Source organism: Stenella coeruleoalba (genome assembly GCF_951394435.1).
Source record: "Stenella coeruleoalba genome assembly, chromosome: 1".
Taxonomy (NCBI): domain Eukaryota; kingdom Metazoa; phylum Chordata; class Mammalia; order Artiodactyla; family Delphinidae; genus Stenella; species Stenella coeruleoalba.
The window spans coordinates 53,396,038-53,540,216 of record NC_137169.1 but is presented as its reverse complement, the minus strand read 5'-3'; the positions used below and the strand labels follow the sequence as shown (position 1 = coordinate 53,540,216).

Below are 144,179 nucleotides of genomic sequence, written 5' to 3'. Positions count from 1 at the left end.
CAATACCCCATTCTGAGTCAGATGTCCCTTCTCTGTGTTCTGACGTTACTCTGTCCCTACCTCTATCACACGATTTATCACACTGTATTTCAATTACTTGTCTATGGGCCTAGTGTCTATCCTCGTCACAAGACTGTGCAGTCCCTGAAGAGAAGCAATTTTTCTTTTAACATCTTTATTGGAGTGTAATTGCTTTACAATGTTGTGTTAGTTTCTGCTGTATTACAAAGCGAATCAGCTATACATGTACATATAACCCTATATCCCCTCCCTCTGGAGCCTCCCTTCCACCCTCCTTATCCCACCCCTCTAGGTGGTCACAAAGCACTGAGCTGATCTCCCTGTGCTATGCAGCTGCTACCCACTAGCTACCTATTTTACATTTGGTAGTGTATATATGTCGATGCTACTCTCTTACTTTGTCCCAGCTTACCGAGAAGGACTTTTTCTTTGTGTCTTTATATTCCCAGCACCCTGAGCAGCCCTCGGTAGGGGCTCAATAAAAGTTTGATGAATAAATGAGGTCTTACTCACATTAGCTCCATTTATAACATTACAAAAAAACATTTATCCCAGGCTTTCTTTAAATAGTGATTTGGGTCCAATGTATATGAGAATCTGAAGTAATAAGGGAGCCACTAAAAGGCATGAAAAAATAATGACTGAGGAGAAGATAAGAAATACAGTGGGAGGAGAGGGAATAGTTAAGAGAAGTGACTTTAGTCCTTCACTCCCAGAATCCCTGGTTTGGGTAAACTGTACCACAGGAGTTCTGAGTCCAGGTTCCAGAGCCAGAAGACTTGGGTTAGATTTCAGCCCTGCCAAACTGTGACCTTGGACTAGATACTAAACCTTCCTGAGCTTCAGTTCACCCGTGACTTCGCTCCTCATTGTAAAATACAGAAAATAATATTCCATGTCCTTCGCAGGGTTTCTGTGGAATTGAATGGGATGACGCACATAAAGTGCTCAGCACAGTGCCTGGCACGCTGTGAACTCTCACAAAATGCTAATTTTCTAGCATGTTTCAAGAGTGGGACTCTGGAGTCAAACAGATTAGATCTGAATTTCAAATCTTCCAATTCAGCCACCCATTATCTGTGTGAACCTTGATAAACTATTTTTGTTTTTTTGGCCGCACCATGCAGCTTGTGGGATCTTAGTTCCCCAACCAGGGATTGAACTCGGGCCTTTGGCAGTGAGAGCACGGAGTCCTAACCACTGGACCACCAGGGAATTCCCTTGACAAACTACTTATAACCTTAGTTTCCTCAACTGTAAAGTGAGCGCAGCAACAATAACCTCCCAGAGGGTTATTTTGTGTATTAAATGAGATAAAGAGCTTACATCCTGACTGGCACATAGTAAGTGCTCAGTAAAGGTTCGTTATGATCCTAGCTTGACAGGATTTAGCTCTACTGTCACCATATGAGCCTCGCTTCTCAGCAAGAAGCTTTTGAGGTCAAATGGCCTGGGTTCTACTTTTCTGCTTCCAGTTACATGGAGGTATAATGGACATACAGCACTGTGAAAGTTTAAGGTGTACAGCATAATTTGACTTTATATACATCATGAAATGATTCCCAGAAGTTTAGTGAACATCAGTAATCTCATAAAGATGTAAAATTAAAGAAAAAGAAAAAGAATTTTGTTCCTTGTGACGAGAACTCTTAGGATTTGCTCTCTTAACAACTTTCCTATACACCATACAGCAGGTGCTAATTATCTTTATCATGCTGTACACTACATCCCTAGTACTTATTTATCTTATAACCGGAACTTTGTACTTTTTGACTGCCTGCATCCAATTCTCCTACCCACATACCCCGCCTCTGGTAACCATAAATCTGATCTCTTTTTCTGTGCGTTTGTTTGTTTTTGAAATATAATTGACCTACAAACTATGTTAGTTCATGTTACACAACATAGTGATTCAATATTTCTATACATTTCTAAATGATCACCGTGACAAGTCTAGTTACCATGTCACCATACAAAGATATAACATAATTATTGGCTATATTGCCCATACTATACATTTCATATCCGTGACTAAATGATTGGAGTTCTTAATATGGCTTTGCCAATCTCCCAATTGTATACAAGGCACCTAACCTTCCTGGATCTGTTTTCACCTGTAACATGGAGATGATAATCCTCACTTCACTGTCTTGTTGTGAAGATTAAATGAGATCATATGTAATATATGTATATGCGTTCTGCTTAATAAATTTTAGTTTCCAATCCACTGTATTCTCCCAGTCAGGCACACTTGCCCTTTCCTTTCTATCTATCCAGACATCTTCTCCCCTTCAAGACACACGTAAAAACCCCACCTCATTCTGGAAGCTGTCTGGGAAGCTGACCCACCTTGATCTCACAAATGTATTGAATATCATATACTGTTCTTATTTTGCTGATTCTGTAAATTAGTCTCGTCTCTCCACCTGGACCGATTAATCAACCTCTCTGAGTTGTAGAACCCTCTGATCATCAGATATTTCTTTGACTCTTCCCTCAAAGATATTCACATGTACATGGCAATTTGCAAATAATTCCAAGGTGCTAATAATATCCTCTGAAACCTCCGAAACAGATTATGATCTCCCTGAGAGCAGTGACTACGTGATACTCTTTGTATCTGGGGCTAAGTTTGAGTAAAGACTGGGTGATGGACTTATTAATGTTCTGGCTCAGAAGATAAGTGTGGCAGCACCTACGGAAAGGGGCAAGCTGCTGACCAGGGCGGAGGATGAGAATCTCTTTAGCGGCATCTCAGTCTTTAACTTTTCCAAAACAAAGCAAGTCAAAATCTAAGGACGGTACACAAATATTGGGACAATAAAAAGAAATATGGAAAGGGTACCATAAAAATATTCCATTCTTGCACCACAGATGTGTCTAGTCAACAGAAGCCAAAAGAGTCCTCATCTCCTCTTCTCTTCAGACCCAGGTCATAACTTTTCCCTGGGCTTTGCAGCCTCTCATTCCCCCTTTTGGGCTGGATGCTTGGTTTGATTGTTGTTTTTTTTTTTTTTAACGTATTGGCCTTTAGGTTTGCGATTTAAAAGTTCACTTTTGTCTCTGCTCACATAAAATTCTTTGATTTTGGTTTTCCAGTCTGTCATTCTTGATCTAATAAAGCGAGGTGCCACATACGGAAGCAGAAGGCACCCAACCTGAATCCTAGCCATGGCTCTGAGTAACTGTCTGTGCAGTCTTGGGTAAATTACCTGTCTTTGTGGTCTCAGTTTCCTTCTTCATGTCGCTTGGGGATCTCTCCCAGCTCCAACTGTCCACGATTCTGAGACACTGCAGTGATTCATGGTTGGAACTAAAGGAGTATCTAGAAGCGTCCCTGTTGCGCATAACGAATGTATGGAGAATGGCTAGGAGGTATGGGTTTTAATGGTTCAATTACTAGATTAAATGAAAGGGGTACCATATGTACCATACAAAGTTTTCTAAACCATCCTACAAAATATGCTCAACACTAGACAACAATGAATATAAGCTTTATCTCTTTAATGATTCAAAAAACTTACAGATCTTATATCCACTGTTCAAAGCTACAAAAGAAAAATGCAATTTTTCATGCTTTCAGGTTGTGGTGATTTGGAAAAATGGGAGTAGCAGTTCTCACCAAAGTGAAATATATATCTTTAGATAATTTATTGTACCTCTTCCTACAGCACCTGTATAACATTGCTAATAAAGAAAGTAAATGGCATAGTAAAGACCTTTCTTGCTACGATGAGTATTCTTTTGGCAGAGAATGATCATCAAAACATCTTAACATTCTGATATTCTAGTAAAAACATCTGCCTACAACAAAAGCTGGAAGCATGTGAACAGCCAGTTTCTAATTTTATCCTGCCTATTCAGACTATGCAAGAGGAAAAAAAGATGATAAATAGCCAGAGAGATTTTCTTGACATCATGCTTAACTGAAATTTCAAAATAAATCAGTTGGGCTCATTTTTAAAGACCTGCAACTAAATTATCATTGGGTCCTTTTGTTCTACTCCAAGCTAGGTTTCTGAGGGACGAGTGGTGAGACACAGTGAGATCTGAAAATGGGCCACAGTATGCAAACATTGCAGTTTGGTTTGATTTAGTCTAACTCTTGTGTAATAACTTTCTTTGAAGTGTGGGTTGAGGGGCAGCTTAGAAGCCCGAGGCCACAGGCTCATCTTGTTCCTGTTGCAACTTGGATGCCCTGCAGTCCCCACACTATATATCAGAGGCTTGGCACTGGAGTCCCCGGCTGATCCAGAGTACAGCCCTCATCCACCATGCAGCAGCACAGCTGAGAGACAACACGGTTATGCTTGCTTGGGAAAGCCGATCTCTAAAAGGACACAGGTGGGTCTTCGAGGAGCCTGTGAGCCAGAGGAAGCTCTTAAGGTAAGGAAAGTGGTTAAAAAACCATCCACCTGCTAGAAAGATCGATAGTTTCCCTGACCTTGGGAGAGGCTGGACACATTTCCCGATTGCTGGCTGGCCTCTCGCCTTCTCTAGCTTTGAGGATTGTTACTTCTCTGCGGATCCTCTGACCCAAGCAAATCTCAAGGCAAGTCCCCTGCTCCTCTCTCGTCTTATTTTTCAGCAAAGTGAGGGTGTCGGACCAAGTGATCTGTTAGGCCCCATCTACTCTAAAATTTGGAGATTCTGACCCTGTGACAGTTTTGTAGCCCCCAAGGGACTAGCTTCCTTCCTCCCATTGGTCACATATTTTCCGGCAGCCTGAGTCAGACCTAGAGCTGATTTGGACCATGGACAATTCTAGTAAATAATAATACCTGCATTGTTTCTTAGAACTTGTAAAAATACATAGAGTATTTCATTCGGTCCTTAAGAAACCCTCTGAGGAAAGAAAGGGTATCACCCTCCTCATTTTGTAGAGAGGGGAAGTTATGCTAAGGGAGGTTAAGTCACAACTGCCAAGGTGAAGAGGGTGCTACAGTCAGGGCCAAACCTCCAAACGCAAGTTTCTTAAGCTGGATAAAGCACACACATTCAACAAAAGACACATGATGAGTCTCACGGACGGGAGCAGTGAACCTTCTGGGAATCTGCCTCAGAATTCAGCCAATTAGATGAGAGAGTGTAATGGACATATATACACTACCAAATGTAAAATAGGTAGCTAGTGGGAAGCAGCCACATAGCACAGGGAGATCAGCTCGGTGCTTTGTGACCACCTAGAGGGGTGGGAGGGAGACGCAAGAGGGAGGAGATACGGGGATATATGTATATGTATAGCTGTTTCACTTTATACAGCAGAAACTAACACACCATTGTAAAGCAATTATACTCCAATAAAGATGTTTAAAAAAAGAATTCAGCCAATTAGAGCCTCCAGAGCAAACCGTGTTTGTGTGAAGAGGCGAAAGTCCAAAAAGAGAGTATAGAGGTTGGAACTGCTTTTCACTTCCAAGACAAAGACTCTTGGCCTGACTCTAGGGGACAAAGGTTGTTCTTCAACTCCTCGTGCAGGGCTCTGAAAGGGCGAACAAAGGAGGGGGTTATGGAATTCATCTTCCATAGCTAGAGGAAGGCCACCAGTTCAAACCAGGGGCACTGGCGGAGGACTGGGGGGAAGTGACAATTTGGGGTGATATACTCTGGGCACTGAGCTCCGACACTATGCCAAGCCCTCAACAGAGCTTATGACTGTTGCTTACCACTTGAATTGTCTTCTGTCTCAGCCCTGAAGGAATCCTGGGATGAGGTAGGGAGCCTGTCAACAACCTAAAGGTAGGGTGAAATAAATAGGGTGTGTAACACTGATGGGGGGTATTAAAACACGTACACACACTCACACACACATAGAAAGTATGCCTTCCTCTGTGGCATATAATTAAAGAAGTGTGATGCTTGTGGGTGGAGGTCTTCCCCGTCTGAGTGCAGGGCCTGCTGGAGCAGAGGAAGAACTAGCGTGACTAGAAGCAAAATGGATGATAACAATGTCACCAACAATGTGGGAATGAGCAGTGCACAGCGGAGTGACAAACTCCAAAGATACACCCAAGTTGGCGGCTCTCACCAGGAGTGACAGCAGGGCAGTGGCAGCAACAACAGAGGCTAAGGGGCAACACGTGTGGAGCTACAACAGCTGCTGCAGTAGAACTGTCAGTTAAAGTTCTGAGCTGCTCTGGGATCACGAAAATGTTGAGACAAGAAAGGAATATAAGCCTCAGACGAAGGTGAAGGGGAGATGCAATTAGAGGTTAACCTCCAGGAACACTTATCAAACTAAAAGTGGGGTTAATATGATTGTTTTGAGTCTTGAATCAGTAAACTCTCATCACAGACAAACTCTGCGTCTACAAACCCAAGAAGGTGAAGTTTCACAGGAACATATGTAAGTCCTGCACATAGATTCTAAAAATCAGTTGAACTGAATAGGGCTGACAGGGTTAGCTCAGGGGTTTTGGCGACCGGAAACTCAGCAGGTGCTAATGATTTGGCTGCTAAAAAACCCCTACGAACCTCAGGCTACATTGATGAAAACGCATGTCCGGACCACTGGGCTCTTGTGGGTAGTACAGTCATCCCTTGGTATCTGCGGGGGATTAACTGCAGGACCCTACGCAGCTACTAAAATCTGTGGATGCTCAAATATCTCATATAAAATAGTGTAGTGCAGCTGGCTCTCCACATCTGCGGGCTCCACATCGCAGGAGCGGGCCCACTGTATTATGATGGGTTGTTGGTGCTGCTTCTGAAGAGGATCCCTGACATTTCATGCTTGTCTCCAGAAGCACAAACAAGATGTAAGGGGTCCAGAAACCATGTCCCACAAGGAGCAACTGGAACTAAGGAAACCGCGTGGGGATCCAAAAGTCATCTTTAATTTCTGAGTAAGACTTCTTCTTGAAAACAAATCACACTTGTGTGGCATTATGGGATATAACCAGAACCAAAGATGAGAAGGCCAATTTTGGCTCAGTGTAAAGCAGAACTTTCTAACAGAACTGTTCAAAGGTAGAAGGCGCTGCCTTAAGAAGTGGCAAAATCCCCATCTCTGGAAGTGGATTTCAAGCTGAGGCTGGATGATCTTATGTCTAGGATACTACAGAAATGGTTCCTGCATTAGGTAGAAGCTTCGACTAAATGACCTCTGAGACTCCCTCCAGCTCTTAGAGACCAGGTTAGGGTTCTTTGCCTTGGAAACCAACAATTTCGTTCTGGAGACGAAACCCCAGAGGAACCCAGCTGTTCTGTGCACCTGTGGGGTGCAGAGGCCTGCCATAGCTTCTGTCTCAGAACTCCCCTTCTCAGCAAATGCTAATGCTCCAACTTATTTAGAATCTGGAAATAAGAAATGTATTTTTATGAAGCAAGTAGGTGTTTGTCTTCCTCGTGCCCCCTAAATGCAATCAACCAAATGTGTTTTGCCTGAGTCTCTGAAGAATGTCTCAAAAGTCCTTTCTTCTTCTCCATCCCCAGTAACACTGCCTTAGTTCAGGCCATCATCAGCTTACCTTGGGACTTTTTCAATAGACTCCTGAGTAGACTCCTTACCTCCCCTCTTATCTCCTTCAGTACACCCTCTGTAGCGCAAGAAGAGTAGTTTTGAGAACTTAGCTTCTGTTTTGAATAGCTCCCCACTGACCACATGGGAGCTCTTAATGTTGAACGGAAAGCCCTGCAGCCTCATATTCTGTGACTTCCCACGCATGCCACCACCCCCTACACCACACACACACACACACACACACACACTCACACCTTCTGCTTCAATAATACCAAACTATTTGTGACTTTTCTGAGCATACTATACTGTTATGCATCTTTGCGCCTGCGCACACTGTTCCCTCTTTCTGAGATGCCTTCTTCCTCTCCAGCCCCCACCCTACTCACCATAACTCATGTTTACACTTTTTCATACATAAAAGCTTTGCTTGGGTATAACCTTTAAGAAGCCTTCTTTTAATCTCCTCCCCAACTCACCCCATCTACAAAAGTTAATCATTCCTTCCTATTTGCTACCTCTACACCTCTGCACATGGTCCTCTTGCAGCATTTATTACGCTGTATTGAAATACAATTACTTATGTGTCTGTCTTCTCCACTGTTCTTAGGCTCCTCAAAGGTGGAACCAAGTAATATTCATCTACAACTTCCTTGCACTTAGTTCAGTGTAAGTAGATCTCCATATTTGTTGAACTGACCTGACAGAGGGATCTTCATGAACATGTCTATCATTTGCTATGATATTGGACTTTGTATTATAATACACATGGACACCAAGCTCTACAATGAAAAACAAAGTGAAACTATTGAAATTGCCCAGTAATTTTAAGTTAAGTAAAAAGGACCCAGGACTAAGAATTTAGTCTTAGAATGGAAGAAGGGGAAATTCTAACCTGTAAATTTCTGCTACCCTTACTGCTTTTGTTTTGAAAAGATTTAATCAGGAAGCTGGTCCCAAAGAACACTGGGTTTCTAGTCTTGGCCTTCTAAAGACGATATTCTCAAGGCAGAAACGGAACCACTCATTTTATCAAACAGTTACTGAGAGTGTACAAGGCATGGTGCTAAGCACTGGTATATTCCAGAAGAGATATTTGGAGGCTAAAGTGAAATACTAGCGGAGCTTTACCATACAGAGTTATAGGGCCATTAATATGTGTAAGTAGACGCTTGGCTTATAGTTATCCTATACTATGCACAATGACAACTTTTAAAATAATAGTTAACATCTATTGAGTGCTCATTATGTGCTATGAACTACCCTAAGCCCTTCTTTTATGCATTCAACAAATATTTATTGAAGTCTAATATATTATAGGCACTATACCAGGTGCTAGGAATCCAAAAGCAAACAAAACATACAAAACCCCCTGGTCCCTAGGAATTTACATTCTACAGGGGAAGACACATAACAAACAAATAAAACATAGAATGCCAGATGGTGACAAGTGCTATGGAGAAAGGTAAAACAGAAGAGAAATACGAAGAGCCTGATGTGGATGTGGCGGTGATGGGGGTGCAGTCATCAATGAGGTGGTCAGAGAAGATACTGGTGACAAGGTGATATGCATGCAAATACCTAAAAGTGGTAAGGAAACAAGCCATGAGAATATCTTGGGGAAGGGAGTTCTAGGCAGAGGGCAAAGCAAGTACAGAGACCTAAGGCAGGAGCCTACCCGGCACGTTTGAGGGACAAGGAGGCCATGTGGCTGAGGAAGAGTGAGCGATGGACAGAGCTGGAGGAGACAAGGTCAGCGGGGTAACTGGGGACCAGAACATGAAGGACCGTGTTAGTCATTATGAGGACTCTGGTTTCCATATTGAGTGATTGGGACCCCATTTGAGGGTTCTGACATGTTTTTGTTTGTTTGTTTAGTTGCGGCATGCAGAATCTTTAGTTGTGGCATGCAAACTCTTAGTTGTGGCATGTGGGATCTAGTTCCCTGACCAGGGATTCAATCTGTGCCCCCTGCACTGGGAGCATGGAGCCTTAGCCACTGGACCACCAGGGAAGTCCCTGACATGGTTGTTAAAAGATCGCTCTGTTTGCTATGTTGAGAATAGACTATAGACGGACAAGAACTTAAGTAGAGAAGCTATTGCAATAATCCAGGTGAGAAATGACAGAGGCTTGGAACAGGATGGTAGCAGTGGAGTGCTGAGGAGAGGCTGGTTTCTAGACGTATATTTAAGTAGAGATGACAGGATTTGTTGATGGAATTGATACAAGGCATGACAAAGAGAGAAAGAGGAATCAGGGATGACTTCATGGGTTTTGGCCTGAGCAACTGAGTAGCTAGAACTGCCCTTTACTGAGACAGAAGACTGTGAAGAATGCAGCTTTTTCTTGGGGCCGGGGCGGGGGGCGGATGGGGAGGAGAGATCAGGGGTTTAACTTTGATTGTATTGCATTTGAGATGCCTACTAGATATCCAACTGGAGATGTAAAGCAGCTAGTTAAGGGAGAGAGTCAAGCTGGAGTTATACATTTGGAAGTAGGCACCATATAGACGGTATTTAACGTCATGAAACTGGAAGAAATCATCAAGGGGTATAAACATAGAAGAGAAGAAAAAAGACTGAGGACTAAGCTCTAGGGCACCCCAACATTTACAGATAAGAGAGATGAGGGGGAACTTTAGAAGGAGCAGTGAAGGAGGAGAAAAACCAGGACAGCAAAGATCAGCCTCTGAAATCCTCATGCAGATATGTGACTAGAAACTATCCCTAAGCTCCCTTTTCTCATCTCCCTTAAATCCCAAATTTCCCACAGTTAAAATAACTTTATTTTTGTTGTCATTAAAGTATAAGATGTCTCCCAATTTGTGGGCTACACCACCTGTGGTACTATTCAGTTCTCCCTTCATTCCAGGTCATATCCAAGTCTTGCCTCAATGTTACCATCTGTGATAAATGATGATTTGTAGCAGGTAGAGATGTGAATTCAGGCATTAGAGATGCTGTGTAGACACAGAAAAAGAAGTGTTAGGATCTGGTTATCTTACCTTACTGTAAACCCACAGCCAAATCAGGTTCAATCAAGGCCATGCCCACATTCTGCTGCTCTACATAGATGCACCAAGGTGCCATTCTGCCCGGCCAAAATACCTCTCGCTGGATAATTCTCCTCACTGTCTCACCAGGCCAAGCACCTGACTGTCAGGAGAAAACAAAAACTATCATTGCAAAATTGAAGTATACTCAGCTCTTCCTTATTTCTTTTTAACCAGCATGGATGGGGGTGGGAGGGGACAAAAAGCCAAAAAAACATGGTCCTAATGATGTAGCTACAACTTAATTTTTCCAGACAGATCCAAGCCTGGTTCTTATAAACTGGAAAGAAAATCTGAGCAACAAAAGAAGGGTTCTAATCAGAAGACTGGGAACATAAGACTAAGTTTCCCACTCACTGGGCTCTTTCCTAGGTAAAAAGGCTTAGAACAGCTCAAAATAATATCTTATAAGCATTCTGACCCTTTTAAAATCACACAGAGCCCTTGAATACAATAAGCAAACAGTCTGGGTGGCTTTAGGTCTGTCCGCAGCTGCAGGCAAGATGATGCATGTAGCCATATCCGCCCCCACAAAGGTTGGTTCCCCCACATGCCACCCCAGCAGTACCCGGATGAAAATGTGGATTTTTTTTTTTGGCAGCCGAGAAGCTCATACATGGTCCTATTACAGTCCTAGGCACCTATTAAATATGATTGAAACAATGCCCATTGGAAGTCTTAAAACCTTAACAACCAGTTTTACTTCCAAAATAAAGTAAACTGCCGAAAGTTCTGATAAAAGTGACAATTTATATTTTTAAGTAGTACAACTGGAATTTTCCTATAGCTATAGACAAAGGAATTCTTACTCAGATAAGTAGAAGAGCACCAATAAATTTAAGGTAGCTTATGCAAGTTAGGCACTAATGAATGTCATCTTCTGTTTTGTCATGAAAAAAGATCTTTCTGCTGCTAAAGGAGACTGATTTAGATTATGAATAGCTGTAGTGATTTGCAAAAATGGCTCCAGAGAGATAGAATGAGACTCCATATACTCACGGCACTTGAGGTTTCTGCCCTTTTTGTTGAAAATTAATTTGTCCTGTGGGTTATTGGATTCTAGCTCAGCCAATGTATATTGCTCAGTCATCACAAATTTACTTAAAATTTAGTGTAGCTGAAGTTCATTCAACAAGACAAAAGTCTACAGTTGAAAGCTTCTAAAAATCTTTTTTAAAAACTGGCTAACAGTGTAATTGAAAGTGCTGGCGTCTAACTAGATTCACATAATGTTTTGCAGGTATCAATATATACTATATTACTATGTTAGAAATAGATTTTTCACTTATTTCCCAAGAAAAAGCAGATAGGGAAGATTTATCATCCTTTGGTAAGAGGACATTTTGCTTGAAGTTTCCATATTCTGAAAAAATACAAATCCCTAGATTCAGATTTGATTCTGGAGTATGTACCATACAGTTCATTCATTTACGTATTTTGTGTAAGTTCAAAACAAATATTTTTAAAAGCAAATAGACTATACAACTCCTAATGTTTCCAAATCCCAAACACATTACACTAGAAAAAAATTTTAAGTATCTAAATTCTGTCTCCCTGTTTCAGCAACTCTTACTGCAGGTCACTCACTTCCTACTTAGGATGCTACAACGTAGAGGCGTATAGACTGGGAGGGTCAGAGCAAAGAGAGTCATACTTCAGACAGAGCATCGGGATACAAATCACTTGCTTTTGACAAAGAGAACACTAGTTTAGTGGCCATGCTCCTTTACCCAACAATAATGAGAGGAAAAGAAAAGGGAGTATTCTTCAAAAGGGGCTCTTGTGAGAAGATACAAAGGAGACATAAAAAAAGAACAAGCAGCTAATGGCGAGAAACAGAGCAGTTTTTAATTAATCACTCCCTTAAAGTGATTTTCCTTAATATAATCTGTATTTTTCATTTTTACACATTTAAATATGTGTATTTAACACATTAAACACGTTTAAACGTGTGCTTAACAGTCTTTTTTCCCTTTGAAAATCTAGCTGAATCTCAAAACTTAATAGCTAAAATCACACTAGAGAACCTCAACCGTGATTAGGGCCATTGGGGTAGCTCCTAATTAAACTGATACACCGGAGGCCACAAACATTATTTGTTCAGTTCATTTATAGCTGAAAGATTACTAGATAATAAGACTGCTTTCTATTGAAATAATATATTACAAAGCAATTAACAGCTAAACTGAAGTGGTAAAAACATTAGGATATATCATCTCATTAAGAAAAGAAAGCAAATAGTATTGGGGGCGACCTAAACCATAGTTTTGGACTTTTTTTGGAGAGCGGCTTTTGTTTTATTCCTTGCACTTAGATTACAACTGAACTACACAACTGATAAAGTTCAAACTCTGAAGCGATCAGCTCTTTGCTTGAGGTACCATTGCTCAAATGAGATACAGAGTGCTAACCAAATCATGACACAGTGGACTGGAAATTTTACATTAATAAACCTCTTCCAGTGGAGAACTAAATAACTTTTACAGTTTTATCTACGGTTATTTGTTTCTCTGAAGATTTATGGTCCTCAGAACAGATATGCATCTTATCTTTCACTTTCCAGATTAAAGAAAGATGATTTTAAACAGGCTTCTGACTGGCATAATCTGGAATTGCAGATGATCTCAATTTTTTAAAAAATGCTAAAAGTGAACTTGCAAGTCAAATGAAAATGACTGCGCGTGTCAGGTGCACAGGGGGAAAAAATCTGCATACAGCTAAAGAAGGCTGATCTTCTACTACCAATACTGATCCCCTTGCCCTACCTTGAGTCAGCCAGGTGCAATCTGTACATGCTTAACCAGGAATTAAAACTCTTCATGCTGCTGCTGCTTTAATTGATTGATGCTAAAAGTTTAGAAAATAAAACCTAACCAGCTATTACAAAGCGCCTTTAACCAAGCCTTTTCCTTTGAAAGCAGGATCCTCAATTGAAACTGGCAGACCACATTTTTAGGTTTCAAGGAGCTCTGTCATTCTACAAGGAATGTGTCTGCCACTTCACAGGATAGCTTGAGCTGAAAGACATGTACTTTGAATCAGAGAATCAATAGAACACTTAATGGACAATTAGGAGAACAGCTGTAGGACTGTCAGAGACCCATCTGTACACAGCTCAAACAGCAAGCCTGGACAGGGCCTGGGAAACAAAGTACACTGCTCCAGGGCACTGGTCCCAGTACAAAATCTCCCTTTCATTTCTCATTTAATGTTAATATAGTGTTCTTTTTCATTACAAATTTTAACACGTGTAGAAAATTATGGAAATTGCTTAAGCCATTTGTCAACTTATATCATGTGAATTGATCAATAAATTTCGGTACTTTGTTGTTAATGTAGATAAATTTTGGCATTTAATTAAGCTCCAGTGAAAATGTGGCCACTTTTAATTTCAGCAGATGCTGCCGTTTCATTTGTAATACATAACTACAGGGGTAAATACAACCCAATCATGAATTATCACTAAATATTTATAGACAACATAGCAATTCAGAAAACAGACACAAAAGATTTTTACAATGAAACAATTACTATGAGCAAAATCTGAAATAGGTGTTGATGAACTCTAATAGGAGCTGTGAACAGAATCTTCATACAGTAGCTCTGCAAAAGAATTCCATATGTATATTTTTGTCTCATGATCCTGCCTCCATAGATTACTCTCTATTAGGCAGAAATAATTTCGGATGTTTTTCACAGAATTGTTCCAAATGTTAAAAGATAGTTTTCTAAGTTTGTGGAAGCTTATGAAAATTCATAAATTAAGATTAAAAACCCATTACTTCTTTTTACTAAATTTATTCGGATACAGTTGGGAACCCTCTCTTAAGAAGAGGAAAATCTTACAATGCTTATTTCACAGACATGATTTGGATTTGGACTATAAGGTTGGTCAAGAGGACACTGGGATGGGAAAAGGAGGCAAGATGCTAGACAATGGGAAAAGGAGAATGAACTTTTTAGGCTTCCTCCATATGGCCCGAGGGGTCCCAAAATGAAATCCTGTTCCTGACAGCCAGAAGCCCGATAGCCTTAACCCTCCGTGGCGTAGTCTGACATGATAAACTGCTGTATCTCATTTGAGGGGGAAGAGGCTACCTCTTGGTGATTCTGCTGGTGCCTTCAGGGAAAAGGGGATTTAAAATCACATTGCTGTCTTTACAGTGTAATCCACTCCGTAACACCCATTCCCACCATTGTCTACATGCTTCAGTAAGAGGGCCCTTCTGGCAGTGCAATCACTGCCTTTTCAGCAGAAAAGCAGACCTGAGTGCTTGTGCGTAGCGCCTTTGTAAGTATTTTTAAAAATAAAGTTTAGGGAAATCAAAGCTGATCCCTCATTCTTATCTTCCCAGTGTCTCTACGTCAAGCTGGCCATCACTGCCACGCCAGTTTGGCACTTTCTGTTGTTCTGGCAGAGAAGTACCTGGTCGGAGAAGATGATTCTCTAAGTTCAGACTCTATTAGAGAAATTAGAATGCAGCAGCCAAAGGGAAAATGGATTTGGTCTTCTTGCCGAACCAAATTACACATCTAAATTCCCAGCCAAAATTCTCCCTCTGGCTCACTCTCACATGTTCATATTTCTTTTTATTCCAAAACTTAAATTTCCTGGGACTTGAAGTCTTCTTTTTATACCCCTAGAGAATAAAAGGGGCTGGAAAATTCACCTCAGATCTCACGCAGATAATCAGGGATATTTTTGTAATCTCTGAAATCTAGAACTTCACAACGTCATAATCCTAGCATTTTCCTGAGTTGTGTATGTCTGTGAATTTCTTTGTCTTTAGGGGAAACTGAGGAAAGATATAGGTTATTGCCTGGGCTAAGGAAATACTGGCATTTGTTGGATGTTTGATATGGGCATTAAAAAGGTAAGAAAGTTAAGATATAAGATTGGTTGAGAAACAAAAATTGAGATTCTAAAAAATTGAGATGATAATGGATTAAAGATGACCACAAAATTCTTTGTCATTTCTCTCATCAGTAAATGGAGTGTATTTCCTCTACCTGTGAATCTGGGCTGGCCTTTTGCTTTTGCTCAATAGAATTTAGCAGAAGTGACACTGTGCAAGATCCCGGCACGAGCCTTTTGAAGGCCTGGAAGCTACGGCATTTGCGCTCTCTTAGGAGTTGCCATGCACTAAAAAGTTCAGGTTAGACTAGCAAATGATGAGAGGTTACTTGGAGAGGGGTCTTGGAAGATGACACCATCTTGGCTGTTCCAGCCCAAGACATGACTGACTACAGCTTCATCACGAGGAGCAGAAGAACCTTATAGCTGAACTCAATCCACCCACAGAACCACGAGGAGAAACAAATCCTTCTTAGGTTAAGCTGTGACATTTTCAGGTGTTATGTTACATGGCAATAGATAAGTGAAACAGATTTTATACTAGAAATCTCCATTCGTTTTCTTCTCACATCTGACTTTCCTTTTGAAGTTTTGCCAACTGGCAGTCATCACCTGTTTTCCTATTCCTCTTGCAGAAGTGACTCAATAACAATATCACAAAAAGCCAAGATATGAATTGGGAGGGAGGGGTAGAATTTTTTTTTAAAAAGGAACTCAGACTGGGACTTCCCTGGTGGGGCAGTGGTTAAGAATCTTCCTGCCAGTACAGGGGACACGGGTTCGATCTCTGGTCCGGGAAGATCCCACGTGCTGCAGAGCAACTAAGCCTGTGTGCCACAACTACTGAGCCTGCGTGCCACAACTACTGAAGCCCACGCGCCTAGAGCCCTTGCTCCACAATGAGAAGCCACCGTAATGAAAAGCCCACGCACCGCAACGAAGAGTAGCCCCCACTCGCTGCAACTAGAGAAAGCCCACGCGCAGCAACGAAGACCCAATGCAGCCAAAGATAAATAAATATAATTAAAAAAAAAAAAGAACATAGACTGATTCCCTCTGCTCTTAGTTTTCTATTTTCTCTCTTGATGGTTTCACTCACTATCCCAAGTCTACATCAATGCTCAAATTGGACACCAAAGGAAAGGCAACTTCTGTAACAAGAACTCCATCCCTTTTCAAGACTCTAGTCTTGAAAGTCAACTGAATGACCTAATTTACTTAAATAAGAGTAGACTTTTAAAAGGACATCAGTAGATGTTCTGCTATCTATATTAAAGCTACCAAATATTAACTCTTTAAAATGAATTTTCTCTCAGCTAAAAGAACAAACTGAATTCTAATTAGAGCTCTGTCCTACATAGCTGTGTAACTTGGGCAAATAATTTTATCTTTGGCAGCCTTGGTTTCCTCATCTGTAAAAAGAAGACAATGGACTAGATAATCTTTAAGGTCCCAAAAACTTGGCCACCTTTCAAAGATATATGTCATTTTTCAGGTGATGCCAGCTCACTTGTAATCCCTTATTGCAATCATGTTAGTGTCAACTAAAAAGTCCTTCTCTATTGCCCAAGGCAGGAGTGAATATATCCCTAATCTAATATTCTACCCCTGAATAATTGAGGTGATTGTATAATTAACTTTCTCTCAGAAAGCATAATCCTATTTTTTTTTTACTCCATCATGCTATAAGAACAAAGAAGTATGACAATTTGTCTTACAATGCAGTTCTCTAAATGGATACCCATTCTTCATAAAGTTCATAAGAAGTCAGTACGTGTTTTGTTTGTGGGAAAGATCTGAGAGGAACTGAGAGAGGGTAATAGCTTTTGCATGGAAGGTAACAGCTTCAAAACTTACTGATTCTTATGTCATATCTGACACTTAAAATTCTGTTGTATTTCAGGGGGTCTTCATGAAACCTTGCTAACTTCTGGGTTTTGTCAGAAACAGGATATTAATGTGTCATATACATCTAATTAAAAAAACAAGCAAAAATAAAAAACTTAGGGCTCTCTACCTCATTGTATTACTGTAGTAAATATTTGGCATGGTAGATAATGGTAAAGTTGGTTTTAACTTATAATATCTAGGAAAAGAACAACATGGTTCATTAATTCTACATACAATCCCAAAATTTAGCAGTTTCAACCATTTATGCAGTCAAATAGATCTGGGGTGGAATCCTGAATGAATCATTTACCAGCTGGGTAGCCTTGGGCAATCTGATTAATCTCTCTGAGTCTCAAGTTTCTTCCGTATAAAGCACAGATTTCTGTCTATGGCATAAAAATGAGATAATACGTATAAAGTGCCTAGAATAGTAAGCACTTAGTAAACAGAAGTTACAACTAAATGTGAACTCCATGAGAGCAGAAACCTTGCCTGTTTTGTTCACATGTCTATCTCAAGTACATAGATAAGCTGTATAAGTAAAGGATTATTTCTCTGGCCAACAGTTCCAACTTCTTTCCGTGGCCTTGTTACATTGTTTATCAAGGAGAAATCATTTTGTTTGAGTTTCATGCCCTGTAACCTCCTGTGCTCATTAAAACAAGGAATGAACCATCTAAAAGATAAAAATCAGAGGGATAAACTCTGTATAGATCACTGATCCCTGGTAAATTAAAAGTTATGAGCATGAACTGAAGACAACCATGGCTCATGTGGAATAGGAAGATCCCTGATCACAAAATAGGTACCTCTGGAAGCTGTACTAACTACCTTTACAAAGGCCACACCTTAGGTGAGCTTCTGCTTTGGTAAGTTTTCTAACAAACAAGCGGATTGGGTTTTGGGGATTCCTGTGGAGTAGCTGAAATTCAGTCTAGTAGAGGAATAAAACGAAAAGAAGTTCTCGACAATTTTCCCCAAGTCAATCAGTGACCAAATTGAAATTATAACTCACATTGCTTAATTTTCCAATCGTTATTCATTATTGACCATACTTATTTGCTTCCTATATTGAGAAACAATCTGCTTAGTGGTATGAAGCAACATTAGAAAACAAGGTATATAACACATGTTCTCAATCTTCCTTCAAGGAATCCTTCCTTCAGGCTGAATTTGCAACATACCAGAAGAAATCTTACAAAGATCGATGATCAAAGCCTGCCCAGGGGTCCTGCTGCCCCAGATGGAGAATCAATTCTGGTTCATTTTCATACGAACCTACTTCTAGTGTGGCAAACAGTAATTGAGGATAAGATTATTCCATCCCAAACTATACCAAATCTATGCCTAATCGATCATCTCTTATGAAATGAGTCAGTTTACTGTGTCTCTACATATGGCAGACACAAAATACAAAAAGATTCACACTCCAAAACAAAACTACTGAAGTCCAATCTTCCTATAATTACAGAGAATTAATATGGCTGTAGGTAAAGCCAAAGCCAATGAAGATATAAGACTTAAAAGCAGAAAAGAGAGGGGTATCTGCCACAGTGGGGGGGGGGGGGGTGGAGCGTGTCAAATCATAAATATGGAACCTGGTATTAATTGTTCTAAGTCCTTGATAGCAATGGTATATGACATGAACTCATCCAAATCACAGTGACTACTTTCATCTCTCTCCATTCCCACACCTGTGAGAAGGAAGACAGCGGGCTACAGGAAATAGGAGCATAGAGTTTATAAGAAGCATTACCATGGACAGAACTCGGGCTAAAACTTGGGTGTCTTGTTCTTTGCACTCAGGGTTGAATATACCAAGTTATAGAAGAGTTTTCATTTGATTCTAAACCTTCACTTTCATATCAGCTTGCTTGTAGCTCTTGAGATTTTAAGATTCTAAGAGCTAGTCTATCTAAATACAAACAACAATAATAATAATGGTGTTTCTTCTCTTTACGTGTTAATATTAAGAAAGCATCCTTCTTTATGTTGTGGAAGTCAGGCAAACCATAATCAAGGTCTGTCTGGGCTTGAGGAGAAGCGGACTCCATTCAGAGATTGTGGGTTTGCTTCAATTTCCAGAGTATACCAAATAACTTCAGAGGATCACAGAGACCCTAATGCTAGTTCTTCTTGAGAAGTTAATGTTTACAGGTACATAAAATGTATATTAGAAGTATATTAATGCAATTCTATCTCAACAGATTTAATTCTTAAATGCTACATATACTTGTTTAATCTCCCATTTTAAAAGTAGAAAAGGTTAGATTATAACATCAGGTTAGCTCTCTTTGAAGCAGGTAATAATTAAGTTGATTCACTGTTGCAATTACTGTCAAATCCCCCTTAATTACCAGAGATTTTATAGCAGCTTCATTATACGTCTGCTGTAATGCATTGTGGCCCTAAGGAGAAGTGTTGCAGGAAATTCTGCATAGCATGGATAATTCTAACATGCAGTTACAGCTTCCAGCAAAAGCTTCTGCACTAAATTTATCTTTTTGTGACATTTCTCCCTGTTACCCAAGCAGTTAAATGAGGTAACAATAATAAAATACCAACCTAACTTTGAAAGTTACAATTGATTTCTCCATAGATATTAAAAACAAACAAAAAAATAGATGAAGGGATAAATTAGCCTTCCATAATTCCTGAAGAAGCATTAAATTATGTTTAATAATGAATTTAGATTATGGCATTCAAATAGATGTGAGATCTATATCTAAATCACAGGTATACCTCATGTTTCTACTCGTTATGGATATTTCTTAATATGATAAGCAAGACATTATTGCTGAATCCCTAACAGATAATCTTGAAGAGAATTATCAACCACTTTTTATTTATCAATGATTTTTCAACTAATTTCTGGGAAAAGTAATCACTTAAAATGGGTCATTTTTAAGTTTCCATATCACTGCTTGTTTTCACTGGAAAAATCTTTACAAATCAGAGCCTCTAAATTGAGTAAAGTTCAAAACAGATAACTGAATAATGTCTCTCACAGATCTTTTTTTGACCAAGGAATTTACTCCACAGAATATATTAGATTCAGAAAGAGTTGCAGTGTCAATGACACTATTGGCAGCTGTGTTAACAGTTAAGGGCCTGGCTTTGTACAGCAATACAGTTATTAAATTTCTCCAGAGACCATGACTCATTAATCAAATATTCATACATCTCTGTAAATACACACTGAACAGAGAATACCCTCAGAGCTGAGTATCCCAATACAAGTGCTCTTTCATGTAACACTGACAAAATCCTGAGAACATGCGGTCATGTTTTGCATTTCTAATGCACTATGTACTCTTTAATACTCCATTTCCTAAAAACAGAACACAAATGATCTTACTGATGGCAAGTGTTAGAGGGTTACAATTAAAATTATTCCACTATTGCTTCATACCATCTTTTTTTAAAATGAGGACAGTGAATCAATTCTTCTGTTCTTTGTTTACCATCAAACAAGTAATTTTTTCCCAGGCGGATGAAGAAACCCAGGCCATGCTCCTATTAATACAAGAATTTGTATTAGCATGAAAACAACAAATCACTACTTAAACTAGGGAGGCCAAATAACTTAACATATTAGCAGACATGAACTTGCTATATTTTGCAAAGTCCTCAGTCTGTTTTCTACCACTGGGAGTTTTCCCCCTATTGTACAGTAACAAAAGGTCTTTCTCAATTGTGGTCTCTGGAAAATTGGGGTCTGAAGGCCAGGCAAAGAAGAGAGGGCTCAAACTGTCGCCTCATAAGGCTACTAAGATCAGGCTCTTCACCTCAGGGTAAGTAGGATGTACTACTTGAAGGGAAGAGAGAAAAGGAGCATCTTAACGAAAACTTCCCATCTATTTAGCAGTTTCTCAAACAACGGGAATCTGATTCTCAACACCAGTAAAACATAAGCAAAGCTGTCAAGTGTCTCTCATCTCTTCTTCAACCTCTTCAAACTGCCTGTGTCTTTATTCCCAGTTTTCCAAAATTCTGGCTACATTAGGTCAAAGGCTACCCTTCGACAGCTGGCCCCATTTTCATCCCCATCCAGCCCAGCCTTCCTCCACTCTATGTGCCATTTTCACTAGCGCCTGCTTCTCGGTCCTTTGGAACCTCTAACTCACTACCCTCCAGGGAAACCTAGAACAGCCTTTGGAATCAGGAGAGGTTTAAATCCCAGATCTGCAAATTATCAACTGTGCTAACCTGGCAAGTTACTGTATCTGAAATGTCAGTTTCCTCATCTGTAAAAGATGATAAAAATAACTAATATCCCAGGATCTTTGTGTAGATTAAATGAAATAATGTTTTTTATAAAATACTTGGTAAGTACCCAATAAATGGCAGCTGTTGCAATTGTTATCATCATTGCAATCATTAACCCTCTTTCTCTTCACACTGACTCAAACTTTTCTTTCCCTGACGATACTGATTCCCATCCAAACTCAACCAGCAGAGACTCCTCCTTCTATCTGAATCCCTCCCATTGTGGGGGGGAGGGTGAGGGTGGCTCTGCATTCCCGCTTCCAGGTGCTGCTCTGTCATCATCTCACACCCTCTCCTCCTGATGTGCATCCATCTACTTCAACACTAAAAATGCTCCAACTCCGGATTTCAGCCTGAACTTCTGCCTTGCCTATCATCCTCATGACCTTCTGTTATTCCGTTTCTCCCACTTCCTCACTTTAAAGCCTTTGGGAGCCTGGTAAAGTCTATGGGCCCATTCTCAATAAAATATTTTAAAATGTAAATGAAATGCACATGGTTACAAAGGGAATAGTTATGAAAATATTTTAAAATTTGATATATAGTAATATATTGGCTTCTTTATCAACACATTAATAAGTCCTAGCAGCAAGTCCTACCATAATTTCAAGGCAGTGTAAATATTTCAAGATAACCTCATTAACCATGGTACGAAAGAATTTATGATTTCTATGAGTTGCAAAGTCCTAGGTACTGCTAATATTACTATACTTTTTTGCCTACATTCTTAGTGGAAGGAAATGCTATGTTTTAGTTAGATGTTAATGAAAATAAAGATGTAATTTTTTTCACATCCAAGTTCACAGACCCTTGATTTCTACTCATGGATTCATCAGGTTAAGAACCTCTACATTAAATGACTTACTCTTCCTCAGCCCCACCTAAATTCACTAAGTTCATCCATAGACTCTACAGAATTATATTAAAGTAAAACAGACTCTAAGGATAGGGCTTGAGAAATCATCTTCAATTTTAAATCTTCATTTTTTTTTGTTTTTTGTGTTTTTTTTTTGCGGTACGCAGGCCTCTCACTGTTGTGGCCTCTCACGTTGCAGAGCACAGGCTCCGGACGCGCAGGCTCAGCGGCCATGGCTCACGGGCCCAGCCACTCCGGGGCATGTGGGATCTTCCCGGACCAGGGCACGAACCCGTGTCCCCTGCATCGGCAGGCAAACTCTCAACCACTGCACCACCACGGAAGCCCAAATCTTCATGTTTTAAAGTGTTAGAACTAAACCCCAGTTCTTCTGACTTCTATACCCTTTGTTTCTTCCTTCATACATCCTTGCTCCTGTGGCTCTCCTCCCAGGCATCTACCTACTTAAGTGTAAATTTCAGCCTGACCCTCAAGATCCTCAGTAATATAGCTTTGACATGTTTCATTCTTATCACTTATTCTTCTATCCACATCATTGCAGGATGTTTATTATCATCATTCCCTCACTAAATGCCACCAGTGCTCCCTGGTCAGTAGAACAACCAAAAGCAGCCACATTCACCTCAAACGTGCCCTATGGGGATAACCCTCCACCCCAACCCCATTTTCATTTAGAAAACATGTCCACAGACCCTGTCTCTGAGTCTTTGTGTTGTTTCCTTATTAGCCCCACTACTTACTTCACCACTGCCTATATACCAGACTTTTAGGGTTCATCTCAACTGACACCTCCTCCATGAAGACATTCCTAATCTCCATAACCAGATGTGAGCTCTCTTTTGAAATCAAATACAATTTTATTTTATAGAATTTCTATTATAATTCTTCTCTTCCCCTACAAAGTGTGACCATCTTTTGGTGTATTTTCCCCACGCTTAAGTAAATTTGTAAGCTTCCTGACAGAAGTGTCACTTTTTTACCTCAAGGTATTCTATAGAGCCCGACAGACACTCAATATTCGAGTGGAATTAAGAAGTTTTAGGGGGTTTGATTTCTTTTCTTTTCTTTTCTAACTCTTGTTCTTCAATGCCAGTTCCAAAAACAAAAAATCTACTCTTAAAGCCTTTTCAAATATTAAGACAGAGATGAATGAAATCTTGACAATAGTTTTAAAGGCTAACACTTATTGAGTACTCACTATGTGCCAGGCATTTTTCTAAGTGTTTTTACATGTTTCCTCACTTAATCCTCACAATTGCCCAATGTGATAGTTACTATTATCCATATTTTATAGATGAGATTAAGTTACTTGCTCAAGGCCATGTACATAGCTAGTAAGTGCTAAAGTCACAATTTGAACAGAGCCAGTCTGACTGTATAGTTTAACCAATTCATTTATGCCATCTTCACGGTGGAACACTGGAACTTGACAGGGAAATTAAGTATCTGTTTTTCCCTAAATATAAGGATTCATAATTTTTTCCAAACTAGTAGTATTAAGTGAATACGTAAAGTCTTAATTTTGAAACACTTGTTCTGGCTGTAATCTAGTGTAATTTGATATGCTCTTTTACAATATGACCATACCTATACGACCTATGTTTTGCATATTTTATTCCTTTGCAAACAAGTATCTTTGGTGTTTGGGGCCAACTCCATACTATGTGGAAATTCAATAACACTTTATGTTTTAAAAATAAAGACTGAAAAAAAAAAGAAGAAAAATGTTGCAGAAATTGACAAGCTGAAATTAATATGAAAATACAAGGTGTTCAGAATTGCCAAAATTATCTTGAAAAAGAACAAAGTTAGAGGACTCACACTTCTCAGTTTCAAAATTTACTACAAAGCTATAGTAATCAAGATAGCGTGGTACTGGATAAACAAGGACCTACTGTACAGCACAGAGAACTATATTCAATATCCTGTGACAAACCACAATGGAAAAGAATATGAAAAATTGTATAGAGATGTATAACTGAATCACTTTGCTGTACAGCAGAAACTAACACAACACTGTAAATCAACTATACGTCATATACATACGGCATGAGCATAAACATATAGATAAATGGAATAGAATTGAGAGTCCAGAAATAAACTCTTACATTTATGGTCAATTAATTTTCAATAAGAATGCCAAGACTATTCAATGGGGAAAGAACAGTCTTTTCAAGAAACAGTGCTGGGACAACTGGACGTCCACATGCAAAACAAGGAATTTGGACACCTATCTCACACCATATACAAAAATCAATTCAAAATGGATTTAAAAACCTAAATGTAAGAGCTAAAACTATAAAACTCTTAGAAAGAAGTACATAAATCTTTGTGATCGTGGATTAAACAATGGTTTCTTAAATATGACACCAAAAGCACAAGCAACCAAATAAAAAATAGAAAATAGATAAACTGGACTTTATTGGTGTTTCAAAGGATACCATCAAGAAAGTAAAAAAATCCACAGAATGGGAGAAAATGTTCTTAAATCATGTATATCTGATAAAGGACTTGTATCCAGAATATGCAAAGAACTCTTATAACTCAATACATATAAAGACAAATAAGCAATTTTAAAACGATCTAAGAACTTGAATACACACTTCTCCAAAGAAGATATACAAATAGCCACAAGCATATGAAAAGATGCTAAACATCCTTAGTCACTAAGAAAATGCAAATCAAAACCAGAATAATGTACCATTTTACACACACTGGATGGTTAAAATTAAAGACAACAAGGGTTGGTGAGGAAGCAGAAAAATTGGAACCTTCATGCATTGTTAATGGAATTGCAAAATGGTGCAGCCACTTTGGAAAACAATTTGGCAGTTCCTTAAATAGCTAAACACAGAGCTTCCATATGACCAGCAATTCCATTCCTAGGCATATTCCCAGAAGAAAGGAAAATAAATGTCCACATAAAATCATATACACAAGTGTTCACAGAAGTGTTATTCATAATAGCCAGAAGTAGGAACAACCAAAATACCCATCAACTGATAAATAAACAAAATGTAGTATATCCATCTACTAAAATATTATTCAGTCACAAAAAAGAATGAAGTGCTGATACATGCTACAATGTGGATAAATCTGAAAACATTATGTTAAGTGAAAGGAGTCAGCCACCAAAGGCCACATATGATTCCATGTATACGAAATGTCTGGAATAGGCAAATCCACACGAACAGAAAGTAAATTAGTTAATAGGTACAGGGTTTCTTTTTGGAGTAATGAGAATATTCTGGAATTTGAGAGTGGTGATCACTGTATAACTCTGCAAATATATCTAAAACCAATGAACTGTACACTTGAAAAGGGTGAATTACATCTCAATAAAGTTATTTTTTTAAAAAAACATGATACCACTTCATGCCCACTAGGATGGCTATAAATCAAAAAGACTAATATTAGACTTTCATATAATCTGATACTCTAAATGGCCTTTAATATTATAAAACTTGGACTTTTGAACATCAGCTGACAAAGAAGCACTATGAGCTCTGAGCTGATGCTGTGTGCCAGCTAATACCACAATCTTTGTGTAGCAGCTTATACAATATTAGATTTTATATTTCGTTTCCCCTTATTTTGTAAACATGACAGGAAAATAGAAAAAAGAAAGTGCTAAAACTCACGGTAAGAAATGTAGGTCTCAAACTTCATATAATTAATATAAAGATAGAAATAATCATCAGCCTCAATGAAATGCTCACTGGACTTTAAGTCAATCAACTGTATGTTTGACTATAAAAGAACAAAATAAAGAACATCTATGAAATGCTAGAACTCTAAGATTATGTCAAGACTATATGATTAAAATAATTTTATAATGTTTTTAATATTTCCATAATATTTTACACTCTCTGGGACAGAACCTTCCTTAAAATATTGTTTGAAAGCATCTATGGCTCAGTTCCTTCACATTCAGCTGTTTTAAGTGTTTACAGGAACACACTATGTACGAAAATAAGAGTCTCTCTCCAGGTCTCTCTCTCTAGACATGGGCTGGTAGCCACAATACTGGCCAAGCACAGTGAATCAGGTTTAGGAACCAGATACAAGACACAGGAAAGACTACGATGCAAGTCAGAGAGACAATGTCATTACACAATAAGTGGTGGCTCTCTCCATCAAATAGAATGCAGTTAAATTTTAAAAATAAGAATCAAAATTCAACCTATTAAACACAAAATAGAAGACAATATAGACAAGTGAAAATACTATATTGAGGTAGCAGAAGTGTAGGGTGGATTTTTTTTCTATGATATCTAGTTAAAGTAACTTGGAAATAACTTAAATATGTATGTGTACCTCTCCATTAAAACTCCCTGATAACTTACTAGATAGAGTCCTAACTATGGACTCTCCTGACCTGCTCCATTATAGGATCATCCAAGTCTCAGGACTCCTTAATTGTCTCCTTAATCCCAGATCTAATTCCCCATCTTAGATTCATTAGCTGTAATTTGATACAACTGAATTGATCAGAACAGCGCTGTATAAATAGCAAGTAGCTACAAGGATGCCACATTGTACAACTCCAGGAGTGCCATTCACATTACACTGAAAACAGTGCCCCCCTGGAGTTGTGCAACATGGCAGCCACATATCTACCTTTTGGTATCAGTCAGTATTTACTTTCTTCCAATGCCTACATCAAATTTTAAATCATCCCAGGGACTTCCGTGGTGGTCCAGTGGTAAAGAATCTGCCTTCCAATGCAGGGGACGTGAGTTCGATCCCTGGTCGGGGAACTAAGATCCCACATGCCGCAGGGCAAATAAGTCCGTGCACCACAACTACTGGGCTTGCATGCCTCAACAAGAGAGCCCGTGTGCCACAAACTACAGAGCCCACTTGCTCTGGAGCTCACAAACCCTGGAGCCCGCACGCCACAACTAAAGAGAAGCCTGTGCACCACAACTGGAGAGAGGCCCATGCACCTCAACAAAAGATCCCACGTGCCACAACTAAGACCCAACGCAGACAAAAAAAAGAAAGTAATAAATTAAATATTTTTTTAAAAAATTTTAAATCATCCCAGCCTTCAAGCCTTTTAAATTCATACTTTTTACCTGTGTCAGTTTGATATGGTGTATTTGCCTAGACACACTCAAAACTTGCTGTCAATAATTCTCTCATCCTTTTGTTATCAGACTTCTATTGGACTTCTAACTTTCCTCTCTTTACCTTTCCTGCTTATAAAATAACTTCTTTTAAAACCCATGAATTCCCAATTCTTATTATATTGTCTTAGTATAAAATATAAGTATTATATTTATACTTATTAATTTAATTTTCAATAACATTATAAATGAAAGATAATTCTCTATAGAATTTTTTGGGGATTCATTCTTGAATGACAGCGGTATCTGGACTATTGACTTAAAATAGGGGAAAACTGAGTTTCTAAATTTCTGGAGGAATTGGTTAGAGGGTAGCACAATAATTTTTCTACCTAATACAAACATGTATTTTGTTTCCATTCTCCTAAAAATAAGATGACATTAACATATATATTTTTAGATATGTTTGCCCTTGGACAATGCTAAATCCTAAGGTTAACAGAATTTTTAATCTTCTAATGTTGTCTTCTCACTAATACAAATTCAATGGGGTTGGTTTAACGTAAAAACAGAAAAATGGATACCTCTGGGAAATTCTTTTGCATAGACTTACACTATAAAGGATCTTTTCATTCATTCACCAAATGATGACTCTCAAGATTGCCTGCTGGTGGTTAATACATTGACAAAAGGGGATTCAAAGTGTCAAATTTTATGAAGAAGAGAGAAAAGAAAACTTTGCCACCAAAAAGTCACATCAAAAATTTTTTAAATTCATTTCTGATACGTTAATGGTAAAATCTAGTATCTTAATATTGATGTCCAAATGGAGGATCCTCCTATCATAATTCTAACAGAACACCCACTTCAGAATCTTGTCTCTTTTTACTTTCTTTTATTCCAGGCTGAAAGAGATCATCCAATAGCTTTATTGACTGAGTTTACTGTCTGTCAGAACTTTAAATGAAATCTGTGTTCAAAACAAAGTCTGAAACCTCTATTCTAAATCTAATGATGTAGTTTTGTTGCTGTCTTTCCAGTAAAATATTAGCACAACTTTTGGCTGGTCCTTGGCTGAAGCTGATTTTTTTATTATTAATAGGCAAGATAAATCCATCAGCCTATCTCTCAATTTTCATGAATGCATGCATTCATTCATACATATTGTTGAATACTTTTTATATGCATATTATTCTAATAATTTCTGATCCTAACCATTTATTCTCAGTCATGGGGATGATTGTATTGTAAGATCTGTCTTGTCTGTGCAATATTCTGAGTATTTTCAATATAATGCAATGTAAAGGAAGTTTCTCCCTCCTCTCACCTCAACTTTGTCCAGGTGTAATTTTATCTCATCCCCAAATATGCTGTGAAAATAACAGAATGCTATTCTGTAATTCTAAGCTTGTATATAGTCCTTGTAAGAGAACACTTACAGTCAGTTCTGATTTGTTTGAAGATATGGTGCTCTCATTTGATGTGTTTGTTGTAGAATCCTGTGACTACTGCAGGTGTATAGGAACAACAAATTGCAGTACTTTAGACGAGGGAGCTGCAGTGTATAAAATCAGGCATACCACTGGCTTCTTGTTGTACCTGTACTGCTTTCGCATTCTACGAAAATCAGTACCATACTTAACTTGTCCAGATTTCATCTAGGGTAAAGGAAAATTTTAGATTACTGACTATTTTTTGAATTCAATAACATATCTTCACCAGGAAATGCCAAACCTGATTTCTCTCATCAGGCATACCAAAGCAATCTATCTGCCCACCCTCTTTCAGTTTTGCATGTAACTCTAAACCTAACAAATAGGCTTCCTGAAGGGAAAATATCAATGACTTTAAATGATACCCAATTTTATGTCTTTATAAGTCACCTTTTCACACTGAAACATGGAAGCTTCATAAACTAAGTTAATACTTGCTTTCAAAGCAACAATATTATTTGCCTTCATTATAAATAAACAGAATTCATTTGAGACAATGATTTTTCAAATGAAAGGATTAAAATAATCCCATTAAAACCAAAACAAAGGCATTTTAAGTTCTTACATCTTTATTAAAGTACTTATTTTATAAACCTGGCTCAATAATAACTCATACTTTTATATCACATATTTGCCTTTAAGCAATACATAACACACTTAAGGCAGATTTACCTTATAGATGGCCACTGCACTGATTTATACAAATAGCAAAAATCACATGGAGGAGCATCTACTGATATCTTTCCTGGTACTTATCTTTAGATTTTAAAACTGCATAATAAGTAGAGTTTCCATAAAATTTCATTTTTGAGATAGGAAACAAACAATTTTGCCTTTATCTGTTAGATTGGATGTAGTTATTAGTAATAACATAACCTTTAAATCTGTAGGGAAAACCAATACTTTACCTTCACTGCTCAGACAAGGCTCAACAGCAAGTAAAATGAGGTGCCACTGTAAAATCATATTGCTAAGTATTACCTTAACTCAAAATTCTGCTTATGTAATTATATCATATCACAGCTAAAAATTACTATTTAATATATCAAGATACATCCAAAAGCATCCTTTGGTTGCATTAATATCAGGAGGCTTAGGCAGCACTGAAGATTCATTCTCTGCTCTTCTGGTCATTAGTATAATCTGAAGCTTTTGAAACTATTTGGTGATCCTATTTTGGGGCCCAATATCACAAAACCTTCAGGAGAATACTGGACCCAGGTGGAAGAATTTGAAGACTGGAAGACTTGCAGTTAAGGTAGAGTTATCATTAGCAGATCTTAGGGAAACAGGAATGCAGCCAGAATCACTTGATATTTATTAGAAATCAAGATTCACTGAATCATTTCTCTTTCAAAAAAATATCTTTAAAACTTGTATATTTTCAAATGTTCTTTTTTTAAAGAACATATAAAATTAAGGTATTTGTGAAAATAAACCAGTTTCAAGTATACTTGTTTCTCTTCATTTTGCTTCCTTCAAAGGATTTCTTCTCATCAAGCACAAATGTGCTAATCTTTACAGCAAGACAAACTCTTCTGTGCTAAATCTTTTTAATCTTTTCTTTTCATCCTCTGAGAAAAGGTCTTCTTCATTGGCTGTAGTAGATGTAAAATCATAGTCTCTGGAATGACCATTTACAAAAGTAAATAAGGGATATTTCTCCTTAGAAGAAATTTTCAGCATCTGTAACAGAAAGAACAGAAGAATCCCTTATTGGATGCAATAGTACACAGTAGGACCACATGATGAAATCTAATGTTTTAGCCCTGAATCTCTCTTGTTAGCTTCTCTCATTTACATTTATCCAGTGCTACTGCTTTACTGTTCTGGCTAAAAGACAAAAGTTGATCAGCATTGTATAGTTTATTTATCGCTAAATACCTACTTCCCCATTAGGATTAGACCATCAGAAATTAACTATATTATCATTCCTACCCAAAACCCCCCAAAGTAAAGTCTTTTGGTCACATTTGTTTGAAGGCTTACTAGTGAGTTAAGATTTATCTTCTATTGGTGGTAACAGACAATAAAACAAAATGGTATCACTGATTATGGTAAAATACTGTGAATGACTGTTTAGTACCATAACACAGAAAAAAAAATTAAACTAAGTCAAAAGGTCCATTCTAATCTCACTTCTACAACTTAACTTTGATGTGATCTTTGACAAATCACTCTACCTGAGTATCACCTATAAAACTGGGCAAAAGTTATCGAATCTCCTTATCTCAGAGAAATGTTAGGATGACCAAAAGCAATAAAAAGTTATTTTTTAAAATCAAGTTTGGTCTTTTCAAAGATTTCTATATTAAAAAAAATATATTTCTGCAATAATCTAGTTAAGATGAAAAACAGTATTCTTATACACAGTAACAATCCACACTTTACATATTACCTTCTAAAGTTACATTACACAATTTAGAAGTAAAATAAGTAATATCTGGAATTTTGTGAGAACACCAACAACCTTTATATAACCTCTGTCAATTTGGGATTCGTTGACAAGCCAACAACCCATTCTAAACCATTTAAATATTTCCGTTAAACAAAGTCTATTAAAAAATTAAAACAATTTTCATTTTAAGGTGAACAAAAATTTTTGAGTGAAGGATGTTTTTATAGAAATAAACATTTCTATAGGTAACCAGGACTTATAAGAAGGATTCTGAAAAGTTTATGTGAGTTACAAAGAATGCTGAAAAAATATCAATAGTACTTATACATCATTAATCATGATCAATTAAATATAATTTAAGGATAATTTTAGCAGTAAAAACTAAACTCTCCCAAATGTTGATATTCAACTGAAGGCTCATCAAATTCTTATATATTACATTTATAGATTCTCTTGGCGAAAATAAATATGTAGCCCTAGGATATAGATACAATGTTAAATTTAAAATATTTCAATGAGACAGTTAATATGAAATCCATTTTCTAATTGAGTGGAAATGAACCATTTAAAAACAATCAAGTACTTAAAAAACCAGATGTGATGAAATATGATTGATCCTATAATTCATATTCTGCTCCTGCTTTTTACACTTCTCAAATTCATTTAACTTATATTCTAAAAAAAAAAGGTAGAGAGAAGGGCAAAAATGTGGAAATGAAAAGTAAGAGACAGAGGGGGCCGGCATCTGATCAATCACCTTTCACCTCCAGCCAATGGCTGGAATACAGTCCAAAATTGTTACCATTTTATATTCATTTAACATCACTTATAAAAGTCCAGTATCTAACAAGCAGGTATCATTGTATCATTTTCAACTCAACACGCAAAGCTAACATTATCATGTCTTCATCCTTTCTTTCAAAATCAAGACGCCTTTCAAATGCTTTTCAAAGCTCTAAGCACCATATCAAGAATTTTTTAGACTTTTTTTTATAAAGAATAACCATTGATTTGAACTTCTATTAGAAGGGAAAAGTTTAGTTTTCTTTTTTATACTACAAAATAGGATGCACTGTCAAAACATTAAGGTCCCTCCATAATGGATAATATAAAATCTGCACAAAGAAAATTCGGAATTAGGTTATCTATATGACTTGGGGTATTATATCAATTGAGATATTATACAAAATAAAGATAATGAAAGACATTTAATAACTTGGGGAAATATTTAATATTTTGTTGTATTTCCTTCTAGATTTTTTAAAGTACATGTTTAAAATTACTTTAACAAAACTGAGATTAAATTTTATATATAGTGTTTATCCTGTTTTTCCTTTAACATTACATAATAAATACTGAACTACAATCCTCCAGCCTGTGGAATGAAAACCACATTCACAGAAAGATAGACAAAATGAAAAGGCAGAGGACTATGTATCAGATGAGGGAATAAGATAAAACCCCAAAAAACAACTAAATGAAGTGGATAGAGGTAACCTTCCAGAAAAAGAATTCAGAATAATGATAGTGAACATGGTCCTAGACCTTGAAAAAGAACGGAGGCAAAGACTGAGAAGATGCAAGAAATGTTTAACAAAGATCTAGAAGAATTAAAGAACAAACAAACAGAGATGAACAACACAACATTTGAAAACAAAAATACACTAGACAGCATCAATAGCAGAATAACTGAGGTAGAAGAATGGATAAGTGACCTGGAAGACAGAATGGTGGAATTCATTGCTGTGGAACAGAATAAAGAAAAAAGAATGAAAATAAATGAAGACAGCCTAAGAGACCTCTGGGACAACATTAAATGCACTAACATTCACATTATAGGGGTCCCAGAAGAAGAGAGAGAGAAAGGACCAGAGAAAATATTTGAAGAGATTATAGTCAAAAACTTCCCTAACATGGGAAAGGAAACAGCCAGCAAGCCCAGGAAGTGCTGAGAGTACCAGGCAGGATAAACCCAAGGAGAAACATGCCAAGACACATAGTAATCAAATTGACAAAAATTAAACACAAAGAGAAATTATTGAAAGCAGCAAGGGAAAAACAACAAATAACATACAAGGGAACTCCCATTAGGTTAACAGCTGATTTCTCAGCAGAAACTCTACAAGCCAGAAGGGAATGGTATGATATATTTAAAGAGAGGGAGGAACCTACAACCAAGATGATTCTACCCGGCAAGGATCTCATTCAGATTCGATGGAGAAATCAAAAGCTTTACAGACAAGCAAAAGCAAAGAGAATTCAGCACCACCAAACTAGCTCTAAAACAAATGCTAAAGGAACTTCTCTAAGTGGGAAACACAAGAGAAGAAAAGGACCTACAAAAACAAACCCAAAACAATTAAGAAAATGGTAATAGGAACATACATGTCGATAATTACCTTAAATATGAATGGATTAAATGCTCCAACCAAAAGACACAGGCTTGCTGAATAGATACAAATACAAGACGCATATATACGCTGTTTATAGGAGACCCACTGCAGACCTAGGGACACATACAGACTGAAAGTAAGGGGATGAAAAAATTTTCCATGCAAATGGAAATCAAAAGAAAGCTGGAGTAGCAATACTCATATCAGACAAAATAGACTTTAAAATAAAGAATGTTACAAGAGACAAGGACGGATACTACATAATGACCAAGGGATCAATCCAAGAACATATAACAATTATAAATATATATGCAACCAACATAGGAGCACTTCAATACATAAGGCAAATGCTAACAGCTATAAAAGAGGAAATTGACAGTAACACAGTAATAGTGGGGTAACCTAACACCTCACTTACACCTGTGCACAGATCATCCAGACAGAAAATAAATAAGAAAACACAAGCTTTAAACGACACAACAGACCACACAGATTTAACTAATATTTATAGGACATTCCATCTGAAAACAGCAGATTACACTTTCGTCTCAAGTGCGCACAGAACATTCTCCAGGATAGATCACATCTTGGGTCACAGATCAAGCCTTGGTAAATTTAAGAAAATTGAAATCTAACAAGCATCTTTTCCGACCACAATGCTATGAGAATAGAAATAAATTACAGGGAAGAAAACATAAAAAAACACAAACACATGGAGGCTAAACAATACATTACTAAATAACCAAGAGATCACTGAAGAAATCAAAGAGGAAGTCAGAAAGTACCTAGAGACAAATGACAATGAAAACACAATGATCCAAAACCTATGGGATGCGGCAAAGGAAGTTCTAAGAGGGAAGTTTATAGCAATAAAATCCTACCTCAAGAAACAAGAAAAATCCCAAATAAACAATCTAAACTTACACCTAAAGGAACTAGAGAGAGAAGAACAAACAAAACCCAAAGTCAGCAGAAGGAAAGAAATCATAAAGATCAGAGCAGAAATAAATGAAATAGAAACAAAGAAAACAATAGCAAAGATCAATAAAACTAAAAGCCGGTTCTTTGAGAAGATAAACAAAATTGATAAACCTTTAGCCAGACTCATCAAGAAGAAGAGGGAGAGGACTCAAATAAATAAAATTAGAAATGAAAAAGGAGAAGTTACAATGGACCCCAAAGAAATACAAAGCATCATAAGAGACTACTACAAGCAACTCTATGCCAATAAAATGGACAGCCTGGAAGAAATGGACAAATATTTAGAAAAGCACAACCTTACCAGACTGAACCAGGAAGAAATAGAAAATATAAACAGACCAATCACAAGCACTGAAAGTGAAACTGTGATTAAAAATGTTCCAACAGGGCTTCCCTGGTGGTGCAGTGGTTGAGAGTCCGCCTGCCGGTGCAGGGGACACAGGTTCGTGCCCCGGTCTGGGAAGATCCCACATGCCGCGGAGCAGCTGGGCCCATGAGCCATGGCCGCTGAGCCTGCGCGTCTGGAGCCTGTGCTCCACAACGGGAGTGGCCACAATAGTGAGAGGCCCACGTACCGCAAAAAAAAAAAAAAAAATGTTCCAACAAACAAAAGCCCAGGACCAGATGGCTTCACAGGCAAATTCTATCAAACATTTAGAGGAGCGCTAACACCTAAGTTTCTCAAACTCTTCCAAAATATATCAGAGGGAGGAACACTCCCAAACTCATTCTACGAGGCCACCACCACCCTGATACCAAAACCAGACAAAGATGTTACCAAAGAAGAAAACTATAGGCCAATATCACTGATGAATATAGATGCAAAAATCCTCAACAAAATACTAGCAAACAGAATCCAACAGCACATTAAAAGGATCATACACCATGACAGTGGGATTTATCCCAGGGATGCAAGGATTCTTCAATATATGCAAATCAATCAGTGTGATATAGCTGATCCACTTTGTTATACAGCAGAAACTAACACAACATTGTAAAGCAATTATACTCCAATAGAAATGTTAAAAAAAATCAATGTGATACACCAATATTAATAAACTGAAGAATAAAAACCAAATGATCATCTCAATAAATGCAGAAAAAGCTTTTCACAAAATTCAACACCTATTTATGATTAAAAACTCTCCAGGGAGTGGGCACAGAGGGACCCTACATCAACATAATAAAGCCCATATATTACAAACACACAGCAAACACCATTCTCAAAGGTGAAAAACTGAAAGCATTTCCTCTAAGATCAGAAACAAGAAAAGGATGTCCACTCTCGCCACTATTATTCAGCACAGTTTTGGAAGTCCTGGCCACGGCAATCAGAGAAGCAAAAGAAATAAATGGAATACAAATTGGAAAAGAAGAAGTAAAACTGTCATTGTTTGCAGATGACATGATACTATACAAAGAGAATCATAAAGATGCCCCCAGAAAACTACTAGAGTTAATCAATGAATTTGGTAAAGTAGCAGGATACAAAATTAATGCACAGAAATCTCTGGCATTCCTACACACTAATGATGAAAAATCTGAAAGTGAAGTTAAGAAAACACTCCCATTTACCACTGCAACAAAAAGAATAAAATATCTAGGAATAAACCTACCTAAGGAGACAAAAGACCTGTATGCAGAAAATTATAAGACACTGATGAAAGAAATTAAAGATGATACAAACAGATGGAGAGATACACCATGTTCTTGGATTGGAAGAATCAACATTGTGAAAATGACTCTACTACCCAAAGCAATCTACAGATTCAATGCAATCCCCATCAAACTACCACTGGCATTTTTCACAGATTTGAACAAAAAATTTCACAATTTTTATGAAAACACAAAAAAACCCATATAACCAAAGCAATCTTGAGAAAGAAAAACGGAGCTGGAGGAATAAGGCTCCCTGACTTCAGACTATACTACAAAGCTACAGTAATCAAGACAGTATGGTACTGGCACAAAAACAGAAAGATAGATCAATGGAACAGGATAGAAAGCACAGAGATACACCCACACACCTGTGGTCATCTTATCTTTGATAAAGGAGGCAAGAATATAAATGGAGAAGAGACAGCCTCTTCAATAAGCAGTGCTGGGAAAACTAGACAGCTACATGTAAAAGAATGAAATTAGAACACTCCCTAACAACATAAACAAAAATAAACTCAAAATGGATTAAAGACCTAAATGTAAGGCCAGACACTATCAAACTCTTAGAGGAAAACATAGGCAGAACACTCTATGACATAAATCACAGCAAGGTCCTTTTTGACCCACCTCCTAGAGAAATGGAAATAAAAACAAAAATAAACAAATGAGACCTAATGAAACTTAAAAGCTTTTGCACAGCAAAGGGCAACATAAACAAGACCAAAAGACAACCGTCAGAATGCGAGAAAATATTTGCAAATAAAGCAACTGACAAAGGATTAATCTTCAAAATTTACAAGCAGCTCATGCAGCTCAATATCAAATAAACAAACAACCCAATCCAAAAATGGGCAGAAGATCTAAAAAGACATTTCTCCAAAGAAAATATACAGATTGCCAACAAACACATGAAAGAATGCTCAACATCATTAATCGTTAGAGAAATGCAAATCAAAACTACAATGAGGTATCATCTCACACAGGTCAGAATGGCCATCATCAAAAAATCTACAAACAATAAATGCTGGAGAGGGTGTGGAGAAAGAGGAACCCTCTGGCACTGTTGGTGGCAATGTAAATTGATACAGCCACTATGGAGAGCAGTATGGAGGTTCCTTAAAAAACTACAAATAGAACTACCATATGACCCAGCAATCCCACTACTGGGCACATACCCTGAGAAAACCATAATTCAAAAAGAGTCATGCACCACAATGTTCCTTGCAGCTCTATTTACAATAGTCTGGACATGGAAGCAACCTAAGTGTCCATCAACAGATGAATGGATAAAGAAGATGTGGCACATATATACAATGGAATATTACTCAGCCATAAAAGGAAACAAAATTGAGTTATTTGTAGTGAGGTGGATGGACCTAGAGTCTGTCATACACAGTGAAGTAAGTCAGAAAGAGAAAAACAAATACTGTGTGCTAACACATATATACGGAATCTAAAAAACAGAACAAAAAAAAAGGTCATGAAGAACTAGAGGCAAGACAGGAATAAAGACACAGACCTACTAGAGAATGGACTTGAGGATACGAGGCGGGGCAAGGGTAAGCTGGGACAAAGTGAGAGAGTGGCATGGACATATATACACTATCAAATGTAAAACAGATAGCTAGTGGGAAGCAGCTGCATAGCACAGGGAGATCAGCTCAGTGCTTTGTGAGCACCTAGAGGGGTGGGAGGGAGGGAGACGCAAGAGGGAAGAGATATGGGGATATATGTATATGTATAACTGATTCACTTTGTTATAAAGCAGAAACTAACACACCATTGTAAAGCAATTATACTCCAATAAAGATGCTTAAATAAATAAATAAATAAATAAATAAATAAATATAATAAAATAAAAAAGTCACAGGGACGTATTCTACACCATGGGGAATATAGTCTATAATACTGTAATTACTCTGTATGGTGACAGATGGTAACTGGACTTATCATGGTGATCACTGCATAATGTGTAAAAATACTGAATCACCATGTTGTACAACTGAAACTAGTCTAATATTGTATGTCAATTATAATTCAATATAAAAAAGAAAAAACACAATTATTAAAAAAAGAAAGAAAAAAGATTAGAAGGAAATGAATTGTAGTGCTAATCTAAAATGGCAGCATCCTAGGTGAAAGACCTATACACTGAAAACTATAAAACTCTCATAAAGGAAACTGAAGATGATTTAAAGAAATGGAAAGATATCTCATGCTCTTGGATTGACAGAATTAATATTGTTAAAAGGCTGTACTACTCAAAGCAATCTACAGATTTAATGCAATCCCTATCATATTATCCAAGACATTTTTCACAGAACTAGAACAAATAATACTAAAATTTATATGGAACCACAAAAGACCCAGAGTTGCCAAAGCATTCCTCAGGGAAAAGAACAAAGCTGGAGGCAAAACCCTCCCAGACTTCAGACAATACTACAAAGCTACAGTAAACAAAACAGCATGGTATTGGCACACAGACATATAGATCGATGGAACAGAATAGAGAGCCCAGAAGTAAACCCACACACCTACTGTCAATTAATCTATAACAAAGGAAGCAAGAATATACAATGGAGAAAAGACAATCTCTTCAGCAAGTGGTGCTGGGAAAGCTGGACAGCCTCACATAAATCAGTGAAATTAGAACACTCCCTCAAACGATATACAAAACAAAATCAAAATGTCTTAAAGACCTAAATACAGGACATGACACCATAAAACTCCCAGAAGAGAACATAGACAAAACACTCTTCGACATAAATCATAGCAATATTTTCTTAGATCAGTCTCCCAAGACAAAAGAAATAAGAGCAAAAGTAAACAAATGGGACCTAAACAAACTTATAAGCTTTTGCACAGCAAAGGAAACCATCAACAAAATTAAAAGACAACCTACAGAATGGGAGAAAATATTTGCAAACGATGCACCTGACAAAGGGTTAATATCTAAAATATACAAACAGCTCATACTACTCAACATCAAAACAAACAACCCAATCAAAAAATGGGGGGAAAACCTAAATAGTTGTTTCTTTAAAGAAGACATGCCGATTGGCCAACAGGTATATGAAAAGATGTTCAACATCTGTACCTCAATAAATAAATAAACAAACAACAAGGTCCTACTGTACAGCACAGGGAACTATATTCAATATCCTGTGATAAACCATAATGGAAAAGAATACAAAAAAGTATATATATGTACAACTGAGAATATACATGTATAAAAGAATATATATACATATATAAGTACAACTGTACAGCAGACATTAAGGTAACATTGTAAATCAACTATACTTCAAAAAATTCAATAAATAAATAAATACATGTTTTAAAACGTAGTATACTGTAGTTCTCGCTTCGGCAGCACATATACTAAAATTGGAACGATACAGAGAAGATTAGCACGGTCCCTGCTCAAGGATGACAGGCAAATTTGTGAAGCGTTCCATATTTTTCTTATTCAACATAGTTCTGGAAGTTTCAGTCACAGCAATCAGAGAAGAAAAGGAAATAAAAGGAATCCAAATTGGAAAAGAAGAAGTAAAGCTGTCACTGTTTGCAGATGACATGATACTATACATAGAGAATCCTAAAGATGCTACCAGAAAACTGCTAGAGCTAATCAATGAATTTGGTAAAGTAGCAGGATACAAAATTAATGCACAGAAATCTCTGGCATTCCTATACACTAATGATGAAAAATCTGAAAGTAAAATCAAGAAAGCACTCCCATTTACCATTGCAACAAAAAGAATAAAGTATCTAGGAATAAACCTACCTAAGGAGACAAAAGACCTGTATGCAGAAAGCTGTAAGACACTGATGAAAGAAATTAAAGATGATACAAAGAGATGGAGAGATATACCATGTTCTTGGATTGGAAGAATCAACATTGTGAAAATGACTCTACTACCCAAAGCAATCTACAGATTCAATGCAATCCCTATCAAACTATCACTGGCATTTTTCACAGAACTAGAACAAAAAATTTCACAATTTGTATGAAAACACAAAAGACCCCGAATAGCCAAAGCAATCTTGAGAACGAAAAACGGAGCTGGAGGAATCAGGCTCCCTGACTTCAGACTATACTACAAAGCTACAGTAATCAAGATAGCATGGTACTGGCACAAAAACAGAAAGATAGATCAATGGAACAGGATAGAAAGTCCAGAGATAAACCCACGCACATATGGTCACCTTATCTTTGATAAAGGAGGCAGGAATGTACAGTGGAGAAAGGACAGCCTCTTCAATAAGTGGTGCTGGGAAAACTGGACAGGTACATGTAAAAGTATGATATTAGATCACTCCCTAACACCATACACAAAAATAAGCTCAAAATGGATTAAAGACCTAAATGTAAGGCCAGACACTATCAAACTCTTAGAGGAAAACATAGGCAGAACACTCTATGACATAAATCACAGCAAGGTCCTTTTTGACCCACCTCCTAGAGAAATGGAAATAAAAACAAAAATAAACAAATGGGACCTAATGAAACTTCAAAGCTTTTGCACAGCAAAGTAAACCATAAACAAGACCAAAAGACAACCCTCAGAATGGGAGAAAATATTTGCAAATGAAGCAACTGACAAAGGATTCATCTCCAAACTTTACAAGCAGCTCATGCAGCTCAATAATAAAAAAACAAACAACCCAATCCAAAAATGGTCAGAAGACCTAAATAGACATTTCCCCAAAGAAGATATACAGACTGCCAACAAACACATGAAAAGATGCTCAACATCATTAATCATTAGAGAAATGCAAATCAAAACTACAATGAGATATCATCTCACAGCAGTCAGAATGGCCATCATCAAAAAATCTACAAACAATAAATGCTGGAGAGGGTGTGGAGAAAAAGGAACCCTCTGGCACTGTTGGTGGCAATGTAAATTGATACAGCCACTATGGAGAGCAGTATGGAGGTTCCTTAAAAAACTACAAATAGAACTACCATATGACCCAGCAATCCCACTACTGGGCATATACCCTGAGAACACCGTAATTCAAAAAGAGTCATGTACCAAAATGTTCATTGCAGCTCTATTTACAATAGCCCGGAGATGGAAACAACCTAAGCGTCCATCATCGGATGAATGGATAAAGAAGATGTGGCACATATACACAATGGAATATTACTCAGCCATAAAAAGAAATGAAATTAAGCTATTTGTAATGAGGTGGATAGATCTAGAGTCTGTCTTACAGAGTGAAGTCAGAAAGAGAAAGACAAATACCATATGCTAACCCATATATATGGAATTTAAGAAAAAAAATGTCATGAAGAACCTAGGGGTAAGACAGGAATAAAGACACAGACCTACTAGAGAACGGACTTGAGGATATGGGGAGGGGGAAGGGTAAGATGTGACAAAGCGAGAGAGAGGCATGGACATATATACACTACCAAACGTAAGGTAGATAACTAGTGGGAAGCAACTGCATAGCACAGGGAGATCAGCTCGGTGCTTTGTGACCGTCTGGAGGGGTGGGATAGGGAGGGTGGGAGGGAGGGAGACGCAAGAGGGAGGAGATATGGGAACATATGTATATGCATGACTGATTCACTTTGTTGTAAAGCAGAAACTAACACACCATTGTAAAGCAATTATACTCCAATAAAGATGAAAACAAAAATGTAGTATACTGTAAAATGTACTACTATTTAGCAGTTTAAATGAATAAGCTAGACCAACATGAATAGATATAATCTCCAAGTCACTATCAAATGAAAAAGCAAATTGCAAAAGGATACATAACATTTTTATATGAATATATAATTAATGACAAGTTTAAGAACATACCAAAAAAAACAGTGTATGTTGTTTACAGATACATCAAGTATACTAATTTACACTAATTTAGGATAGTGGCTACCACTGGGAAGGAAATAAGGGAGTAAGATTGGGGAAGGGTAATACACTTCGATTATATACGTGGGGTATTTTTTTTCTCCCTTAAGCTTAGAGGTAGCACGTGGCTATTTATTATTCTATCCTCTATATTTCTGTATGCTTGAAATTTTTAAAAACTAATTTAATAAAATGAACATATTGCAAAGTACAAACTTCTTCAGTCTGGCATTCAATACTCCCCACAATATTATTCCAACCTCCTTTTCTAGCCTCATCCTTCACTATTTCCTATAGCAGTGTTTCCCAAGCCTTGGACATTTATATACCTCCTTCCTTATTTTCACTATATATGCCATCTCTATTACAATTAATGAATATTTTTCTTTTCATAATTTTAACCCCAGTAGCCTTGTACAGGTCAATGATAAGTAGGAAACCACATGTTTAATAAGCCAGCTATTCTTTTCTAATATGAATATACATATATAAGTATCAGAATATTTGTCCCAGGGTCACTTAAAACATCAAGTATCACACTTTAGGTTGCACTTATACTAGTGGTTCTCAAATTTGGTGTACAAGATTACTTGTGAAGTTTGTTAGAAATGGAGGCTCCCAGGCCATATCTCTAGGGATTCTGATTCATGCAATCAGAAGACAAAAAATCGTGCCCTATATGTATCCATGGCACCTAACAAATTGGACTATTTGCCATTCTCTAGAGAAGCTCTACATTTTTCTTTTCCAGTACTTTTCCTCTTGTTATCTCCTCTGCTTGACGTACCCTCCCCCTTCTCCCTTAGCCAACAGAAATTAAGCCTACACTTTAGGGCTCATATTAAATATCACCATCACAATAAAGAACTTTGACTTGGATGAGACATCTCTCTCATTTTAACACTCCTCCTTACCCTATCAATTTATTTCTATTTCCGTATGAATGCTTATCATATTCAATGTAATACATGTCTACTTGTCTTATTCCGCCTCCTGAACTATAAATGCTACTTGAGGGCAAAGCCTTGGCCATTTTGTGTTTTCAACATGACAGTTATTCAGATACTTGCTGGACTGAGCTCTGCTAAACACTGAATTAATTTAACAATTTTTACTAACATTTTAAAAGTCATGTGGCATAAGCATTAGAATATTCATTCACATAGCATTACAAATAAAACATGGGAATCTAGACTACCTGGCCTCAATTTCAAAATGAGAAAACTGAAAATATATCCTATATAGAAACAAATAATTTAAGATGTTTTAATTTTCAAAGAAAAAAATAACAGTTTAACTAAAAATGCTTAATTCAGTTTTTAAGAAGGAAAATTGCTTAACTTACAATCTTCCAAGCGAAAGTAAATGATCAAGTTATTAACTGACAAAGTGAGGTTTTGATACTGCTACCAAAAGGTATTAACTTAAGAACAACAGTATAATTAAAGCAAAGTTAATTGACTCTGGCAAAATTCTCAGTACTTCCATATTATATTTCAACATGGTTTCTCATTGCTTTAATACTGCATATTACTTAGATGCATCAAGAGCAATAACTTCTAAGTAGTTTTCCAGTGTAAAAACTATTAGTATAAAACCACAAAACTATCTGTTTTTAATCAGAAAATATCAACATGCAGCTCATTTATGAATATTGTTTTTCTCAATTTGGTAACAGTAATTTGGGCTTTTTTCTATTCCAGAGGTAGACTACATCACTGTTCTAAATATACTTATTTCAACCTAGATAAAAAATAAACTAATGGAAACATAAATGGGACTTTTTAATGGAAAATGTTCATCAGCATCAATCTATATTACCACATATCTGTATTTGTATATTTTAGCACGTACATGATACTTCATAAAGCCAGAGAATTGTCAAACTAAAATATACAAATGTATATACTAATTTCAAGTAATAAAAGAGGGGAAAATGGAGAAAACATATTTTCTTATGTTCACTTGGCCTTTCAGGTTGAAAAGAAGAATGAAAAGGTGACAACTGTGAGAAATGAGGAATAAGAAAAGGTTCTCACATATCTCATTTTCTCCTCTCCTCATTCATTTTTCTGTCATGTTCCTGTTAAATTTCCTCTTTTACATGGCAGGTCAAGTAAACTAAACCTAACTTAAATGAAATTTTTTATTTTTTTCATTCTATTTTTACATTATAAAACTAAAATTTCAACCCACTATGTCTATTTTCCTGAATAAAATTAATTGGAAGTAAAGCAGTAATAAGGTATACATATTACAACTGAGCTCAAGTTAAGAATTCCCAAAAATGATTCTAGTTTTAGTTTTACTTACCATAAAAAATGATAACCTATAATACTGATACTAATAAAGAGAGCCATCCAATTAGTCTTACTTCCTAAATATGTAATTTTTTTACTTTCTAAAGTACTAAATATAGACAGAGTTTATGGCCCTATAAATGTTTTAGCAGTACTCAAGGGCCAGAAAAATGCAGAAGTTTAAAGGTAATAAGAGGAGTTAAATAAACCTATTTCCAAGATCCTATAAGTAGAATAGATCAGATTAAACAAGTTTATTGGAAGGTAACAATACAGCTCATTTGATAAAACAGTCTGAGAAATCCAAAAACACCATTTCTCTTTACAAAAATCAAAACACTTGGACTAACAAGAAATAATGCACAATTTGGCTTGATCAAATACTTCATTAATTTTTTTCTACCCCCTAAGGTATTGCCCTTTTAAAATCCTCTTCAAATAAAATATAACCTAATTGCTTGCACATAGCTAGTTTGCAGAGATTTTTATTTCAACAGTGCCACCTAGTGGAGCAATCAATACTTTCAATTGGTCACTAAGTGATTTCATCATCCTCAAAAGCTAGGAATCCCCAAATAGTTGTATTTCCTGGTTCAAAATATTCTTAATAATATTAACATTCAAGGGGAAATTTTATAAACGAATCATAATCTATATATTTTTATCTTCTGATAGGCTACCTCTAATAAAAATTAGGTCATTTACAAATATTATTATAATATTTAAAATAAAAGTACCTTAGTGATTTCTTCAGAAGCTCGTTTGAAGTCCTGAACATTTCGACAGTAAAATCCTATTGTACAGCTAGGATCCATTTTTCGAAATGACATCTTTTTGGGAGAAGGGCAGTGGAATGTCTGTAATTTTAAAAGTTCTTTAGGATTAATTTAGTTTTATTTGATGGACTTAAGTATACAAAAATATTACTTAATTTAAAATTTGCTATCTAGCTTTCCTCCAAACTACAAACATGCTTTCAAATGGTGTTTTAGTCTCTGCTCTGAAGATGATCCCTCCCAATCTCCAAAGCTGTAAAACGTAAGCGCCAACATTGTGTATATTCAATTCACCAGATCTCCACCTTATGCAACATTAGTGCCATTCTGCAAAAGAAAGGAAGTGTGTCAAAGTGGTGTGCATTTCTAACATTTGCAGAAGGGAAGAAAAAATGTGTCTCTGAAAAAGACATGAATAGCTAGTACAAGGTTTAGAATCAAGTTAGCTATTTCTAAGAAAGTGTAATTAAGTCTGTTTGGTTAGAGATTTTTTAAATGTTTATAAACCTTTGAATAAGAATACGAAGACTTTGTAAACAAATACGCGGGTTCATGAAAATGTTCCATAATGATATAAAAAGAGATCAACATGAGAGTTTTAGCAATTGACACAATTAGCACATAATTACACATTCTCCCAACCCACTCTTCTACTGAGCTTTACCTCAAGTTCTTGTTCAGTCCCACACAGGATACAGGTGAAAACTGTTCTGTTATGGTCCTTGCCCTTCTCCTTACCAGTCCTCCTGTCCCTTAGTTCACTTTTCTCAAGTGGTCACAGTGCTAAAGATTTAAATGAGGTAAGGAGACTGCTCTAGACTCTCTACTCTTGTCAATAGGCTGTGGCTACTAGTAGAGTCTGGTATCTTTAGAGAATGCAAAAGGAGGAAAAGGGCAGAACATAAAGCTAATCATTCCAATTTTTTTTTTCTTCACCACTACACTCTGGTACTTTGTTCAAAAGATTTTTTTTTTTGAACTGCGTGAATGCTCAGACACTTGTCCTTAAAAATTATTGATGCTACCAAATCTTTTTTTGTATGTATAAAAAAAAGTTTATGTTGAAAAGGAGGGCCAGGGCTTCCCTGGTGGCACAGTGGTTGCGAGTCCGCCTGCCGATGCAGGGGACGTGGGTTTGTGCCCCGGTCTGGGAAGATCCCACATGCCGCAGAGCAGCTGGGCCCGTGAGCCATGGCCGCTGAGCCTGCGCGTCCGGAGCCTGTGCTCCACCACGGGAGAGGCCACAACAGTGAGAGGCCCGTGTACCGCAAAAAAAAAAAAAAGGAGGGCCATAAAAAAAATATATATATATTCATATTTGCTTATATTTGCATAAAGATATAAAAAATTAACAAGTTTAAGGAGAGGAAAAAAACTGGGCAGATGGGAGACAGGTATGGGAAATTCTTCATTGCATATTTTATATTTTTGAATTAAAGAAGAAGCTCAAGAAATAATCTAGGCTGGATATGAACCCATAAACTTAAAATTTCCCTACATTTAATGCCTGAAACTAAGGGATTTCAACTTGAAACTATCTATTAAAACACAGAAAAATATAGGCTTTCATATTTATGTTCATGGTGAATCAGTCAAAATCACTCTTTTCTCTCCCTTTACATACATCCTAGTTATCCAATTAATATCCCATATTATCATCAGAGGATATGCAAAACGAATACATTCCAAGCTGCTTTTTTTTCCCTTACAGATAGTTCAGTCACATACTAGATTCAAATCCAACATCATGCTAGTAAGCATAGACCAAACAAATGTGTTTTCAAAACTATGACTTCTATGAAATGCTTAGCTAACACTTACTTTACAGTGGAATCCAACCTAGCTAAACTGGAACGTCCAGTGTTCTAATCAACACAAGTATTGTCTTAGTTGGACTTTTTCTAACATTGTTTTACCTGTTTTATTTATAAAGAGATATTAAAAACAGATCTGGAAAGGCATAGAAGAGTTAGGTAAACTTGTTAGTTAACAATATACAGGAGTATTATTGTTTAAGGCTCAGACAGTTCCACGTCATAGTTACAATAAAATTATTCTACATACAAGGTATCTAACAATAGTCATTTGCCCAACTCCTTCCAAAGCCAATAATAAGGAATGTTTATTTAGTTTTTGCTACTTGGGGATAAGAAAGAAGAGCCAAAAGTTTGTACGGTCCAACAAAGTATTTTTTTAACCTGTCTACATGGGTGCCCTAAATTATATTAAAGCATTGATTCAAGTTTTCATGTAAGAACCACAGACTAAACCGGAATAGGCTTAGTGCTATTTCACTGTATTGCCTCAATCATCAGAGATAATAATGACAAACACTAGTTAATCGTAGTTGTTTTGATACCTACAAAGAACTTTGAAATTATTCACCAAAACACAGATATATATCTCTGATGACTGAAAAGTGAAATTGTTTTTGGGTATTCCTACATGAGTACTAGGACTCATATTACAGAGAGGCATTTTATACCATTTAAATTATAATCTTTTGTTCACCCAAGAAAATTCTGAAACAAACCAACATTAATTTATAATTCAGAATCATTTCTGTTTACTGTAAAACAAGTTAGACTTTAAAATATTTTCCCAAGTGGCATTACATAGTTATTTTCACTTTGTGATAATTATCTGAGCTATGCACTTAGATTTCTTTTTTAATTTTTAAAATTCTGATGACTGCTAAGAGTAGCAGCTTCTACTTCACAAACACATTTTAGCAAGTATCACTAGATACACTTCTGTGACAATAAAATATGTTTCTGAAAAAACTGGCCAGAGTGAGTCAATTCCCATTTATTTCATTTTTCAACACACTGTTTATTCACTGCCTAAACAAACAGTTAGATATTAGGCATCTACTAAATGCTAGGCCTGTTCTAGGCTTATTATATGGAATAGTGGATTCTATTACCTAAACATACAAATAATACTGAAACAAATACTTTTAGGTGTAGCTGTGTTATTCTGGTGATTCAGATAAAGCTTCCTAAGATAACTAATTAGAGAATACATCCTTACTAAAAAGCACCTCCTACGAACTGCAGTTCACATGTGTAATTCATAAAGCACACATCTTTCACCGATGAATTCACTCATCTATCTACATAATCACATCACATCATTCTAATAGCTTTAATGCCACTATTCTCTGAACTTACTAGGATATGTTAAAATAGTCACAACTGTATAAACCTCCTAAAACCTGAAACTTGGAATTGGGGGCCCAGGAATCAGAAGAGACTAACATATCTATAATAAGGTTTTTCTTACCTTATTAATAGAATATTAATATTAAGGTAATACAATATTACCTTAATAATAGAATAGATTCAGTATTTGTAAAGAGACAGAATCAGTCATTCTGAAAGTATATCATAAATAGCATGAAGCAATAGTCTCTGGTTTAAGAAATCTTAACTTATTAAATATATACACACACATACATGCATGTATACACACACACACTTCATAAATATGTATAAGAAAATGTATATCCACTAGTCCTCTCATCCCAACAACTGAAACTCTGCCCTGTCCTAACCACTAACAATGTGTACCCACAGTTCAACAGACCCTCTGCTAAAGCTCATCTTAAACCCACTTTCTTGGTGTCCCAATATACAAGAAATAAATGCTTCTGTGCATTCAAGAAGTTACCTAATTTCACCAAATTTTACTTTACAAAGTCTCTTAAAATCAATTCTTCTTTTCCATTCTCACTTTCACCCCACTTCAAGCTTTTACTGAAGTGCTGAAGTGTTGCAACAGTCTCCCAATAATGAGCTGCGACCTTCCTAATATTGACTGTGTAGACATAACCAGGATATTCACTGACCTGGCATCTTTGTAGAGTCTCTCAAAATATCGGAAGAATAGTCTCTTTCTACTAGTCAAAATAACCAACACTAATAATCTTTTAATTTGCCAATTTTAGATAATCCTAGAATACTGCGAACTAGTTTCCATCTGAATCTCAAGTATTTACTTTTTTAAGGAGTCAGTTTGACACAGACACACTGGAAATGTAACTTAGACATAGGAATCAGTGCCACAAGACCACAACGCAGCAGCAAAAGAATTACAGTGTGGTTCACGTAGCACAATTCTATGTGCCTCCTCCCACAGTATCAATCAGCCAACTAGAAATATTTATTAAAGCTTACATGCAAAATATTATGAAGGAAGGAAGTAGAAAGCAAAGCTGATTCTGGCCTCAAGACGCTTGTACTTTAGTTGAGGTAACAGTCTACAAAAAATGCTAGGCTGTTTTATAATGTATCTTTTAAAACCAGTTTTTAATCTTGTGGTTTATCCATTTTCATAATCTACCCCCTAAATACTTATTAGGTATTAATATTAGCTAGCAAGCTATTACTAAAACAAAGTACTAAACCACATTTCCATCTTGTCAAGCCCTTGAGAATTAGTGATCCATGCCACTCAAGTGATTATTTTAAAAGCCTGTAAAAGCATCACCTGGGAAAACAAGAACCAAAACCATGGAATAATAACATGTCTCACTTATGCACTCTCAAAATTTTCTGAATTAAAATGCTGCACATGGGGCTTCCCTGGTGGCACAGTGGTTGAGAGTACGCCTGCCGATGCAGGGGACACGGGTTTGTGCCCCGGTCCAGGAAGATCCCACATGCCGCGGAGCAGCTGGGCCCGTGAGCCATGGCCGCTGAGCCTGCACGTCCGGAGCCTGTGCTCTGCAACGGCAGAGACCACAACAGTGACAGGCCCGTGTACCGAAAAAAAAAAAAAAAAAAAAATGCTGTACATGTATAATTGATTCACTTTGCTGTATACCTGAAACTAACACAACATTGTAAACCAACTATAATGCAATAAAAAAAATTTTTTTAAATGCTGGATCAGAAAATGATTGACATAAAGGAAAAGAAGACTAAGAAATCAAAGCTAAAACAAATATTAGAAACCCAATTAAAACTCGTGAAAACTTAACTAGAGGCTAAGACTTAATTACTATAATTAAAGCAAAATAATTTTGCAGGCTCCTTCAATCACTTTGTCACTCTAACCCAACTCCATCATCTTCTTTTTCTTTTTTTCTCCCTTTTTTTTTAAACATACCTAACATTTTAAATTCTTCAGTACTATTCAGCTGTATATGTACAAAATTACTTGGAGGCTTGATCATTTATTTTGGTAGGGCTAGGGTATCTAACAAGTTAGAGACAAAGATAAATGAAGAAGAAAGTGTATTGTAAATTAAAATTCAGCAACGAATTATTTAACCTTTGACCGTTGTATGTATTATGGTTTTATAAATTAGTAAAATATTTATCATTAACTTGTAACTGTGATACCATAAAAGCGTAGCTGCCTAGCACATCTCTAAATAATTAGAATTTGCTTCATATGGTAAGAAAACAGTACCAGCTCTTTATCCACAGTACCTCAAGAGGGAAATCCTTTATGCTGACATCTACAAAAGATTGGCAGTAATGAGGATCCATGTAAATCAAACTGTCATCTACAAGGACAAAACAGAAGACAAGTAATTCAAAAAACACCTTATTATTACACTGCTTACAATCCAATTTCTATGTAGAATAGCTGAAAAAAATCTGGGAGTAACAGCTTGCCAGACTGATATTCATTGACTGAAACATAGGTTTGCACAGGACAGATTAACTTTTGCATAATCAAATATGCTTGTATAAGCAGAATTTTTATAAAGTGATGAGACTGTCATTTAATTTTTGGTGATAAAATTACTTTCACAAACACACAATTATATTCTACAGTTTGCATATGAAAAATGTATTGCACTACATTATCCTGACAGGAAGAACATATTGCTTGTCATTTTATCATCAACTAGCACCACTAAAACTGGTAAAAGGTAAATATATAAATAGCAACTGCCAGAATGTGGCAGCAATGTCTTCTAAAGTTTAGTAAAACCAATAAATTATGCCTTGTTTATGCAATAACAGAAATTAAATATACATTTTACAGAATCCAATTATGTTGTGGACCAAATGACAAATGAACGGCTATGGTAGGACTGATGAATTTATAAGGTACTCATTTTGCTCCGTTAATCATCCTGTTTCTAGATGATCCTATATTAACTTTCCAACTTTTAAAAGAAAACAGAGAAGAAATATATTTTACTAAATCACTAACCTTGAAATCCAGCAAAGTAATATGACTGTTTAGGTTTGCCACCAACAATACCCACACAATATTCAAGGCTTAAAATACCCTGCCAAAATAAATTAATTCAGATTTAGAGTCAAGAGACAAATGATAATTATTCAAAGCAACCAAATTTGTATTACTAATAGTAGCAGTAGTTCCCAAATTTTTCACCACCAGTTTTATTTTTATTACATTTCCCCCATGTTCTGAAATCCTTTTGTCCACCAAACTATCTTCCATTTTCTTTAAACCATTCAACAACATTAAACAATTATTATGTGCCAGTTATAGAGATAAACAACATTAACCATGGAAAGGCAATAAAAATGCCTGCCAAAGTAAAAACATTTGGCCTTTCAGTTAGCTGGTGCAGCCTTGCTGTGATCAATGTAGTATTTTCATCAGGCTTTTTGAAATGCTAGAAATAATTATTGGACATTGTTACTGTTTTCACTGAAACCTGAGTCTTAGAATCACAAACTAAAAACCATTTTTAATCAATGGCATTCATGACAAAATTTTTACGCTACTTCATTTGGAATAAATATAAAGACTAATGAAAACAATTTGATCCAAGGAAAATAATAATTATTACTGTATTTAAACTCAGTTTATTTTACTAATCATAAAATATCAGTGATACCTCAATAAATTGTTTAATATTTCCCTCAGCATCTATTCTAAGCAGAACTCTATTTAAGCTTGGCCAAGTAATTCCATACTTTTTTAAAAAACATGTCCATGGAGTGGAGTTAATTAAAAACATGTCCAGGGCTTCCCTGGTGGCTCAGTGGTTGGGGGTCTGCCTGCCGATGCAGGGGGTGTGGGTTCGTGCCCTGGTCTGGGAGGATCCCGCGTGCCGCGTAGCGGCTGGGCCCATGGGCCGTGGCCGCTGGGCCTGTGCGTCCGGAGCCTGTGCTCCGCAGCGGGAGAGGCCCACGTACCGCAAAAAAAAAAAAATGTCCAGTGGAATCAATCAATATCCTATCAATAGTTTCAACATTAATTTTAGCATATATTATGTTAGAAAACACTAGTAATTATAAAGTGTATGTTATAAAACCCCAAAATATTAAACTTTCCTTCTCTTAAATGAGAGGATGTTTCAAAATCTAGAAGATACAAAAATAAAGACTGTATGAACAAATGTTTTTTTCCTTTAACAAGTAAACAAACCACAGTTTTGTTTAAACTTAATTATTTTCTTAAAAATTATATGTGGTGGTTATTGAAAAAACACACACAGAAATTTCCCAAAGCCCCAACACTCAGCATTATTAACGTTTAGGAGAATACCTTCTTGACATCTGTCTATATTACATATATTCACATATAGATTTATAAATACAATGTTATATATATGGCACCATACAACATATGCTATTTTAACTTTTGTCATTCATTATCTCATAAACATCTTTTCCTATCAATAAATATAGATCTATATTATAATATTTAATGGCTGTAAATTTTGTACATTTTCAGTCGTGAAAATATCATAGAGGTTTTTTTGGAAAGGAGAACTGCACTGAAGAAATTACAGAAACAGAGAAGGCATATAAAGTTAAAATTTTAGAGCTAACTAAAAAATAAATTAAGATGAAATTATACCAGAAAACTTGATAATAATAGTTATTATTATTCTATTGTTATTATCATTCTATTAACAGTTCTATTATTCTATTGCTTTCCCCCTAAATAAAAATCCTTAACTCAATTAGAGAGTACCTTACTTTAATCTGAGGCAACCTGATCAGCTGAAATACAATGTTTCTGATACAGGGACCCATGAGGAAGTGAAAGTTCTAAGTCCCTCATAGCCAAGAAAAAAAAGAAAAAATACATATATGTATAGCAAGAATCATCACAGACTCTCTTCAGAAAAAGAATGATTTCAGGTAATGGAAGAAAGACTTTGGTTCTTGACACCTATATTTCCTTTTCAACAGATTAGAGCAGATTTAGCAATAAACACTTATAAGTAGATTAGGAGCTAAAATGCCATTAAATATAAGAAGCTGTATCTTTGGAAACCTGAAGCACTTTTCAGTTCCTAAAAAAGCTTTTTCACAGTTACCTAGTGGTGAGAATTGATTGAGCTGTATCCATGAAGCAATAAATAAGACTGAAGTAATCAGTCAAAAAGGAAAGTCCTAATTTGTCTTGCTGAAGAAAGAGAACATATTGGATTTTCCTCATTCCAGGTCCTTTTAAAAATAAATAAGTAAGTAAACTTCCTGTGGTAAGAGCTGATAAAGCACCACACCAAATTTCTTTCTCCTCACAGAATGCAGCAGGAGATGGTAACCATCTCTGAAATACTGTGGAATTACCTCAATCAATACATTTTAAAACTAGAATTGAATGGTGAATTTTAGAGAGTATAATGCACAATGGTTTGGCAGGAAAAAATACAGCTGCTGACAAAGGAGGAGGAGGAAGAAGTGTAGTGGGGGGCAGTGGGCGGGGCAGTGATGGAGGTACAGGAGGAGGTGGAGAAGGAGGAGAAGAAAAGGGAGCAGAAATGGAAGAGAAAGATTACTTTTCTTTTAGGGCTATTAGACACACTATTTTTTCACTGCTAACTGAATGACTCTTTACATGCTCTCCTTTTGGCTTCTGACCCAACCACGCCCTGACCAAGCACAACATAACACTACTTCACTCAGCCATTTCAGCCATTTTTACCTGAGAGTTGAAAATTTTAAATGTATTAGTAGTCACTACTCTAAAAGGGGACTGTAGCATAAATTAAATAAGTAGAAGCTCAAAGAAATGTTACATTTCAGAGAGTCCATATTTTAGAGGAAAATATGAAAAACAACATAAGTTCTGGTCTCTGTCACCAGTTTGTTATCCGAATTTGAACATATCACTTAACTTCTGTCATTTCTGTTTTATAAAGACAATCCAGTTTCTAGCTAGTATGAGGGTAAAATGAGATAAATCTGTATTAAAAGTGTTATACAAATATGAGAGTTAACAAATATTTGCTGAGCAGCTCCTATATGCTAGGTACTAAGGATCACTTTAACAGCTAACCATGGTTTGTTTCACTACAATGTAGACTCCAATGAATCACTCATCTGATAACTTTTATCAATACCACCAAACAGCCAAGCTCTCAGCCAGATGAAGCATGCCTCAAAGCTATCTGCAGTCCATTTCACCAGGAGTGGGGGTTTGGCAAAAGAGTCAGTTCCGAGACTGCCTCAATTTCTGATCTTCTCATGGTAGTAGAGAAGGCAGGGGAATTCATTTCAGATTTGGTTACAACCAACAGAGACATGACAACATGCGTGAAGTCTCGAAACCCTCCGTGGATCCACTAGATGAAATGGTTCATATCTTCTCACATTCCACCAATAATTCTACTAAAGAGTCCACATGTTAGAAATCAAAACCCCACTTTTATCTAGGGTATGTATATGTTATTGGTTATAGTACTGGTATTATTAGTAACAAGTACGCCTGCAACAGTTTAGTAACGATTAGGAAAAGCCAATATACCAGCTAGAAGACTTCCATATACCACATATTGAAAATAACTGCTCTAAGCTTTTAGAATTGGTACAATCTAGAGTGAGGATACATGTTCTACCTATATACATAGGGACCACAATATGGGGTTAAGGCTTCATGTGGTGAACAAATCTAAACTTTATTTCAAGATTACTATATGCCACAACACTCCATTCAAAGAGGAGTTCTATCTCTGGTCTTGATCTTATTAAAACTATGAAAATAATATAAATACTATATTCTCAACTAGAAACTAAGTATTTCAAAAGTTAAAGTTTTGTGACAAGATAACCTAATTAGACAGGTTCTTTTGGAGAAAAGAATTATGTGTTCTGAAATAGAACAGATTTTTAACTGGTTAATATGAAGAAAACAAAGTTGGAAGCTCCCCATACTATCTTCATCATTTCGTTCTATATAAATAAGTATTCTACCTACTGATGGACCTTATAGAAGCACAGGAAACAAACTAAGAGATAATGCAGCAGCAATAAAAAAAAACTCATTTTGTTTCAATAACTACCTAGATATAGTTTAATGTGGGTTTTATGAATAAACAAAGGTACATACTTTTAAAAATCACAAATAAGGATGATGGGAACTGTAGACATATTTCAGACTATGATTATTGCTGCACTGTATCCCCCTGATTAGCTGCAAAGATTAAAAGCCTTTTTATTTTGTCATAGAACACCTTACTCTTCAAATCACATCTGATCTTGTAATACTGAAATTTAAGATCTCTAATGTCAAACTTTACAATCTACAACTATAAAATCATCACTACTCATTTCATAGAAAAAAGATTGCAAACCTTCTCTATTTTTCATATCAGCCAGCATTGCCTTCAAAAAATTTTAGCTCTTATTTCATACCTTTACAAAATCTAAATAGTCGGCATTGGTTCTTTCTCCACCAAGTCTAACAGGAACTAGAATAATAACAGCTTTGTCATCTGTATTATCAGAGGCCATGGAAGTGCACTGTTTATCAATTACATCAGAACTGTAAACTGAGAAAAACACAATTAATATGTATTAAATTTTATAAAAATGATTTTCAGAAACATTTGTACCCTAATTTCCCCCCCACAATGGCCAGTCATATGATCTCTGACATCACTAACGAGGTCTCAACGAGTTAAAAAATACCTACCTCATTTATGCATTCAATAGATATTTATCAAATAACTACTATATGGCACTGGGTCCTCAGCAGTGAGCAAAATGGAGAAAAACCCCTGCCCTCACAAGGCATACCATCTAACAGGGAAGTAGACAGTAAATAAGTAAAACATAATATATGTCAGATGATGATAGGTGCTTTCAAGAAAAACAAGGGAGAAAAAGATGGATAAGAAATGTAGAGAAGGGGTGCAATTTAAAATAAGGTGGTAGGGAAGTCAAGACTCAAAGAAAGAAAGAAACCAAGAAATGCAGATACCTGGGGGGAAGAGATTCCACATAGAAAGATCAGCAAGCGCAAATGTCTTAAAGCAGAAGCATTGCCAGCTTGTTCCAGGAACAAGAGAGCAGTGCCTCTGCAGGGAAGTGAGCAAGGAGTACAATAGTAGAAAATGAGGTTAGGAGATGAAGTTACAGATGGGGAGAGAATGAAGACAGATTGTGGGAAATCTTAAAAGCCATTAATAAAGAATTCAGTCTTTACTTTGAGTGAGATGGGAAGCCGCTGAAGAGTTTTTTAGGAAAGGAATGTCCTGCTCTGATTTATACTTTACCAGTCTGGTTCCTGTGTTAACAGACTGCAGAGGGCAAAGGCTGAAGCATAGAGAAGTTAGAAAGCCACTGCAGGAACCCAGCAAGAGATGATGGTGGCTTGAACAAAGGCAGTATTGTCAAGATATGGAACGGTCATGGGATGATCATGTGCAGGTGGTGAAAACTGATCAGTTGAAAATGAAGAACTCCTTAATACATTAAATGTAAGATGTGAGAGGCAAAAAGGAGTCATAGATGATTTGAGTGGTTTTCATATAAGCAAACAGAGTAGGCGGGCTGCCATTTACAAAGACATAGAAGACTGTAGGAAGGGAAAATATAGAAAGGAGGAGTGGGAATTCAGTTTCAGACATGCCAAGTTTGAAATATCTATTAGACATGCAAGCAGGGAGGATAAGTAGGCAGGTAAGGACATAAAAGCCTGCATTTGGGGACAGGTCTGGGATGGAGCTATAAATTTGGGAACTGACAGGACCCAGACGGTACTGTAAAGCTATGAGACTGGGTAAATCCAAATCTGTATACACAGAAAAAAAAGTTGAGATCTAAAGACGTAGCACAACACACCAAGTACTTTAGAGATAGGGGGATAAGGAAGAATCCATGCAGGAGACCGTGAAGGAGCAGACACATGGTAAAAGGAAAACCTGAAGAGCAGCGTTCTGGAAACTAAGTAAACAAAACATTACAAGGAGTGGGGGAGAAGTCAACAGTGTCAAATGCTGCTGACAGATTGTGAGGAAAAGACTGAGAAGTGACAACTGGATTTAGTGAGATTAAATTATTGACAAGAGTAGTTTTGGTAGAGTGATGGGTATGAGAGCCTAAGTGGATAGTTCAAGAGAAAATGGGTGGAGTTGGTAGAAGCAAATACAGACAAAACTTTATTTTGTTTTGTTCAACAAAAAACATAGTTTTATTCAAAACTTACTTTACACCCATACTCCCTGTCAGCAAACTCTTTTACTCTTCCACAGTTAGCTGATTAACAAATTCTGCCACTGCTGTCTCAGTTCTTCCCTAAATTCCAAATTGAGATTATGAGCTGTCATAGTCTCCTGTTCACCTGCTTCCCTATCCCCCATAGTCAGTCTAAACCGAAGCCACAAAAATGGAAAAACAGTTCTTTCCATGTTTCAATTCTGTCATCTTATTTTTGCTAAACTACTCAGTAAAGCCTTCTAATTATAAACCTTTAAATTCTCTCACTTTTCTGAGGCAGTGCACACATGACCATCCCTATCTTCCACTTTCCACTAGCAATAGTATTTCCACTAGCATATACAACAAGTTCTTCCTTATCAAATGCTTCTTATCCTTCAGTCTAATTCAACACACAGTGATTGACGGCCAACTATTTATTGAAGTTTTCTATGCCAGAGAAATATAAAAGCAAATAAGATCCTTACTTCACAGTGTCTGGCTCAACTGTTTTGGTATTTTTCCTCCACTTTCAACATATGTAAGGGCTATGAAATAATCCAATTCCATAACACAGGCTCACTACAGCAGTGATTGCCAACCAAATGGTTCTGGTACCTTTCCCCTACCCCTGCTACCTTAATAATCATTGATCTACCAAGGAGATACAGATAAGCACAAGGTGATATTAAAAGTGAATTAAAAGCACAATATTTAATAGAGGTATTTCCAAAATGTTACAGAACACAGAATAATAAACTAATTCTACCTGATGGGAGTTGGTAAAGGCTTCACCAAAGGTGTACCTTCGAGCGTGTTCATAAAGAATGAGTAAGAGTTAACAAAAGGCATTTTAACAATAAGGGGCATTCTAAGCAGAGGCAATAATATCAGCAAAGACATGGAAAAAAGATAATGATAGTATGCCCAAGGAATGGCTTGCAGGTTGATGGTTCTTTGGTGTATCAGCATGGAAGACAGTGTTGAGAGGTGATGCTGGAAATGTAGGTCAAGACAAATGGTGAAGAACTTCATGTGCTTTACATGCTACAATAACTTGAGACTAGAGTTAACAGACGGTCATTGGTTTTAAATTAAGGGACACGATCAATTTCTTTTGATCAGATGAATGAGAAAAAGAAAAGAAAGGGAAATCAAGTTAAAGTCCAAGTTCGAGATAAGGGTCTGATCTAAATCAATGAGAGTGAAGAAGAGAGAACAGATTTCAGATGCATCTTTTTAAGTATAATTTGTTAAGCTTTGGTTGACTAACTAGATATAAGCAACGAAAAAAGAGTCAAGAATAAGTACACACGCATGTGGACATGATACTATTAGTGAAGAGAATATAGAAAGCAAGAAAGGAGTGGTGTAGAGGGGAATGACAGGTTTACTCTTAAACACGCTGAATTTGAAGTGTTTGTAGAACATCCAGATGGAAGTATTTGAAGGACAGCAGAAAATACGAGTTACCTCATATTAACACAAGTAGCACTAGAAATGCAGTTTTAGAAGTCCTAATATATAGAGCACAGTCTTAACTACTTAAAGGCATGGAAAAATATGCAATCACAAAGGAAGAGAATACAGAATGAGAGGAAGAGAAAATGAATAGAAAGTGAAGCTTTTAAAAACACTAATGAAGATGGTGTTTGTTTTTAAAAACACTAATGAAGATGTGTGGAGGGGAATTATTAATAGACTCTGGCTTCACCTAGTTCCTAACCTCACAATCTATCAAAATGCACTACAGTAATATAAACTCTCCCTTTAGAATTTTAAACGTCAGTGTTCAAAATTTTAAGATCTACTTCAAATTACACAAACCACTTAGATATTGAGTAGCTTTGTGTTCTTTAATTAACTAACAATACGTAACGCATAAGACCAAGGCTGATTGATATCAATAAAAGCACAAAAGGCAAATTCATAAATTATTTAATGATTACTTGTTTAAGCACATCCTCTGGCTTAATTAGAACTCTTAACACAGTACATTTTACTTGTAAGATTTCCTACCTGATAAACAAATACAGTACCTGCAAAATTCACACACTCATCTGAAAACTTAAAACTTTCATGTTCATATGGCTATAATCATGGCTTATCAGTCTTTCTTAAAAATCCAATTAACCTTAACAAAAGGCCGAACAAAATGCACGTGTATTTGGTAACGATTATATCCACACTATAAACACTAGTCAGTCACCAGGGTAATCTCAAGCATTTTGTAAATACCCTTATATTAAACATAACTGAAGTATATTTAACTTTCCCCAAACATTAACATATTTTATCCTCTTAACAGTATTTCAGTAAAAAATAAACAACATGAGGTGGTTTACTTTGAAGGCACTTTTATTTTATTAGGAAATTAAGGTCACTATTTTATCCCCAATAGAGTTTCAAAATTACTATAGATACTGGTCATTAAACAGAATACCCATAACAATAAAACAAAGCAACATTCTGGACAATAGCTGCATCATGATCAGATGATTTACTGAAGGACTAGTGAGAAACAAATCAAACAGAGAATTTTCCTTCCTTGAAACACATCCCCAATGAGATGAGACATGGCAGACATGCACCCCAAGTATATACCTATGTTAAATTTTCCCACCTATCTTTTTTAAGTAGTCATTTTAAATATTGAAAATTTCCTTAAGAACTTATTTTAATATTGCAACTAATAATTCATAGTATATATTCAATCAAGAAATATTTAATCAGTGCCTATACAGGGTGCAATGTAGGAACAAAAATGTGTAAAACATGGTCTCTACTTTCATCATTTACAGTATAATTGGGATAAGCTGTAAGCTAAATACTTATGAAAAATCTAATTATAAATGGTATTGGGAAAACTGGACAGCCGCATGCAAAAGAATAAAATTGGACCACTATCTTATACCATACACAATAATTAAATCAAAATCGATCATCAAAGATTTGAACACAAGACCTGAACTGAAACCACAAACTCCTAGAAGAAAACAGGCGGAAAGCTCCTTGACATTGGTCTTGGTGATAATTTTTTCAATTTGACACCACAAGGCAACATAAGCAAAAATAAACAAATGAGAATACATCAAACTAAAAAGCTTCTGTACAGCAAAGGAAACCATCAACAAAATAGAAAGGTAACTTACCAAATAGAAGAAAATATTTGCAATCATATATCTGATAAGGGGTTAATATCCAAACTATACAAAGATCTCACATAATTCAACATCAAAAAAACAAATAATCCAATTAAAAAAATGGGCAGAAGATCTGAAGAGACATTTTTCCAAAGAAGCCATACAAATGGCCAACAGGTACATGAAAAGGTGCTCAACATCACTAATCATCAGAGAAATGCAAATCAAACCACGAGATATCATCTCACACCTGTTAGAATGGTTACTATCAAAAAGACAAGAAACAACAAATGTTGTTGAAGATATGGAGCAAAGGGAACCCTTGTGCACTGTTGTTGAGAATGTAAGTTGGTGCAACCACTAAGGAAAACAGTACAGTGGTTCCTCAAAAAATTAAAAATAGAACTACAATGTGATCCAGCAATTCAACTTCTGGGTATTTATCTGAAGAAAATGAAACCACTATCTCAAAAAGATAAATGCACCCCTTTAATCACTGCAGCATTATTTATAATAGCCAAAATATGGAAACAACCTAAGTGCCCATCAATGGATAATGGATAAAGAAAATGTGGTACGTATATACAGTGGAATATTATTTAACCATAAAAAAGAATGAAATCTTGCCATCTGTGACAACATGGATAGACCCTGAGGGCGTTATGCTAAGTGAAATAAGTCAGACAGAGAAAGACACATACTGTATGATCTCACTTATATGTGGACTCTAAAAAGCAGAACAAAATGAATAAACAAAACACCAAGCTCACAGATACACAGAACAGACTGATGACTGGCAGAAGTGGGATGGGGGGACACAATGGGTGAAGGGCGTGAAAACTGCCAGCTATAAGATAAATAAGTCATAAGGATATAACGTACAGCATGGGGATGGGCACTATAGTTAATAATACTGTATTGTATATCTGAAAGTTCTCATCACAAGAAAAAAAATTTTCTAACTATGTATGGTGACGGATGCTAACTAGACTAATTATGGTGATCATTCACAATATATACAAATATTGAATCATTATGTTATACATCTGAAACTAATATAATGTTATATATCAATTATACCTAAATTTTTAAAAAGGTCTGACCAAATAAATGGATAAAAAGTAGAATTATATAATACATTCCTCACCTGTACAGTCTTGCGCAACATAAATAGTTATTCCTTGTAAATCTGGGTGTCTTGCTTCTTCAACTGCTTTTCTAAGAAAATAACAAGCATTATCCTTTAAAATCCTAACTAACATTTCCAGTTAATAACAAACGATTTAATTTAAGGGAAAAGAAAGCCATCATTTTCTTGACTTTCCTATTTACCCTATAGTGTCTGCTTTCAAAACTATCATCTGAATGGTATCAAAAATCAAGTCAATTTTTTCAAAGTAGAATATTACACTAAATTACTCAAAAAACATTAAAACGTAAGTTTAAAAAACATATTTTAAAATTCTTGGGTATAAAGGTGTGAACCCCACCCTGCCCCCCAAAAAAGAATTTCTCTCAAACTCACCTGGCTATATTAAATGCTTTCTACCCAGTGGTATTACAATATGCTTCAAGGTTTACTTCATATTAACTTACATTACTGACTAGCAAAGTATGATTGTCCTCTGGTACAGTTATGAAAGATTTTTTCTTTTCTTTAAACAATAGCATGACTTTTTTCCTTCATTCAAAAACCTACATGACCTGAACAAATGAATTTCCCACTTTCAAGTCTTAGAATTCTATAAGTAAAACTGCAAATTGAAAAATATTTCCAAGTGGGTATAATATTCTCAATGGTGCACATGAAGTGAAAAAAAATCACAACAATATATGTAAAAGGAAATTACACAAATTATGGAAAAATACTTTTATTTAACTGTATCTTTATAATTTTTTAACTTAACATGCCTTATTATGCATGTTTGTACGTGCTAATATAAAAGAGGGATGGGGAAACTATGGCCCATAGTCCAAGCATGACCTGTGGCCTGTTTTTGTACAGCCTGCAAGCTAAGAATGGTTTTTACAGTTTTCAACGACTGTAAAACAAAAAAAGAAAAAAAGAGCAAAATGAGCAATAGAGCCCTTATATAGCCTGCAAAGCCTAAACTATTTACCATTAGGCCTTTTACAGAAAAAGTGTTCTGATCCCTGGGATACAGAACATAACATCTTGAAGAGTAGAAACCATGCTTTTATGATTATGTTTTTATGTATGTCATACCAAGCTGGACTTGACATTATTAACAATCCATTTAATAATATTAGGCAACTACTTTTTCAACTATAAGCATCTGACCTATAAAATATAAAAGCCTGTTAATAAGCAAAAAAAACATTTGTACTAATTTGGATTTTGTATATTATTCTAAATAGACTAAATTTACTATAACATGCTGTACTTGGATGACAATATTAATGATTCAGTTAATAATAATAGTGGGACACAATAAATATGACAACTTTTTAAAAAACTTAAGTAGCATCCAAATAATTGGCACATAAAAAGCTGAGGTATAGTGAAATCTGACTTTCGACTTTTTTCTAACTACTCTGAATGTCACAGACACTTTATTTTACTATGATATAATTATAATATTAATAGTCCCATACATTTACAATTCACAAGAATTTGATGTGTGAAAAGAAATGCTGAAAACATCAATTTTAGCTCTTGACATTTCATTACACTATCAGTACATTACAGCCCCCAGATTACACTATTAAAAAAAAAAACTATATTGTTATTATGCATGTTCCAAGTTGAAAGAGTTGTTAGTTTTTAGAACATTTCAATAAGGTAGTCTAATGAAAACCTGGTTAGAAAGAGACCTTGGATATCTATACCTATGAGCAAAAGAAGAAAAATTTGTCAGTAGATAAATGTAACTAGAGACACAATATGTCTTGTTTTTTCCCTAACAGTAAATGAAAGCTACTTTATGAATATTCTCATACAGTTAGACTTTAAAAGTTCCAATAATATATATACACTGCAAAAATCACTATCTCTGAGCCTGAGGACCTCTGTCACAAGATGAAAGATTTTAAAACAATTTTACCTTAAAATGTGAGCAACCACAGCTGGTCCATACCAATCTCCAGCTTTTTTCCCAGACTTCTTTCCATATTCTATTAGTTGATGTAAACCAAAGAGAGCCAAGGGGGAATCACCAAACCAAGAGATGATTTTCCTGTGATAAATTTCATTTTGCATTTCACGATCATCAGAATATCTCCCAATTGTTTCCTTCAGAGAAATTGTTGGGGTTTTGAGTTCTCTTTCCGCTGAAAGCGATGCTTCGAATGATGCAGTAAATTTTTTTACAGTGTTGGAAGTCCATGATTCAGAGTCTGAATTTTCAATGTTCAAAGCATCAGGCCAGGTCCAAGCTATAGCAGTTCCAAAGCAAGGTGTTCAGATCTTTTAAATAGTTAGACGTTAACAATTCTACTAAAATAAGCATGTAGCATTTAAAGTCCTATGGGTTACTAAACTAAAATAGCAAAGTCAGAAATAGGCAAATTTATAGTGATAGAAAGTAGATTAATGGTTGCTATTGGGAATGACTGCTAATGGGTATGAGGTTTCTTTGGGGGAAGATGAAAATCCTAAAATTAGATTATGGGGATAATTGTAGAACTCTGTAAATAAACTAAAAACCACTGAATTGTTGTTCACTTTAAATGAGTGAAATTATGGTATGTTGATTATATCTAAATAAAGTTGTGTAAAAAAAATAATAAACGTACAAGCAGAGGAAACATGCCAATATACCAATGATGTTTACTTTTGAGTTGAAATATTATTCTCCGGACTTTTCTGTAGTTTCTAAAATTTTTTGAATGGGGATATATTACATATAATCAGGAAAAAATTACCGTAATGAAAGAGAAAAAATAGTAAACTTAGGTACAAATGGACAATTCTGGAATATGTTTTTCTTTCTTTTCTTTTTTTTTTTTTTGCGGTACGTGGGCCTCTCACTGTTGTGGCCTCTCCCGTTGCAGAGCACAGGCTCCGGACGCGAAGGCTCAGCGGCCACGACTCACGGGCCTAGCTGCTCCGCAGCATGTGGGATCTTCCCGGACCGGGGCACGAACCCATGTCTCCTGCATCGGCAGGCAGACTCTCAACCACTGTGCCACCAGGGAAGCCCCCTTCTTTTCTTTTTTTTGACAGTGTTAAGGTGGAATAAAGACTTTTGTATTCCATTACCAGTACTGCTCACCAGACATCCAGTCTTGACTACCCAAAGGCACAATAAACATATTCAACTAACAATCATAGTATTTATGAGAGTTTAACTTCAGAAAGTGGATTTTGTTTTGGTTATACGTTAAAATAGAAGTTTGACCTGGAAGTTTAATATTTCTTTACAAGGTGCTTTTTTTCTCATACAGTCTTTCAAAATAACTTTATTATTTAGGGAGTAACATCAATTCTCTAGTAAATGAAGTTAATAAATGAAGTCATTAGAGATCAAAGATCCCCCCCCAAATCAATTATATCACTACCTCACTGTTTTCAATAACACAACAGTCCCCAAACATTCATATAATTTCAAGCTAACAAAATGAGTCACAGATTCAGAGACCTAGTCAGAAGTGTGAAAAGTATTCCAATTCTTATCCATGATTGCATGAGACTATAAATAAATCATCCCAGAAAAAGCTGAAAAATTCCTTTTCCTTGCAATATCCACACTGCTCTTGAATAAACATTCTCTCCAAATGATCTCATCAATAATCCCTACAGAAAGGTTATTAAATATTTGCCATGCATTGCAGAAAATTGTCTGACACTTAAAAAAATATAACGACAGTAATAACCAGATATGATAGCCTAAAATGGTAAACTAAAATCCTCCTACAAATGTACACATTATATAAAAATGAACTAACAGAACTGGTAAGAAAGGTGGCACATTGGAAAACATAGATATATGTAAGTTAGTATCAATGACATTTCTGAGAGTCTAAAAGTCTAAGCATGATGACCTTATTAAGAAAATGCCCTAATCAATTTAACTGATTATAATCACATTTATAAAGATAAAAATAATTTTAAAGCATAAAACTGTAAAATTTCTTAAGATTTAAATAATGTAAAAACATTAACTGCTCAATAATTTTCTGCTCAAAGTCACTGCTGTTGACCTGCCCAGAATTTACTGAACTGGAGATAATCTAGAGTTCAATCAAAAAGAACTAAATGATAACAGCAACAAAAAATCCAAAGACTACTAAAATTTGAACTTAATTAATTCATAGTGGCAGTCATGAATAATACTTATGTTTAACCTGTATGTTTGAAACATAATACTACTTATGTTTAACCTGTATGTTTGAAATGGCCCAGTCCAACAAAGATGTTACATGGTAGATTAGTTACAACTTTAGAAGACATAGGGGACTCAGGAAATTAACACCAGGGAATTTTATTCAGTTTGCAAGCTAGAGTTCAAATTTAAAAAACAGTAACAATAACAAACCCCCCTAAAACCAGAGATTTGATTTACCTCTACCAAGGAAGTGTAGTACGAGTCCTTGAGCCAACAGCATCTGGCCAGTTCTTAGTGTACAGCCCCAACCACAGTCCGTTGTCAAAGCTGAGCCTTCTATTGGAGGAAACTCTTCCCTGTAGGTAAGCCATATTCTTGAAATGAAGTCTTTACGAAATTCTTCTACACTTCCCGCAATCACATGATCTTCTATTGTACATCCTGAGCTTACAGGTAACAGTTCATTTTCATCTACAAAATAAAAATATAAACTATACTCTAAATAAATGCAAAGAAATGTCAATAATGGTACTATATTCCCATTACTCTCGATATGGAGCACAGCACAATCTTTCTAATTCTTTTTTTTCAATTAAAATGAAGATAAGTCTCATATTCTGCCTATTCAGGCTGTTATGAAAATCAAATGAGAATGAATGCTGAAATGTTCTGTATACTCTGGTGCTAACTAATATAAGGTATTATCAGTACTGCTGTTGTTAATAATAATACCCTATGTTCCGAATATAATCAACTCTCTTATGAGGACGTAATATAAAAATATATTTTCTTATTGCCTCATTTGGCTCAGGATATAGATATTAGTGCTCTCTAAAATGAGATTTGCAAATAAAATATCGTGATTTGTCAATATGTAAAAATGTATGTAATCACATAACTAGTTCTTAAAATCAAATAAAATGTGCACATTGTATTTATTGTCATGAATATTTATACTCAAATTATAAAATCAAAACTAACAAGCTAAACAGTAAGAATATAAAATTCTTAAATATATTCGTATCCTTTCATGTTGAAGTATATACTTTTTTAAATTGTTGTGGCCCACATATGTCATTTTTAAAGACTTTTCCAAATTGATTATCTCCTATGCAATTTCTATGTGAAAACTATGGTCACTATTTGCCCAATAATTTACAAAAGACTAGTGCTCAAAAGGAACTAACATTTCTTGATTCTTCCAGACAGAAAGTCTTAGTCATCTTTTCAACCTCAGCATGAAGCACAGTGCCTAGCACAAATAGATCCTAATAAATGTAGGCTGGTTTGGGTGGGTGGATGCATAGGGAGATAAATCTGCCCATAACTCTCAATTCCAAGGAGTTTAATTTCTAATGCCCTTCTAAAGGATGTTAAAGCAGTTTTATCATGCTTTTATTCCTCATCTTTCCTGCACCTATCCCTTTTCAAGCTCATTCTGAAAAAAATTACAATCACCCAAACTTCGTAATATTCAGCTTAATGGAGCTAAGTTGTAGCATATAGTGTCAGTGGTAATTAAAAGAATACATGCCAGGGAGACGTTCAAGATGGCGGAGGAGTAAGATGTGGAGATCACCTTCCTCCCCACAAATACATCAAAAATACATCTACATGTGGAACAACTCCTACAGAACACCTATTGAACGCTGGCAGAAGACCTCAGACTTCCCAAAAGGCAAGAAAATCCCCACGTACCTGGGAAGGGCAAAAGAAAAAAGAAAACACAGAGACAAAAGAATAGGGACAGGACCTGCCCCTCTGGGAGGGAGCTGTGAAGGAGGAAAGGTTTCCCCACACTAGGAAGCCCCTTCACTGGTGGAGACGGTGGTGGGGGGCGGGTGACGTTGGGGGAAGCTTCAGAGCCACGGAGGAGAGCGCAGCAACAGGGGTGCAGAGGTCAAAGTGGAGAGATTCCCTCACAGAGGATCACTGCCGACCAGCAGTCACCAGCCCGAGAGGTTTGTCTGCTCAACCACTGGGGCAGGTGGAGGCTGGGAGCTGAGGCTCGGGCTTCGGTTGGATCCCAGGGAGAGGACTGGGGTTGGCTGCGAGAAGACAGCCTGAAGGGGGCCAGTGCACCACAGCTAGCTGGGAGGGAGTCCGGGAAAAAGTCTGGACCTGCTGAAGAGACAAGAGACCATTGTTTCGGGGTGCATGAGGAGAGAGGACTCCTTTCCTCTGTGCCCACAGAAGGCAAAGTACCACCTAAGTGAGCTCCAGAGATGGGAGCAAGCTGCGGCTATCAGCTTGGACCCCAGAGATGGGCACGGAATGCTAACGCTGTCGCCGCTGCCACCAAAAATCCTGTGTGCAAGCACAGGTCACTACCCATGCCCCCCCCCACCGGGAGCCTGTGCAGCCAGCCACTGCCAGGGTCCCAAGATCCAAGGACAACTTCCCAGGGAGAACACACGGTGTGCCTCAGGCTGTTGCAATGTCATGCCAGCCTGTGCCGCCGCAGGCTCGCCCCGCATTCCAATTATGACTATTGTACCCTCTTTCTCCCTGGCCTGAGTGAGCAAGAGACCCCTTATCAGTCACTGCTTTAACCCCCTCTTGTCTGGGCAGGGAACAGATGCTTGAGGGTGACATACACACAGAGGTGGGGACAAAACCACAGCTGAACCCCAGAAGCTGTGCGAACAAAGAAGAGAAAGGGAAATTTCTCTGTGCAGCCTCAGGAGCAGCAGATTAAATCCCCACAATCAAGCAGAAGAACCCTGCACCTGTGAAATACCTGAATAGATAACGAATGTTCTCAAAATTGAGGCAGTGGACTTTGGGAGCAACTGTAGACTTGGTGTTTGCTTTCTGCGTCTGATTTGTTTCTGGTTTTTACGTTTCTCTCAGTTTAGTTTTTAGTGCTTGTTATCATTGGTTAATTCGTTTATTGGTTTAGTTGCTCTCTTCTTTTTTAAATTTCTTATTTATTGATTTTTCCCCCCTTGTTTCCCTTTTTGTGAGTGTGTGTGCCTATGTTTCATTGTGTGGTTTTGTCTGTTTAGGTTTGCTTTTACCATTTGTCCTAGGGTTCTGACTGTTCTTTGTTAATTATTATTTTTTTTTCTTTTTCTTTTTTTTTTTAACAGCTGTGTTGGGTCTTCGTTTCTATGCAAGGGCTTTCTATAGTTGCGGCAAGTGGGGGCCACTCTTCATCGTGGTGCACGGGCCTCTCACTATCACAGACTCTCTTGTTGCAGAGCACAGGCTCCAGACGCGCAGGCTCGGTAATTGTGGCTCATGGGCCCAGCTGCTCGGCGGCATGTGGGATCCTCCCAGACCAGGGCTCGAACCCTTGTCCCCTGCATCAGCAGGCAGACTTCCAACCACTGAGCCACCAAGGAAGCCCCTATTATTTCTTTTTATGAGTGTGTGTGTGTGTGTGTGTGTGTGCGCGCGTTACTTTGTGTGATTTTGTCTAGTTTTGCTTTTACCATTTGGTTTGGGATTCTATCTGGTTTCTTTCCCCCCCCCCCCTTTTTTTTCTTCCTTTTCTTCCAAGCCATGGGGCTGGCAGGGTCTTGGTGCTCCGGCCGGATGTCAGGCCTGAGCCTCCAAGGTGGGAGAGCCAAGTCCACAACACTGGACCACCAGAGACCTCCCAGCCCCACGTAATATCAACTGGTGAGAGCTCTCCGTCTCAACGCTAAGACCCAGATCTACCCAATGGCCAGCAAACTCCAGTGCTGGACACCCCATGCCAAACAACTAGTAAGACAAAAAAACAACCAAACGCATAAGCATAAGGGCTGCCTAAACTCATACTAAGTTCACAGACATGCCAAAACACACCACCAGACACAGCCCTGCCCACCAGAAGATCCAGGCCCACCTACCAGAACCCAGGCACCAGTCCCCTCCACCAGGAAGCTTACACAACACACTGAACCAACCTCACCCATTGGGGGCAGACACCAAAAACAAAAGGAACAAAGAACCCAAAGCGTGTGAAGAGGAGACCCCAAACACAGTAAGTTAAACAAAATGAGAAGACAGAAATATGCAGCAGATGAAGGAGCAAGGTAAAAACCCACCAGACCAAACAAATGAAGAGGAAACAGGCAGTCTAACTGAAAAAGAATTCAGAATAATGATAGTAAAGATGAGCCAAAATCTTGGATATAGAATGGAGAAAATATAAGAAATGTTTAACAAGGACCTAGAAGACCTAAAGAGCAAACAAACAGTGATGAACAACACAGTAAATGAAATTATAAATTCTCTAGAAGGAATCAATAGCAGAATACCTGAGGCAGAAGAACAGATAAGTGACCTGAAAGATAAAATAATGGAAATAACTGCTACAGAGCAGAATAAAGAAAAACAAATGAAAAGAATTGAGGACAGTCTCAGAGACTCTTGGGACAACATTAAATACACCAACACTTGAATTATAGGGCTCTCAGAAGAAGAAGACAAAAAGAAAGGGTCTGAGAAAATATTTGAAGAGATTATAGTTGAAAACTTCCCTAGCATGGGAATGGAAATAGGCAACCAAGTCCAGAAAGCACAGAGAGTCCCATACAGGATAAATACAAGGAAAAACACAGCAAGACATGTATTAATCAAACTATCAAAAACTAAATACAAAGAAAAACTATTAAAAGCAGCAAGGAAAAAGCAACAAATAGCATACAAGGGAATCCACATATGGTTAACAGCTGATATTTCACCAAAAACTCTGCAAGCAGAAGGGAGTGGAAGGACATATTTAAAGTGATGAAAGGGAAAAACCTACAACCAAGATTACTCTACCCCGCAAAGATCTCATTCAGATTCGATGGACAATTACAACCTTTACAGACAAGCAAAAGCTAAGAGAATTCAGCACCACCAAACCAACTTGACAACAAATGCTAAAGGAACTTCTCTGGGCAGGAAACACAAAAGAAGGAAAAGACTTACAAAAACAAACTGAAAACAATTAAGAAAATGGTAACAGGAATATACATATCGATAAACGTAAATGTAAATGTACCTTAAATGTAAATGGACTAAATGCTCCAACCAAAAGACACAGACTGACTGAACAGATACAAAAACAAGACCAATATATATGCTGTCTACAAGAGACCCACTTCAGACCCAGGGACACATGCAGACTGAAAGTAAGGAGACATAAAAAGATATTCTATGCAAATGGAAATCAAAAGAAAGCTGGAGTAGCAATTCTCATATCAGACAAAATAGACTTTAAAATAAAGACTATTACAAGAGACAAAGAAGGACACTACATAATGATCAAGGGATCAGTCCAAGAAGAAGATATAACAATTGTAAATATTTATGCACCCAACATAGGAGCACCTCAGTACATAAGGCAACTGTTAAGAGCCATAAAAGAGGAAATTGACAGTAACACAATCACAGTAGGGGACTTTAACACCCCACTTTCACCAATGGACAGATCATCCAAAATGAAAATAAATAAGGGAACACAGCTTTAAATGATACATTAAACAGGATGGACTTAATTGATATTTATAGAACATTCCATCCAAAAACAACAGAATACACTTTCTTCTCAAGTGCTCATGGAACATTCTCCAGCATAGATCATATCTTGAGTCACAAATCAAGCCTTGGTAAATTTAAGAAAATTGAAATCATATCAAGTATCTTTTCCGACCACAACACTGAGACTAGATATCAATTACAGGAAAAAAATCTGTAAAATATACAAACACATGGAGGCTAAACAATACACTACTAAATAACCAAGAGATCACTGAAGAAATCAAAGAGAAAATCAAAAAATACCTAGAAACAAATGACAATGAAAACACGACGACCCAAAACCTATGGGATACAGCAAAAGCAGTTCTAAGAGCGAAGTTTATAGCAATACAATTCTACCTTAAGAAACAAGAAACATCTCAAATAAACAACCTAACCTTACACCTAAAGCAATTAGAGAAAGAAGAACAAAAAAACCCCAAAGTTAGCAGAAGGAAAGGAATCATAAAGATCAGATCAGAAATAAGTGAAAACAAATGAAGGAAAAAATAGCAAAGATCAATGAAACTAAAACCTGGTTCTTTGAGAAGATAAACAAAATTGATAAACCTTTAGCCAGACTCATCAAGAAAAAAGTGAGAAGACTCAAATCAATCCAATTAGAAATGAAAAAGGAGAAGTAACAATTGACACTGCAGAAACACAAAGGATCAGGAGAGATTACTACAAGCAACTACATGCCAATAAAATGGACAACCTGGAAGAAATGGACAAATTCTTAGAAAAGCACAACCTTCCCAGACTGAACCAGGAAGAAATAGAAAATATAAACAGACCAATCACAAGCACTGAAATTGAAACTGTGATTAAAAATGTTCCAACAAACAAAAGCCCAGGATCAGATGGCTTCACAGGTGAAATCTATCAAGCACTTAAAGAAGAGCTAACACCTATCCCTCTCAAGCTCTTCTAAAATATAGCAGAGGGAGGAACACTCCCAAATTCATTCTACAATGCCACCATCACCCTGATACCAAAACCAGACAAAGATGTCACAAAAAAAGAAAACTACAGGCCAATATCAATGATGAATATAGATGCAAAAATCTTCAACAAAATTCCAGCAAACAGAACCCAACAGCACATTAAAAGGATCATACACCATAATCAAGTGGGGTTTATCCCAGGAATGCAAGAATTCTTCAATATATGCAAATCAATCAATGTGATACACCATATTAACAAATTGAAGGATAAAAACCATATGATCATCTCAATAGATACAGAAAAAGCTTTTGAAAAAATTCAACACCCATTTATGATAAAAACTCTCCAGAAAGTGGGCATAGAGGGAAACTACCTCAACATAATAAAGGCCATACGTGACAAACCCACAGCCAACATCGTTCTCAATGGTGAAAAACTGAAAGCATTTCCTCTTAGATCAGGAAGAAGACAGGGTTGCCCATTCTCACTGCTATTATTCAACATAGTTTTATAAGTCTTAGGCACGGCAATCAGAGAAGAAAAAGAAATAAATGGAATCCAAATCAGAAAAGAAGAAGTAAAACTGTCACTGTTGGCAGATGACATGATACTATACATAGAGAACCCTAAAGATGCTATCAGAAAACTACTAGAGCTAATCAATGAATTTGGTAAAATTGCAGGATACAAAATTAATGCACAGAAATCTCTCGCATTCCTATACAGTAATGATGAAAAATCTGAAACAGAAATTAAGGAAACACTTCCAGTTACCATTGCAGCAAAAAGAATAAAATACCTAGGAATAAACCTAAGAAGACAAAAGACCTGTATGCAGAAAACTATAAGACACTGATGAAAGAAATTAAAGATGATACAAACAGATGGAGAGATATACCTTGTTCTGGGATTGGAAGAGTCAACATTGTGAAAAAGCCTATACTACCCAAAGCAATCTACAGATTCAGTGCAATCCCTATCAAACTGCCAATGGCATTTTTCACAGAACTAGAACAAAAAGTTTTACAATTTGTATGGAAACACAAAGACTCCGAATAGCCAAAGCAATCTTGAGAAAGAAAAATGGAGCTGGAGGAATCAGACTCCAGGACTTCAGACTATACTACAAAGCTACAGTAATCAAGTTAATATGGTACTGGCACAAAAACAGATATATAGATCAATGGAACAGGATAGAAAGCCCATAGATAGACACACGCACATATGGTCACCTTATCTTTGATAAAGGAGGCAAAAGTATACAATGGAGAAAAGACAGCCTCTTCAATAAGTGGTGCTGGGAAAACTGGACAGCTACATGTAAAATAATTAAATTAGAACACTCCCTAACACCATACACAAAAATAAACTCAAAATGGATTAAAGACCTAAATGTAAGGCCAGACACTATCAAGCTCTTAGAGGAAAACATAGGCAGAACACTCTATGACATAAATCACAGCAAGATCCTTTTTGATCCACCTCCTAGAGAAATGTAAGTAAAAACAATAATAAACAAATGGGACCTAATGAAACTTAAAAGCTTTTGCACAGCAAAGGAAACCATAAACAAGACGAAAAGACCACCCTCAGAATGGGAGAAAATATTTGCAAATGAAGCAAAAGACAAAGGATTAATCTCCAAAATTTACAAGCAGTTCATACAGCTCAATATCAAAAAAACAAACAACCCAATCCAAAAATGGGCAGAAGACCTAAACAGACATTTCTCCAAAGAAGATATACAGATTGCCAACAGACATATGAAAGGATGCTCAACATCACTAATCATTAGAGAAATGCAAATCAAAACCACTATGTGGTATCACCTCACACCAGTCAGAATGCCCATCATCAAAAAAATCTACAAACAATAAATGCTGGAGAGGGTGTGGAGAAAAGGGAACCCTCCTAAACTGTTGGTGGGAATGTAAATTGATACAGCCACTATGGAGAACAGTATGGAGTTTCCTTAAAAAACTAAAATAGAACTTCCCTTTGACCCAGCAATCCCACTACTGGGAATATACCCTGAGAAAACCATAACTCAAAAAGAGTCATGTACCACAGTGTTCACTGCAGCTCTATTTACAATAGCCAGGACATGGAAGCAACCTAAGTGTCCATCAACAGATGAATGGATAAAGGAGATGTGGCACATAGATACAATGGAATATTACTCAGCCATAAAAGGAAACTAAATTGAGTTTTTTGTAGTGAGGTGGATGGACCTAGAGTGTGTCATACAGAGTGAAGTTAGTCAGAAAGAGAAAAACAAATATCATATGCTAACACATATATATGGAATCTAAAAAAAAAAAAAAAAAAAGGTTATGAAGAACCTGGGGCAGACAGGAATAAAGACGCAGACGTTGAAAATGGACTTGAGGACACGGGGAGGGGGAAAGGTAAGCTGGGATGACGTGAGAGAGTGGCATGGACTTATATATACTACCAAATGTAAAACAGATACCTAGTGGGAAGAAACCACATAGCACAAGGAGATCAGCTTGGTGTTTTGTGACCGCCTAGAGGGGCGGGATAGGGAGGGTGGGAGGCAGACGCAAGAGGGAGGAGATATGGGGATATATGTATATGTATAGCTGATTCACTTCGTTATACAGCAGAAACTAACACAACAATGTAAAGCAATTATAATCCAATAAAGATGTGAAAAAAAAATTTTTTTAATTATAAAAAAGGGCTTCCCTGGTGGCGCAGTGGTTGAGAGTCTGCCTGCTGATGCAGGGGACATGGGTTCATGCCCCAGTCCAGTAGGATCCTGCATGCTGCGGAGCGGCTGGGCCTGTGGGCCATGGCCGCTGGGCCTATGCGTCTGGAGCCTGTGCTCCGCAACGGGAGAGGCCACAACAGTGAGAGGCCCAAGTACCGCAAAAAAAAAAAAAAAAAAAAAGACGTGGTACATATATACAGTGGAATATTACTCAGCCATAAGAAGAAACAAAATTGAGTTATTTGTAGTGAGGTGGATGGACCTAAAGTGTGTCATACAGAGTGAAGTAAGTCAGAAAGAAAAAAACAAATACCATATGCTAACACATATGTATGGAATCTAAAGAAATGGTTCGGATGAACCTAGGGGCAGGACAGGAATAAAGACGCAGACTAAGAGAATGGACTTGAGGATATGGCGGATGAAGAGGGTAAGCCGGGATGAAGTGAGAGAGTGGCATTGACACATATACACTACCAAATGTAAAACAGATAGTGGGAAGCAGCTGCATAGCACAGGGAGATCAGCTTGGTATTTTGTGACCACCTAGAGGGGTGGGATAGGGAAGGTGGGAGCGAGGCACAAGAGGGAGGGGATATGGGGATATATATATACATATAGCTGATTCCCTTTGCTATAGAGCAGAAACTAACACAACATTGTAAAGCAATTATATTCTAATAAACATGTTAAGAAAAAAAACCCGAATACATGGCAAGCCTCTATTATCAATGAATTTCTCTGAAGATTAGAGTTTGAATTTAATTCCAAATAAAAATAAAAATATCTGAAAACTGAATATGGCACTACAAGTAAGTCCAAAATTTCCACTTTGGAGACATTTAAATTTGTTTGAAATTGGATATAATAACACATAACTCTCACAGCTCATCCTGAGGCTTGCCAAACACATAGTTCTAATCTCCTATCTTGACAAAGTGATTAATTCCTTATTCTTTTAAGATCTAGTCTCCTCTTAATATTTACTCTAAATATTATTGTGAAACTGTTCATACTAAATGAACTTTGTTGTCTTGTTGACTTTCCACTATAATACTACTCCTGCTATTCCACTTTTTGACTGACTTTCCTTTTCACAGTATTAACTAATTATATCTAGAATGCTTTTTATCTACATCTGCTCCCCCTCCAGATTTCAAGTATTCTAGAGGAGAAGAAATATGTTTATCTTCTAGACCTCTGAATGTTCAGCGCCTAACACAGAGTTCAGTCCATAGTAGATACACAATAAATATTTGTTTTGCTTTGCTTTTGTTTTCTATGATGGAAAAGACTTCTGAGCAGACGTTTATGAAGAGTGAGAATGCCTGAAAGAATCACTACAAAGAATGAGAAAGAAAGCTGATAAAGGAAATAGAAGAGACCTGCTAGCAATATTGAGGGCTCAGTCAAGGGTGCTTATCGCAATCAAAAATCACAATTATACCGCAACTAGAGAAACCCACGCACAGCAACAAAGACCCAATGCAGCCAAAAATAAATAAATAATTTTTTTAAAAAATCACAATTAAACAAGCTAATATGAGAAATAATCAAAAGTACAACAAACTGCAGAAATAAATTCTGAAAGAGTGTAACTATTGTAATTATCAGGTACGGGATAAAATAAGTATGCATATGTTTAAAAAGTAGAAGGTACTGAAAGGTGGACAAATAAAAGAAAACAATTAAAATTGACCAGGCACATGTAAAGGAAAACCAAATAAAACTACTAGAAATGAAAAATATAATAAATGAAAATAGAAATTTGGTATAGGTTAAACAGAAAATTATACAAACCTCAGAAGATAATCAAGGAACCAGAAAAACTAAAGAAGTTACTCAGAACACAGCACAGAGAGAAAAAATAACAGAAAATATAAAAAACAAGAATTTCAGGGCTTCCCTGGTGGCACAGTGGTTGCGGGTCCGCCTGCCGATGCAGGGGACGCAGGTTCGTGCCCCGGTCTGGGAGGATCCCACATGCTGCAGAGCGGCTGGGCCCGTGAGCCATGGCCGCTGGGCCTGCGCGTCCGGAGCCTGTTGCTCCGTGGCGGGAGAGGCTGCAACGGTGAGAGGCCCGCGTACCGCAAAAAAAAAAAAAGAATTTCAGAGACATGAAAAAAATCTAACAGAAAGACTTATCAGAGATGCAAAAGGAGAGAACAAGAAGAATGGAGAAAAACTATAATTAAAAGTGGCTGAAATTTCTTCAGATTTTAAGAAATATATGATTCTGAGTAGAATAAAGTGAAATCCACATGAAAGACAAAGAGCTGATCTTAGAAGCAACCAGAGAGAAAAAACATAGAAATGAGAAAAAACATAGAAATGATAGCTTCAAAACACTAGAGAGACTATCTTGTCCTAAAGTGAGCAAAGATTTACTAAGCAGAACACAAAAAGTACTAACCATTTAAGAAGATAAAAAAGTTAACCAGACTATACTAAAATTAAGAACTATGCTCTTCAAAAGACAAACTGAGTGAAAAAGTAATGGAGTAGGAGACAACATTTCCTATAGACATATCCAAAAAAGGATTCATATCCAGAATATATTAAGGAAACCTAGAGAGATAATCTAATAGAAGACATATTTAAATGGAAAAATATTTAGAAAATATGCTCAATTTCCTAAGTTAGACAAACGCAAATTAAAATAAAATGTGGCTCTAATAAACATGGAAAAATACCAAGTACTGGTGAGCTGAGAGCAAGCAGAATTTGCATACACACCTGGTAGAAATACAAATTGGCACAACTGTTTTATAAAACTATTTGGTAGTATATAGGGAGGCTGAACATATGAATACCCTATTACCCAGCAATTACATTCCCAGGTATACATACTGAATGAAAATCCATACACATGTTCATTCACCAAAGCACATGTACTAGAATATTCAAGCAGGGCTCTTAACGATTGCCAAAAATTGAAAACTATCCAAATGCCCACCAAGAGTAAAATGGATGAAGTGTGGCATATTCACACAATGCAATACTCAGAATAAAAAAATATCCAGCTCCCAACAAGGTAAATAACACAACGTCTGGCAATCAATCAAGCATGCAAATAGGCAGGAAAACACAAGCCAAAATGAGAATACTCAACCAAACAAAAGTGAACCCAAACTAACACAAATGCTAGAATTAGCAAACAAGTACATTGAAACAGGTATTACAATATTACATATGTTCAAAAAGATAAGTAGAAGATTAAGTAAGGAAGGAAGATAAGTAAGGAAGATTTTTTTTTAATGGAACTTTCAGATATATAAACTACAATGTCCAGGATGAAAAATATACTGACTAGGATTTATGGCAGATTAGACATTGCTGAGGAAAAGATCAAAAGATTAGTGAACTTGAAGACACAGCAATAGGAACTATCCAAATTAAAACGCAGAGAGGAAAAAGAATTTTTTTAAAAAATAAAAGCACATCTGTGAGATGTGGCACAATTTCATTCATGCTAATATATGTTCAATTGGAGACCCAGAAGGAGAGGGAAGAGAGGGGAAGACAGAAAAAATATCTGAAGACAAAATGGCTGAAAAAATTCAAAATTGGTGAAAACTATGAAACAACAGATTCAAGAAATTCAACAAAACCCAAGCACAAGAAACATGAAGAAAACTATACTTCACATCATAATCAAATTGTTCCAAACTAGTGATAAAAAAAAAAATCTTAAAAGTAGTCAAGAAAAAAAAGCCACATTATGTACACAGAAAGATAAGGATGACCTCAGATTTCTCCCTGGAAACAAAATAAACAAAAAGATAGCAGGGCAACATCTTTAAAGCTACTGAAAGAAAAAAAATAATCAACCCAAAATTCTATACCCAGCAAAAATATCTTTCAAAAATGAAAGCAAAACCCTTTTTCAGAGACACAGAAGCTGAAGGAGTATATCACCAGCACACCTTGCACTATAAGAAATGTTAAAATAAGTCTTTCAAGCAGGAAAATAATGGATTTTAGCAGATGGAAATATGGATTCACACAAAGGAATGAAGAACACCAAAAATGATAACTATATGAGCAAGTATATTATTTTTCTTATTACTTAAATCTCTTTAAGTAATTGACTTAAGTAATTGACATTGACTGTTTAAACAAAAATAATAACAATGTATATGGCATGTATAAGATACAAATAAATAAAATGTATGACACCAGTAGCATAAAGACCAGGAGGAGGGAAGTGAAGTACACTACTCTAAGGTTCTTATACTATATGTGAGCTGGTATAATATCATTGAAGGTAGACTGTGATAAGTTAAAGATATACCCTAAAACCTTAAAGTAACCCAGTAAAATAACACAATAAAAAGTTACAGCTAATCAGCCAACAAAGAGATAAAATAGAAATCAAAAAATATTCAATCTGAAAGAAGGTAGAAAAAGAGGAAAAGGGAACAAAGAGCAGATTTAACAAATAGAAACCAAATAGTGAGATAACAGACAAACCTAACTATATCAATAATCATATAAAATGTGAATACAGGCATACCTTGTTTTTGTTCTTCACTTTATTGTGCTTTGCAAATACTGCGTTTTTTACAAATTGAAGGTTTGTGGTAACCCTGTGTTGTCAGATGATGATTAGCATTTTTTAGCCATAAAGTATTTTTTAATTAAGGTACATATATTATTTTTTTAGACATAATGCTATTGTATACTTAATAGACTATAATACAATATAAACATAACTTTGATATGTACTGGGAAACCAAAAAATTTGTGCAACTTACTTTATTGAAATATTTGCTTTATTGCAGTGGTCTGAAACCAAACCCACACTATCTCCGAGGTTTGCCTGTAGTCTAAACAACTTAATTAAAAGGCAGAGATTATCAGATTGTATAAAAAAGCAAGACCCAGCAATTTACTTCCTACAGGAAACAAACTTTAAATATAAAGAAAATAGATTAAGTGTAAAAGAACATAAAAAGATATACCATATAACCCTAAGCAAAAGAAAGCTTAATATCAGACAAAGTAGATTTCAGACCAAAAAAATATCACCAGGAATAAAGAAGGGTTTTATAATTATAAAGGGGTCAGTTCATTAACTGACCATAACAACTCTAAATGTTAATGTACCCAATAACAAAGCTTCAAAATTGAAGAAGCAAAAACTGATAGAATTGCAAGGAGAAATAAACAAATCCACAATTATAGTCAGAGATGTCAATATCCCTCTCATAAAAATTGGTAGAACAAGTAGGACAGAGCAAGAATAGAGAAGACTTGAACTCAACCAACTTGACCTAACTGCCCTTATAGAACATTCCAGTAACAATACATATTCTTCTCAAGCACACAAAGAACATTTACCAAGTTATACCATATTTAGACCATAAAGCAAGTCTCAATAACTTCAAAGAGATTAAAGTCATAAAAATATTTTCTCTGACCACAATGGAATTAAATTAAAAATCAATAACAGAACGAGATCTGGAAATTTTCCAAATTAAGTAATATACCTATAAATAATTGATTGCATCCTGCACACCCTTTCTTACTAAATGGCAAAAGTCATGTTTCAAAAAATTCCAAATTGTGGGATCTTATTTCCACAACATTTGGGCATAATCTTGGCAACATGTGGAATAACGAAGATCCCTGAAAATAGTAAAGATAGTACAAGAACCAAGAGCACGCAAAGGAAGACCCCTTGATACCTTACTTTCATGCCCTTTATGTCCTATAAAAACATCCCTAGGCAAAGCTCCACCCTGGGCTGGTTTCAGTGCAGAAAAAACTTTTATTATTTTCTAGCCTCTGCGCTACCCTCTCTACTTCTTAAAAAGCTTTTTTTCCCCCTTTTTTCCACGCACTACTTTGGGGTTTTTTTTGTCCATAGCTTAGAATCATTGTCTATAGATGCTCCTCAGCCCCAAAATTAGGAAGGAAAGAGCCTTATCTCTGTTATTCATGTTAAATCCTTTGGGTCCCTAAGACAGAACTGGTATACTAGAGATAACCACAGATACAGTTTTTCCTTAATGGTCTCTGGGCCCATCATGTCCTGAACCACCTAAGAGAAAATCTGGTGGAGATTGACCAATGCACAGTAAATCTAAAAAGCTGTGAGTACATAATGACACACAGAGAGAAAAGGTTAGCATTAAAATATTTCAAATGCGATAAACAGAATATTATATTTCTGTTGAAGCTATAAAGAAAGTCATGACAAAACAGGGCAATAACCTTAGGACAAGTGTTATGAAATAGAAATTCACCAGTCATACCATAATTATAGGATTAATAAACCTTTACATAATATGGGTTTGTATACCCACAATAGGAGAAATAATAAAGAAAATTAGCCCCCCATAATCAATAGACCTTTATGTCATATATTTCAAAAGTTTTAAAACTTCATTAACAACAAAAAAAATCCTTAATACGTGACTTCCACCATGTCATAATCCCTTTGTTTTTCTGAACAAATATTCTAATTCCCTTTTACCTTATCTTGATTATTATGACTCCTCTTATTTTCAAAATGTATATTTAAATCTCTTTTCAAATGTGTATTTGATCTTATTCAGTGTTATTTCTCCTGTTTTCAGAATTATACTTGACTCACTAAAATTTGTACGCTTTTAAGTACAGGGCCTCCCCCTCTCTGAGGATACCAAAAAATTCCTAGAAAGGTGTAAGAAGGTGGTTTGGGGTTAACTCATTAGAAAAGAGAATCTATAAAGTGGATGATAAGAACAGAAATACGATATTCTTCTGGCTAATGATTCATTCCCTTCATTCTGCATGTAGATATTTTTAAACATGAAAAGTCGTATTTCAAAAACTTCTGAGAATACAGTCTTATTTCTACAAAAATACAAGAATGTACTATTACACACTATTTAAAAAGGCAAAGCCAAAGCAAACTAAATGTCTAACAATAGTAGAATGAATAATTTGTGGTAATTCATACAATGGAATATTATACAGCAGTAAAAATAAACTAGAACCTACACATAACATGGACAAATCTTTTTTTTTTTACATCTTTATTGGAGCATAATTGCTTTACAATGGTGTGTTAGTTTCTGCTTTATAACAAAGTGAATCAGTTATACATATACATATGTTCCCATATCTCTTCCCTCTTGCATCTCCCTCCCTCCCTCCCTCCCTATCCCACCCCTCTAGGTGGTCACAAAGCACCGAGCTGATCTCCCTGTGCTATGTGGCTGCTTCCCACTAGCTATCTATTTTACGTTTGGTAGTGTATATATGTCCATGCCACTCTCCCACTTTGTCACAGCTTACCCTTCCCCCTCCCCATATCCTCAAGTCCATTCTCTAGTAGGTCTGTGTCTTTATTCCTGAACACAGACAAATCTTAAAAACACAACCTTAAAAGCCATAAGCAAGGCACAGAAGCAAAACATAGTTCATTTTCATTTTCAAAAAGGTCAAAAATAGGAAACACTAAATTCCACCACTTTAGGATAGTAGAGTTTTTTGGCATGGGAAGGACTACAGTTGGATAGAAGCACAAGGAGATTAAAACTTATTCATAATGTTGTACTTCTCTTGTCTAATAAAATTTCATTACTATTCTTGAAAGTGTATACACAAGGCTTTTGCCTTCTCTGTATATGAGTAATTCATAATTTTAAAAATGTAAAGATTTTAAATAATATAAAATTATTAAAATAATAAAAATTCATATTCATAATAAAGAAAACAAAGAAGAAAAAGTCCTTCTTCCACTGGATTCTGCCATATCTGCAATATGTCTTATCATGGTACTAAGATAGGCACTTGTTACTATAGGAGAGGTAGATGAAAATAAGACCAATATGCTGAGATTAGCAGAGTAGGAAGATGGACAGAACATGGGTCCTTGATGATGTCACACAGGCACTGATTAACCAACCTAGAGCCATTCCTATGTCAGGACTTCCGCTTGTGAATGATAATAAATACCCTTACTGCTTTTAAGCTATTTTGAAATGGACTTTCTGCTTATTTGATCCAATCACATCCTTTCTAATTTGGTCTCTGTTTATAAGAACCTATACTTCTGTTTTATCATGAATATCATAATGAAATTAATAATTTTGTAATTATTTGTTTAATGTCTCTCATCTACTGGACTGTAAGCTCCTTGAGTGTAAGTACTGTGCCTACAATACTTTCAGCAGTAACCCCAGTGCCTGGCACGTAACAGGCTCTTAATAAATACTTTTGGAATGAATGAATAACCTTATTCATCTAATCCACTAGTAGCACATACTTGTTTCCAATATTTTTTGTTATTTCAACAAATTTACAATAAGCATCCTTGTACAAGTGTTCTACACATATACAGAGAACTTCTCTGGGGTAAATACTTAAAGGTAGAATTGCTAGATACTAAGTTTATATATTATCAATTTTTCTAAGTACTTTCAAATTCATGAAGAGGTTGTACCAAGTTGCCTCCCATCGGCAGTGTTTGAGTTCCTGTTTCTTCACAACCTTGCTAAAATTTGATATCATGAAGCTTTAAAATTTTTGCAAATTTGACAACTAAGAAACAGTATCTCATTTTAATTTGCACTCCCTTTATTACTGTGGTGAACATTTTCTTATGTTTGGCCACTCAAGTTTCTACTTTAAAAGCACCTGTTCATTTCCTTGGCTCATTTTTTTTTGAATTGTCCATGTTTTTCATATTATTTTGTAGTTTCATATTATTTTGGAGACTAATCCTTTGTCCAAGATATAGATGAAGAGATAACAGATGGACAGATAGATCTTCAATGTACGCACACATACACACACACAAACACACATACATATACCAATACAGAGAGAGAGAAAAAGAGAATGAGAGAGCATATACAAATATCTTCTCTCTCTGTCTTGTTTCTAAACTTTTTTATGGTGTCTTTCGTGATGCAGATTTTTAAATTTTTATTTGGTCAAATACATCAATATTTTCCTATATAGGCTGTGTTTTTATGTTTTATAAAAGCAGTTCTTCTCTACCCTGATATCATAACCAATAAATCTTTAAAAGAATACGCTTTGGGGAATTCCCTGGTGGCGCAGTGGTTAAGAATCCATCTGCTAATGCAGGGCACACAGGTTCAATCCCTGGTCTGGGAAGTTCCCACATGCCACGGAGCAACTAAGCCCATGTGCCACAACTACTGAGCCTGTGCTCTAGAGCCCACGAGCCACAATGCCGTGCCACAACTACTGAAACCCGCGTGCCCTAGAGCTCACGCGCCATAACTACTGAGCCCACGCACTGCAACTACTTAAGCCCGTGTGCGATAGGGTCTGCATACCACAGCTACTGAGCCTGCATGCTGCAACTACTGAAGCCTGTGCACCACAACAAGAGAAGCCACCGCAATGAGAAGCCCGCACACCACAACAAAGAGTAGTCCCTGCTCGTCGCAACTCGAGAAACCCCGTGCATCGCAATGAAGACCCAATATAGCCAAATAAATAGAATACACTTTGGCTTTCATGCATAACAAAGAGCCACACTCAGTAAATGCAGGTGAGCTGCTGTTAATTTTACTGCTTTTACTTTTCTATCCTTACCACTCCAGTGAAACTGATCTCTCAAAAGTCATCAGCAATTTCTCATTGACAAATCCTACAGCCTCTAATCAGGTTTTTTCCTGCTTAACCTCTTTTGAGCATTAGGCACTTTGTCCCAACTTTTCTCCTGAAAATCTCTTTCCTTCAGTCTCTATGATAAAATACTATCATGGGTTTTGTCCTATATATTGCCTACTCCTTCTCAATTTCATTCACTGATTCTTCTTCATCAGTAGATCCTTAAAGATGAATATTCTCCACCTATACTTTCCATCAATGTGACCTTATTCATTAGCCTCAAATGAAACTGAAAATAACTAGCCAACCAATTCTAAACCACCTACTTCATTCAGACTGTTTACTTCTGAACGGCCTACTTCAAACACTACATGTCCCTGCAAAATCCACGCTTCCTCTAGTATATCACATTTGGTTACTAACACTACCTATAATCCAAGATAGTAGTCTTTAAGTATTCTTTATCTTCTCTCTCTCATGACCTCAAATCCAATCATTTGTCAGATGCTATGGTGTCTACCTTAAAATATCTCAAGTCAATCCTCTCCATTTCCACTGCCCTATATCAGAGTCATCGTACCTTGCCTGATAACTGACTTCCAATGGTTCTTCTACATTGCTATCAGTTATTTTTCTAAAGCATGTATTTAGTTATGATTATCATATGCTCCTTCTGGGCAAGATCAATGTCCTAGCTAGCATGTTCTCAATACATGATCACTGAAAATAATTAAATGAATTCTGGTATTTTGTTGTTCAAAAACCTAGGATAATAATAACCATTGTAGTTAAGAAGCTGGGTACACCACCCCCTATCTCTCTGATAACTTAGAAAATTTGCTTGAACCAAAAATTCTGTGACATGTAGAAGTTCAAGCTAGCCCCCCCCAGATTTCTGTTAATTCTACACAGCTTAAACTCTCTTGGTTCCTCCCCTCCCTCTTCTAACTCCTACAATGATATGAGATGCCTTTTTCATTCCAGATGCCAAATCCACCCCCTTTCCAAAAGAACTTTTCCTACACCAAGCATTTCATAAACTTACCTGACTTTACTGAAGACCAGAGCACATCAAGGAAACTTCTCAGTGGACATGCAGAATCCAACCATCTTTCTGGCTCGCTCTCCTTTCTCCCTCCCGAGCCCCATACCCTTGTCTTTCCCTGTATCCCGACTCTTAGTCCAAAACAAAACAGTCTTCTATTTGTCTCATTTGTATCTCCTATATCATTTACTTTTCATCTCTTGAGTTGAGGACCCCCAAGAATCCATTTACTGCTCAAAGTATTTCTTCCAAAAAATATATAATGCTATCCTTAAAAAGAATTCTAATAACTTTTTCTCACATTCCTTTTATCATAAATAATAATATCATTTAGAATGCTTACATGTACGAGGCATATCACTAAACGCCTACGAAATAGGTATCATTAATACTTAGGGAAATTACATAACTTGCCAAAAATAACAACTAATCAGCAAAAAGAACCAAAATTCAAACCCACATATGTCTCATCCCAAAGCCCATACTCTCCTCTGCCTGTAAACAAATGACCTAACTCTTCAGCACAGCATTCAAGATGCTCCTCCATAATTTGATCCTTTTCATAATTCTCTCCCACCATGGTTACACTGGACACTTCTGTTTCCTATATATACTGTCTAACATCTCAGTGCTATTGCTTTCATCATGCCATTCTATTTACCTAAAATGCATGCCTTCTTTATCCATCAACTTCCTACTCATCTTTCAAGAATACTGTGAGGACTCAATGAGTTAATACATGTAAACTACTTAAAAATCCTGTCTGGCATATTATAAATACTCAATAAATGTCAGCTGTTACTATTACAAACCATTTAGGCTTTAGACAATTGCTGATGTGACCAAAAAAGATCAACCAAAAAATGAATACAAGCCTTGATAATCACATACTGTCACATACATTCTTCCCCTCTCCTCTCTCTCACACACACACAAACACACACAAAACACACACACTCATACATACAAAATACCAAGCAAAGACATATAGTACAAAGAATGCCAGTATTAAAATGAAACATAGTCTTGGTTTAAAATTCAACTCTGTCATCTAATACCTGTGTGATTTTGGACAAATTATTTAACTTCTCTAAACTCTGGCTTTCAAACACATAGGATAGGGACACTTAAATCTACCTTGTAGGCTTGTTGTGAGAATTAAAGACATTTCCCAAAGAGTTTAGCATGATGCTTGACACATAGTAGGCACTCAATAGGGGACATAAATTATTAAAAGAAAATATATGATAATTATAGAAAGGATGAACATATATGAAAATTCAGAAACATCAAATACAGTAAATAATTCCAGAAATTGGAGCATCCTTAAGAATTGTAAAACTTACCATTTTTTACGTTAACTAACGTGATACTTTAAGTTATTATCATATACTTTAAAATTATCATCAGAGAACTTGATAAAGAATATTAAGATATTGATTCAAATAATATTTACTTAGCACTCATATGGTAAGTCCAAAATTATGAGGGATATAACAAATGGTGTATGACGGTATGAACTTTATTTTCAAGGAATTCACAAGAAACCCAAACCATATGGCAGTATTTTATGTGTTACATAAAATACAGGTTTTTAAAAGATATATTCCAAAACATAGGCATAAAAAGTAGAATGGCGGTTGCCAGGGGCTGAAGGGAAGGGAGGAATGAGGAGTTATTGTTTAATGGGTACAGAATTTCAGTGTTACAAGATGAAGAGTTCTACAGATGAATGGTGATGATGGTAGCACAACATTATGAATGTATTTAATACCACTGAACCGTACACTTAAAAATGACTAAGATGGTAAATTTTGATATGTGTATTTTACCACAATAAAAATAACTGGAAGTAAAAAACAAAAAGAAATATGTCAGAAGTAGGTTAATCTGGAAATAAAATAATGAAAACAATTACACAATGAATTTCTACAAAGATTTTTAAATGGATTACAAATTTAGCACTTACCTTCATATTTAAAATGGTAACACTTTCCAAGCAATAATACAGGGGAATTTCTACTAAAATATGTCTTTGTTTTCAACACCCAACCTAAATGAGAAAAAGAGAAAAACAGTTTTGCAATTAAAGGATTTCAGACTAAAAGTTCAGCAGCATTTTCTTTTATTTAATTTCAAATCACCAATTCTCAATTATGGATGTGCATTTTTTACAAGTGTAGCAAAAGTATTTTGACAATGAACTGAAAATACAGGCCACTTATGCTACTTTCAAATAAAGCAAAGTATTTTAACCACATTCTGCCCACTTAAAGAACATGGCAGAGAAAAAATTTTAGTTTTAATTTATTTTCAAACAGATCACAATGTTCTTATGGTATAAAAATTAAAAGGTACAAATTCTACTCCAGTTTCCCTGACACCAACCTCTTTTCCCAAAGGCAACAAATTTTACCAATTTCTTATATCTTCTTCCATTTTAGATATTTTAAAGGTTTAAAGTATTTGAATATTCCAGTGAAGTAATTTAGGGAAAAGATCACACAGTACACTAATGCTTATGATAAAAGTGGATCTCTGAAGTTTCCTAGGGAAATCTGTTTTTACCCCATCATTTCAGCCAAATGAGGATTTCTGAAAGTGATGTATAAAGCTTTCAGACATTTTCATCTCAATTTTCCACCTTCCAATCCCCAATCCTCAACTCTTAGTTGCAAACTCTAATTCTTCCAATTTTCTTCCTACTAAACTGTCTATATCTAAAAGGAACTATCCTTTTGGTTTTTTACGATGCCATTAATAGTTCTCAATTTCCTAAGAAAAGCACTTGTCCATTACATTCCTGAATATTCCTAAGTGTATGAAATTTCTGAGTGCTAATGGCAGACTTAAAAGCAGCTCCTAAAATGCAAGTACATATAAATAAAAAGAATCTGAAATTGGGAGTTAAGAGACTTAGGTCTAGTCTTAAGCAGGCCAACATTTATATTTAACAGAGTTGTTACAAAATTTTAAATGAGTGATTTTTATGAAAGTGCTCCCTTAAGTACTATAATACAAATAAGCATAAAGAACAAGTAAATTAAAATATGTATTTATAATAAAAATCATGCAAGTATCTGAGTTTGGTAGTGAAAAATAAAGAATGGAGGGACTTCCCCGGTACTGCAGTGGTTAAGAATCTGCCTGCCAATGCAGGGGACACAAGTTTGATCCCTGGTCCAGGAAGATCCCACATGCTGTGCAGCAACTAAGCATGTGCACCACAACTACTGAGCCTGTGCTCCAGAGCCCGCGAGCCACAAAACTGAGCCCGCGTGCCACAACTACTGAAGCCCGCATGCTCTAGGGCTCGCGTGCCACAACTACTGAGCCTGCATGCTGCAACTACTGAAGCCTAGAGCCCGTGCTCCGCACCAAGAGAAGCCACTGCAAGTGAGAAGCCCAAGCACCACAATGAAGACCCAACACAGCCAAAAAAAAAAGAAAGAATGGAAAGTCAAATACAGTAATCAGGCTTTGGATTACTGCAATACTCCCCCAAAATGGCTTATCTGTAATCAGTTTTTCCCCACTCTAGCATATGCCACATATCCCTGCCAAATTAATCTCCCTGTGGCTCAGCTTTGATTAGGTAACTTGTCTGCTCAAAAACCATCCTCAATGATTCATTACCTAACAGATTTACAATGAACTTCTCTGTGATACTAAAGACTTTCCACAATATGATACAAATTACCTTTACAGCCATCTTTTCCACTACTTCTCATCTATACTCAAAGTGGGCTTTACTATTTGGTTCATACTATTCCATAACAAAAATATCCTCCCCAATATCAGCCCATTTAAATCCACTTAAATCTTCTTCTTCTGACTCAAACACACACTTCTAAGACATCTTTTCCTTTTCCCACCTATCTCTCATTCTCTTCTCTGAACTCCAATGGGAAAATAGTATTTACTTACCATCTATTTTACACTAGGAACTAAGCTAGGTGCTTTACAGACATTGTTTCATAGGAGTATTATTAGTACCATAGGAGTATTTTTAGTACCATACGAGAATGATTCTAATCCCCAAAATGATAACAATCCCCTCTCCCCAAAAGGCAGTATTTCCAAAGCAAATCCTAAGAACTTCATAAAAACAACCTCAAAAACTAACAAACAAAAAACCTTTAAGGAGGAACTCCTCTCCTTCTCCCTATGCTTTACCCTCTACCTGTATACCCTCTTACCAGTCACCAGTCCTTCCGAAAGAAAAGAAAGGTGAATCTGACAAGTCAGAGCCTGAGGCTCTACAACGATCTACATTTTACACGAGCAATGAGTTATAGTGCACACAGCAGGCAGAAGTTGTCTCTTAATGGCTAGGCTAGAATTGACATAGCTTCATTTCTAACTCATTCTATTGGTTGATATGAGACACAAGCCAGCCCAGATTCATATGAGAAAAGAGACAACACAAGATGTGATTCACTGAGGGCCGTCTTTGGAGCCTAGCTACCATAAACAAAATGTTACCAAAAAACTGATAGTCCATTAAGTTAGCAATCTGAAAATCACAAGTCAGGCTTTAAAAGATGCAAACAAGCCAAAGAGCATAGAAATAGTAGAGATAATAATGATTTTCTGGAGGAACAGAAACACCCAGAAGGATGATTTACTTCTTAATATTTTAAAAAGGAAATCAAGTTTACATACCTCATAAAGACATGTAAATGTGGGGGTGGGAAGCAAAAATGAAACATTTTTGAAAAGAAAGTAAGGTCCAGTTTTGTTAAGTGCTATGCCATTTCTAGTTCCATCTTTATATAATAATATTGACATTGATAAAAAGTATTCCTAAATTATGTTCAGTGTATTCAGAGAACAGCAAGAATAGGGAGCAAGGGAGGCTGGGTTTGAATACAAGTTTCAAGACTTACCTAGATATATGACCTTGAATATGTCACCTAATCTCAGTTTTCTAATTTGCAAAAAAAGAATACCTTAGAAACATATTAGATTTAAATCTCAGAAAGATATCTAACTCAGAAAGATGAAATTTAAATGAGAAGGTACATAAACTACAACATACTAGTGGGTGCTCAATCGATTTTAATCCTTCTTAAACCATCCATACTACACAGACTCTAAACAATGAAAATACATTCAACATTTTAGAATAATTTTCACCAATAAAAATAAAACTAAAATACTACTCCATAACTTAAAACTATCTAGAACATGTAGTTACCCTGAACAATCTGTTCTTCAGAGATTAGGGATTACCATAATCTTATGATGTCCACTTAAATATCTAGATAGGGAAAGCTACACATATGTAAATAATAGGTTAAATAACAATTCCTAGGTCACTACTGAAATGTGTTGAGTACCTGTATGACAATGTTCAGACCTTATAAATGAAATCTTCACCACATAACCTATCCATCAGATTAAATGGTTGAAAAAGAACATAAGCCTCTGTTTGCAGATGACATGATTTACACACAGAAAATCCTAAAGAATCCAAAAAAATTATTAGAATAAAAGAGATTATCAAGTTTACAAGATATAAGATCAAATCACAAAAATCAATTGTATTTCTATATACTAGCAATGAAGAGTCTAAATGAAATGAAGAAAATTCATTTTAAAATAGCATTGAAAAGAATAAAATACTTAGGAATAACTTTAACAAAAGAAGTGCCAAGACTTGCACACAGAAAACCACAAAACATCATTGAAAGAAATTAAAGACCTAAATAAATGGAAAGACATCCCATGTCCATGGATTGGAAGACTTAATATGGCAATACTCTGTTAATATGCCAATACTCTAAAAATTGATCTACAGATTTCACTAAAATCTATATAAAAATCCCAGCTGGATTTCTTGCAGAAATTGATAAGAGGATCAAAAATTCATATGGAAAATGCATGGAATCCAGAACAGTCAAACAATCTTGGAAAAGAAGAACAAAGTTGGAGGAATCATACTTTCCAATTTCAAATTTTACAAACAGCTAAAGTAATCAAGAGAATGTTCTACTAGCATAAGAACAAACATACAGATTAATGGAATAGAATTGAGAGTCCAGAAATCAATCCTTACATCTATGGTCAACTGATTTCGGATAACTGTGGCAAGACCAGTCAATGGAAAAAGAATATTCTTTTAAACAAATGGTGCTGAGACCAGATAGCCACATACAAAGAATAACGTGGAACCTCTACCTCACATCATATGCAAAAATTAACCTGAAATGGATCAAAGACCTAAATATAAGAGCTAAAAAGATAAAAACTCTTTAAAGAATAGGTGCAAATCTTCATGACCTTGATTTAAGCAACAGTTTCGTAAATACAACATCAAAAGCACAAGCAACAAAGGGAAAAAAAATAGGTAAACTGGACCTCATCAAAAAGTAAAAGTTTTATGCTTCAATGGACACTATGAAGAAAGTGAAAAGACAATCCAAGAATGGGAGAAAATATTTGCAAATCATATATCTGCTGAGGGATTTTTATCTAGAATATATAAAGAACTCTTACAACTCGATAATAAAAAGACAACCCAATTTTAAAACATGCAAAAGATTTGAATGGACATTTCTTGAAAGAATATATACAAATTACTAATAAATACATAAAAAGAAGATTAACTTCATATGTTCATCAGGGAAATGCAAATCAAACTCACAGTGAGATACTTCACACTCCCTAGAATGGGTCTAATTAAAAAGATAGATATTAACAAGTATTGCTGACGATGTGGAGAAATTCAAACCCTCAAACATTTCTGGTAGGAATGTATAATGGTGCAAACAGTTTGGAAAACAGTTTAGTAGTTCCTTAAAAAGTTAAACTTAGGGTAAACATATGATCCAGCAATTCTACTCCTAGGTATATACTCAAGAGAACTGAAAACATATGTTTACACAAAAACTTGTATACAATATTAATAGCAGCATTATTCATATAGCCAAAAAGTGGAAACCACCCAAACATCTATCAACTAATGAGTGGGTAAAGAAAATGTGATATATCCATACAATGAAATATTATTCAGCCGTATAAGAGAATGAAGTACTGATATATACATGCTACAACATGAATTAACTTTCAAAACGTTATGTCAAGTGAAAGGAGTCAAAAACAAAAGGCCACAAGTTATATGATACCATTTATATGAAATGTCCAGAATAGGCAAATCCAGAGAGGCAAAAAGTAGACTGGTGGATGCCAGGGATTGGAGAGAGGTGGGGAGGAATAGGGAGTAGTTGCTAATGGGTACAAGGTAGCCTTTGGGGGTGATGAAAATGTTCTGGAATTAGATAGTGATGATGGTTGTACATTCCTGTGAGTGTACTAAAAACCACTGAATCATACACTTTAAAAAGGTGAATTTTAGTAGTATATGATTTAAATCTCAATTTTTCAAAAAATTAATGTCTATAATCTTCAAAATACAATGTCAAGTTATTATCAAGTTTTAACTGCCTAAATAGCTAGCTGGCCATGACTTCCAGTGAACCAGAAACCAACAGTCAATTGTGTTTTACTTGAATTTGCACTGTTAAGGGGTTTTACTAAATTTTATCATTCCTATCTTATGGATATGAACTTCTTCCGGTTGAAACTGGTTCTGCTGAGTATTTCTCCATCTTTGAAGGATTTTTCATCTCCAATTTGTTTCTAGTCTTAAGTGGGCTTCAAAACCACCATATGATCCTTATTGGATTTGTATGCAAATCAAGAGTAACTAAGTTATAGAAATAAGGATCTGAGTGTGTTCCTAGAAGAAAGTCATACGCATCAGCATGTGAACTTTAAATGGTCTGCTTTGTGCGTTCAGAGGTCTATTTTGCTTGCTTCCTGGTTCATACATGAGGTTGCCTGATGCTGAGTCTGAAAACCTGAGGTATTATCATCACCTGAATAAATTCTATCTTCTTTGGAATTTTCTTTTTTAAAGGACCACATTATATGCCTGAGTTTCTAAGTAATGTTTATGATGGTATTTGGCTCTTTCTTCAGGTAGTATTCTTATCTACATTCCTTACAGAAATATTTCATTCAAAGAGAATCTCAACAATTGTCAGTGACTTAATACAGGAGATAATACATGTCTTCAAATATTTCTTTGGATTTATACAATTTTCAAATCTTGATACTTACTATATTTCATGTTGTTCCAAGCAGATATAAATTTAGTTTTCAGCTTGTCAACTTCATCTGTTCCTGTGGCCTCCATATTCAGATTCTAAAGAAAAAGCCATCACTTGATTGCATTCTTCCGTAAGTTTAGACTTTTGTTCTGACATAAAGAAAAGAAGTTAAAGAAAAATAAGTAATGAGTACGTATTATATGGTGCACTATCTGCTAAAGTTACTTAAGTGATTAAATACAACTTGAATTGGAAATGAGCAAACCAATTTTTCATTTTACAGAATAGAATACAATATACTCTATAAATATTTTAATTACAAAATATATTTTATTGTTGCATATTTTATATACAACAATAAAAATTATCACACAAAACCAAACAATAAACTCCCCCAGACACTCACAATTAAGAACAATAACTTAGTAACACAAGTCAGTTTTGATGAGACTATTCAAGACTTGTTTCATTTGTAATCAGAGAGTGTGATTTGAAATCATATAAGAAGTGGCAATTATCTTCAGAATGGAGGCTTCCACTTATATTGATTAAGTCACTACTTTCATATAAAGCCTAGTTTTTTTTTTTAATTAAGGCATTTCCTATATTTCCAATACATCCTTGCTTCCTACTGCAGCACTTTTTAAAAAATCAAATGGCTTAAATTTACAAGACAATGTTTTCTTACTTTAAAATAAGAATAAATGTAGCTTATAAGTATTTAACTTACTTGAGGGAAAACTGAGATACGTGATATGTAATCTGAAAGACGAACAAATTATAACTGAAAATGTTTGAGCTTATTTGAAATAATTCACAAACAGTTTTCTTTTCAAGAAAAGAATGCTACACAGAACATCACCCTTTCAGGGTTATAAATATCAACTCAAAGGTATTGATACATTTGTTTCTCTGATAATAATTCCATTTTATAATATGTATTAGAAGCTACTAATTATACATTATAACTGTGACAAATGAAAGCATGGTTCACTGGAAGAATTTAAAAAGCCAATGCAACTAAGAACAGAATCCAAAAAAGTGGCATGAGATGTGGCTATTGGGTTAGACAGTGGCCAGAGCACACAGGGCCTTGTAGACCATGTTAAGGGTTTTGTTCTTTATCCAAAGAGCAACTGGTTCCAAACAGGAATATCAGAATCAGATTTTGTGGGTTTTTTTGGTTTTTTTGACTCCAACACAGAGAACAGATTGAAAAGGGACAAGAGTAAAGGGTGAAAGTTTACTACTATTGTACAGAATGAGGAGAGAGATGGTAGCTTGGACTAGAGCAGTAGAGATGGAGAGAAATGGACATATGAAGAAACGTCAAGAAATCATTAGGTCTCGGTGAGAAAATGGATGTGAAAGGTGAGAAAGAGGAATATGTCAAAGATACACCCAGGTTTCTGGCTTGTGAAATTAAATAGTTGGTGCCAATCACTTAAATAGGGAACATTAAATTAGGGGGACTTCCCTGGTGGCTCAGTGGTTAAGAATCCGCCTGCCAAAGCCGGGGACACGGTTCAATCCCTGGTCCAGGGAGATCCCACATGCCGCGGAGCAACTAAGCCCATGTGCCACAACTACTGAGCCTGCACTCTAGAGCCCAGAAGCCACAACTACTGAGCCCATGTGCCACAACTACTAAAGCCCACGCACCTAGAGCCTGTGCTCCACAACAAGAGAAGCCATGGCAATGAGAAGCCTGCACACTGCAACGAACAATAGCCCCCGCTCACCACAACTAGAGAAAGCCCGTGTGCAGCAAAGAAGACCCAACACAGCCAAAACTAAATAAAATTTTTTAAAAAATTATTTTAAAAAATAGGGAACATTAGGAGAAGGGCAGGTTAGAGGGAGAAGATCATGAATTGGATTTATGTGGAGTTTGAGATGGCTCTGAGATATAGTAGGGAATCACTCATTTTTATTTAATCACTCGATAAATTATTGCCAGGCACTGTTCTAGGTAGTGCAGATATAGCTTAGGGCAAAGGGAGTAAAATACTTGCTTTCATGATGCTTACATTCTAGACATTCTAGAGAGGGCAACAAGGCAGTTGGATATATAGCTCTGGAGCTCAAAGGTGAGGTTTGGGTGAGAGCTATTAATTTGAGAATTGTTGATATACAAATGAAGAGTTAGAGCTATAAACATGTTTCTCAAGGATTCTGCCTCATCCATGATGGCACCCCAGCCTTGAGGATGATATTCAAAGTCCTTCATGAAATCACATCTGCCCACTTACTCAGCTTTCTCTCTTGCCACTCCCTCACATGCACTATATACTAAAGCCATTTTTAATATTAATATTAAAGCTTCCTAAACTTGACATGCTAATACCTCCATGCCTTTGCATGTGCTCTTCCCTCCACCTACAATGCCTTCCTGCTCACCCTCACTTTTTGACTGTCTTATTATCATGAGTCCCTAAGACCCAGCTTAAGTTTCTCCTCCTCTGGTAAGATTAGTAAAATTTTTACCCTCCTCCCAACCTCAAACTAAGACAGAAGTCCCTCTTCTTAGCTCCTTAGGAGCCTATGTCTTCCTCTATCACAGCACTCATCACACTGTATTGTAATAACTTGCTTCTTACCTGCCTCTTACACCAGACAGTAAACTTTTCAAATGTCCTTAAGTTCTGTCTGGCACACAATTGTTTCTCAAAATGTTTATTAAATGAATCAGTGAACTGATAAATTATGAAAAATAAGCAGTAGTCTTACCTGCTGATTAGAATTCTTTAACTGACAACTAGAATAAAGAAAAAAATTTCCTCCCAAAAGTGCATTCTTTAACAAAATTTGGAAAAGCAAGAAGGAGAAAAGTTTATAAAATGTGTGATTATATATAGTGCATCCACATGATGGGTTATATATCCATTAAAAATGCTTACAAAGAGTCTGTGAAAATGGGGAAACACTGTGCAAAATCTAAAACTTTATGTACTACACAATACTATCTGGGGGCTGAGGGGGAGGTGAAGGAGTAAAAAAAAGTATACCAAATTGCTAACAATAGTTTCCCTGACAAATTGCATATGGCTACTTTTTTTTTATCACTATTGCTCACCTTTTCCAAATCTTATACAAAGAACACACGTAATTTTTAGAATTTAAAAAGTTTATTTTTAGGGACTTCCCTGGTGGTCCAGTGGTTAAGACTCCGAGCTCCCAATGCAGGGGGCCCTGGTTCTATCCCTGGTCAGGGAACTAGATCCCGCATGCTGCAACTAAGAGCCCACATGACGGAACTAAATATCCCACATGCCACAACTAAAAAGATCCCGAATGCCACAATGAAGATCCCATGTGCCACAACTAAGATGAAGCACAGCCAAATGAATGAATATTAAAAAACATATATAAAGTTTATTTTTAAAAAGCCACCAACCATGAATCTTCTAAATACAAAATGTTTAAAATAAGAGAATGTAAGGAACTTCCATACTGTTCTCCATGTGGCTGCACCAATTTACATTCCCACCAACAGTGCAGGAGGGTCCATTCTTCTCCACACCCTCTCCAGTGTTTAACGTTGGTAGACTTTTGGACGATGGCCATTCTAACCAGTGCGAGGTGATACCTCGCAGTTTTGATTTGCATTTCTCTAATAATTAGCAATGTCAAACATCTTTTCATGTGCCTTTTGGCTATCTGTATGTCTTCTTTACAGAAATATCTATTTAGGTTTTCTGCCCATTTTTTGATTGGGTTATTTGTTTTTTTTATATTGAGCTGTATGAGCTATTTGTATATTTTAGAGATTAATCACTTGTCAGTCACATAATTTGCAAATATTTTCTCCCAATCTGTAGGTTGTTTTTTCATTTTGTTTATGGTTTCCTTTGCTGTGCATATACTTTGATTTAATTAGATCCCATTTGTTTCTTTTTGTTTTTATCTCCATTACTCTAGGAGACAAATCCAAAAAGATATTGCGATTTATGTCAAAAAGTGTTCTGCCTATGTTTTGGGGGGTTTTTTTGTTTTGTTTTGTTTTATTTTATTTTTTGGCTTCATTGGGTTTTTGTTGCTGCACGTGGGCTTTCTCTAGTTGTGGCAAGTGGGGGCTACTCTTCCTTGTGGTGCACGGACATCTCATCGTACTGGCTTCTCTTGTTGCAGAACATGGGCTCTAGGCACACGGGTTTCAGTAGTTGCAGCACACAGGCCCTAGAGCGTGCAGACTTCAGTAGTTGTGGCACGCGGGCTCAGTAGTTGTGCCTTACAGGCCCTAGAGCGCAGGCTCGGTAGTTGTGGCACACGGGTTTAGTTGCTCCACAGCATGTGGGATCTTCCCAGACCTGGAAAGATCAAATCTGTGTCCCCTGCATTGGCAGGCAGATTCTTAACCACTGTGCCACCAGGGAAGTCCCTCTGCCTGTGTTTTCCTCTAGGAGTTTTATAGCATCCGGTCTTACATTTAGGTCTTTAATCCATTTTGAGTTTATTTTTGTGTGTGGTGTTAGAGAGTGTTCTAATTTCATTCTTTTACATGTAGCTGTCCAGTTTTCCCAGCACCACTTACTGAAGAGACTGGAGGTTCTTTAAAAAAACAAAAATAGAACTACCATATGACTCTGCAATACCACTCCTGGGCATATATAGGGACAAAACTAATTCGAAAGATACATTCACCCTAATGTTCACTGCAGCACTATTTACAATAGCCAAGATATGGAAGCAACCTAAATGTCCATCAACAGATAAATGGATAAAGATGTGATACATATATACAATGGAATATTACTCAGCCATAAAAAAGAATGAAATAATGCCATTTGCAGCAACATAGATGGACCTAGAGATTATCATATGAAGTGAAACAAGACAAACATCATATGATATCGCTTATATGTGCAATGTAAACAAAAATGATACAAATGAACTTACATAAAGAACAGAAACAGGGCTTCCCTGGTGGTGCAGTGGTTAAGAATCCACCTGCCAATTCAGGGGACACGGGTTCGAGCCCTGGTCCGGGAAGATCCCACATGCTGCGGAGCAACTAAGCCTGTGTGCCACAACTACTGAGCCTGTGCGCCACAACTACTAAGCCCATGAGCCACAACTACTGAGCCCACGTGCCACAACTACTGAAGCCTGCGCACCTAGAGCCTGTGCTCTGCAACAAGAGAAGCCACCACAATGAGAAGCCCATGCACTGCAACCAAGAGTAGCCCCCGCTCGCCACAACTAGAGAAAGCCTGCAGGCAGCAACGAACACCCAACACAGCCAAAAATAAATAAATTTATTAAAAAAAAAAAAAAGAAAGAACAGAAACAGACCCACAGACAAAGAAAACAAACTTATGGTTACCAAAGAGGAAAGGGGCAGGGGAGGGATAAATTAGGAGTTTGGGATTAACATATACACACCACTCTATAAAAAATAACCAACAAGGACCTACTATATAGCACAGAGAACTATACTCAATATTTTGTAATAACCTATAAGAGAAAAGAATCTGAAAAAATAGACCTATGTATGTATGTATAACTGAATCACTTTGCTGTAAACTTGAAATAACACAACATTGTAAATCAACTATACTTCTATAAAAATGAATAAATTAAAAAATAAAAATAAGAGAATGTACATGCATGTATTTTCTTTCTAAGTCAGAAAGAAAGTAGGCCACAGGGAGGACCTTGGTTCAAAGGGTTCCCAATACCAGCTACCAGGAACACTCTGGACAGTCCTTAGCAACAGTGTGAAAGTCAACATGCCTTTCAAGTGTGCTGGGGGAAAATGAAGACAAAATGAGACATTTTCTATGGGGAAAGTCTGTATATTAGATAAAGACTCCTAAATAAATAAATAAATAAATAAATAACCAAGGTAAGATGCTGTGACAGATACAGAAATTAATGAGACAAATATACTAACCTCAAGGAACTCAGAGTGCAATAAATTGTTAAATTATTCTTTTACTGTTATTTTTACTTCAAACTCCTGCTACTTATAGACTATTTACTCAGAGTAATTTACCCCAAACTTGAAACATTTGAAATGTTTTTGGAACATCTCAACTATTTTATAAGAATTCATTTATTGTCATTGTTATATAGAGTACATGAAAAGAATAAAATTATTATCATAAGGTCAAATTAACTAAGCTGTTATTAGTTTAACAATTCAGTATAGTTACTTTCCATATAACTAAAATTGAATTCTAATCTTCTATAAAGACAGAAACCCACTTTATTTCCATAACAAAAATTTAAATGGCTGTTTCTAAAAATCCTAACTTTTTAGAGCAGAGACGATTTTGAAAGGTGATCCCTCGAACCATATTAGAAAGTACTATAAACTAAAACACTTTAAAAAGGAACCAAAAATTCCTAATGAGGAAAGGATTTTCCTTACTGCACATTAAAACACATTATAAAACTACAGTAATTAAGTTAATACTTAAATTTATTGATCTTATTAGCAAAGGATGACACTGAGTAAAACATAACAGGGAGTACAGAAATAAATCCAAATATATTTGAGAATTTAGTGACTGATACAAGAGATATTTCACATCAGTGAGAAAAGATAGCTGATTTAGTAAATAGTACTGGAATAATAAGCTAGCCAGTTTAAAAATAAAGCTACCTCACACATTATGAATTCTAGACTGATCACAGAATTAAATGCAAATGCAAGCACATGGCATGTTTGCACATACTGCAGGGAAGTATTGATTTAAATATTTTTAACAGTCTTGTAGAAAAGACCTTTCTAAGCACGGTATGCAATACTAGAAATCAGAAAGGAAAATGTAATCACATAAAAAAGAAAACTTCTGTACAGGAAGAAGAAAAAGAAAGCATTAACAAGGTTGACTTGCAATTCATAAATTAAGAAAAAAATCCAATTCATATTGCATAGACAAAGCTTTAATGTCCATAATATATAAAGACCTCTTAAAAATCAATCGCAAAAAAAGGAAAAAAAAAAAAGACAAGCATTCTGAAAGAAAAGGACCAATAAACATATGAAAATATTTTCAACCTTACTAGATCAAAGTAATGCACATTAAAGGAATTTAATATATTTTTCATATTCACAAGAGATATTGGCAAGCCTGAGGTAACAAGCATTTTACAAAATTATTTCTCAGATAATAAACTCCTTGAGGGCAGAGAATGTGTCTTGTTCACTACTATATCCTCACACCTAGCATACAGGAGTGCTAGCAGACACAAATATCTGTTGATGATACATATTATGACCTATATTTATCACAATAAAGAGATATCCATAAAAAGTTTTAAAAAAAGATATCCAGAGAGCATCAAAATATGAGGCAAAACTGTAAGAAGAAATAGAATAATCCACTGTTATAACTGGAGTCTTTAACACCTCTCTATCAGAAATGGACACATTCAGCAGGCAGAAAATCAGTAATGACATAATTGAGCTCAAAAGCAGCATCAATCAACAACTACAGACTATCCCTCCAAGGGGCCTCTGTGGGGGGGTGGGGGGAGGGAAACAGCTACAGACTAGACAGCTACAGACTACATCACCTAACAACAGCAGATTACACATTCTTCTCAGGTTCACACAGAATATTCACCAAAACAGACCACATTCTGGGCCATAAAACACCTCTTAACAAATTTAAAAGGATCAAAATCATACAATGTTTGCTCTTACCATGGTGGAGTTGAACTGGAAATCAAAAATGAAAAGATAGCCTAAAAATCCCAAAATACTTGGAGCTTAAACAACATACCTCTCATGGGTCAAAGAAGAAATCTCAAATCTCATGGGTCAAAGAAGGGAAACTGAAAAGTATTTTGAATTAAATGAAAATGAAAAAGTAGTATCAAAATTTGTGGGATGCAACAAACGCATGGCTACAGGGAAATTTATAGCACTGAATGCATATATTAGAAAAGAAATATAAAATTAATAACATAAGCTTCCACCTTAGAAAACCAGAAAAATAAGAGCAAATTAAATCTAAAGTAAGCAGAAAAAAGGAAATAATAAAAATTAGGGCAGAAAAAAAAATCAATAGAGATTGAATGAAACCAATCAATGAAACCAAAACCTGCTTCTTTGAAAAGATCAATAAAACCTATAAGCCTCTAGCCAGGCTAACTAAGAAAAAAGAGAGAAGACGCAAATTACTAATACCAGAAATGAGAGAGAAGGCATCAGCACAGCTCCCATGGAAATAACAATAAGAAATATTATGAACAACTCTATGCTCACAAATTTGATAACCCAGGTGAAATGGACCAAATCCTTGAAAGATAGTCTGCCAAAAGTCACACAAGAAGACAGACAATCTGAATAGGGCTGTATCTATTTTTAAAAGTGAATCAATAATTCATAACCTTTAAAACACAAAGCATCAAGCCCAGATGGCGTCACTGAGTTCTACCATACATTTAAGAAAGAAGTTATGTCCATTCTCTACAATTTCTTCCAGAAGATAGAAGCAGAGGGAATACTTCCAAACTCATTCTATGAAGTCAGCATTACCCCAATACCAAAACCAAAGACATTACAAGAAAAGAAAACTACTGACCAGTATTTCTCATCAACATAGCTGCAAAATCCTCAACTAAATATTAGTAAATCAAATTCAGCAATGCATAGAAGATGCATCTGGGTGCACCTCTTTAGTGGAGTAGGAAGACCCTGAGCTCACCTCCTCCCACAGGCATACAAAAATTACAAATATTTACAGAGCAACTATTGATTATAGACCGGAAGACCAACGGAAAAGATCTTCTACAACTAAAGGTATAAAGAAGTAAACATAGAAGACGGATAGGAGGGGCAGAGACTTAGTAAAGACCCATTCCCCAAGGTGGGTGGCTCACGAACAAAATGATAATTACAGTTGTAGAGGTTTCTCCCCAAGGAGCAAGGGGGTCCAAGCCCCACACTGGGGTCCCCAGCCCAGGGGTCCTGCACCAGGAAAACAAGCCCCCAAAAAGATTTGGCTTGGAAAACCAGTGGGGCTTACTTTCGGGAGAGGAAGAGGACTGTGCAAAATAGAGACTCCACTCTTAAAGGACGTACTCAAAACCTCACACTCTCTGGGATCCAGAGCAAAAGCAGTAATTTCAAAGGAGTCTGGGTCAGACCTACCTGCTGGTCTTGGCAGAGAGGCAGGAGGCAAGTGGAGCTCACCCTGGGGACATACACACTGGCAGCAGCCATTTTGGGGAGCTTGTTCTACCGCGAGGACCCCAGTGCTGTCAAGTACCATTTTGGACTCCTCCCTCTCGCTTATTATCTCTGGAACCAAGCCCCTCCCAACAGCATGTCACCACCTGTAATGTGATTCCTAAAGGCCATGCAACTAGCTAGGCAGAGACACAGGCTCACACACCAGCAGGCCAGCTACCTTAAGACCCCCCTCCCCTGAGCCCACAGCTGCCACAGGACCTGCGCTGTATAGAAGAGGGCCCAGGACCTGGCCCCACATACCAGTGCACCAGCACTAACCTCAGAACTGCCAGGCCTTGCAGCCAGAGAACCCAGGGCCTGGCCCCACCCACCAGTGGGCAGTCACCAGCCCCAGAACTCCCTGGGCCCAGGCCTTACCCACGAGTGTACCACCACCTCAACTCCAGGACCCCCAGGGCCCTACAACCAAAGACTCTGAGACCCAGCTTCACCCACCAATGAGCAGGCATTAGCCCCAGGACCATCTGGGCCTCGCCCCGCCCCCCACACCAACAGGCTGCTACCAGCTCTATAATCCCCAGGCTCTACAGCCAGATATTCCAGGATTCAGCTCTACCAACCAGTGGGCTGGCACTAGCCCCAGGACCTCAGACACTAGTGGGTGGGCAACAGCACCAGAATCCCATGGGCTACGGACCCACCCATCAGAGGGCAGACACCAGACCCAGGACCACCATAGCCCCACAGCCTGTCATGTCAGGACACAGCCCACCAACCAGCAGAAAAACACCACCCACAGGACACACTGGGTCCTGGCCCTGCCAACCAGCAAGCCAACACCAGCTCTAGGATATCCTGGGCCCCTCAGCCAGCCTCCCCAGGATCTGGCCCAACACACAAGTGGGTAAAAAATCAGGTTTGGGACACCCCAGACCCTGCAGCCAGCCATGCCAGAAAATGGACCTGACCACCAGTAGGCTGATAATAGATCCAGGACGCCCCAGCCCCACACCAGAACCCAGTTCCCACCCACCAGTGGGACAGCGCTAGCCCCAGGACCCTCTGGGGCTCTGCAGTCAGGTGCCTCATGACCCAGCCCCACCAACCAGCAGCCAACAGCCTCTGCACAAGACAAGGCCTGACAAAGAAACAGACTGGGGACCAGTCATGCCTACCAGACCAACCACAGTAGCCAGCTCACCACAACAGAAGGACCCATGCAGCCCACAAAGGAAGCACCCTTAGACCATATAGCTCCGGTAACTACAGGGGAGTGCACTGCTGGGACGCATAGGATGTCTCCTATACAAGGCCACTTCTCCAAGGCTGGAAACATAACCAACCTACCAAGTACATAAAAATAAAAATAGCAAATTAGGCAAAATGAGAAAACAGAGAAATATTTTGCAAATAAAGTAACAATATAAAATTTAGAAGAACTAAAGGAAGCAGAGATTAGCAATCTAACCAATAAAGTGGTCAAGGTAATGATCATAAAGATGTTCAAAGAACTCAGAAGAAGATTGGATGAACAGAGAGAGAAGTTAGAAGTTTGTAACAAAGAGTTAGAAAATACAAAGAAGAAAGAACAGAGGTAAATACAGTAACTGAAATAAAAAATACAACAGAAGAAATCAACAGAAGACTGCATGATATAAGCAATGGATCAGTGAGCTGGAAAACAAAGTAGTGAAAATCACTAAACCTGAATGGAAAAAGAAAAAGTAATAAAAAGAAACAAGGACAGTTTAAGAGACCTCTGCACAATGACTCACATTCACATTACACGGGTCCCAGAAGAAGAAGAGAGAGAAAAAAAGCAGAGAATGTATGAAAGACATAATAGTTGAAAACTTGCCTAAACTGGGAAACGAAACAGACACAGACGTCCAGGTCCAGGAAGCAGAGAGAGTCCCAAATGAGACCAACCCAAAAAAGACTACAACAAGACACATAGTAATTAAATTGGCAAAAATTAAAGATAAAGAGAACATTAAAAACAGCCAAGGAAGAAGCAACAATCTACAAAGGAACTCCCATTAGGCTATCAGCTGACTTTTCAGCAGAAACTCAGCAGGCCAAAAGGGAGTGGCATAATACATTTAAAGTAATGAAAGGGAAAAACCTACAACCAAGAAGACTCTACCCAGCAAGGCTTTCACTCAGATTTGATGGAGAGATCAAGATTCACAGACAAGCAAAAGCCAAAAGAGCTCAGCTCGACCAACCAGCTTTACAGGAATTGTTAAAGGGACTTCTCTAAATGAAAAAGAAAGGCCACAACTAGAAACATAAAAATTACAAAAGGAAAGCCTCATTGGTAAAGGCAAATATACAATAAAGGTAGTAAACCAACCAAGTACAAAGTTAGTAGGAAGGTTAAAAGACAAAAGTAGTAAAACCACCTACATCCACAATAACTAGTTAGGGATATACAAAACAAAAAGATGTAAAATATGATGTCAAAAACAATAAACGTGGTGGGAGGAGAAAAAATGCAGGGTTGTTAAAATGTGTTTGAACTTAAGAAATCAGCAACTTACAACAATCATATAAATATATAGAGATTGCTATATATAAACCTCATGGTAATAACCAAGCAAAAAACTACAATAGATACACAGAGAAAAAAAAGAAAAGAAAAAAGGTATCCAAATACAACAGTAAAGCTAGTCATCAAATTACAAGGGAAAAGAGCAAAAGAAGAAGAAAGGAACAAAAAGAACTACACAAACAACCCAAAACAGGTAATAGAATGGCAAAAATTACATAGCTATCAATAATTACTTTAAATGTAAATGGACTAAATACTCCAAACAAGGGCAGAGAGTGGCTGAATGGATACAAAAACAAGACCCATACATACGCAGCGTACATGAAACTCACTTCAGATCTAAAGACACAGACTGAAAGTGAGGGGATGGAAAAAGGTATTCTATGTAAATGGACATGAAAGCCAGGATAGCAACACTTATATCAAACAAAATAGACTTTAACAAAGACTATAACAAGAGACAAAGAAGGAGCTTGCATAATGATCAAGGAATCAGTCCAAGAAGTAGATATAACTGTTTTAAATATATAAGCACACAACATATGAGCACCTACATACATAAAGCAAATATTAACAGACATGAAGAAACTGACAGTAACACAATAACATCAATAGTATGGAACTTTAACACCCTACTTACATGAACTGAAAATCATCCAGACAGAAAATCAATTTGGAAAAAGGGGTATAAATGACACATTAGATCAAACGCATTTCAAAGATATATAGAGAACATACCATTCAAAAACAGCCAAATACACATTCTTTACAAATGCACATGGAACTTTCTCCAGGATAAATCAAACGCTAGGCCACAAAACAAGTCTCAGTAAATTTAATAAAATCCAAATTATATCATGAATCCTTTCTGACCAGAATGCTATGAGACTAGAAATCAACTACAAGAACAATACTGCAAAAAAGCACAAACACATGGAAGCTAAGCAATTTGCTAGTAAACAACCAATGTTTACTAGCATGATTTTGAGGTCACTGAAAAAATCAAAAAATACCTGGAGACAAATGGAAACAAAAACACGACAATCCAAAATCTATAGGACAATAAAAACAAAAATAAACAAACGTGACCTAATGAAACTTAGAAGCTTTTGCATAGCAAAGGAAACCATAAACAAGATGAAAAGACAACCCTCAGAATGGGAGAAAATATTTGCAAACAAAGCAACGGACAAAGGACTAATATCCAAAATATACAAGCAGCTCATGCAGCTCAATATTAAAAAAAACAAAAAACCCAATCCAAAAATGGGCAGAAGACCTAAATAGACATTTCTCCAAAGAAGATATACAGACTGCCAACAAACACATGAAAAGATGCTCAACATCATTAATCATTAGAGAAATGCAAATCAAAACTACAATGAGATACCACCTCACACCAGTCAGCATGGCCATCATCAAAAAATCTAGAAACAATAAATGCTGGAGAGGGTGTGGAGAAAAGGGAACACTCTTGCACTGCTGGTGGGAATGTGAATTGGTTCAGCCACTATGGAGAACAGTATGGAGGTTCCTTAAAAAACTACAAATAGAACTACCATATGACCCAGCAATCCCAATACTGGGCATATACCCTGAGAAAACCAAAATTCAAAGAGTCATGTACCAAAATGTTCATTGCAGCTCTATTTACAATAGCCCGGAGATGGAAACAATCTAAGTTCCCATCATCGGATGAATGGATAAAGAAGATGTGGCACATATATACAATGGAATATTACTCAGCCATAAAAAGAAACGAAATTGAGCTATTTGTAATGAGGTGGATAGACCTAGATAGAGTCTGTCATACAGAGTGAAGTAAGTCAGAAAGAAAACGACAAGTACCATATGCTAACACATATATATGGAATTTAAGAAGAAAAAAAAATGTCATGAAGAACCCAGGGGTAAGACAGGAATAAAGACACAGACCTACTGGAGAACGGACTTGAGGATATGGGGAGGGGGAAGGGTGAGCTGTGACAGGGCAAGAGAGAGTCATGGATATATACACACTAACAAACGTAAGGTAGATAGCTAGTGGGAAGCAGTCGCATGGCACAGGGATATCGGCTCGGTGCTTTGTGACCGCCTGGAGGGGTGGGATAGGGAGGGTGGGAGGGAGGGAGACGCAAGAGGGAAGAGATATGGGAACATATGTATATGTATAACTGATTCACTTTGTTATGAAGCAGAAACTAACACACCATTGTAAAGCAATTATACCCCAATAAAGATGTTAAAAAAAAAAAAAACTACAATGAGATATCACCTCACACCAGTCAGAATGGCCATCATAAAAAAAATCTACAAACAATAAAGGCTGGAGAGGTGTGGAGAAAAGGGAACCCTCTTGCACTGTTGGTGGGAATGTAAATTGATACAGCCACTGTGGAGAACAGTATGGAGGTTCCTTAAAAAACTAAAAATAGAACTATCACATAACCCAGCAATCCCTCTACTGGGCATATACCCTGAGAAAACCATAACTCAAAAAGAGTCATGTACCACAATGTTCACTGCAGCACTATTTACAATAACCAGGACATGGAAGCAACCTAAGTGTCCATTAACAGATGAATGGATAAAGAAGATGTGGCACATATATACAATGGAATATTACTCAGCCATAAAAAGAAACGAAATTGAGTTATTTGTAGTGAGGGGGATGGACCTAAAGTCTGTCATACAGAGTGAAGTCAGAAAGAAAAAAACAAATACCGTATGCTAACACATATATATGGAATCTTAAAAAAAATGGTTCTGAAGAACCTAGGGGCAGGACAGGAATAAAGACACAGACATAGAGAATAGACTTAAGGACATGGGAGGGGGAAGGGTAAGCTGGGACAAAGTGAGGGAGTAGCACTAACATATATACACTACCAAATGTAAAACAGATAGCTAGTGGGAAGCAGCTGCATAGCACAGGGAGATCAGCTTGGTGCTTTGTGTTCACCTAGAGGGGTGGGATAGGGAGGCTGGGAGGGAGACACAGGAGGGAGAGTATATGGGGATATAAGTATACGTATAGCTGATTCACTTTGTTATACAGCAGAAACTAACACAGCAATATAAAGCAATTATACTCCAATAAATTTTTTTTTAAAAAGTCCATTATGTTAAAAATGGAAATCTCTAAGAGATGCAATATCATTTTTTTTAACATTAGGAGAAGCTTTATTTAACAAGGTATGATTTATGTTGAGACTCTATGCTGACATTATGCAATGTCATTTCTACTTTTTTTTTGTACTTGTCTTTATTAAATTGTTTACCTCGAGCCTCTTTTAAAATAATAACAGAATTATTCAAAAATAAATCGCTCAAATGAAAAACTTAACATAGGAAATTACAAGTATGTCCAGGTTATGTTAAATTCTAACAAAAACAACTTAAACTGCTCAACTAAGAAATCTACAGAGAAGACACCCTATTATAAAGTTCCTAAACAGTCTATGAGAAAGATAAAAATGCTGAGACAAAGTGCTTTTCTCCTTTTTAAGATAAACAACATTATTCTTGTGTTTCTCAAAGACATCAGATTCAGCTATTTAGTCATTTACAAAACTTAACTTCCTCAACGTAGTTCCCCAGAACAGCTTTAGCTGAGTAAAATGACTTGGAGGCTACCCCTTGTTAACTCATAATTTTTTTTTCTCCTAAAAATAAATGTGGTGAGATCTGGAAAGAGGAAAAAGCATAAATTAATACTTGCATCCATTCAGTCTACTAAAATATTTTCTTTAAATGAGTCTCAGGTATGAATAGGGAATATAGTTAATAATTACATAATATCTTTGGATGGTGACATACTGTAACTAATTGTGGTGATCATTTTAAAATGTATAAAAATACCAAATCACTATGTTAATAGGAACTAACATAGTGTTTAGGTCAATTATACTTCAAAAACAAACAAACTCATAGAAAAAGACATCAGATTTCTGGTTACCAGAGGAGGGGATGGCAGAGGGGGAGTTGGATGAAGGTAGTCAAAAGGTACAAACTTCCAAAAAAAAAAAAAAGTATAAACTTCCAGTTATTTAAAAAAAAAAGTTACAAACTTCCAGTTGTAAGATAAATAAGTACTAGGGATGTAATTAACATGATAAATATAATTAGCACTGCTGTATGTTATATATGAAACTTAAGAGGGTAAATCCTGAGTTCTCTTCACAATAATTTTTTTTCTATTTCTTTAATTTTGTATCTATATGAGATGACAGATGATTACTCAACTTACTGTGATAATCATTTCATGATGTATGTAAGTCAAATCATTATGCTGTACATCTTAAACTTATACAGTGCTGTGTGTCAATTATACCTCAATAAAGCTGGAAGAAAATGTATATAATAATTTTAAAAAATCAATGAAGAAAAAAATTTTTTCTTTTTGTTTGCCAGGGAAAGGCAAGACAAACAGTACTTTTAGTTTAACTATAAAAGAAAAAACACATACAAATGAAGAAACCACAATTCTAAACTATCCTCACCTACAAATTCCCTTTCCAAAAGCTTTCCTGATTTAAAAAAAAAAAATTAGAAATGAATTAAAATTCACTAGTCTATCAATTATAAAGTGAAGAGATGATTTACCCATTATCCAGTATATTTCAATCTCCTGTGATACCTAAAATACATGGTTTGACTGCTCCAGGAAAAAAAAAAATGATACGCCAAAACTCTTGGTTATTTTATGTAGTGTTATCAGAGCCTCAGTCTAAAAAACCATCCAAATAACATTCTCCACAATTTCCAAATACTTTTTAGAAGGGATTTATGGTTTATTTCTTAAAACTTCAGAGAAATTGGTAACACTTTTTTCAAGTAGACATTCTTCACTAACGCATACTACAACAAATTTTATCATCCACCATTTCCATATTTCTGTTTGCTGTTTACATTCTGATGATTCCAGTTTTAATTTAAAAATAATAGCATTAAAGAGGAGAAAACTCTTTACCTCAGTAAACATAGATAAAGCCACTAGATGAGGTTCATTCCTCAACTTTATTGTTAATGATTTGAAGTGCAGAGTGAAGACTAAACAGAGCTGTTTTGGAAGACAGAACTACAACATTCGATATGAAAATCATCGGTTGAGACCCAAATGTCATTTTTAGAGAGTCACTTTTCTAACCACAACCACACATTAAGATAGTCGATAAATTATAAATTGATAAATGTAAACAGTACTCAAATCGATGTCCTTGAAGAGCAGATAAGGATAATCAGCCTCCCCCATACGGCAATAAATAGAATATTTTATCCACTGAGGATTTAAAGCCAGTAAAAACTGACAGAACTTTAGGGAACTGATTCTACAGAATATATCTCAGTCACGCAGCACAACCAATAAAAACACTGCAGGATTCCAGGATTTGTGTATGGTTGGGCATCTTCCCCCAAATGGTATTCTGCAGCAAAAGAAATATAGATATTGATTTCGAATTTTTGATGTGCTTTTAACTATCCCATCAAATAAATTGACCTGTGAGGAAGTTTTTCATCTACTGTAACCTTTTCTACCTGTTGGCATTTTTATTAACAAATATCAATCCCGGGCTTCCCCGGTGGCGCAGTGGTTGAGAGTCCGCCTCCCGGTGCAGGGGACACGGGTTTGTGCCCTGGTCCAGGAGGATCCCACGTGCCGCGGAGCGGCTGGGCCCGTGAGCCATGGCCGCTGAGCCTGCGCGTCCAGAGCCTGTGCTCCGCGATGGGAGAGGCCACAGCAGTGAGAGGCCCGCATACCGCAAAAAATAATAATAGTAATAAATAAAATGCTATAGTAATTAAGAGAAATATTTTTCCACTTCCAATGAGAACATTCACACATGAAAAAAATCACAGGGTAACACACAGTCATAACTGGCATTCTTCAAATAGAAAGAACAAGGACATACAAATAACATAAATCTTTCTATTCTGGGTGTCAATACAGGAAAACGCCATATTTTTTAGGAATGAGTTAAAGTACCCTGAACAATTATGTCTATTGTTAAAGATTAATGCTTGAATTGTATCATCAGTCAAAAGAAGAGCACTGTTTAAAATGTTCACAAACATAATTGTTTTGGCTTACAAATGGAATTGTTTGATGACATTTTCCTCATCGTTTCTAATTTTAAACAGTAAAAAATTATATCAATTTGAAAAAAGAGCTACAAATTTAAAGCCTTATAAAGATAAAAACTGCATATTCTCTATCTGATATAACTATCCTAGAGCTCCCTATTACTATATATTATGATAAAGTTTTAAATTATTATGTCTACTTTAGTAGTTTTACAGATAACCGATTTTACAGAAAGAGTCTATTAAAAAGTAGTTTAGTAGGAACTTAACTATATTTTAAATTGATAACATAATCACAGAAGAAATAATTCAAATACCTTTGAACACCCGCTTTCTTTGACTATATATCTTTAGTGGGATATATTATAAGGACATAAAGTGGCAAAGAAGTCTTTACTTGGTAAATCTGTTGCAGGAGGGAGTATCAGTATAGCAATTCCAAAACTATCATATGTGTGCGTAGGGCAGATTAAATGAGTAAATATATTGATATGGTTGAGAATCAGAATTCTCCCTGTAGGAAAAGGGAGACACAAATATGAACTGAGGAAAGGTAAAGTTGAACTCTGTGATTCTGAACTTGAATTGAAGGTATCCTATGAAATCATGATTTCTTTTAAAAAATGTGTGTGTATGTGTGTAACCATTTAAAGGGCCTAGAAGCAACAACAGTAGTAGTAGTGAGTATATTCAATGCCCAAATTTTGGTTTCTAAGTACCATTTTCCACTAAAATGAACGAGGGCTCCACTGTTAAATAGTTGATTCCAAGTAGAATATACAAGGTGAGCCTGGAACACCTTATTGTACAAAGAAGTAAGAAGGTGCCCAAATACCAATGTGGACATATGCAAAGGCCACAGGAACTAGTTTGAAGGGACTAAACAAATTTGAGATAATTCAGTCATCAAAAAGAATAATGGTAACAGATCATCACATCGGATACGTTCTTTAAAAAGGAATCCTTGGGTACATAGCGGCACTAAAATAAAAGGAGAGGGACTTCCTTGGTGTTCCAGTGGTTAAGAATCCGCCTTCCAGTGCAGGGGACGAGGGTTCGATCCCTGGTCAGGGAACTAAGATCCCATAGGCCACAAGGCAGCTAAGCCCATGCACTCTGGAGCCCACACGCCACAACTAGAGAGAAGCGCACATGCCTCAACAAAGAGCCCACGCACCACAACTAAGACCCAATGCAGCCAAATAAATAAATAAAATTTTTTTTGTATCTTCCTTTAAAATAAAATAAAAAGTGAGAGGAGGAATATCTCTTCTTTAAAGAAAATAGCCAGCAAACATATGTAGAAGGATTGAGAGAACTGGAAAACCATTATTTGGCAACAACCAATGCAATGATTTATTCAGGCAAGGTTTATCAATGGCTACTAAAACCACCATACAGAAAAAAAATTGTTGGAAAACAGAATATCTAATGATAAAGTATCACCTCCACAGATTAATCGTTAAGTATAAAAGGGAAAAGACACCTTTAAAATGTAGGAATCTGGTTAACCTAAGTGATCAACCTTAACGTCACCAATAAATGGACAAATTATCATTACATTACTCTTGATGTGATCAAATGGAAAGTTTACAATAACTACCATGTAACAGTCTTGAAAAAAAAACTATTTAGCCTGAAACTGTGAAGAAACAATCAAATTCATTTTATGAGGCATTCTACAAAACAATTGGTCTAGACTTTTCAAAAATGTCAATGTCTTGGGACTTCCCTGGTGGCGCAGTGGTTGAGAGTCCGCCTGCCGATGCAGGGGACACGGGTTCGTGCCCCAGTCCGGGAAGGTCCCACATGCCGCGGAGCGGCTGGGCCCGTGAGCCATGGCCGCTGAGCCTGCGCATCCGGAGCCTGTGCTCCGCAACGGGAGAGGCCACAACAGTGAGAGGCCCGCGTACCACAAAAAAAAAAAAAAAAAAAAAGAAGGAAGATAGGAGGAAAAAGAAAAGGTGAGGATTGTTCTAGATAAAAGAAAACAGAGAGATATGACAACCAAATACAATTCAATGAAATCTCTTACTCAATTCAGTGTTATTTTCCTAAAAAGCTATAAGAGACATTACTGGAACATCCGGGTAAATCTGAATTTTTTCATATGGCCTATACATTAGATAATATTATCATATCAAAATTAAATTATTTGGGTATGCTAATGGCATTATGGTTATGTAGAAGGATATCCTAGTTCCTAGGCGATGCATGATGAAGTATTTAGAAGTATCATGATGTTTCCACCTTACTTTCAAATGCTTCAGCAAGGAAAAAAAAAGTGTACATTTGTGTGTGTGTGTGTGTGTGTGTGTGTGTGTGTGTGTGTTAGAGAAAAAGCAAAAGAAGCATAATGTTAACAACTAGTGAGTCTAGGTAAAGGATATACAGGTATTTGTTGTACTACTCTTTAAACTTTTTTGTATAGGTTTGAAACTTTCAAAAGAAAAAAAGTTGGGGAAAAAAGTAGGATGGAAATTAAATCGACTTTAGAGCAGCTGATCAGACTTTATAACGTTTAACTACTTCTTCACCCTATCCATAAGACCTAAAAGCCAGTACAAAGTTCAGACAGGTTGGACTAAAAATGAAAGTAATAATCCTAACAAATAATAAGTAATTATAAGCCAATCCATCATTAACTTCCAGTTATAGCTGTAAACTAACCATAATCTCTGATGAGAATTCTGTGAAAGATGACATGTGCTGACTCACCTAGGACAATTGTGAATAAACAAAAGCTGTCTTGTATAACATTTTCTCCAAATCCAAATATGACTACCAAACGATTTTTTCCCCAATCAAGATCTATTAGTTAAAAGGAACTCTAAATTAAAATGTTGTTACAGAAGTACAGATGATCCCAGACACCACATCACTATAATAATAATGATAACAATAATAATAAACAAACTCTGTACCAGGAATTTTGTAAACCTATGCACACATACCATCTCACTTAATCCTCAAAACAACTCTATAAGGCAGGTACTATTATTATCCTCATTTTATAGATTTAAAAAATAACAAAGGCTGAATAACTTTTGCAAGATCATACTGCTACTAAATAGCAAAACACACCTTGAATCCAGGCAATTTGACTCCAAGCCCAAGCTTTTTGCTCTGTACCCTCTACTGCTTTACTATGAAATGTAAAATTTAAATAATAACTGACTGTATTAATTCAATATCTACCAAAAACTACACAATGGAGTTATTTCAAAGAAAATCATAAGCATGTCTTTTTTCCCTAATATACATATTTATATTTACACATACACCAACTGAATGAAGTTAGAATTTAACCAGATGCCCAATTTACTGCCAAATCCCAAGTGCAAATAAAAATGATATAGAGCTGTATTACTCAGTTACCTATTCATACATATGGTTGAATATGTTACATATAAATTCAAAACAAATACCAACATATTTCCAAAAGCCTTCATCTAGAACCTTATCCCTGCCCACTCAAGGGAAAAAATACTGAAAAAACTTATTTCAGGTACAGCATTCCTCAAACATACTTAACTTAAACAACGACATAAAAGGAAAAAAAGAATAATTAAGACATAAACCTTGAACACTGATGCCACGGTGAAAAAATATTAAGAAACAAAGCATGTCCCCCCAAACCCAGTCATCTTACAATGTTCTCTACCTCAATGAACTGTACCACAATCCATCCAGTTACATAAGCCAAAATGGTAGTGGTGGCTGATGGCACCTTTCTCTCCCTCATTCCTCATAACCAATTCATCACCTAGTTCTACCTCCTAAACATCTCTAAAACCCATCCACTTTTACCTGTCTTCACCACCACCTTGTCTAAGATATTACCATCTCTCATCTGGCCTCTCCTCATCCACACTCTTATCTCCTCTGTAAACAGTTTTTCTTCTGTATAACATCAAGTCCTTTTTCATAGAATTTACAATAGTTGCAACTTTACATTTCTTTGATGGAATATTTGATTTATGTCTGCCTCCCCTCATAAGTTCTATGAGGTAGAGACTGCATTTACTCATCACTATATCACTGTGGCCTAGAAGCGTGCCCAGTAAATAAATAAATGCTAAATGATTGAATGCATGTCAAAGATTACAAACATTTATAAACAGTCCAAAAAAATTAAGTAGTTACAAGACTCACGAACCATCATAAGGAGTACCTTATTTCATCATTTCTAGATCACACATTTTTACATTTTAAACTCTGAAACTGAATACACCTTACAGTTGACAATCTTTTTATGTTTAATGGGCAATATTTTTTTTCTTTCACGGCAGTTCATAAAATAATGGTGCACCTTGGAATACAATAAACAAACAAATAAAAAACCCTCATCACAGGTAAATCTACAATACACCTGACCCACTCAGTTCAAACCTGGTAGTCTAGCCTCCCTTCTCCTTTGGCCACCACGCCACTCCCAACATTCAATAATTAACAGTGCTTACTGGTTCTTTCACCAACAGTTATCCAATTAATTCTTTTCTTTAAATCCCACAATAATAACACTAGATCTATCTAATTCCTCATTGCCTGGTATCTGAGGTCTTGCCACAGCTTCATTCATTTAAACATTTGTTTCAAATTCAGCCAACACTGCCCACCTATATGCAAAGAAATGAAGATACAAAGCAATCCAGTTAACTGTCCCTCCCACTAATCTCTCTCTCCTACAATTTAGAATTGTGCTCATTTTATGCCTCAAACTGGAATTACTTTCCTCCCAATTTCTACCTACCAAATTTATACTATTTTAGTTCTAGATCAAATCTCATCTTCTTCATGAAATATTCCCTGGTTAATCTCTCTTTTCAACCTTAACATTCTAAAACACATAAAACCAAACGCATACGGGCTATATTTTGTTTCTTGAAGGCAAGGTTTACATGTCAAACATTCTAATAGAATGTAAGCTCCCTAAAAGCAGAGACTTTTGTCTCTTGTTCACTGTTCTATTCCCAGCACCCAGAAGAGTATCTGGTACGTAATAGCTGCTTAGCAAGTATTTATTGAATTAATGCTCTTTATATATTGCAGAGTAGTGAACAAATCTTTGCAACTGTAGTAAGTAGGAAGAGTCAAAAGGAACTGGACTAAATTACTTGAATTCTTTGAGCTTCAGTTTCTTCATCTGCTAAATGTAAATAATACTCAATAGCTCAATGAGTTGGTATAATGATTTAATGCAATAATGCTTTAAAGCAGCGGTCCCCAAACTTTTTGACACCAGGAACCAGTTTCGTGGGGAGGGGAATATGGTTCAGGTGGTAATGCAAGTGATGGGAAGCCGCTGATGAAGCTTCGCTGGCCCACCACTCACCTCCTACTGGGCAGCCCCGTTCCTAACAGGCCGCAGACCAGTACCAGTCCGTGGCCTGGGGGGTGGGGACCCTTGCTTTAAAGCATCTGGTACAGAGCTGAGGGCAAGAGGATGTTCTCAATAAATGTTTTGATGATATTGTGACAAAAGTTAAATAGGAAGAAGCATTTAATAAATGCCTACTAAATGAATAAAATCTCAGGAAAAATATAAAAAATGTGAGTAATGTCTAGCCTATCATTCATCCAATAAAGAATTTCATGAGTGAATTAATTCTGAAATATTATACATTTAGCCCCACTCTTAAACGTGGCTAAAACCATTTCTGACTAATTAGGAATAACCTCATTTAGACTGGGTACATGTATTAATATTTATATTTTATTGACATAGAGATTATCTTTGACTCCTAAAGAAGAACAATAATTTTGCTATTAGAATAGTAAAATACTCATAATAGAAGAAAGCTGCAAAGTTATTTAACTTACATGGCCCCAAGAAAGACAAGAAGTGCAAAAATTTCTGTCTACAAAACATTACTGAATAGTAAACAATGCTGTTTTACCAGATCTAACAAATTATGCAGAAGGGGCTTCCCTGGTGGCGCAGTGGTTAAGAATCCGCCTGCCAATGCAAGGAACACGAGTTCGAGCCCTGGTCCGGGAAGATCCCACATGCCACAGAGCAAATAAGCTCATGCGCCACAACTACTGAGACTGTGCTCTAGAGCCCGCGAGCCACAACTACTGAAGCCCGTGTGCCTAGAGCCCGTGCTCTGCAACAAGAAGCCACCACAATGAAAAGCCCGCGCACCACAACAAAGAGTAGCCCCCGCTCACCACAATTAGAGAAAGCTGGCGCACAGAAACGAACACCCAACGCAGCCAAAACTAAATAAATTAAATATATATATAGAGAGAGAAATATCTCATAAACAATCACAACAAATAAACTTTTCAATATATTTGTATTCCATTTTACAGAAAAATGAGCATCAGTTAAATGGTTTTTAAACTCTTTTTACTAAACTATAAAAGTTCTCATATTGGCTACTTTTTAACTTTAAACACGTCCCAAAATTTTACAGTGAAAGAACTGATAATTAATTCAATACAGCATCAGATTATTCGACTAATTAGAAACTCTCCCTTGTTCAGGGAAGACACTTTATTTACTTGTAAATTGGTACACACACAGACTTTACCTTTCAAAAGCTTTTCTAATCCCTCTGTGTATTTTCAATGACTCACAATCTAATTACAAATCATAAACAACTAAGGAGGAAAGAGCATTCCCTTGTGTCTATCTGCTATTAATTGACACAAAATCATCGCAAAAATTCTACTGGGGACATATGTTTCGAGTAGGAGAAGGGAAAAAAATCCCATCTAAGTTAATTCAGATACAAAGAGCTGTAGGATGAGGTATTCTCCTCTAACCATAGGGTAGCAGTGAATCCCCCTTGTGGGAGAATAATCAATACAAAACAAAAATGTAAGCCAAATAGATCTTAAGTATAAACTTCATAAGCAGAGTCATGCTTGGCTGTTCGTCTCGTATTCACCAGTCATCATAAGAATGTGTTTGAACATCCAACCTAAAAAGCCCTGACATGTGGATGGAAGTCGAAGAGTTGAGGATGAGTAAGAAACAAATAAAGTGACTAAACGTTAATGTCTGAATGGAAAAGCATTAAGATATTCAGGCAAATGTGTTAAGAGTCTGAAGCAGTAACAAAGGCCTAAAAAGGGATAAAGGAGTTAGGAATGAGAAGATTGAGATCTTGAGAATCTGATTTGGGGGGATTTTTTTTTTCTCTTTTCTGTTCTTTTTTTAACGGAGAGAAATAGGGAAGGAGTTAAATGGATGCTATAGCTTAGGGACTACCGATCGTGCCTGAAACACGTACGGAAAGCCTCTAGGAGAGGGGGAACAGCTGCCCACAGGAAGGCTTACGGTTCGTTAGCTCTGGAGACCAGGAAGGGCAAGGAGTCAGAAAACAAATTACACCAGAAACAGAGATGAGGGAGGCACCGAAACCCTCAGAGAGCCTAAACTGTTGGCTACTGGGTCTCCACTGAGGGCAGGAGCCCCCAAGAAACCCGGTCATTTGGAAGGACCAGAGACACTAAGTCCCAACCTCCTCTGAGGCTAGCGGAGTCAGAGGAACCTCAAGTCGAAAACCTCACCGAAAAACCGAAAACAGAACTGGAGAAATGTAAACAACGTGCAGGAGCCACCAACCGGGAAATGTTCCAGCTCCACCAGCAGCCGCCACAAAAGCAGCCGCCACACACGCAGACGCCCCGACCTCAGCGCCGCAGCTGCAGGCACCTCGAGCTCCCCGGCCACCGTAGTAAGAGAAACGCCCCACCCCCTTCAAACCCAGTAGGTCAGCCACTTCCGGGGCACTAACGCCTATTGATTGGCAGCAACAGTAGCAGCGGCCTACAGGTCCCCGGTCCGTTTACTTCATCCTTTTTTCGTCCTGTTTGCCGCCTCAGACTCTAAGTCACCAATATAGCAAGAGCAGAACCAAGAGAAAGTATCCATCTATAAGCGGTGTCTCCGATAGACAAACTACATTATTCCTGCCATGACTTCCTGCTGAACAATTGGACTTCAACTCCCAGCTTGCCGTGCAACACTACATCTCCTCCAGCGCGGGAACTACAAGATCCAGCATGCACTGCCCCCCTTATTCTTCACTCTGGCCCTGACACCTGCAGACCTCAAAGGCGATTTCAGAGGATTCATTAAATCCTTTAGATTAACGTAGACCTTTCTACCAAGGCCCGCTTTGGTAAAAATACCAGTATTCTCTCCTTTCCTTTTGTGAAGGTATTAAATATCAAGGAATATGTGAGTTCATTTTCCACGTTCAGATTATTTTCCAGAATTGAAACAGGACAGTCTGCAAAGGCTTTTTATGAAATGGAAATTTTTATCCTCATTCATAAGGGGTGTTGAGAGAAATACTAAATTATTGCAAAGTGTAATCCTGTGTCGGTGTCGTTTTTGCAGTACTGCAAGGTTGTGCTGGAACAAGGGCTACCAAACGTGCTCCCGAATTGCATAGGAAATTACAATAAGAGCGAGAAGTGAAAAATTTAACAGTCTGTAGTACCAGACTATGAAACCACAAGGGAAAGAATATCTTTCAGAATACAGAGTTGAAAAGTTCAAAAGTAGATGTGAAAAGCGTTTTCAATTTTTTTATGTGTTTAATGGTTTGAATTATATTTATTATTATTCTCACAAAAACAGGTAACTGCAACTATTTATTTTCTGTTATGCAGTAGGGCCACCAAATAACCTATCATACAAAGGATATAGCAAGATGTAACATTTTTTAGAGTGAGCAAACAAAATAATTGTTTTCTTGCTTGATTGGATAGCCAGTGGTTCCACATTTTAAAATACAGAACTCTGTTTTGATTTCTTAGGGCAGATAACATGCATTTAACAAGATGTCTGGATGCTTTCTTGTTACTTTCATGAAGACTCGGATTACAAGAATGAATGTCTTTTTGTTTTTTTGTTTTTTGTTTTTTTTGCAGTACGCGGGCCTCTCACTGTTGTGGCCTCTCCCGATGCGGAGCACAGGCTCTGGACGCTCAGGCTCAGCGGCCATGGCTCACGGGCCCAGCCGCTCCGCAGCATGTGGGATCTTCCCGGACGGGGGCACGAAGCCGTGTCCCCTGCATCGGCAGGCGGACGCTCGACCACTGCTCCACCAGGGAAGCCCTATTTTATTTTTAATATCATACATTAACAGGACGAGAGAAACAATGCTTTGATTCTTTAAATAGACTACCTGGTATTATACAAAATAAAACTGTATGTATACCACAAACATTGGTAGTCTATGGATTTACAGCAAAAACAAATTTTAATTGGTTAGTAAAACAGTAGAATACTTTCCATTTTTACAACTTCACGTAGAAGTCACACAGGGAAATTATATTCTCTAACATTGGCATGGCATCAGCTACCATACAAACTGCTTTCCAACTCCAGTGTGCTAAATTATGCAGCACAAGCAGGTAAATATTTAAAACCTACGATCATGGAAAACAATCTGCTGCTTTCGATACTCATACACCAAAGCACTGTCTGTGAGAGAAAACATTTTCATCGGAATGATTCAGAGGTAGTAATAAACTATAATTAGGTTATCTGTTATTCATAGGTGTTTGTAGTAAATAAACACGTAATTGGATCCACTTATTAGGGTTGTTATTAAGGAAGCTTTAAAATATGCTAAATATTTGATACACATATTTCTAAAGTGGTTTCAATGATCAATTGTATAAATGAATGTGGGAAAGAGTCTAAAGAGTACATAATTTATGTGACAGACTTTAGTTTTTTAAAAGAGATTCTTGCAGCTGCAGTGCTCAGCAATATTCTCTCCTCTAAATGTGTCTTTGACTTTGCAATTCAGCCAATTGCCAACCACACAGAGTCAAAACTGGACAAGATGTTCATTTCAGTTCAACAAATACATGATAAGTGCTGCTAGGGGCAAAGCACTCTACCTAGGCACTATAGTCTTTCTGAAGCACATACAGTTTTGATAATTAAAAAAGAATTAAAAGGAAGTGAAGATAAGAGAGCTTTATCAGAATGGAAAACAGAAAGTAAAATATGTGTAACATCAACATTTTTTATTATACACACTTTTATTTTTAAACCATGTGAATGCCTTACCTACTCAAAAAACTTTTTAATTAAAAATTAAAAGACCTTTGCAGTGGAATACCTGTGTAAGGGTCACAGCTCTACACTTGGGCAAATTACTCTTCTCTCTGTGTTTCAGTTTCCTCAACTCTACAATAGGACGATAATAAAAGCCGCCATAAAGTATTTAGAACAGGGCTTGGCACATAAAATATTTTTTGAAGGTAAAATTTTAGTCAGGGTGTTGAAAGTTTTAAAAATAAACCATAACCCTATTTTTAGAAAGTACCTAAATAATGTCAATCATACAATTAGTGAAAAATATGCTACTATATTTGAACCAGATAGCATTCTGAGTATTTAGAAACTGTCTTCAACATCAACCTTCAATAATCCCTTATGCATTTGTTTAACTGGAACTCTTTAGTAGTGAATATACTTTCTAAAAGACAGGAGCTACATCTTAAACATCTGTGTCCTGCTCAGCTCTAAGCACCGTACTTTGTACAGAGTAATTAGTTCTCCATCAGTGCTTGTGGGAGTTCATGGTAATGACGGAGGCCCTGAAAACTCCTTTCTCATCCATACATAAGCTATTTTTAACACCCGTGCTTTATTTTTTTTAATATTTATTTATTTATTTGGCTGCCCCGGGTTTTAGTTGCGGTACACGGGATCTTCACTGCCACGTGCAGGATCTTTTCACTGTGGCATGTGGGATCTAGTTCCCTGACCAGGGATTGAACCCGGGCCCCCTGCATTGGGAGTGCAGAGTCTTAACCACTGGACCACCAGGGAAGTCCCTATTATTTTAATTAATAAATCAGATTGTATAATTAAATAACTATTAAAACCAGAATATTTGACTAATAGAATGCTACATTTAAAAACCATGAAAAACAGCAATTCACTGCTTAGTGCGTATATATATTTAAAACATTCGTCTTAAGCATCAAGCCCTTTCCAAAATTCATCATATCCCAGGTGTGTACTTTGAAAACATAGAAGCCATTCTAGTAGCATTGTTTGTGACACAGCTCCAGGTTTTTGCTAGTAAACTTTTAATTCTTAACTTCTACCGAGTATACTTCTTATTCATCTCCCTCCAGGACCCAGAGAAAGATGAAGGTCCTGTTTAATAAGTAAACATGTACCATGTATGACTGATCAGGAACGTTATTTTGAGATAAATTGAACTCAGCCTTGATGAGATGAATACCTTGTGGAAATTATTAAAATTATTTTAAGGAAAACTTGGTGAAAACGTTTTCTCCTTTCCAAGTGAACTTATTTCTATCCCCTCTCCTACATCCTCAAGCTCACTCTTTCCACTGCCCCCTTTGCCTCAGCCTACAAACATGTACTGAATTCCCACAATTCTGAAAGCAACTTCAGCGGACTCAGTTTCCCCCCTACATGCAATATTATTCCATCTTCCTTTTCCTTTCATAACCACACTTCAGCAAGTGCTACAAAGTAAACCTTAGCCTTGAAATGCAGCACAAAATCTATTCACAGCTAATATTTACTGAACACCCAGCACTGTGCTAATTCATGGAAATATGAAAAGAATTCAGAGAAGTAACTTACGGCTCACAGTGTGATAAACATTATGATAGAGGGAAGAACAGGATATTAAGAGAACAAGGAGTGTCAGTTATTCTCAAATTGAGGGATCCTGAAGGAGGAAGTCCTAAGATAACTTAAATGACAAATATAATTAACTAGCTTCAGAAGAGGGAGATTCGACCTGTTTAGGATAACCCAGAAATTTATTATACCTGGAACATGAGAGTTAGGGAGTGGTACTTGTATACTATGATAAGAGTGTTGAACTTTAATCTGGTTATAAAGGAAACCATTTAGGGAATGACATAATTAAATTGCATTTTAGGCTGCTGCTTGCAGGATTATGGAGAATGGCTTGGGCTGGAAAGAACAGTTAGGAGATTGTTTTCATAATTCAGGTTTTAAAAAATGGGAGACCTGAAATAAATAGTAATAAGAGAAGAGCAAAAAACTGGTCAAAGATATTAGGACAATAGAACTAAGAGGAGGGGCGAAGGAGGGAAGAAATCAAAGGAGACTCCCAGGTTTCTGTTTTTTCACTTTTCCACGTGTTGAGTTAGGAATGCTTAAACACCATCAGAGGACTATGCCCAGGAGGCAATTAGATATGGAGCTTAAGAGGAAGATTTGAGCTGAATATATTGCTTTGGGACTCACTAGCTTTAGGTGAGAGTTGAAACCATGGGCGTGGATAAGATTACGAGAGCCAGGTGGATGGGCATCTGAGCTAGTAACCAGGAAGCCAAAAGGTGACAGAAATGAGGGAGGGTGGAGAACAATATATGTAAATATCATGAAATTTTTCAAGGAATGGGATTTTTACATAAAAACAGAGGGTTACTTGTTTAGATGCAACATTGAAGAATAAGGAGAGAGCTGAACTCACCTCTGGACCCGGTGTTCATGAATAAATGAGACCAAAAAGACAAAAGGACATACTTTCAAGAAAGTTGCAGGGGGACAGAATCTTCAGAGAAGTGTCAGCATTTGTTAAGACCAGAAGGTGAGGCAAAAATTCTGTGAGGAGAATCCAGAGGTAGTGAATTAGAGCATCAGAGAAACAATGGAAAGATTTTGAATGGAGAAAAGTAGCAGGAGATTGAGTCATAAGAAAGGAAGTACATGTGAGAACACACAAGAAAGATGATGACCAAGGATGCCAGGAATATGAGGAAGTATTCACTAGCCTCAAGGTCTCAAAACAGAAATCCTATATAAATGTGACGTTCACCCTAACTTGTACAGGTAGACTTCACTAATCTTGACAGCAGAAAGTGTAACTTACTGACTTATACTCACATCTTTCTTTTACAATGGAACCCTAAATCAAACACTGTGGCCCATTTCTCTTGATTTAAGCATGAACATGTGAGATAATTCTTGGCAATGAGATGTGAGGGAAAATCTGCTATGGGGGGCTTCTGGGAAAAGTTTTTCTCTCTAACAAAAAGCAGCACATGCTGTGTACCCACATCATAGCAGCATTATGCACAACCACTAAAAGGTGGACGCAGCCCAAGTGTCCATCAACAGATAAATGGATAAGCAAAATGTGGTGTATGGACATAATGAACTATTACTCCTTAAAAAAGTAGGAAATTCTGACACATGCTACAATATGGATGAAACTTGAGGACATTATACTGAGTGAAATAAGCCAATCACAAAAAGACAAATACAGTTGACCCTAGAACAATGAGGGAGTTAGGGCACCCATCCCCGCGCTTTTGAAAATCTGCACATGTAACTCATAGTCAGCCCTGCATAACCACAGTTCTGCATCCACAGAGTCAGTCAGCCAAGGATTCTGTAGCACTGTAGTATTTGCTATTGAAAAAAATCTGAGTATAAGTGGACCCATTCAGTTTAAACCCATGTTGTTTAGGGGTCAACTGTACTGTAGGATTTCACTTACCTGAGGTACCTAGAGTAGTCACATTCGTAGGGATAGAAAGTAGAATGGTGATTACCAGGGGCTAGGGGGAGGGAGGAATGGAGTCATTACTTAATGGATATAGAGTTTCAGTTTTGTAAGGTAAAATGGATTCTGTAAAATAAAATGGATTCTTTTTTTTTTTTTTTTTTTTCTGGAGCTAGCCATCCTGGGAGGCCTGATTTATTACAAATTCTTTTGCAAGCATTGAACCTCTTACAGGGAAGGGTTTGTGGACCAGAACTTCGACTCTGTGAATTAATGGTGTTAGAGATGTGGTGATGGTTACACAACAATGTGTATGTACTTAGTGTTACTGAACTGTACACTTAAAATGGTTAAAATAGTTAATTTTATGTTATGTGTATTTTACCACAATAAAATAATTGAAGAGAAAAAAAGCAATGAATGCCAAGACCATTCAATGGCCAAAGGATGGTCTCTTCAACAAATAAATAGTGGTGGAACAACTGGGTTTCCACATGCAAAAGAATAAAGTTGGATCCTTACTTCATACCATGTTCAAAAATTAACTCAAAATGGATTAAAGATCTAAATATAAAAGTTTAAATGTTAAAACCCCTAGAGTAAAACATACAGGTATATCTTCATGACTGGGATTTGACAACAGCTTCTTAGATGACACCAAAAGTACAAGCAAGAAAGAAAAAATAGAGAAATCATACTTCACCAAAATTAAAAACTTTCATGCATCCAAGGACACTATGAAGAAAATGAAAAGACAATCCACAGAATGGGAAAAAAATATTTGCAAATTATATATCTGATAAGGGTCTAGTACCCAGAATATATAAAGAACTTAAAGATAGACAACAAAAAGACAATAATCCAATTAAAAGATGGGCAAAAGACTTGAATAGACATTCTCCAAAGGATATGCACAGACGGCCAAAAAGCACATGAAAAGGTGTTCAACATTGTTAATCATATTTTTTATGAAAAAGTGTATTTTATGTTTAAATATACATACATTTAAAGAGTAATATATAATGCTTGAAATTGCAAAATGTTTCTCAGCCACTGTATTAATCATGTATTTTGTATAACAAATTATCCATGTCTTAGTGGTTTTAAAAAACAATATTTATTATCACAATTTTTGTGGGTTAGGAATCTGGTCATGACTTAGCTGGGTCCTCTGCTTCCTGGTCTCTGCCAAGGCTGCAGTCAAGGTCAGCCAAGGTCTGTGATCCCATCTGAAAATATGACTGGGAAAAAATGTGCTTCCAAGTTCATTCAGTGGTTGTTGACAGGATTCAGTTCTTTGCAGGTTGTTGGACTGAGGGCCTTCGTTTCTCGCTGGCTATTGGTCATCGCCTCTCTCAGTTCTTTGCCACTTGAGCCTCTCGAAAAAGCAGCCTGTTTCATCAAAGCATGTGAGCCAAGAAGGCAATAGAGAGAGTCTGCTAGCAAAGTGGAAGTCACACTCTTTTAAAAGCCAATCATGGAAGTGACACCCCATCACTTTTCCTGTGCTCTACTTATTAGAAACAATCTGCCAGGCTGAGCCCACATGCAAGGGGAGATTATTACACAAAGGCATACATACAAGGAGGTGGGGATCACAGTAGGCCATTTTAGAACTATTCACCACAGTCACCATACACAACTGTTGCAAATACCAGGCTAATTCATAATTAACTTGGAACCACACATTGGAATAGGAACAGAAGCAAGAAAATGAATGCCTGGCTCTATTGTGGAATGAGTCTCTGCTATACAGGAATCTATGGCATTCATGCTTTTTGAAACATAAGATTTGACAAGTTGTCTTTTTTCTTACCTAAGTATTTTGCCACTCAAATCCTCTCCATACTCTGAAGCAGTATTTATATTTGATGTTGCTCCCAGCAAATCCCAGAACTTTACAGCATTTGCATATAGCTGCCTTTTGTAGGGCAAAAGATGTGGAGAAGCATTTTCCTGGGACCTGAACAATGTTAGTGACAGGAACAGCTGTTTAGGGTGAAGGGTGGCACCAGGTTAGTGCTGAGAGCCAGTTAGAGAGTGAGAAAGATACTCCTGTGTTTTCAGTATGATTTTTGTGATCATATTACACGTAGAGCCCTCTAAGGCAGGGGTCCCCAACCCCTGGGCCGCAGACCAGTACAGGTCCGCGGCTTGTTAGGAACCGGGCCACACAGCAGGAGGCGAGCAGTGGGCGAGCAATTGAAGCTTCATCAGCCGCTCCCCATCGCTCGAATTACCACCGGAACAATTCCCCACCCCACTCCCCCATCCTCCACCCCCATCTGTGGAAAAATTGTCTTCCATGAAACCAGTCCCTTGTGCCAAAAACTTGGGGACTGCTGCTCTAAGGCATGGTTCCTCTTGCTTGGAGCTAGTGGCAGAACTGATGTATTTAAGGCACCTGAAACCCAGTGGGTAATAAAAGTCATACTCTTTGGCTTGTCTAACATGTCTCAGTTTTCAGATGATTTGAACTTAGATAAGCATGAATTCAAAATTCACATTTTTCTCTCTTTGCTTCTTTTTATTCCTTCCATTCTTTTGAAAGTTACTATTTTTTCCAATTATAAAATAAAATATATATAGATTGTAAATCATTGTAAACTGCCGAAAAGCAGTAAGAAAAAAGAATCACTCAAAATTTCGTTATCTATGGGACTAATTAAACTCAAAAGCTTTTGCACAGCAAAGGAAACCACAAACAAAATGAAAAGACAACCCACAAAGTGGGAGAAAATATTTGCAAATGATGTGACCAACAAGGGATTAGTCTCCAAAATTTATGAACAGCTCATTCAGCTCAATACCATAAAAACAAACAACCCAATTAAAAAATGGGCAGAAGACCTAAATAGATGTTTCTCCAAAGACATACAGGTGGCCAAGAGGCACAAGAAAAGATGCTCAACATCGCTAATTATTAGAGAAATGCAGATCAAATCTACATGAGATATCACCTCACACCACACAGAATGACCATCATCAAAAAATCTACAAAAAATAAATTCTGGAGAGGGTGTGGAGAAAAGGGAACCCTCCTACACTGTTGGTGGGAATGTAAATTGGTACAGCCTCTATGGAGACCAGTATGGAGGGTCCACAAAAGAACTAAAAATAGAGCTACCATATGATCCAGCAATCCCAATCCTGGGCATATATCCATAGAAAGACATGGTTTGAAAGGATACATACACCCCAATGTTCATTGAAGCACTGTTTACAATAGGCAAGGCATGGAAGCAACCTAAATGTCCATCGACAGATGAATGGATAAAGAAGATGTGAGATATATATATATATATATATATATATATATATATATATATATGCAGTGGAATATTACTCAGCCATTAAAAAGAATGAAATAATGCCATTTTCAGCAACATGGATGGACCTGGAAATTATCATACTAAGTAAAGTAAATCAGACAAATATCATATGATATCACTTATATGTGGAATCTTAAAAAAACAAAATAAAGTTACGAATGACCTTATTTACAAAACAGAAACAGACTCACAGACTTAAGAGAATGAACTTACGGTTACCAGGTGGGATGGATGCGGGGGAAGGATAGATTGGGAGTTTGGGACTGACATGTACACACTTCTTTATTTAAAATAGATAACCCAAAAAGCCCTACTGTAAAAATAAATAAATAAATAATTTTTGTTATCTAAAGGTGACCATTGTTGACATTTTGATCTGTATTTCTTGGTATCTTTCCTTCTAAATGTAGTTTTTCATGTGTGTGTTTGACAGAGTTGTGATTACTTTACAAACAATTTTTTATTCAGCTCTTTTCGCTTACCATTAAAACATACAGCACTTTTCCATGTTATTATGAACTGTTTTTAAACATTATATTTTTAAACCTGTGCTCTTTTTTCCACCTTACACTGCTTTCCAGGGAAAAACAACAAGTTAAATACTGCTCATAAACATTACTTCTGTTAAGTCTAAATTTCAGCCTGACCCAATTTCAGATTCTTCTGAATCTAAAATAATCTCTCACTCTCTCTCTCTCTCTCTCTCTCTCTCTCTCTTTCTTTTGATAGAAAACTATTTTGGGTGTTTGGAAACTAAGGAACTCAGTGAGCTTGGAGGAAGAGGAAAGAGTCTAATACCGGCAGTTTGTCACTTGAACCAAAAACCAGAACTCAAACTCTGAATTGGGAGAATGTTCAGAAAGGAACTACTAACTTAATATTAATATTAAATATTGATATCACAAAAAATTTAGTTTTTAAATAAAATTATAAAAAGCTTCAATTTATATATTTTAAAGTAAAAAGACAGCCAGAAGCGACCTCTTGTAATTCTTTTTGACTTCTCTACAGAAACACGAAAGCTGGCAGGGATCTTGTTTATAAAGTCTCAGTACTTAGTTAAAGGATATTATTTACTTAATAATTCACAAAGTTTGTACCTCTGAATGCCAAAAGCCAGTTTTTTAATGAATTTACTCTAGTTTTGAAAATGATTAGACTTTGAGGCATGGCCAGTCACGCACTCAGTTGGTCAGGTGCCTAGGAGAACATGATATTATCTTGCCCTTGAGGAGCTAGAAATCTACTGAGGAAGACAAGTATGTACATACTAAATTATAAAGCAAGGCAGAATGTGAACAGGACTTAATAAAGATACAAAGTCTTATTGTGGCATAGAAGTATGTGTATACTTCAGAATATATATATTCTGATTTTTAAAATAACCCAGGTGTTTGATAAAAATTCAAACATTAAAGAATATATAACACAACCAAAATAATGACCCATAATAACTTGATGTATAATCTTAACGTTTTATGACTATGCTAACATGAAATATTATTATTACAAACAGTTGTTAATGTTAATGAGTATGTCTGGACTGTATACAATGAGCTAGGCATTGTTTTAGATGTTGGGGTTATAGCTGAACAAAAACAGGGATTTCTGTTCAAGGAGCTTACATTTTAGTGGATTGAGACAGAGAATAAACAAAAAATAAAACAAAAATAAATTATGTAGAATGCTAGAAGGTGATAAGTCCTATAGGGAGGTGGAGAGAGGAAGAAATAATAGAGGATGAAAAGAAGGACCAAGAGTCCTGAAGGATGGATTACAATTTTAAAATGGTGGTCAGGGTAGATCTCATTTAGAAGGTGACATGTGAATGAAAATTTAAAGGAGATAAGGGAATGAGGCAAGTAGATATGAGGGAAGAGCATTCAGGTAGAGGGGGCAGGCAGTACAAAAGTCCTAAGGTGGGCATGTGCCTTACCTGTGCACTTTTCTAGTCAGAAAAGATCTTTTAAGTATCTGGAAGCTGACAAGTTTGCAGTGGCTGATACTAGTTTTCCAACATTCTAATTTTCACTTAAACTTAGTGTGGTTTTCCTTGAAGTAACAGGTTCGTTTCACTCATTTTTTAAAAAATTTCTGTCAAATGCCAAATCTAAATAAATGTGGTTTGTCAGTTACTCTTTCATGAAAAAATGGCATTCCAAGAAAAATTGTCTAGTTTAGCTGGCAACTCAAATAATCACACATATGCTCCTCCTCAAGACAACCATCCCACTTTAGTATACATCAGAAGTGCTTTAGTCATACTGCCTATTTTATCACCCAAAATGTTTGCACTTAAGAGGTAAGATTCAGGGACTTCCCTGGTGGCACAGTGGTTAAGAATCCGCCTGCCAATTCAGGCGACACGGGTTTGAGCCCTGGTCCAGGAAGATCACACATGTCGCGGAGCAACTAAGCCCGTGTGCCACAACTACTGAAGCCCGTGTGCCTAGAGTCTGTGCTCTGCAACAAGAGAAAACACCGCAATGAGGGGCCCGCGCACCAAAACGAAGAGTAGCCCCTGCTCGCCACAAGTAGAGAAAGCCTGTGGCGCAGCAACAAAGACCCAACACAGCCAAAAATTAATTAATTAATTAGTCATTTCTACTGCTTCATCAATGACAATTATAAATTAAAGTGGCATTTTTACTTCAAGTTCATGATAGTGGGTAATACAATGGCTGCTAGTAGAGAGACAGTTATTCTATTGTGTCATAAACCCAAATATCTACATATTAATATTCATTTATTTCAGAATAATAATTGCTACTATGTATTGGGTGCCTGTTATTGTGACTGGAGCTTTTACATATGTTATCTCATTCTGCCCTTTTAGTAACTCCTAAAGTTGTAGCTATCACATTCAGACCTAAAGTACCCAGCAGAAGATGGACTATTTTTTGGTGCTGCTTTTTTTGTTGTTGTAGTAAAATACAGATAGCATGAAATTCACCATTTCAACCATTTCAAAATATATAGTTCAGTTCCATTTAGTAAATTCACAGTGTTGTAGAGCCATCACTACTATCTAGTTCCAGAATGTTCTCATCACCCTAAAAAGAAACTTCATACTGATTAAGCAGGCATTCTCTATTTGTCCCTTCCCCGACCCCTGGAAACTACTAGTATACTTTCTGTTTCTATGGATTTGCTTATTCTGGTCATTTCATATAAATGGAATCATACAACACGTGGTCTTCTGTGTCTGGCTTCTTTCACTTAGCATATAGTTTTAAAGGTTCATTCATGATGTAGCATATATCAGTGCTTCATCCCTTTTTATGGCTGAAAAACATTCTGTTGCATGGATATACCACATTTTGCTTATTCATTCATCTCTTGATGGGCATGTGGATTATTTACACTTTTTGGATACGTGAATAATGCTGCAGGGAACATTGGCATACAAGTGTCTGTTTACATCCCTGTTTTCAATTAACTCCACTCCAGATCATATGGTAACTCAATGTTTCACTTTTTGACGAACTGCCAAACTCTTTTTCACAGCAACTGTGCCATTTTATATTCCCATCAGCAAATGTGTGAAGGTTCCCACTTCTCTACATCTTTTCCAACACTTACTATGACATCATTTTTTCACTTTTTAAAAAGATATTTATTTATTTGGTTGTGCTGGGTCTTAGTTGCAGCAGGCAGGCTCCTTAGTTGTGGCACTCTGGCTCCCTAGCTGTGGCATGCAAACTCTTAGTTGTGGCATGCATGTGGGACCTAGTTCCCTTACCAGGGATTGAACCCGGGCCCCCTGCATTGGGATCGTGGAGTCTTATCCACTGTGCCAGCAGGGAAGTCCCTATTTTTCACTTTTTGATTATAGCATCCTAGTAGGTGTGAAGTTGTTCTAACTGTATTTTCTTAGATTCTGTTTGTCTATTTGGCATCCATTCATCACAGGGCAAATATTATATTACTTATATTTTCTTATTATCTGTATTATTTATTTATTTATTTTTGCCTTCATTGGGTCTTCGTTGCTGCACGCCGGCTTTCTCTAGTTGGCGGCGAGCGGGGGCTACTGTTCGTTGCAGTGCACAGGCTTTGCATTGCTGTGGCTTTTCTTGTTGCGGAGCATGGGTTCTAGGCACGTGGGCTTCAGTAGTTGTGGCATGCAGGCTCAGTAGTTGTGGCATATGGGCTTAGTTGTTCCACAGCATGTGGGATTTTCCTGGACCAGGGCTTGAACCTGTGTCCCCTGCATTGGCAGGCAGATTCTTAACCACTGCACCACCAGGGAAGTCCCTATTTTCTGTATTCTTGATGCTCTGGCATTTGGGGGCCTTACATACCCAGAGAGAGAATATCCCTCCAAGGGCTGGCTAATTCCTAAAGATAATAACAATTTGCCAATTGAGCACGAGTTTAATATGTAAACCAAACAATACTGAGTCTATACACTCAACCATCTCCTTATCTAACTCTCACACACTAAGCCAATATTTCCCCTGCTCTAAATGATCCCAGGGCCAGGTATCAGGCAACTAGTGACTATAGTGTTTCACCAATGAGTATGATGTTCATTATGGGTTTTCCATAGATGTCTATTACCAGTTTGAGGACGTTCTCTTGTATTCCTAGTTTGTTGAGTGTTTTTTTTTTTTTATCATGCAAGGGCATTAGATTTTTTTCAAATGTATGATTGATGATCATGTTGCTTTTGTCGTTCACTCTATGAATATGATATACATATATACTGATTACGTTTACCTGTATTACTGATCTTATATAATTGAATAAACAAGAATCCTTGGAGCAATCTACTTCCCCCTCTCCCTTGCCTCCAATATCTATTCAGCCTCCAGGTTCCACTGGTTCTACCTCAAAAAATCCTAAATCAGGCATTTCTTATCCACACCTGTTGATCTTTAGCAAGGAAATTCAAATTTCCTCTTTACCGCCCTCCTCCATTACACAACCTTTTGTTCTCTCCAGGAATAAAGATTAAAGAAAGACACAGCAACTCTATTCTAGTCTTAGCTTTTTTCACTAGACACACCTTCCCTTCTTCTTCAGACCCCACCCCTCTATGACCATAGACCTAGGCTGGCCCATAATTCTTCATCCCCTAAGTCAATCAATTCAAACATGGGCATATGACAAACTATTCTAACATTGATATAGAAATGCAAGGAAACCAGAATAGCCAAAACAATCCTGAAAACAGAACTAAGTTGGAGGATTTATCCTTCCCAATATCAAATTTTAGAGGATTTGTCTTCCCAATTTCAAAATTTACTAGAGTGATCAAGATTACATGGTATTGGCATAAAGGTAGACCTATATATCAATGGAACAGAACTGAAAATCTAGAAATAAGTGCTTACATCTATGATCAATTGATTTTCAACAAAGGTGCTAAGGCAATTCAACAGGGAAAGGATAGTCTTTTCAATGGTACTGGGAAAATTGTATTACCAAATGCAAAGCAATCAATTTAGACCTGTACCTCATGCCTTACACAAATATCAACCCAAAATATATCACAGACCTAAATGTAAGAGCTAAAACAATAAATTTATTAGAAGAAAACATAGGAGTAAATCTTCATGATTGTAGGTTAGGCAAAGATTTCTTAGATACAGTACCAGAAGCATAAATGATTAAACAAAAACATTACAAATTTAACTTTATCAAAATTCAATGTATTTTGCTTCAAAAGGTTTTCATTTTCATTAAGAAAGTGAAGGGCTTCCCTGGTGGCGCAGTGGTTGAGAGTCCGTCTGCCGATGCAGGGCACACGGGTTCGTGCCCCAGTCCGGGAAGATCCCACATGCCGCAGAGTGGCTGGGCCCGTGAGCCATGGCTGCTGAGCCTGTGTGTCCGGAGCCTGTGCTCCGCAACGGGAGAGGCCACAACAGTGAGAGGCCCGCGTACGGCAAAAAAAAAAAAAAAGTGAAAAAATAAGCATATCATGTTACTGATAAAAGACTTGTCTCCAGAGTATATAAAGAACACTACAACTCAACCATAAAAAGACAAACCAATTTAAAAATGGGCAAAGGATTTGAATAGACATTTCTCCAAAGGAGAAAGATGTTCTACATCATTAGCATCAAAGAAATGCAAACCAAAACCACAAAGATGCCATTTTACACCCACTGGTTTTAGTTATAATCTAAAACACAGACAATAGCAAGTGTTTACAAACAGCTCATACACCTCAATATCAAAAACAACAATAACAACCCAATCAAAAAATGGGCAGAAGGGGACTTCCCTGGCAGTCCAGTGTTTAAGACTCTGTGCTTCCAGTGCAGAGGGCACGGTTTGATCCCTGGTCAGGGCACTAAGATCCCACATGCCATGCCTCGCGGCCAAACAACAACAACAAAAATGCACAGAAGACCTAAACAGACATTTCTCCAAAACAGACATACAGATGGCCAAGAGGTACATGAAAAGATGCTCAACATCACTAATTATTAGAGAAATGCAAATGAAAACTACCATGAGGTATCACCTCACATTGATCAGAATGGCCATCATCAAAAAGTCTACAAATAATAAATGCTGGAGAGGGTGTGGAGAAAAGAGAACCTTCTCCTACACTGTTGATGGGAATGTAATTTGGTACAACCACTATGGAGAACAATATGGAGGTTCCTCAGAAAACTAAAAATAGAACTACCATATGATCCAGCAATCCCACTCCTGGGCATATATCTGGAGAAAACTATAATTCAAAAGATAATGCACCCCAATGTTCATAACAGCACTATTTACAATAACCAAGACATGGAATCAACCTAAATGTCCTTCGATAGATGAATGGATAAAGAAGATGTGGCATATATATATATATATATATATATATATATATATATATATATACAGTGGAATATTACTCAGCCATTAAAAAAGAATTGAAATAATAGCAAATGTTGACAAGTATGTGGAAAATCAGAACTCTCACGTATTACTGGTGGAAATATAAAAGGGTACAGCTGTTTTGGAAAATAAGAAGTTCCTCTAAAAGTCGAACATAGAATTACCATAAAACCCAGCAATGCCACTCTGAGGTACATATCCAAGAGAAAGGGAACATATATCTACACAAAAACTTGTATACAAATATCTGTACCAGCATTATTCATACCAGCCAAAGAGTGAAAACAGTTCAAATGTCCATCAATTGTTTAATACATAAAGAAATACTTACAATAGAATGGTATTCAGTCACAAAAAAGAATGAAGTACTGACATATGCTACAACACAGATGAACCTTGAAAACATTATGTTATGTTACGTATTGTATTGTTTCATTTCTAAGAAATGTCCAGAACAGGCAAATCCGTATAGACAGAACTGAATTAGTGGTTGCCAGATTCTGGGGGGAAGGAGAGGATGGTAAATGACTATTGATGGACATAGGATTTCTCTTGGGGTGATGAAATATTCTAGAATTAATGGTGATGGTTACACAATTTTGTGAATATACTAAAAAATGCTGCATTGTACACTTGAAAAGGGTGAATTTAATAATATGTGAATTATATCTCAACAACAAAAGGATGTAGGTAATGGAACAGATTTGGTGATGGAGGAGAAATGTGCTCTGTTTGAAGATATTAACATGTTAAGTCTTAGGTACCTCCAGAATATCGTGGTAGATACCCCAAGCAGGCATTTGGAATTACTTCACTACAGTTCTGGAGACAGTCCAAAAGTCAGGTGAGTTTTGCAACCACGAAAAATGTGAGATCATGTATGGAGAGCAGAGCAGTTCAACCAAATCTCTCCTTAATACAGCATATCAGGCCCTCTAGGAATGGCCTTTGCACTCTTCTCAGCCTGATCTTTCATCACTCTGTGTCTCAGATATTTTTCTCAACAAACTGAATTATATTCATTTATTAAACAAATATTTAGTGCTCAACACAAGGAATAAATGAGTGAGCAAAGCAGACATAGATAGCCCCTGACTTCAGGGAGCTTGCAGCTTAGAAAAGTAAACAAGTAGTTATATTTTAGTGTGGTTGGTGCTACGATTAGGAGAACAAGCTAAGATACCATCCCATTCTTTCTTCATAAAGTTGAGCTAAGTGCCTCTTTGTTGTGGTCTCAGAGCACACTTTACATGTTTTCATTAACTTACCACATCATCTATGTTAAATTTTATCTACATTTGCATGTTTCATCCTAACTGTAATCTTCTCAAATTCGGCTTACTATCTTCGTAAGCCGTAACAATGCTGATTAAATAATGTGAACTCAATAGGTGTTTGTATATGGCTATGGTTAAAGAGTACCCATTCTGCAGCCAAATTACTTGAATCCTAATCCAAGCTCTGACACTTCGTAGCTGCTTGATCTTTGGCCAAGATATCTAACTTCTCTGTGTTCAGTTTCTTCACCTGTAAAATGAGGATAATAGTAGCACCTACTATGCAGCTAGAGATTATCATACTAAGTGAAGTAAATCAGAAAGAGAAAGACAAATGCCGTATGATATCACTTATCTGTGGAATCTAAAATATGACACAAATTAACATATCTATGAAACAGAAACTGAATCATGGACTAAGAGAACAAACTGGTTGTTGCCAAGGGGGAGGGGTTTAGGGAAGGAATGGAACGAGAGGTTGGGGTTAGCTGATGCAAGCTTTTATAATAGAATGGATAAACAACAGGGTCCTACTGTATAGCACAGAGAACTATATTCAGTATCCTATAATAAACCATAATGGAAAAGAATGTGTATTTATATATATATACATATATAGCTGAATCACTTTGCTGTACAGCAGTAATTAACACATCGTAAATCAACTATACTTCAATAAAAATAAATAATTTTTTAAAAAAGAAGAATGAATGGGAAATAAAGAAAAGAAAAAATAATAGCACAAACCTTATAAGGTTCTTGTGACGATTACAAGAATTCATGTAAGTAAAGTACGTGCATGGAACAGTGCTGGACATATATTTTCTGCTCTTATTATGTTCACTTTACTAAACATCGTATACCTTGTTGTTATCATTCTTACTGTAATAGCCAAGTTGGCTAATTTCAAAGAATAACTCCTTAACATGGGTATCTCTGTTTCAAATTATAACTGTGATACTAAAGATACCCTCTTTCATACAAAGTATAGCATGAAAGTTGGTCAGATTAAATTTTTCCGGAAAGTTGATCACAGTATTACATATGGAAATATATTTGGCATAGAAACCTACTGAATTAAAAAGATTTCGATGAGCTGCCAGTAGATGGCTCTCTTAATATGCTATTTTATTTTCAGTTCAGATTTGTGCTTTTATGCATGGAGTCACACCTTCAAAAAACCCTGCTAACAGGGTAGAAATGGCTCTCCAGGAATTATCTAATTTATTTGTCTATCTTCTGGTAGGATTTACAATCCACAGTTGTAAATTCATTTGCAGAGGTACCTCAGTGGATAGTTATAGGGTTTTTGTTTGTTTGGTTGGTTTTTAATTAAGAAAACATAAGAAAGCCCTTTTGGAAATGTAAATTCATTTGCAGAGGTACTTCTTCAGTGGATAGTTGTGGGGTTTTTTGTTTGTTTGTAAGAAAACATATGAAAACCATTTTGGAAATGTTTTCATTGGAGCCTATTTTTATCTGTCATGATAGGTGGATGAACATAATTTATACCTTAAATTTTTCATGGAAAATGGACTTCCAATTTTCTTGATATCTCAGTTTTAATAATAACTTTAGACATGGCTAATTCTTCCCTTAGTTTTTCTTCGTATTAAAAGCTAAGTAATGACTTATAAAACTCTAACTTTACTATATCAGTTAGTTGTGCAGGACCTTTCTATTCCCATAGCATTTTTAAAAATTTATTTATTTTTGGCTGCGTTGGGTCTTCATTGCTGTGTGCAGGCTTTGGCGAGCAGGGGTACTCTTAGTTGCGGTGCACAGGCTGCTCACTGTGGTGGCATCTCTTGTTGTGGAGCACGGGCTCTAGGCACTCAGCCTTCAGTAGTTGTGGCTCACGGGCTTAGCTGCTCCATGGCATGTGGGATTTTCTGGGACCAGGGATCAAACCTGTGTCTCCTGCACTGGCAGGTGGATTCTCAACCACTGTGCCACCAGGGAAGTCCCTCCCATAGCATTTTACCTTTATTTTATTATATTGTGATTTATTAGCTTTCACTAGTTTTACTATTAGTTCATCAAATGTTTCGAGAATAAAGCTGAGACAGGCCGGGACCTGTGACCCTTTGCTAAAGTGCTGCAATGATTGTACCAGGACACACCTCTCCTCAAGCAACAACATGCAAAGAAACTGTATGGGACTAAAAATAACTGCATGCATGTGCAGCTGGGGTAAATTCTGGACCCAAAATATACAAAGAGACCAAAAAACCCAACTGCCACTTCTGCCTGGAGCAAAAACAGGGTGTCAGGAGCAAAAGCACAATACTGAGCATGCCCCTGCACATAACACCACCTAAGGGGTGGGCAAACCACCTAAGCTACGCCTCTGGCCAGAATCCTGGACACACCCCTACCCTCACCCCATAGAAGGAACCTGCTCGGCCCCCACCCCCCGGCCCAGCAAGCGCAAGCAAGGGAACCTGTTGTTTGTTCGCGCTCCCCACTGCTGCAGCAGGGGCCTCAATAAAGCCTTGCCTGAAGTTCTGGTCTGGCATCTAGTCAATTTCTATTGATCGGGGAAGGCCAAGAACTCTGGCCTTTAACAAAGCTATACTCTAGTCGCCAAAATATTTGTTGCTATGACGGGTATATCCAGATTTTCACTAGTTAAACCTTATAACCTATAGTGTTCATAACCCTACCCACTGTTCCTGCAAAATTATAGAACTTATTTTCTCAGATTATATCTCTAAACTCCTGAATACACCTGTGCTCTACAGTTCCATCCCTTCCTAGGCCATTCTGGTGGGGGATGGCCAGTTTCTTCGCTGCTTTCACACACACACAAAACAAAACAAAACAAAAAAATACTTGCACTCAAGCACTTGATAAAGATCTGCAGAATCCTAGAGAGGGGTCATAGGGCAAGGTGCTCGTTGGAATATTCTTTTGATTCACTTCGTATCTCCTCTTCATCACATCTCTCCATTTCTTCCCTATATATCCAGAATTCTAAAAATAAACTCAACCCTCTTCTTTATGGAACAGATCTGCCAAAAGTCAGACCTCAAGTTCCACAGACTTCTCAGCTGATCCCATGGGTAGCCCTAGAGCTGCAATGGCTCTTCAGATATGTCTTCAGTCAAGAAAAGAGGCCAGGCCTTGGTATCCCTCATTGATCAGTTTTTGGATGCAAGCTGCTCTCGGGGAGGTGTCATAACCCCCTCCCTGATTGAGGCTCCCCTCTTTGTCTAAGGGCAATTCCCAGAGAGAGAGACTCAGCTTTAAGCCGTCAGCAGCCAACACTCCCCAAAGCTGGGGGAAACCAGTGCTTCCATCCTAAAAGTGGCGTCGGGGTGGTGCACCACAGAATCTACTTCAGAGTCCATCTTTAGAAGAAGATAAGTCCCAAAAAGCAAGAAATAAATCCAGAAAGAAATGGAGAGACCCAAAAATATTATTTGGGTTCCTCAGCTCAGCTTCATCCCTGGAATTCCTAGTTACATGAGCCAATAGATTCCATTTTCTGCTTAGGCTATTTGAAACTGGGTTTCTGTCACTTGCAGCTGAAAGATTTCTGATCAACAACACCTCATGTCTGAAGAAAGCGATAATCACTATTCTATTCTTTCAGCAATTACAATGTCATAATTTATTTGTTTACACATCTATCTCTCTAATTAGACAGTAAATTTCTTATAGGATCATATTTTATTCATCCTATCTGTAGCATCTATGGCAGTGGTAAGTAAAGGAGATAATGAACAAATATTTGTTGAATTAATGAATAAGAAAATGCCAAAACGGGGCTTCCCTGGTGTTGCAGTGGTTAAGAATCCACCTGCCAACGCAGGGGACACGGGTTCAAGCGCTGGTCCGGGAAGATCCCACGTGCCGCAGAACAACTAAGCCCGTGAGCCACAACTACTGAGCCCGTGTGCCACGGCTACTGAAGCCCACACGCCTAGAGCCCATGCTCCGCAACGAGAGGCCACCGCAGTGAGCAGCCCGTGCACCACAACGAAGAGTAGCCCCTGCTCATCTCAACTAGAGAAAGCCCACACACAGCAAGGAAGACCCAAAGCAGCCAAAAAGTAAAATAAAAGAAAGAAAGAAAGAAAACACCAAAACGGTAGACAATGCACAGGAATAGACGTGGATGAGTTCACAGAGCACATTAAGTAAGGAAAGGATAGTCAAATGTTGACTTGAACGGCATATTTGGCCTATCAGATTTCACTTTCCTTCTCTAAGCCCAGTCTCAGTTGGAATTTCACCCAAGATACTCAGATTCATCAATATTACATAGCCTTTGGTTGACATTTAAGCTAAGTTTGGTGGAATGCTCATTTATTCTTAAAATACACTTTTTGCCTTTTCTGTGGTTCTGAGCTCCATGTTCATTCTTGGTCTAGTGATTTGTTCACTGTGTATTTGGTCCCAGGCCCTGTGCTGGACTCTGGGAATATAGCAATGAGTATGACAGAAAGCTCTGTCCCCAGGGAGTATATATTCTTTAAAAAGAAGACAGATTTTAAACAAGTAATTACAAACGCCATATGTACCACAAAAGGTAATTACGGGAGTGTATAGCACAACCTAAATTGAGATTAGGGAAATCATCCCTGAGAAAGTGACATTTCTATAGAGAACTGAAGGAAGAGTAGAAATTAGCTCCCAGAAGCCCCCAACAAACATGTTATTGTGTCTCATTAGGCCTGAAATAATCCGTATAGTCCGAGGAATAGATGAATTCACTCAATAGGAATTCATAGAGTAGCTAAACTAACCAGAATCCCCTTCTGGAGCTGAAGGTGAGGTTAATCCCACCCAAATTACATGATTGAGAATGGGAGAGGGATTTTTTCCCAAAGGAGATTTTTGGGTACAGCTACAAAGAAAAAGCAGAAATTTGTGCGAGCAGCAAGCACAAGCACCCCTTTATAGGGAGGAAGACTTGATTCACAGAGGCTGCTAGAAGACCTTTCCAGTATTCAAGTGAGAGATGAAAGTGACTTGGATAAGGAGGGGCCAGTGAAGGTTGAGAGAATGGACAGGACTTGATAACTAATTGGATAAAAAGGTAAAGAGTGGGGAGACTAATCAAAGATGACTCCAAGATTAAATATTTTTCCTTCTCAGGCTGTGACATAGTTAGCCTAGATGTCCTAAGAATTTGCTGGCTGTGGGTCCATGAATGAGAAAAGATTTCCCGAGCTTATCATAAAGTTCCTTTTTGGTGTTTTCTAAACTAAGCTTATAAATGTCTCCTTTGCCCTTTAAAGTTCTCTCTTGTTCTTCTGGATCCTCATATGCTTCTTTTTATAACGTACTGCTTGTCTGAACCATATTCATTAATTAAATGTTAAGGCTACTTCTACCTTAGCTTCTTTATACACTGTATTAGGCAAGCATTTGACCCTTAATATTAAGCAGTGGTGAATGTCATGAAGTTTGAAATTACTTCAGAGTAGTTCTTTAAGTATCAAAAAATAGTATACCCAAAATTGTAGACACAGATTGGGATGGCTGCTCATCTGATAATTCCCCTGTCTTTCTATCTGCTAAGAAATTTCAGATCACTGGGCACAAAGGTAGGCATATGATCCAGACTGAGTTAGTTTAAATTCCTCATTCCCCAGCCACAGTGACTCATCCAACAGCTGGGCTCATCATTCCTTCCTAGATATTTTTCAAACTGATGCTGAGAAAAAGAGATTCACTTTCTTCTAAAAAAAATAAGCTTGAAAGAAGGCAATTACAGGTTGCTTTGTCTGTGTACTCTTCATGAATGCAGTTCATCTATAGAAGGAAAGATTGACACCACTGTGCAAAAAGATACAGAGACACAAGATATGGAAAGAGAGACAGAGACAGAGAGACAGAGATTTTGAAATCTGGTAGCATTTATATACTTGGGTCTTGCTGGCCGGGAGCTATCTCAACTTCTGACCTTCCTGTAATTCGATCATGTGCTCTAGAAAAGCAAGGATCCCAAGTGCCTGGCACATGACAGCCACTCCAAGATTAATTGTTGAGATAGAGACTTCACTTTGGACCAAGATGGAATGATAGGAACTGCATTTACACTCCCTTCTGAAACAATTTAAAAGACAGAGAAAATACATGAAAAAAAAAAAGGTTTTTATTTATTTTTGTATTTTTATGTTTTTGGTCGTGGCATGAGGGATCCTAGTTCCCCGACCAGGGATGGAACCTGCACCCCCTGCAGTAGAAGCATGGAGCCCTAACCACTGGAGCACCAGATAAGTCCCAAAAAATGGTTTTTAGACATGGGACATCAGACAGTACAGAACAGTGTGATTTCTGATAGAGAAGAAACAAAGTGAGCCCTATAAGCACCCCCTTTTTATTGTCTGGAGAGTTTTCATACTGCATTGCAAAGAGAGGGGACGCTGGTGGAGTCTCACAGTCTCTCTGAGTTGAGAAGGTGGAGCTGGGGTTGTGGGAGGACAAGGCAGCTAGAGTTCTCAGGGCAGCATACCAGAGAGGAGACTGCTGCACAGAGAGAGTGCTCTGAAGATCTGCAGAGTTCTTCTTCATTGTTTAGCTGACTATTGATCAGAGGATATATATGAGGAACAATCTGAAGTGGGAACTGTAAAAAAAAAAGTTTCCTATAATTTTCTTTGAGCAGATCTGTGTTCCAACTTGGAAAATAAATATATTCTTATAGTTTCCAATGAACAAAAGCTCTAGTAATTAAAAAAAATTCTTGAATGAATATGAATCAGTCCATTCTCCCTTTTCCTTAAGCTAGTTCTAGTTGGGTTTCTGTTGCTTGCAACCAAAGAATCTTAGCCAATACACTTTAAAATTCCACTTCTGAAGTTATCTTCAGAAACTAACAAAGAATTCCAAAGACTTTGGTTATAAGAATGTCTATCATTTTAATGTTTATAAATGTCAAAACTCAGATTTTCTGATATTCCCAAAGATTTTTCTATGCAAATTGGTAAATTAATCTAATAAAATTCTATGTAATAACTAACAGGACATTTTAGTTTCTTACTTGACATAGAAATATGCTTATGATATATTGATTAGTTTTTTAAAAAATTAAAAATTTCCATTCCAAGTTATAAAACAGAATATACAGTTTTTATTGTGCATATGGATATATGCATATAAAGTGTGGAAGAATGTTTCTTAAAACTTTAATAATCCTTTTCTCTGGTTGGTGGAATTTCAGGTAGTTTTTATCCTTAAAAAGAAAAGTATCTGTGTTTTTGGATTACCTATCCTACAACAAATTTGTTTCAACTCTTTTTTTTACTGCCTGTGTTAGTTGACCTCTGAGGTTTTGTTTTTGATCTAAAGTTTACCCCAATTTTCAGTTTATTTGCAAAG

General features: G+C 36.8%; 1 protein-coding gene across 4 annotated transcripts; it reads right to left on the bottom strand.

Moving 5' to 3' along the window:
* Positions 1 to 28,840: 28,840 nt before the first annotated feature.
* ATG4C (autophagy related 4C cysteine peptidase) lies at positions 28,841 to 119,535 on the bottom strand. 4 transcript variants are annotated; one of them, XR_013828310.1, is made up of 12 exons: positions 119,464 to 119,535; positions 94,106 to 94,244; positions 87,948 to 88,031; positions 66,408 to 66,641; positions 63,948 to 64,278; positions 62,030 to 62,100; positions 55,955 to 56,091; positions 51,543 to 51,621; positions 50,807 to 50,883; positions 45,330 to 45,449; positions 30,446 to 30,677; positions 28,841 to 29,156 (listed from the first exon to the last, which is right to left on the bottom strand). XR_013828310.1 is itself a non-coding variant. In XM_079921290.1 (11 exons), exons 2-11 carry the CDS (start codon positions 94,179 to 94,181, stop codon positions 30,510 to 30,512), a joined length of 1,377 nt encoding a protein of 458 aa, XP_079777416.1. In that variant the 5' UTR covers positions 94,182 to 94,244; positions 119,464 to 119,535; the 3' UTR covers positions 28,841 to 30,509. The 4 variants fall into 4 exon arrangements, 2 of the variants coding, with proteins under 2 accessions (XP_079777416.1, XP_079777417.1); XR_013828311.1 differs by having other exon boundaries at positions 29,145 to 29,156; positions 29,664 to 30,677; XM_079921290.1 differs by having other exon boundaries at positions 28,841 to 30,677.
* Between the last annotated feature and the right edge of the window lie 24,644 nt (positions 119,536 to 144,179).

What these genes read in the sequence shown, in the direction of transcription:
- ATG4C (XM_079921290.1), bottom strand. Translation starts at nt 94,181, where the DNA reads ATGGAGGCCACAGGAACAGATGAAGTTGACAAGCTGAAAACTAAATTT. An exon ending in TAAAGGATTTCCCTCTTGAG is followed by an intron (nt 45,450 to 50,806) that starts GTACTGTGGATA and finishes TTAAAATTACAG; the next exon opens with ACATTCCACTGCCCTTCTCC. An exon ending in CTTCTGAAGAAATCACTAAG is followed by an intron (nt 30,678 to 45,329) that starts GTACTTTTATTT and finishes TTTCTGTTACAG; the next exon opens with ATGCTGAAAATTTCTTCTAA.